Below are 144,179 nucleotides of genomic sequence, written 5' to 3' on the forward strand. Positions count from 1 at the left end.
TTTAAGATAAAAAACTGTGAGGGTGAGCCACTAAGGGCTGCTCGTTACTTACGCGGTTACAGGCTGTTACCGCGGAAGTAACGAGCAGCCCTTAGTGGCTCGCCATCACAATTTTTTATCTACAACCTGTAACCGCGTAAGTAACCAGCAGCCCTTAGTGGCTCGCCATCACAATTTTTTATCTTAAATATCTTTGTGACTAATGCCCTTTTGGCATATTTATTACCTTATAAAGACATATAAGTATTGCCAGTCTTTCTCGATGATTCTGTACTTATACTCTGTATCATACGTTTTTAGTCATAATTCTGTGACCATGTTATAAACCATTCTTTGATTTAAATTCTGAGGAAGACACTCCCAGCAGTGTTGAAACCCGGTTAATTCGTTAAAAATAGTGACCGGGGGCTGTTTTCTTTCAATTGTAACTATTCACAGTCTATGAACGTGCAGCCATGTACAAAATTTCAATAACGAAAGGGTCTGAAGAGACCTGATACAGTTTTTAATTTGCTTATAGAAACAAAAGTAATATTTGTTGTAATAATAAGAAATTGGTAAACAGCCAATTGGAAATTCTATAAAGGTTCATGCAAATACACGTGTCTTTTCATCATATTACCTTTCAAATGTAACCTTATGACTTATCTTAGAAGAAAGATTAAGGAAAGGCAAACCTACGTTTCTAGCTTTTGTAGACTTAGAGAAAGCTTTTGACAATCTTGACTGGAATGCTCTCTTTCAGATTCTAAAGGTAGCAGGGGTAAAACACAGGGAGCGAAAGGCTATTTACAATTTGTACAGAAACCAGATGGCAGTTGGGTTGTAGCCTCTCCCCGATGTTATTCAATCTGTATATTGAGCAAGCAGTAAAGGTAACAAAAGAAAAGTTCGGAGTAGGCATTAAAATCCATGGAGAAGAAATAAAAACTTTGAGGTTCGCCGATGACATTGTAATTCTGTCAGAGACAGCAAAGGACTTGGAAGAGCAGTTGAACGGAATGGATGGTGTCTTGAAGGGAGGATATAAGATGAACATCAACAAAAGCAAAACGAGGATAATGGAATGTAGTCGAATTAATTCGGGTGATGTTGAGGGTATTAGATTAGGAAATGAGACACTTAAAGTAGTAAAGGAGTTTTGCTATTTGGGGAGCAAAATAACTGATGATGGTCGAAATAGAGAAGATATAAAATGCAGACTGGCAATGGCAAGGAAAGCGTTTCTGAAGAAGAGAAATGTGTTGACATCGAGTATAGATTTAAGTGTCAGGAAGTCATTTCTGAAAGTATTTGTATGGAGTGTAGCCATGTATGGAAGTGAAACATGGACGGTAAATAGTTTGGACAAGAAGAGAATAGAAGCTTTCGAAATGTGGTGCTACAGAAGAATGCTGAAGATTAGATGGGTAGATCACATAACTAATGAGGAAGTATTGAATAGGATTGGGGAGAAGATAAGTTTGTGGCACAACTTGACCAGAAGAAGGGATCGGTTGGTAGGACATGTTCTGAGGCATCAAGGGATTACCAATTTAGTATTGGAGGGCAGCGTGGAGGGTAAAAATCGTAGCGGGAGACCAAGAGATGAATACACTAAGCAGATTCAGAAAGATGTAGGTTGCAGTAGGTACTGGGAGATGAAGAAGCTTGCACAGGATAGAGTAGCATGGAGAGCTGCATCAAACCAGTCTCAGGACTGAAGACCACAACAACAACAACAACAACGCATGAAATTACATCACTAATGTTGTAAAAATATAAATTAAAAAAAAGTAGAGCGGGACAAGATCCAGAGATTCACTGATTACGGACTTGAATGCTGATAACGTGACGGCCGCCAGCTCGTGCACAGGGTCGCAACGCGCCGTATATCAGTGAGCGTAAAACTTTCTGCGATTGTCTTGAAATCGCTTAAATAGTACGCCTTGCTACTTGCACATTATGTTGTCCTAATGGACCATTAAAAGTGTACGAAGTGTGAACAAAATCCGTAATCCGAACGTCGTGGCCTCACCTTGTAACACAGCTTCCTACCCGAAAAAAACATCACGAAACATCGTAATCTCCCGCGAGAATAAGCAAAGAAACATTGACCATGTGGCTGACTGGACTTACTCGCTGCAACTATATTTTTCACTCCGTGACGTTAGTGGCGAGCAAGTGCTAACAAGTGATAGTGCCGTGCAGCGCTTATAATCTTGATTCCGCCGTGTCGGCGAGACAGCCGGCTAGTGAGCGCGGCCCGCACACCTGTTCGGAGCGTCGGCTTCCTTCCAGCGGCGCCTGGAGGCCGCGCCCGAGGCCGTTGACTGCGGCTGGGGCCTCAAGGCCTGCCCCGCCTGCCTGCTGGAATAATCCAGGCGCCGCAGGAGCGGGAGCTGGAGCGGTAATAGCCCTCCAGCAGGCGTTCGCCGCTCGCCGCTGTCCCTGCTCTGCCGTGGCCGGCCGCGGCGCCTCCGATGACAAACCAGTCTATTATACAATAGCCGATTTATGAGCCAATCAAGTGAAGCCTAATTTAACGCATGTCTGGGCTTTGATCATAAATCATCACAGATTATGATGGCGGTCAATTTAATATCCCCTAACTAATTGCCAATATACACTGTATACACTCGTCGGGAATAAATGGATCCCGTGTACATGGGCCGGAAGGGCTTACGCTGTGTATAATACAGCGCCGACCCGCGAAAATTGCGCGGCGCGCCGACGTGCGAACGCCGTCGGTACGGTCTGCTTGCGCTGAACGCGGTGAAACCAGTTCCTACAATCACCCGGTGAGAAGACGTTTCCTTAACAGCCTCACAAGCGTTTCTGAAATTTCGTCAGTTACGCAGGCGTCAGCACATCAGAGACCAGAGAACGTACTTAACAGAAACACAGTCATTACACTTTCATCGCGAATCTTACTGATGTAAAAACGACAATATTACCTGTTTACCTGTGACTGTCACGGGAAACACTCGGAGTACTTCCTGCAGTGAAATAAGAAGGATTAAAATTTAACGTACAGTCAGTGATGAGGTCATAAGAGAGGCAGCACAAGTTCGGTTCGTGGACGAACTTCGCTGTTGAGCCCCGGGGGACCTGCAGCTGGTCACTGGACACAGTGTCGTCCTCTAGCGAATGGGGTCATTTGGAAGCATTTTTGGAAATTGTTGGTAAGGACTATGGGACCAAACTGCTGGGGTCATCGGCCCCTAGGCTTACGCACTACTTAATCTAACTAACTTACGCTAAGGACAACACACATCCATGCCCGAGGGAGGACTCGAATCTCCGACGCGTCGAGCCGCGCGAACCGTGACAGGACGCCTAAGACCGCACGGCTATCCCGCGCGGCATTTGGAAGCATTGTGGAAAGCGCATTGCGTCAGCACATTGATCTCCCACTTATTGTCAGGTCTCCAGACTACGAAAACTGCCACTTTTCATTCAGTTAGTTCTTCAGTTAGCCTAACAGGGTTGAATACTCACGTTTTCAGTCCTCTCAAGAAGGAAAAATCACAAACACTACCTCTTCTACAAGGTACATCTACATCTGTACTCCGATAGCTACATAACGGCATTTATCGAAAGGTACTTTGTGTATCGCTGCCATTTCTCCCTTTTTTAAAAGATGGTAACGAAGGTAGAGTGAGACTGCTGGTACCCTATTTTACATTCAGTGACTTTTATACAGGAGCGTATTAACTTTTCTTTGGTGCTCCGACGGGAGCATTTTTCCGCTGGTTCCCTTCTATTTCCTGCTACAGTAGGGCATTTCATTCATATGGAAAGAACTTCATGGTTCAGCAAAATTTCGATAGTTTACTTATGTGAAACTGGAATAACGCAAAACTGAGATAGAAATGATAACGAAGACACTTAACAGCATATTTCTCGGTGTGCAATTAGGGTATCTTTGAACATCTGCCTCAAAAACGGATAAAGTTATCAAGAAAATTTTGAAGATAGTTAGGTATCGGGATCTTAGAAATATGCAGTAAAAATTACAGTCATTTGCTGTGCACAGCCGTCTTGGAATCCACTGCTCGGTTTTGGTATCAAAAACCATGTTTTTGGCGTGTTTCTTGACAACGGATAAAGATTTTTGAAAACACAAAGATGGGACTCCTAGTCAAATACCTGGAGGATATATCGTTAAATTTGAGCAATTTGATGCGGTTAGTTATTTATACATCCGTTGCTAACGGCGAAAATTGGTGAACTACGCTTTTTTTCTTTTTTTTTACCGCCCATGCGCTAATACTGCCTCCATAAGCCACTAAGGCACACCGTAGACCGCGTCTAACGCAAAACAGACCAACCGATTTGCTCCATTTACCTAAGCAGTGGGAAGTATGTAATATTCGAAGTTTGACCTCATACTATAGAATAGATACATTAGGACGATCCTTTTAGGAGTGATCCCTAGCGACATGGCTACACAAAACACTTAACCCTACCTTTCTATAATCAACTGAATCCGAGGTATGAGCCCCGGAAGAAACCTCGTTTCATGCGCGGCATTTTGGAACACATTGGTGCATCCAAAGACTGTTTCATTCCTAATGTCGAAACCCGTGCAAAGAGAGTCTTTGCGCCTCGCCAGTTACTTATAACTCGCGAAAACGTAAATGATGTCAAAGACATTTTGTACAGAGGGCTTTTAATACTTTAAAGTCGGATTTAATGTAGCACGTAAAATTCGTTCTTACGTGAAATGGGTGCGTGGAAATGGTTTAAGCTGAATGAAATAAATAAAAGATGCATTCTTAATGAAGTTGAAAAGTCGATTTCAAAAATCTAGCTTCATTCCGATTTTACGTGCACAACACACGTTTCTTTGTGAGTTTTTTTTTTTTTTTTTTTTTTTTTTTACGCGCGCCACTTCTGTGTTTCAGACTTGTGCAAATCGGTTCACATTTTATAAGAAGGTAGACAAATGCATGTAACAAGGGAAACAAATACATCTAATTTATGGTCACGCTATTCTTTTGAGAAAAAATTTTCCGTTGCACGATATAAACAATGTGGTAGAGTAAAAGTTGGGAACCAGAATGAAATATATTCCTTTCATAACACAGAGAAAGGCGAATATGTCCTGGGCAGAGTTTCATCTACGTGATAGCTCTGCAATTCATAATTAAGTGCTGGCAGAGGGTTCATCGAGCCACCTTCAATTATTTCTTTACTGTTCCACTCTTGAATAGAGTTCGGGAAAAACCAACACTTAAATCTTTCTGCGCGAGTTTATTATTATTGTTATTATTATTATTATTAATATGATCATTCCTCCCTATGTAGGTGGCGCCAACAAAATATTTTCACGATCTGAGGAGAAAGTTGGTGATTGAAATTTCCTGAGATGATCCTGCCACAACGAAAGACACCCTTGTTTCAATGATTGCCACTCCAGTACTCGTATCATATCCGTGGCGCTCTCTGCCCAGTTTCGCGATAGTGCAAACCGAACTGCCCCTTGTTGAACTTTTTCTGTGTCCTCCGTCGACTCTATCTGATGGCGGATCCCACACTGCACATCATTACTCAAGGAGATGAAGTACTGGTGTAGTGTAGGCTGTCTCTTTAATAGACCTGTTGCGATTTCTCAGTGTTCTACCAGTAAATCGTAGTCTTTGGTTTGCTCTACCCACAACACGTTCCATGTGATCGTTCCAACTTAAGTTATTCGTAATTGTAATCCTAAGTACACACATCAAAAAAAGTTTTGCATCACCCCAGTTCCCAGAAATCCTGAAGATAGTTGACTGTTGATATTGATCACAGACAAAGCCGTTTAGACTATTCAGAGATGTCACTAAATCCTCCCAAATATGTAAACAACCATCCAAGAGCAGCGCCTAGTACACGAAGGGTATCACTGCAAGTCATTCCAACAGGAAGGAGGTACACGGCTCGTGTTGTCTGTAGTTCAACCATGCCTAGACGGTCAATACCGCGGTTCAATCGCGTCCGCATTGTTACTTTGTGCTAGGAAGAGCTCTCAAAAAGAGTCCAGGCGTCTCGGAGTGAACCAAAGCGATGTTGTTCGGACATAGAGGAGATACAAAGAGACAGAAACTGTCGATGACACGCCTCACTCAGGCCGCCCAAGGGCTACTACTGCAGTGAATGACCGCTACCTACGGATTATGGCTCGGAGGAACCCTGACAGCAACGCCACCATATTGAATAATGCTTTTCGTGCAGCCACAGAACGTCGTGATACAACTCAAACTGTGCCCAATAGGCTGCATGATGCGAAACTTCTCTCTCGTCCATGGCGAGATCCATCTTTGCAACCACGACACCATGTAGCGCGGTATAGATGGGTCCAATAACATGCCGAATGGACCGCTCAGGATTGGCATCACGTTCTCTATAGCGACGAGTGACGCATATGCCTTCAACCAGACAATCGTCGTGATTGGAGGCAACCCGGTCAGGCTGAACGCGTTGGACACACTGTCTAGCGAGTGCAGCAAGGAGGAGGTTCCCTGCTGTTTTGGGGTGGCATTATGTGGGATCGACGTACGCCGCTGGTGGTCATGGAAGGCGCCGTAATGGCTGTACGATACGTGAATACCATCCTCCGACCAACAGTGCAACCATATCGGCAGCATATTGGCGAGGCATTCGTCTTCGTGGACGACAATTCGCACCCCTGTCGTGCACATCTTGTGAATGAATTTCTTCAGTATAACGACATCGCTCGACTAGAGTGGATAACATGTTCTCCAGACATGAACTATATCGAACTTGCCTGGGGCAGATTGAAAACGGCTGTTTATGGACGACATGATCCACCAACCACTCTGAGAGATCTACGCCGAATCGCCTTTGAGGAGTGGGATGTGGATAGTATGTCACGACGAATACAGGCATGCATCAGTGCAAGAGGACGTGCTACTGGGTATTAGAGGTACCGGTGTGTACAGCAATCTGGACCATCACAAGGTCTCGCTGTTGGTGGTACAATGTACAGGTTCTGGAACTCTCGGAACCGATGTTATGCTAAACTTGTTATGATGTGTGTATTTAGTCGTATTTACAGCCTTTAGATATGTGTAATTTATAGTATAACCGAAATTTAGCGGATACTCATGTGGATGACTTCATACTTTTCATAACTTAGCCAGTTTCTACTTTTCACACCGCACAGATATCTTATTTAAAGAATTTTGCAATTTTTTTTGATAAACTGTTGACTTTATAAGATGGTCAGTGACAGCATCGTTTGCAATGTAAGAGTGCTACTCAGATTTTCTCCTAAATCGTTTATATATATACGATCAGTAACAGCAGAGGCCCTCTAACACTTTCTTGGGAAAGGCTAGATATTAATTCTGTTTTACTTTATGACTTTCCATCAATTACTATGAACTGTGACGTTCCTGACGGGAAATCACTAATCCGCACAACTGAGACGATAGTCCATAGACTCGCAATTTGATTAGAAGTCGCTTGTGAGGTATGGTTTCAAAAACCTTCTGGAAGTCGTAAAATATGGAATCAGTTTCACAGCCCCTGTCAGTATCACTCGTTACTTCGTGAGAATAAACAGCTACTTGTGTTTCAAAAGAACGATAGTTTTTGAATTCGTTTTGGCTGTTTGTCAATATCGTTTCCTTAGAGATAACTCATAGTGTTTAAACTCCGTATTGTTTCAGAATCTTAATACAAGTCGACGTTAGCGATGTGGGTCTGTAATTTAGCGGATTGCTCCTATGTCCTTTCTTGGATATTGGTGTGACTTCTTCCCGGCGGGGTCAGGGATTTTCTCTGCCTCGTGATGGCTGGGTGTTGTGTGCTGTCCTTAGGTTAGTTAGGTTTAAGTAGTTCTAAGTTCTAGGGGACTGATGACCATAGATGTTAAGTCCCATAGTGCTCAGAGCCATTTGAACCATTTTTGGTGTGACTTCTCCAATTTTCTTGTCTTTAGGGACGAGTCATTCAATGAGCGATGGGTTGTATATAATTGTTAAGTATGGTGCCCGACTGGCACAGTCAGGACCGGATACCTTGCCTTTGTTAAGTGATTTAATCTTCTTGGCTACGCTGAAGGTATCTACTTCTAAGTTACTCACGTTGGCAGTTGTTCTTGGTTCGAATTATGGAATATTTACTTCATCTTCTTTGATGAAGGAAAGTCGGAAAACCGTTTTTAGTAACTCTGCGTTGCCGCGCGGGATTAGCCGAGCCGTCTCGGACGCTGCAGTCATGGACTGTGCGGCTGGTCCCGGCGGAGGTTCGAGTCCTCCCTTGCGCATGGGTGTATGTGTTTGTCCTTAGGATAATTCAGGTTAAGTAGTGTGTAAGCTTAGGGACTGATGACCTTAGCAGTTAAGTACCATAAGATGTCACACACATTTGAACATTTTTAGTAACTCTGCTTTAGTGGCGCTGTCATCAGTAGCGTCGACATTGTTATCGCGCAGTGACTATTTACACTGATGTATTTTACACACGACCAGACTCTCTTTGAACTTACTGTCAGATTCCGGGACAGTGTTTCGTTGTGGATAGTATTAAATGCATCTCGCATTGAAGTTCGCCCTATATTTCGAACTGTTTTAAGACTTCGCACATCTTGAGAGCTTCGCGTTCTTTTAAATTGGGCATGCTTCTTTCGTTGCTTCTGCAACAGTGTTCTGACGTGTTTGGTATACCATGGGGGATCAATCCCATCTCTTATCAATTTTTGAATGCATTACGGGAACAGCAGTGATCAATGTCTTATAAATAATTACTATTAAAAACAGTCTTGATCACGATTTATTTAACAAGGTGACCGGTTTCGACCACTACTGTGGTCATCTTCAGACCATTGAGTAGGAACCTCTTTCTGTTGGAGAATCACTCCAACAGGAAGAGGTTCCTACTCAATGGTCTGAAGATGACCACAGTAGTGGTGGAAACCGGTCACCTTGTTAAATAAATCGTGATCAAGACTGTTTTTAATAGTAATTCTTATCAATTTATTTGATATATGTCTCTCAATATCGGTCGATACTATTTCTTTGAATTTAAGCCACATCTGGCCTACGTTTACATAGTCAGACTGGAAGGAGTGGGGACTGTCTTTTAGGAAGACCTCATGCGAATTTTTACCTGTTTTTTAAACAGAAATATTTTCGTTTATTTTTGGTGGGTTCAGATGTCACGGTATTTAATCTCACTACAATAACCTTGTGGTCACCAATCTCTGTATCCGTCATGAGGCTCCCTGTTTGCTCAGGATTACAAAGAGGTCAAGTATGTTTTCGTAACTATTTACACTTCGAATGGGCTTCTGAACTAAGTGTTGTAAATGATTTTCTGAGTACGCATTCAGAACGATTTCGGACGACGTTTAACGCCTACCTCCAACTTTAAACATGTATTTTCGCTAGTATCTCCAAGGTAGATTGGTGTCGCCGGCCGCGGTGGTCTAGCGGTTCTAGGCGCGCAGTCCGGATCCGCGCGACTGCTACGGTCGCAGGTTCGAATCCTGCCTCGGGCATGGATTTGTGTGATGTCTTTCGGTTAGTTAAGTTTAAGTAGTTCTAAGTTCTAGGGGACTAATGACCACAGATGTTAAGTCCCTTAGTGCTCAGAGCCATTTGAACCATTTTTGTAGATTGGTGTCACCACCAGCTATATAACTGTATGGGTGGGATACCTATTTGAAATGAGTCTCAAGTTTCTCAGAACTATTCAGCAACTGTATCATCTGAGTCGGCCGATGTAAAGGAAGGCAACTAGTTTTTTGATGTACCTGTAATCTTCAAAGACATTTAAATCACAACATCTTGACATATTCGCGCTTTTTTACGAGTTAACCCTACTTCCTCAGCGGAGTGAGCTCTTCAGCAGCAAGGCGTTGGCATATCTGCATCTTGTAATAGGCTCCAGTGCTCAAATCCAGAAGATTCAACATACATAGTAAACAATGTATAATATCATATGGCTGAAGAGCAAACTGTAGTAGATAAGAAAGTTTTCCTAGGTGAATAAAATTTCTTGGGGTGGGTTTGTTCCTGGGGCGACGCTAAAACTTTTTTTTTTATTTCTGGATGGCGGTGGCGGGTTTTATTTTCCCTGAGGGGACCTTTTCTGCCCCAAATCCACCCTCTGTTACATGTATGGTGAGGGTTGTAAGAACAAATAGACACACATTTTTGTGCTTTTAGAGAAGGGGGGGAAGCATCCACACTAGGAAACATCCGAGAGTGAAGGTATATCTATAATAGGAAGTGTCCCAAAGTTGTGAAGCATGCATCCTAATCTTTAATGACAAGTTGTATCATACGCACGACATGACGAATGCCATGTTGGATGACACAATGGCATATATTTGTTATATAACATGACATAATGAATCGTGTTACTTTACTTGACAAGGACGAATTGTATTACGTGACATGGATATTAATAATAACAAGTAAAAAGCGCGAATATATCAAGGAATTTTCATTTAAATGTCTCTGAAGCAGCGAGATGTACCGAAAAGCTAGTTTCTTTCTTTTACATCCCAAACTCTGGCCAGAACATGTTCGTCTCTTTTTGTGCTAAGACAGGACATTTTTTATCCTGGTAATAGTACTTCGGCGGTTAGAAGGAAGAACATGCCTCTAATAGCAAAGGAGCAGTATGGCTCTCTGAATGCCTCTCTACTGGCAAAGGGTAGAATGGCTGTGTGTGTGTGCCTCTCCACTGGCTATAACTGTTCGTAGCCGAGTTTACTAGTGTACGCCTGAGAAGTGGCCTCAATTTCGGGGACAGTTGATTCAAATGGGATGGGATGGGTGACAAAGAGAATAATGGTTGTGGCATAAGGTTTCCCATTACCAGACTTCACGTTAAATCTACTAGATTCGATTTCAAACTTCTGCACAGTGTAAACGTGGAGTGTGGGCATGTGGTAGTATTTTAGATGGTGATCCCTCTATCGGAAATGAAAAACTAATGTGAGTTTCATTTTGATGACATGGAGGCAAACGGGTTAGAAATAAAGACGTTTGCAATATGTATGTTATGTGTACATAAAGTGTATTAGACCTTCTCAAATTAGATATCTATATTTGATACCCGCAAGGACATAACTTTTTAACTCTTCATAATTTTTCGAATGTTTCTTTGCTCATTAATGTATTCTATGAATGATTTTTTTATAAGAAAAATCATAAGATGTAAAGATGTATTTGCAAGGCGTTATACGTCTTTGATTGCAGTAACACTTCGGAAATGTTCTTCGGTGGTTTCTCCGTGCACTTTTGTCAACAACAAAGCTGATGTAGATTTCGAATCCATTTTCAAAAACAAAATCTGTGTTGTTCATGCGTCTGATGCGATCGAAACTGCCAGTGAGCGATTTCCGTGTGACCATTTCTTAGCTGTCGCCAAGCATGCTGGAAGCCACATATGACTCAATTTCCCGGCTTTACATGAACAAACGAAAAATTTTCTACTTATCAGATACGTTTAGTTAATGCTGAACGCCTTGAACTCATTTTACACAAACATCTGCATTAGTTCCGTCCACTGCTTAAAACACTTCAGCGTGTCCTGTTCCGTGAATCGATGCTCGAGTCCCATTGTTTTAGCCTTCCACAAACACGATTTCAATAAGCTACTCGTTCACTGGCTCATAGTTGGTCGATTTTGATAGAAGTTATCACAGCGTATAGCCGTAGTTATACGAGACGTCCTGTGAGGGAGGGGATCGTAATTACGTCATTCGACAGTGTAAATGACAACTGCAGTCGGCTTGACGTGAGATACAAGAACATGTGGATTGTGATAATTCCTTAACCCCGAGAAATCTTAAGGCTCCAGAAACTCTTTTCACGCAGAATGCTGCGTTTCGTTTGCTCTTAGCTAGCCAAAGCACCATCCGAAGCATCACGTGTAATTATTTGTTTATTCCGCTGTCTGCTCCGTGCTCTTAAACGCAGAGCAATCGTTTGCCCACTACAGGACAGCGCCCACAACAGCTTATAGCCAGGTGCGGACCAAAGAAATGTTTTACTGCCCGCGCGCTTATTTAGACTCGCAAAGAGCATCCCCGCTTATCTCCTTACATTTACTATCAGAAGTGTCTATATCTGGAGAGATAAGGTTTAAGTTAAATGTTCTGTTAACGAGGCTCTTAATTAAACGGTGTACACTTTCTGATACCCTTGTACCGCTATCTCGCGCTGATTAGAGAGGGGCAATTTATCTCGAGGGTTGTCTGTTTTGAGATGTTCGCCGCTAGGATCTAAAAATGGAACACCTGGAACAGAACAGTCGGTAGGCTGGACAAAAGCTCCTCACAAACAACTGGTCTAACAGAGCTTTCAGATTATTCGACTAACTACGTGGCGCTACGTATCTTCTCGGGAACTTATTAAAAGAACAAAAGTGTTGCATTCCTGCTCGCCGGCCGGTGTGGCCGAGCGGTTATAGGCGCTACAGTCTGGAGCCGCGCGACCGCTACGGTCGCAGGTTCGAATCCTGCCTCGGGCATGGATGTGTGTGATGTCCTTAGGTTAGTTAGGTTTAAGTAGTTCTAACTTCTAGGGGACTGATGACCTCAGAAGTTAAGTCCCATAGTGCTCACAGCCATTTGAACTATTCCTGTTCCATCCCTTTGTTTTCAATAATCGGTGTTTCGAATTTTCATGCCGTTATTGATAATTTAGTGAATATTTAGTACGTTACGGAGAGGAAGCTGACAGAATTTAAGTTTCTTATGACTTGCCTGTCTCATTTGTGGTTGAGTGGAATAAATACTAAAGTTTCGGGGAAATGTCTAGCTGCTCAGACACTCTATATACTACGGTGGTTCCCAGACTTTCTGAGACAGTTACCTCTGAGTGCCAACAGACATTATCTAGCAACTTCCCCCCTCCTTCCCTCCCCCACCCCCGACCCCCATCATCACTAACGTTAGGGCCTAAGTAAACTTGACGATGAAAAATAATTTTCTTTTAACCCTTTTATTTTAAAAATGACGAAAGATAAATGTTATTTAGTTTTTATATGTTTCATTAAGCCACCAAATAATGAGTCAATGAGAGAATTCGTACTGCTTGCGTCTAACAATGTTTTCTTTATACACTGAAGAGTCAAAGAACGGTTACACCTGCCTAATATCGTGTAGGGTCACCCCGAGCGTGCAGAAGTGCCGCAACACGACGCGATGCAGACTAGACTAATGTCTGAAGTAGTGTTGGAGGGAAATTGGAAATTTGTGGTAAGTTCCTATGGGACCAAACTGCTGAAGTCATCGGTCCCTAGGGCTTACTCATTATTTAATCTAACTTAACTAACGCAACACACACGTCCATGCCCGAGGGAGGCCTCGAACCTCCGACAGGGGAGGTCGCGCCAACCGTGCAAGGCGCCTAAAACCACGCTGCTACCCCGCGCTGCTTGGAGGTTACAGATGCTATTAGTCCTGCAGATCTGTCCATAAATCCGTAAGAGTGAAAGGGGGTGAGATCTCTTCTGAATAGCACGTTACTAGGTATACCGGATAAGCTCAATAATGTTTATGTCTGGGGAGTTTGGTGGCCATCGGAAGTGTTTAAACTCAGAAGATTCTTCCTGGAGCCACTCTGTAGCAATTCTGGACTTGTGGGGTGTTGCATTGTGCTGCTGGAATTGCGCAAGTCCGTCGGAAAGCATAATGGATATGAGTGGTGCAGGTGATCAGACAGGATGCTTACGTACGTGCCACCCGTCAGAGTCGTATCTATCAGAGGTCTCATATCACTCCAGCTGCACACGCCCCATACCACTACAGACCCTCCACCAGGTTGAACAGTCCCCTGCTGATATGCAGGGACCATGGATTCATGAGGTTGTCTATACCCGTTCACGTCCTTCCGCCGATACAATTTGAAACGAAGCTCGTCCGACCAGGCAACATTTTTCCAGACGTCAATAGTCCAATGTCGGTGTTGCGGGCCCAGGCGAGGTGTAAAGCTTTGTGTCATGCAGCTATCAAGGGTACATGAGTGGGCCTTCGGCTCCGAAAGCCTATATCGATGATGATTCGTTGAATCGCCCGCACGCTGATACTTGTTGATGGCCCAGCATTGAAATCAGCAGCAATTTACGGAAGGGTTGCACTTCAGTCACGCTGAACGATTCTCTTCGGTCGTCGTTGGTCCCGTTCTTGCAGGATTTTTTTTTTTTGGCCACAGCGATGTCGGACATTTGATGTATTACCAGATTCCTGATATTCGCGGTACACTCGTGAAATGGTCGTACGGGAAAATCCCCACTTCATCGTTACCTAGCAGATGCTGTGTCCCATCGCTCGCGCGCCAGCTAGAACACCACATTCAAACTCACTTAAATCTTGATAACTTGCCACTGTAGTAGCAGTAACCGATCTAACAACAGCGCCGGTCCCTTGTTGTCTAATACAGGTTGTCTTATACAGCCGCTGTCGACCGCAGCGCAGTATGCTGCCTTACATATCTCTGTATTTGAATACGCATGCCTGTATGTTTTTTTGGCGCTTCAGCGCATAATGATAAATTAATTCCCTGTGCATCGCGAGTGCTACCTACAACTCCTTCGCAGGAAAGAAAGCTAATAACCCTCATTGGAGTTGGAGACTTGTTTCGAAACACGCTTGTTCTCCACAACTCTTCTCCCTAGGGACACTTGCATCACCCACAACCTACATCCATATGCAAAAGAATCAAGTTAAAATGTTCCCATTATAATTACTATTTGTAAATCAGTTGTTTGTTTGACTTGCTATTTCTAAACTGGCAGAAACTGGATGAATTTGTGGCCGACCCCTACCACTATTAATAATCCCATATATATTATAAATACGAAAGTTTGTTTGTGAGGATGTTACTCCTTCGTGCTGAAGCGGCTGGACGGATTTGGAACAAATCTGGATTGGAATTAGCTTGTAAACTAAATTAACAAGTAGGATACTTTTAAAAGTGTGTAGCATAAGATATTTACTGATTTGAAAAATATAACGTGAAATGTCGAAGACTAGCTACTCTTAGAAAAAGCAGTTTACACTTTGACTTGTGTATTGTATCGCATTTGTCAAAATACTTTTATTGTTTAATATATCTTACATTATACGATTCAACGTTACTAATACTGTGTTTATGCAGTTCTCAAAGTGTTTAATGTTGTGTCTAGACAAGACAGCCTAGTCACAATGAGATGAAGCCGAAAGGCACGCGCTTAAACTCACGCAGGCTGGCGTGAGGTCTGAAACAGGATACGTAATGAATGCTATAAAGAAAAGTACGTAGCTTCTGGAATACTTAACTTTAATCCACATTTGTAGAACATCGCTCTTGATGATACATTAATAGCATCTCAATATCTATACTGGTAATGGCGCCTTGCTAGGTCGTAGCAAATGTAGCTGAAGGCTATGCAAACTATCGTCTCGGCAAATGAGAGCGTAATTCTCAGTGAACCATGGCTAGCAACGTCGGCTGTACAACTGGGGCGAGTGCTAGTACGTCTCTCTAGACCTGCCGTGTGTTGGCGCTCGGTCTGCAATTACTGACATTGGCGACACGCCGGTCCGACGTATACTAGCGGACCGCGGCCGATTTAAAAGCTACCACCTAGCAAGTGTGGTGTCTGGCTGTGACACCACATTTAATTCGTACTTCCATAAAAGCCCGTTGCATTTTAGTCGCTGAGCGTCTGGCGGACCTTATAGGTTCTGACAAGCTTGAAGACTCACAATGGCGGTGTCACTTAAATGCTGTACGAAAGAGAGACATCGTGCCTTTACGTGTAGAACTTGGTGGCCTCTAGTGAGGCTGCATTTGATTGTTTTATATACACACACACACCAAGACAATTACGATCTTTTCTGTGCTAGGCATGTCGCAGACAGTCGTGCAATTACTTACTCCCTTTCGTGGCACATTTTGTAAATCACTACTCGGTCGCGTAAAATTTTTTTTCTGAGGCAAACGAGTGAGGTGTGAGCGACGTGTATTCTTTCAGATTCCGCCATCATCTCAGCGATTTGCTGGGCCGTAACTGGCTCGCTCCTCAATACTTCTAAGAGAACTTTTGTGATGGTGCATATACGTGGCTAGTGAGTTTCGGCATTAACATTTCTTTATAAATACCTGCTTAATCTTGGGTAAAACCGCGGGGCGCAGCTAGTAGCAATAATAATAATAATAATAATAATAATGTGTAGGTCCTACAGCACTGCAAGCAAAATAGTTACTATCTTGAATGAGATTTTCTGTCTGCAGCGGAGTGTGCGTTGATATGAAACTTCCTGGCAGATTAAAACTGTGTGCCGGACCGAGACTCGAACTCGGGACCTTTGCCTTTCGCGGGCAAGTGCTCTACCAACTGAGCTACTCAAGCACGACTCACGCCCCGTCCTCACAGCTCTACTTCCGCCAGTACCTAGCCTCTCACCTGCCAGGAAGTTTCATATCAGCGCACACTCCGCTGCAGAGTGAAAATCTCATTCTGGAAATATCCCCCAGGCTGTGGCTAATCCATGTCTCCGCAATATCCTTTCTTTCAGGAGTGCTAGTTCTGCAAGGTTCGCAGGAGAGCTTCTGTAAAATTTGGAAGGTAGGAGGCGAGGTACTGCCGGAAGTAAAGCTGTGAGGACGGGGCGTGAGTCGTGCTTGGGTAGTTCAGTTGGTAGAGCACTTGCCCGCGAAAGGCAAAGGTCCCGAGTTCGAGTCTCGATCCGGCACACAGTTTTAATCTGCCACAAAGTTTCAGCTAATATCTTGTTGTGTTGTTAATCAGTGTGTAGTATTTGCCGGAAAGTGACTAATGAAACAATTTCTGGTCCGTTGCAGGAGCTATCTAAAAATCAGAGAAGGCATTTTCGCGATATATCTGAGCATATGTACTGTTTAAGTCTCCATTGTATTGTTATATATGTGTAGTACAATGCACAAAGTATGTGAGTAAGGTATTGCTCATCAATTCTGTTTTGTAAGCATTAACATCCACCACAGTGTGACACGAGTTAATGCCAGTATTTGGAAAAAAGTAGCCTACTTTTTGTTAACTAATTTAATCAGGATTACAGTATTACGAAATAGTAATATTACTAACGATGTTTTAAATAATTAACTTTTCACTTTTACGCCTCAGAAAATTTCATTTTATCCCTTAGTAATTCCCCCCACGTTGGGAACCACTGGAATACAAATTCGCAACTTCCTTTTGTATACATTTACACTCAGCTATAACATTTTTTATTGACAGACATTTATCTTTAGGTGCCTCTTCTCGTATATCGAAAGGATTTATACATCTCATCCTACACTACTTCTAGAATGTCAATCAATGTTTTATAAATACGTCGTGACAAACGAAAATACATGACAGAGGGAATCGAACATGTACTGCCTGCTTATCGCGAACAGGCACCTTAACCGTTAGGCTACAGCCCGAAGATTTCGCTCCGTTGAGAATGACAAGCTGTGTTCTGTTTGCTAGGAAACTCCAGTCACACAGTCGCTCTGACATTCCTTGCGTTCTATTGTGTTCAATAGGCGCCAGTGCGGAACGCTATCGCTTGCTTTACGGATGTCAAGGACGACGGCGTCCACCTGGGTACCGCTACGTACCGCCATCAGGGTCCGGTGGGTGGACAGGGCGAGCTGGAATTCATTTTGATCCCTTCAGAGCAGATTTTCGGTTTCCAGCAATGTCATATTACGCGCGAATATAACATATTCTAAAATTCTATGGGGGACGTTCAGAATGTAATGCAACATTATTCTCTCGGACAGTTTCTGTTGAACAAAATGCGGAATTTGTTGTAGGAGGCAGGATACGAACCAGCTTCCGTCCTTGTAGTTCCAAGGACTTCCGGTAGCTGGTGACACTATACGTATACTTCAAAATGGCGTCGGTAACGAAGGTGCACTCCAAGTAGAGAACTGTATTGAGTTTGGTTCAAATGGCTCTGAGCACTATGGGACTTAACTTCTGAGGTCATCAGTCCCCTAGAACCTAGAACTACTTAAACCTAACTAACCTAAGGTCACCACAAACAGCCATGCCCAAGGCAGGATTCGAACCTGCGACCGTAGCGGTCGCGCGGGGTCAGACTGTAGCGCCTAGAACCGCTCGGCCACCCCGGCCGGCGAATTGAGTTTGTTTTGGCGGAAATACAGATCATCATAGATATTCTTAGGCGTTTGCTGAATGTCTACGGGAACTTAGAAGTGCTCAAAATCACGGTGAGTCGTTGGGCGAGGCATATGTCGTCATCAAAACAAGGTCGCGCAGATGCATCCGACCTCGCGAGCGGTGGCCGGCCGCACACAGCTGTGACTCCTGCAGTGTTTGGAACGTGTGGACAGTCTCATTCGGGGTGAACGATGGGTCACAATCGACCTGCTTGCTTCTCAACTGGACATCTCTGTTGGTAGTACTGACACACTCGCCCACCTGTTGGGGTACTCATCCTCCCTACAGCCCGGATCTCCCAGCTTCAGACTTCCATCTGTTTGGCTCAGTGAAAGATGCACTCCGCGGTGCAAGGTCGTCGCTCTGAACGGAAATTGTGAAAAATAGGGCTTTTGTAGCCAAAAGAGTGGTATATTGAAATCCCGACTAAAACCAGCTTTCAGAAAAAAATGTGTTACTTATTGAACGCCACTCGTGCAGTAGACTGACGTTATAAATGGTACATACATGGTCTTTCTTTGAGCCTAAGACGTAACTTCGTCGCTATACGAATCTATGAGATGTACCGTTGTTCACAGGGAGAATCCATTACGCAATTTAATTGCTGATTCATATCATGGCTATGATTCAAGGGCTGTGAGGAAAATAGTTAATGCACGTAAGTTATGGGCCTCCCCTTTACATTTAAATCTGGTATAAGTCCACAGTAATATAATTTAAAGTTTGAATATATTTTGGCCGGTAATCAGCTGCACAGATGATCGTATCATTAGCTACACTAAGTGCTCAAACGTACCCGGACATCCCTAAAAACAAACGTTTTTCACGTTAGGTGCACTGTGCTGCTACCTGCTGTCAGATAATCCATATCAGCGATCGCAGTAGACATGGTGAGAGAGCAGAATGGGACGTTCCGCGGAACTCACGAACTTCGGACGTGGTCAGGTGATTGGGTGTCACTTGTGTCATACGTCTGTACGCGAGACTTCCACACTCCTATACATTCATAGGTCCACTGTTTCCGATGTGATAGTGAAGTGGAAACGCGAAGGGACACGTACAGGACAAAAGCGTACAGGCTGACCTGGTCTGCCGTCCGAGGTGGCCGAGCGGTTCTAGGCGCTACAGTCTGGAACCGTGCGACAGCTACGGTCGCAGGTTCGAATCCTGCCTCGGGCATGGATGTGTGTGATGTCCTTAGGTTAGTTAGGTTTAAGTAGTTCTAAGTTCTAGGCGACTTATGACCTCAGAAGCCAAGTCCCATAGTGCTCAGAGCCATTTGAGCCATTTGACCTCGTCTGTTGACTGACAGAGACCGCCGACAGTTGAAGAGGGTCGTAATGTGTAATAGGCAGACACATATCGAGACCGTCACGGGGGTAATTCAAAAACTGCATAAGGATTCACTATAAGTACTTACAATTAGGCGGGAGGTGAGAAAACTTGTATTTCATGGTCGAGCGGCTGCTCATAAGCCACACATCACGCCGGTAAATGCCAACCGACGCCTCGCTTCGTAAGGAGCGTAAACACTGGACGGCTGAACAGTAGAAAAACAATTTTGTGGAGTGACGAATCACGGTACACAATGTGGCAATCCGATGGCAGGGTGTGGGTATGGCGAATACCCGAAGAACGTCATCTGCCAGCGTTTGTAGTGCCAACAGCAATATTCGGAGGTGGTGGTGTTATGGTGTGGTCATGTTTTTCATGGAGGGTGCTTGCGACCTTTGTTGTTTTGCGTGGCACTATCACAGCACAGGTCTACATTGTTGTTTTAAGCACCTTCTTGCTTCCCACTACTGAAGAGCAGTTCGGGAATGACGACTGCATCTTTCAACACCTGTTCATAATTCTTGGCCTGTGGCGGAGTGGTTACACGCACATAACATCCCTGTAAAGGACTGGCCTGCACAGAGTCCTGTCCTGAAACCTATAGAACACCTTTGGGATGTTTTGGAACGCCGGCTTCGTGCCAGGCCTTACCAACCGGCATCGATACCTCTCCTCAGTGCAGTACTCCGTGAAGAATGGGCTGCCATTCCCCAAGAAAGCTTCCAGCACCTGATTGAACGTATGACGGCGAAAGTAGAAGCTGTCATCAAGGCTAAGGGTGGGCCAACATCATACTGAATTCCAGCTTTACCGATGGAGGGCTCCACAAACTTGTAAGTCATTTTCAGCCAGGTGTCCGGATACACAAAGTGTACCTGTAAATGTAGCTGGGTACAGTTTGTGTTCAGGTTTGGAGACGTATGTAGGTTATTGTCCGTTTGGACTTCTTCAAGGAGGCAGCCCCATCGGGCCAGGTTATACTTGCAGTTTTAGATCCAGTCCTCAGCTTGTTGAGAGCCTTCCAGATTGTGAAGGATTTGATATTTCCACCCGCAAGTTCTTTTTTCAGCTCCAGCATAAGATATGGTGTTCCTTCCTTTCACGGCTGAAGTAGCCTCCCTTCGACAGTGACGTAGATTGGCTCTAAGCCAAGAGAGGCACTCTCTTGAGCGAAGCCTCCTATCTCGTCTGTTGTCGGGCCCTTGTAGAGGGTGACGAGTATACATCACCTGTTTCTTCCTCTCCACCTCGGAAGTTACTTGCTGCGGTATGCTGTGTGCCCTCTGTCGGTGTGGGCCTCAAATACATTACTGGCCATTAAAATTGCTACACCACGAAGATGACGTGCTACAGACGCAAAATTTAACCGACAGGAAGAATATGCTGTGATATGCAAATGATTAGCTTTTCAGAGCATTCACACAAGGTTGGCGCCGGTGGCGACACCTACAACGTACTGACATGAGGAAAGTTTCTAACCTATTTCTCATACACAAACAGCACTTTACCGGCCTTGCCTGGTGAAACGTTGTTGTGATGCCTCGTGTAAGGAGAAGAAATGCGTACCATCACGTTTCCGACTTTGATGAAGGTCGGATTGTAGCCTATCGCGATTGCGGTTTATCGTATCGAGACATTGCTGCTCGCGTTGGTCGAGATCCAATGACTGTTAGCAGAATATGGAATTGGTGGGTTCAGGAGGGTAATACGGAACGCCGTGTTGGATCACAACGGCCTCGTATCACTAGCAGTCGAGATGACAGGCATCTTATCCGCATGGCTGTAACGGGTCGTGCAACCACGTCTCGATCCCTGAGTCAACAGATGGGGACACTTGCAAGACAAGAACCATCTGCACGAACAGTTCGACGACGTTTGCAGCATCATGGACTATAAGCTGGGAGACCATGGCTGTGGTTACCCTAGACGCTGCATCACAGACAGGAGCGCCTTCGATGGTGTACTCATCGACGAACCTGGGTACACGAATGGCAAAACGTCACTTTTTCAGATGAATCCAGGTTCTGTTTACAACATCATGATGTTCACATCCGTGTTTGGCGACATGTCGGTGAACGCACATTGGATGGGTGTATTCATCATCGCCATACTGGCGTATCACGCTGCGTGATGGTATGGGGTGCCATTTGTTACACGTCTCGGTCACCTCTTTTTCGCATTGACGGCACTTTGAACAGTGGACGTTACATTTCAGATGTGTTACGACCCGTGGCTCTACCCTTCATTCGATCACTGCGAAACCGTACATTTCAGCAGGATAATGTACGGGCCTTTCTGGATACCGTAAATGTTCGACTGCTGCCCTGGCCAGAACATTCTCCAGATCTCTCACCAATTCAAAACGTCTGGTCAATGGTGGCCGAGCAACTGGCTCGTCACAATACGCCAGTCACTACTCTTGGGGAACTGTGGTATCGTGTTGAAGCTGCATGGGCAGCTGTACCTGAACACTCCCTCCAAGCTCTGTTTGACTCAATGCCCAGGCGTACCAAGTCCGTTATTACGGCCAGAGGTGGTTGTTCTGGGTACTGATTTCTCAGGATCTATGCACCGAAATTGCGTGAAAATGTCCAATGAATACCCGTTTACCATTTGCATTTCTTCTTGGTGTAGCAGTTTTAATGGCCAGTAGTGTATGATGATATGATGCGAGATGACTCATTTACAGCCACGTCTTCGTCGTAGGCGCGGCATTTTCTGCTGCCGAGACACCGAGTGCAGTGGCTCTTGTTCGGAGCACTTGTCGGGCAGCACTCCAGTTTGTGTTGGTCAGTTGGAAGGCACGGACTCAACTTGCGACTGGTGAACCCCACGTGCCGAGCAGCCCACGTGGAAGAGCGGCGGGCGCGACGCGACGCGACGCGCGGCTAGGCTAGCGACGTCTATTAATTGCCCGCATTTGCCGTCGTGTGACGCGCGCCGTATTTTTAACCCGCGCCGTCTCGCCTAACGAGTATTCGTGGCCACGCTGCACCGCGCAGCACAGCACGGCACAGCGCTGCGTTCAGCTCCTCGCCTCCCGTCGCCTCGGCCCGCCTATCTGCCCCTCGTCCGCGATAAAAACAGTTTCCAGAAACACAGCTTTGCACTCCATAGCCGCCTATTATCGCGGCGACGCCCGCAGCTGCGACTCGGCACGCGACGCTTCGACGGAAAGGGGAGCGGGGAAAGCATATCGCTCGCTCCAAGACTGTGCGGGCAGCGGGACGCTACCGCCGCTCGACCACTGCCGTCGCTAGAGCACCGACGAGGCGCGCCTCTACGTCGTCCCTAAGTGCAACGACATCTCACTTCTGGCACCGATGTACAGGTGCGAGGAAAAGGGATGTTGAAACTTCCTGGCAGATTAAAACTGTGCGCCCGACCGATTCTCGAACTCGGGACCTTTGCCTTTCGCGGGCAAGTGCTCTACCATCTGAGCTACCGAAGCACGACTCACGCCCGGTACTCACAGCTTTTACTTCTGCCAGTATCTCGTCTCCTACCTTCCAAACTTTACAGAAGCTCTCCTGCGAACCTGCAGAACTAGCACTCCTGAAAGAAAGGATATTGCGGAGACATGGCTTAGCCACAGCCTGGGGGATGTTTCCAGAATGAGATTTTCACTCTGGAAACATCCCCCAGGCTGTGGCTAGGCCATGTCTCCGCTATATCCTTTCTTTCAGGAGTGCTAGTTCTGCAAGGTTCGCAGGAGAGCTTCTGTAAAGTTTGGAAGGTATGAGACGAGATACTGGCAGAAGTAAAAGCTGTGAGTACCGGGCGTGAGTCGTGCTTCGGTAGCTCAGATGGTAGAGCACTTGCCCGCGAAAGGCAAAGGTTCCGAGTTCGAGTCTCGGTCGGGCGCACAGTTTTAATCTGCCAGGAAGTTTCATATCAGCGCACACTCCGCTGCAGAGTGAAAAATCTCATTCTGAAAAGGGATGTTGTTGCATCCCGCTTCTGACATCAATTTACAGGTTCGAGGAGCGGTCACGACTTACCAAGTGAGCGTCCAGGGCTGATGTTAAATAATGCTACTGGAGATTGCGTCGAATATAGAAAATATATTCCAGTATATGGGGTACATGGAGCGTGCCTAGGATAGGGCGTTACCAAGTGTAGGTCAGCCTAGGAGGTCGAAGAAACTAAATAAAGGCGGTAACAGGAGGGGAGGCGGGCCACGTTAAATTCTATTGGTGGCCGGTCATGGAGTGCAGAGCCAAAGGCTCTGCCCCCAAGAAAGACTTCTGTTCTGCTCGAGGTCTGGATCATAAGAGAGAGAAACAACTGTAGAGTCCACACTCGATATTGGCTAAACTGATGGCGTGAATTAGCTTACGTTTCAAGCAGAGGGCTGAAGGCGCCTCTTGAAAACTTTAAACGTACAGAACTGCCTCGGTCCTGAAAGGCACGTACGCACAGCCCTATAAAGTAAGGAACAAAACTTGTAAAGATTTGGCTGGGGCCTTTGAAATAATTTTTTTTGAAACCAGTTCCCAAATACGAGGGTTGGAACTTAAATAGTGGCAACTATTTATTTACAGCTCGTGCAAAATATATACATGTTTCAAAGTTTTACTGACCTTCAAAGTAGTCACCAGAATTGTGTATAACCCGTTGCCAGCGATGTGGAAGTCGTAGGATACTCTTAGCAGTGGCGCCGCGCGGGGTTAGCCGAGTGGTCTTGGGCGCTGCAGTCATGGACTGTGCGGCTGATTCCGGCGGAGGATCGAGTCCTCCTTCGGGCATGGGTGTGTGTGTTTGTCATTAGGATAATTTAGGTTAAGTAGTGTGTAAGCTTAGGGACTAATGACCTCAGCAGTTAAGTCCCATAAGATTTCACACACATTTGACATTTTTCTTAGCAGTGGCAGTTGTGTTGACAGTTCGAGCGCCGCGGTCTACTGCCCGATGGATTTGTAGCAGTTCTGAAGCGAACGCCGTGAAGTGTTTCCTTCAGTTTAGAAATCGAGTTGAATTTGCGGGGGCTTAAGTCAGGGGAGTGCAGTAGGTGGTATAGCACTTAGCAGCCCCATCAGTCAAACAAATCAGTAACGGCTTGCACTCTACGTGCTTGAGTATTGTCCTGCAAAATGATGGTCAGGTCCTGCAGAAAGTGTCATCACTTCTGTCTCTATGCTGGTCATAGGTTGTGTTCCAAAAATGAAGAGCACAGTGAGAGAAGTTCAAAAAATGGTTCAAATGGCTCTGAGCACTATGGGACTTAACTTCAGAGGTCATCAGTCCCGCATTTCCAGATTGTAGCGCCTAGAACCGCTCGGCTACCCCGGCCGGCCGTGACAGAAGTGATGGCGCTGCTGTAACTGTTAACACAACTGTCTCTGCTACGACTTCCACATCGCTGGCAACGGGTTGTACACAATGCTGGTGACTACTTTGATGGTCAGTAAAACTTTGAAACACGTATCCATTTTGTACGAGCTGTGAATAAATAGTTGCCACTATTAAAGTTCTAACCCTCGTATATTCCTAACTGGCTCCCAACTTTTACACTGCGACCATGAAACCTATTGGTAGTATTACCCTTCCTTTCGCCTTCACCCTTCAGTGCCAAAGATTTTTCGCATCGATTGATGACTTGGCAAAGAACTTAATCGTAGAGGTCTGCATTTCGACTACTCAGGAAATGTTCCACCTCAAAAATCACCTCATAATTCTGGGAATGCCGGCTCACAACGATTTCTTCTTTCGAGGAAACAGGAAGAAGGAGGGAGGAGGGCAGTCTGGTGAATACGGAGGGGGGGGGGGGGAGGGAGAAGGTAATCAAAATCTGATAATCTAAAGAATCAGCACGTGTCATTATGTCCAGTGGGCCCTTGTCGTCGAGCAGAAAACCCCTTTTGACATCTTCCAGCGGCGGTTCATTTTGACTGCCTCCTGTAAGCTAGTCAGGAGTTTTCGGCAGTATGCTTCTGTGACTGTTTGGCCTTTGTGAACGTGATTTGTTAGCATGCCAGTCCCAAAAAGCACTCAGCATCATCTCGTCCGATGATGGTTGGGGTCTTCGCCTTTTTCGATGGGGTTGAACCCACTTGTTTCCAAAGCTTATTGTGCTCCTTTGTATTTGGGCCTTACAAGGGAAGCGCCCCATCCACCCCTTTCCCCCTTCCCCCCCCCCCCCCCCAGATTTAGTGGTATGACGGCCCAGTGGACAGCCCGTTGAAAAAAAAAGCAAAATAGAAACGGTGAACAAGAAGTGCAACGTGGTGAAAACGCGAAGAGAAATGGCCACGTAGCTACGTGGTTACGGTGTTCCCCTGAGAAGCGGGTGAGCGGTGTTCTAACCTCACTCATCCCTTTCTTTCTTTTTTTCTTTTTTTTCTTCGCTGTTCGCTTTATTTGCATTTGTGTCTGTGTCGTCGTGTAACGTCCGTTTGCAACAGCGAGGTGTAAGGTAGGAACCTATAATGACAGTTGACTCTGCACAACTACTCTATTAGCAGCCTATAGCAAGTGGCTTTAGAATGGGAACAAGTCAGCCGAAACCTCCACGGAAAACACATCTGGTGTGTCATACACGGCATTAGTGACAGTACGTGCGTCATATGAGAGGACCTAATTTGTACGTTTGTCAGACAAGCTGCAACAAATGAACGCAACAGTTTCACAGTCACACAGTTCCTCTGTCCTCTGTCAAAACGTATTTTTTTAACGTTTTTAAAATTGCGTTCCATTTTGGAAGTCTTGACTCGTGAATTCCTTTGTTGTAACATAATTCACACCCGTTTATTTGTTGTTTTCCTTTCTGTGAAACGTCTATGTGGTATCTCGCCTGCTCTCTCTATTCATCACGTATACTTGCGACGGTAACGTATTCTTACCACATGACTCATATTCTATAGCCAACATATAGTACGACACGATTAAGGTTGTTTGTAGACGGACTTTTTGCAGATGTAAATACGGAAAAAAGTTCGCATAAACGTGTATTCGAAAATGCTTCGTTTTCGAGTTATTAATGAAAATTTACAATTTAAGTCATTGGAGCTCGTCAACACACAAACTCATAATAAATGCTCGAAATGTCCTCCTCTTGCTTCTAAACACTCATGCACCCTTCGGTTTCGAATGGCTTCGCAGGCTTCCATGACACGTCGATGAAGAGTTCCTGCATCCGGGTGGTCTGCTGAATAGAGCAGTCATTTAAGCTGCCCCCAGAGAAAATAATTCCGATGTCGGGGGAACATGCAGGACATGGATCTGCTCCTCCTCTACCAATCCATCTACCACGATAGGTAGCAGCCAGTCAAAAAAATATTTATTATCATATGACCGAAAAAAATAAAATACTGCATACAATTTTTCAAAATAAAATTTCAAGGTGGCTTTGCTATATCCAGTCCGACGTTTCTCTCACTTCTTCTTTTTATACTCTATGAAACTTGCCGTAGTATATGCGTTCCACTAACCACAAATGATGCACAAACCAGCAGAATTACAAAATTACGGGTAGGGACCCCTAATCACATCGGTATTTTGACGATGTAACGAGACAATTGGACAGAATTTGCCACGATATTCCTCAGGAGGATATCTAATAACGTTATCAATCAATGCCAAGCCGAACAACTGCTTGCATTAGGGCAGAGGTGGACCAACGTGTTATTGACCTTATCAGTTTGTGAAGCTCTTCTCTCCTGAATAAATCATCCAATTTTTCTGATATTGTAATCATTTGTTTTTCTGTACATGTACATCACATCTACCGACTTCCGTCCCATTCGGAAAATTACTTCGTGGTGCGTAGGTCTTTTGTCTTGTAGTGTATTAGGAAGCTGTTGCTTCACTGTGCAAAGAAACATTATCTGCATTTGTTGATGCCGTTCCCTTAAGAAGCACTCACTGTTCGTGCAGTTTTATGTTCACTACTGTGAAAGAATTTGATGCGTATGTATAGAAATGATGTGTGAAATCGAAAATATTGAATGAATGTGAATGGAACTTTTTAAACACAGATTTTTCGCTGTTTCTTCCAGTGTATGATTTTATCGAATTTAGTTACAATGTGTTACAGTATCTGTATTCGATTAAACATGAGTTAATGTTTTTTTGTTATGTTCTCGTAGTATTGCAGATCTGACCGACAGACGTTATGTTACTATTCCTTTTGTCTAATATATAATTTTTTCTTGTTTCAGGTGAGTACTTATTGCCTGTTTCATCGCTTTGCATCTTGCATGTGGTGAGTAAACCTAATCACAACACAGAATAACTGCTATGTTGTTAGCCATAATATTTTGCAGCAACAGCATAATTTTATCTGTTCTGGTTCAGGCTTTCCCCATGTAATAATTGTCTGAAAGGTTCTCGGTCGGTTGTGTCGGATGATATGGAAAATGCACAACATTTCAACCAGGGAGGTGGCTCATCCACATTAGTCGCACCAGAAGATGACGAGGAATTCTCTTGTTGAAATATTGTGCACTTCGCACGATAGCATCCCGCACAACGCCCGAGAAACATACAAGCACAATTCGATCCGTGGTTCTTTTAATTTTATGGACAGAACCTGGGAACATGGGTCAATCCGCGGACTGCTACATTTACAAACCAGCCTTAATAAGAATTGCCAGCAGCGTTCGACTTAAGAGACGAAGCTAAAATTGTCGCTACTACTACGTCGTGTTAAATGTACTCTAGCTGTGTTCAAAAAACAGGCAATACACTTTCTCCGGCTGATCCCTTGTAACTTCCGTGGCGAATCTCCAGTAAGACAGAACACGGCAATAAATCTATATAGGTTGACAGACGATAATTAAAACAAATCAAGTCGCCGCGGGTATAAATGCAGTGTATCTGCTTCAGTTCACTCTGTCCTTGTCTGACTCTTGCATCAAAAACCACTTTCAGCTTGCGAATAGCTCCGGCACCTAATATGAAGTCGTTCATTAAGATGTCTCACTTGCTATGTAGTATGCAAATGTACTAATTTCTCCACATTCGCCGGCCGGGGTGGCCGAGCGGTTCTAGGTGCTTCAGTCCGGAACCACACGCCTCTTACGGTTGCAGGTTCGAATTCTGCCTCGGGCATGGATCTGAGTGGTGTCCTTAGGTTAGTTAGGGTTAAGTAGTTTTTAAGTCTAGGGGACTGATGACCTCTGATGTTAAGTCCCATAGTGTTTAGAGTCATTTTAACCATTTTTTTGACTTCTACACAACACCTCCACCCTAGAAGATCTACGACTCGCCTCTTACACAAAGCCGACTCCTCGAATTCTGCTGCTTCAATCAGCTGGACGGACCTAGTGTGCGCGAATGCTGCCAATTTGCTAAAATGTGGACACTTTTATCGGTCACCCCTTTCCCCTATTTACAGCTTTAATGTGAAAAGCGATGCCACCTGGTAGGACAGTCGCATTTTATTCCCAGCGTTGCTGGGAGAACAGCTGACGTCATCGGATAGTAAAAAAAAAAATGGTTCAAATGCCTCTGAGCACTATGGGAAAAATCTGAGGTCATCAGTCCCCTAGAACTTAGACCTACGTAAACCTAACCAATCTAAGGAAATCACACACATCCATGCCAGAGGCAGGATTCGAGCTTGCGACTATAGCGGTCGCGTGTTTCCAGACTGTAGCGTCTATAACCGCTCGGCCACAGTGGTCGGCGATCGGAAAGTCGGCTACCTTCCTCTTCGTAACACTGTAACCGTCTCGGAACCCAATATGCAACAACCGTAGAGTACCTGTTTAGCTCCAAAGCGAGCACCTTTAAATCAAATAAGTCGCAGAAATTTCGTAAGGGTCGGCTCTTGCATCGTAACAGCGAAGAATTCGTCCTCAACCTGTTGTTATCTGTCGGACCAGAGTCAACAGAACGCAAAGCCCAGAGCCCAAATAAATCATGAAACGTTCCTCCGAAATTTCGTCTTAAGAGAATCCTGATGGTTAGTATGTATTATTAGCGCCAGGAGAAGTCACATCAACTTCTACAGCCCACGCAAACTATGTTGACACTTTGTGTGGCAGCTGGTCGGAGAGACCGTAATTGGGGATTTACCTTTACGGTCGCTTCCATCAGCCATCGCGCCGAGTGTCTACTTAGTTTGAGCAGACAGAAGTTATGTCAACTGGCGCCAAATCTGCAGCCTGAAATACCAACATTGGCCCACTTATCATGCTAACTGTGTGGACGGCTGATGTTTGACACAAGAGCTGCGCAACTCATCCCACTAATAGTGGGTATCTTGTGGCATGAACACAATCCTAGCTGGTGCCAGCTAGTGGTATGTACACGTGACACCGAAAGACCTCTCCACCGCCCTCCTCGCATCAGGCTGCGACCAAAGAGGCTAGATCTCACTCACTGAACCCCGACAGAAGCCGGGTGAATTGGACACTACACAAGCACCGTTGTTTACGTGCACTCTATGTAAAATCAACTGTTCTGGGGAGGGAGATTGGCGATAAGATGCATCGTCGTGCTGAGTGCGTGCTATCGGGATCATTGTGTTGCTGACTGCATATTTTGCTTAAGGGATGCTGCATGTGGTCAAACGTATGCACGCAGTAGGACACCAGATTGCACTATAGTCTGCAAGTGAGAGACAACAGCACACGTGTCAGGGACTAATTGTCATCCAATACAGAGAAGCGCATTACAGACCGTCACAGATTTGATCCATGGAAGAGTGTCGCAGAGACGCTGAAAAAATGGATCTGGATGACTCTTCATTGTAGACTAAATTATCCCGAGACCGTTTACTTACAAAGTATCAAGGATCAGCTTTAAATGACAACTCTTTTAATATATTACCATCCCCTACTCCCACAGAGATCGTGAGGACAAGATTAGATTAATTGCAGTACGTACGGAGGTTGGGTTGTTTTTGGAGGAGGAGACCAGACAGCGAGGTCATCGGTCTCATACGATTGGGGAAGGACGGGGAAGGAAGTCGGCCGTGCCCATTCAAAGGAACCAGCCCGGCATTTGCCTGGAGTGATTTAGGGAAATCACGGAAAACCTAAATCAGGATGGCCGGTTCAAAATGGTTCAAATGGCTCTGAGCACTATGAGACTTAACAGCTATGGTCATCAGTCCCCTAGAACTTAGAACTACTTAAACCTAACTAACCTAAGGACACCACACAACACCCAGTCATCACGAGGCAGAGAAAATCCCTGACCCCGCCGGGAATCGAACCCGGGAACCCAGGCGCGGGAAGCGAGAACGCTACCGCACGACCACGAGCTGCGGACCAGGATGGCTGGACCCGGGATTGAACCGTCGTCCTCTCGAATGCGAGTCCAGTGTGCTAGCCACTGCGCCACCTCGCTCGGTACGTACGGAGGCTTTTGAACAGTGTTCCCACGTTCTATACGTGAATACAACGTGAGAAGACCCCAGTAACTGGTATAACGGGAGTATCCTATGCCATGCACTTCGCAGAGGTTTGCAGAGTATAGATGCAGTTATAGATACGAACATGCTCCACGGGAGGATACCTCCACCAACTGCATGAACTCTGCTAGGTGAGCGAGCAAGGTACTTTACCTTGTGTGGTATTCAACTTGTACCTCGCCATACGTGTATAACCGCATGTACTTAGAGTAATGAATACAGACGTTCTTTTTCTATACTTTGTATGTCCTTGGCTGTATTTCTGCGACCATTGAGCTTCTGTATCCTGTGGCGTGTAGTGAGGGGAGGTTCATCACGTGTGGTGCAATAGCTTCTGTTCCCCACGGCGACTAGGCTGTCCTGTACGATTGCGGCAATTCACAGCTTGTTGTTGAAGAACTCTGAGCTGACGAACGGTTCGCTGTAAATTGTCTCGTCTCTTTGCTGTAATGATTCTTGACAGTCTATTGTGATCCCTGTAATCGATACGTTGTTACCTACAGCAACCGACATTCTAGGAAAACCTCCGACAAGGTGCTTCAAGAAAATCCCCGTGTCTGCCCAATCTCGGAGGTGGGTTGTCCGCATGTTGGGCGGCCGCTAGATGACGGCGATTAAATAAGCTGTTATCGCGCTTATTGCCGATCCCATACTCGTCTGTCATGCCGAGGACGTTTAAAAGCCTGTTACCGCTGTACACGCCGAACTTTTCCATTCTTAATGTAGTAATATACATTTGTAGATCATATTCACAAGGATGTTGGACATGTGTCATTACAGTTTAATAACAAAAAGCGTAATTCATAAACGTCGTTGGAATTTGCATACTTCCTGGTCTAATTCGACAAGAGTGCGATAGGGAGTCGACCACGTCTTATAGAAAAAAAAAAAAAAAACAAAAAAAACTGACATTTAATTTAGGGAAACCACGGAAAACCTAAATCAGGATGACCAGTTGTAGACTGGACCAGCCGTCTCCTGAACACAAGGTCAGTCTCTTACAAACAGTCCGATAAAAACAGTCTGTCGGAAACAATCTGTTAAGAACAATGTTCTCATTGATCGAACAATCTACGGGACACTATGAATTGGCCGTGCACCAGTGAACAGTTTGATCAATAAAAACGCCACGAAAAACATAGAATCACAATTTTTTACTACATTTTTACAGCATTTACGAAAAAACGGATATGTGGTATGGTACCGTTGGCCGGGAACCCCCCTTCTGGATAGTTCGACCACCTGCTGTAAGTATTTTTATTTGACGTCACTTCGTCGATTAGCGCGTCGATGATGAAACGGTGATGAGAACAACGCGCACACCCAGTCCCGAGCGAAGCAAATCCCAACCCGGCCAGGGCACAAACCAGGACCCCCGTAATCGAGAGTCTGCAACCCTAACTACAAGACCACAAACTGCTGAGACAGCACTGAGAATGAAAATATAAGTTACCGGTACTAGTCTGCAAGTAAAGTTCAACAGAAAAAATTATATCTGTTCGGTTGATCTTCTTCCCCTATAACATGGATCATACAGCTGCGAACCTAGTACAAGTACCCACTATGTAGAAATTCACCAAGATATCCTTTTTTGTTTGCAGTTTTTATGGGGGACTTCGAAACGTACATTACATCTTATGATGGTAGGCCAAGTAACTTTTATTGAATAATTCACAAAACTTTAAACTGACACAGGTACATGGCGCTGTCTTTCAACATAGTCATCAAGTCTTTGTAAGCAACGGTCGGAACGTAATACCATTCATTTAGTTCCTCGAATACAGAAATGCTGCTTGGTCACAAATTCATTCGAGTACCATAGTGGAAAATCAGCGATTGCTGCGAATCAGTTTCTCAATTGTCTGGACATTGTCGAATGTGGTAGAAGATGGTGGCCTTCCTTCCAGATCAGCATCGCCCCGGTCATGGTCAAACTGTTGTCGCCATTTCACTACGGCTGGACGCGTCATTGCATTTGGTCCATAATTCCGGGACGAATCTGTGCGCAATTTAGATGGTTTGTCAGCAAGAATCGTACGGACACGAATATTTCAACTCTGGAGTGCATTTCCAGGTACCGCGCCATTTTATTAGAGCTCTATGACGCACCTGTTAACCGTAACCGCAGCAGAATTGTGCCTGCGCGAAACGCGGACCATGTACTCTCTATTTTTGAAGCTGCATTGAGATCAGAACTGTGAAATGGGCCGGAGGTCGAAACAGGGACCTTTGCTTTCGCGGGAAACTGCTCTATCAAATGAGCTATTCAAGTACACCTCACGATTAAGTTGCGAGAAGGAGGGGGAGGGAGGGAGAGAGAGAGAGAGAGAGAGAGAGAGAGAGAGAAGTCGGTAGCAGATAGCCGGTAGCAGATTTGTCTGCAACAGGTGAAGGTCCCAGGTTCAAATACCGTTCTGGCACAAATTTCAGATCAACAAATCCTCAGATGAAGCGTAACAAATCATTTTGTTTATTTTGTTTTCACCCACACATACTATTAATTTGGTATGAACACGAGTAATCCCTTGTCCGTTGGAGCTGCCACGTTATCTAAGCCTCACAGCAGATGGCACACGTCCTTCAGCGCAAGGATCTGGCATCCTTGACGTACTGTGTCGTCATCACCTCCGTATCGCTGTTTGTTTACAGTTTGCCAGTGAAATTGGGACAGGCGGAGTCACGCGCCAACATCGGCTGTGTCGTCGGCATTTTGAGGTCACCGCTGACACATTTTCTGCTTCAAAATTTTGACGATTTAGTCGCATTTTACCCCATTAGTAACGTTCAGGACGAGAATTGGGGAGAAACCGCAGTGAAACCGTGTATGCGTATTTAGAATTCAAAATGTTAGTACTACATCTTCTGTTTACTGCCGTTGCTGAAGTGTGGCTTACGGCTTTCCCACATACAGTACATTCGTTGCTTCCTCGTTGCTCCACAAGAGTGACAGGTTATGCACTTCCGTTTGTTGAACATGAGATGCGGAAGTAAGAAAATCAGAAAAATGGGAGGTGATGGTGTCAAGAGCGCTAAACAATCACCGTGGCTTAGCTCGACAGATATATCTTATATAGGCTACACTTGTTCCGAAGTGCTGTGATCCGAAATGGAATAGAATTTGCAGTCACAACAGACGCAGTGCATCGTTATGTGTTACGTTATCGTCCAAAATTATCGTCCGTATGGGAATGGTAATTAATTATTTTACAAGAGTCCGCCCCCGGTAGCTGAATGGTCAGCGTGACGGATTGTCAATCCTCTGGGCCCGGGGTCGATTCTCGGCTGGGTCGGGGAATTTTCTCTGCCCAGGACTGGGTGTTGTGTTGTCATCATCATTATCCTATCATCCTCATCGACTGCAGGTCGCCGACGTGGCGTCAAAGTGAAAGACCGGCACCCGGCGAACGGTCTGCCTGACGGGGGGCCCTCGCCATACGAATAAATAAATAAATTTTACAAGAACTGCGTATACACTATGTGGTTAACGAATACGGACAACACTGTGGATTGCGCCACTGTCGACTAGATGCCGCGAGAGGCTGACCCCGAGCGAAGTGGCGCAGTGGTTGGCAAATTGGATTCGCATTCTGGAGAACGACGATTCAAACCCGAGTCCAGCAATCCTGATTTCGGTTTTTCGTGATTTCCCTAAAACGCTTCGGACAAATGCCGGGATAGTTCCTTTGAAAGGGCACGGCCGACTTTCTTCCCCACCCTTCCCTAATCCGATGGGACAAATGACTTCGCTATTTGGTCCCCTCCCCCAAATTAACCCAATCAACCAGCCAGAGGCTGACCCGCCAATATAAAACGAGGCAGGGAGTACTTTGTTGCCAGAAGAGAAGCAATGACAGCGGAACGAAACGGTCAGAAAAACTCAGTGAGTTCAAGCATGGTCTAGCCAGTTGATGTGAGCTGATTAACAAATCCATCAGAGACCTTTCAACCCTTCTAAAGCTGCCCAGGTCAACTGTTGGTAATGTGGTTGTGAGATAGAAACTCGAAGGAACAACTGTAGGTAACTCAGGCCTGGCACAACTCATTTACTGACGCACAGGGACGATGGAGGATGGTGTATTGTGTTTGTAAAAAGTAGTTTGAAATCTGCAGAAGGAATCACTTGAGAGTTCCCAAGTGCTACCAACAGTCCAGTGACTGTGCGGAGGCTGTTGAAAAGAATGGGGCGCAATGATCGAACATCTTCTCATAAGAAGGACATTTCTGCAGTAAACTCTAAGCGACGCCTGAGGTGGTGCATAGAATGACGCTACTGGACAGTGCTTGGTTAGAAACACGCGATTTGGAGCGATGAATCACTCTTTACCCAGTGGCAATGCGAGGAAAGTGTTTGGGTGTGGCGAATGGCGAATGGCATCATGTTTAGTGTTAGCCAACGGTCCCGCCACAGTGGTAATATCGGTTCCTGTCAGATCACCGAAGTTGAACACTGTCGGGCTTGACTACCACTTGGATGGGTCACCGTCCGGGGCTGCCAAGTGCTGTTGGCAAGTGAGGTGCACTCAGCCTTGTGAGGCCAATTGGGGAGCTGCTTGACTGAGAAGTAGCGGCACCGGTCACGAAAATAGACAACGGCCCGTAGTGATGTGCTGACCACATGCCCATCCGCATCCGGTGGCGCCTACAGGCTGAGGAAGACACAGTGACTGGTCGGTACCATTGGGCCTTCAAGGCCTGTTCGGACGGTTTTATGTGTAGTGGCTGGCTATAAGCACTATGGGACTTTACATCTGAGGTCATCACTCCCCTAGAACTTGGAACTACCTAATCCTAACTAACCTAAAGACGTCACACAAATCCATGCCCGAGGGAGGATTCGAACCTGCGACCGTAGCAGGCGCTCGGTTCCGGAATGAAGCGCCTAGAACAGCTCGGTCACAGAGGCCGGCTTATGTGTATTGTCAAGAGTGAATTTCAGAGGAGTTGGCATTCCGATATTGGGGTGTTTTTAGTGGTTTGCTGTGCGGTTTCCTTATTGTACTTAAGAAAATGCTAAATGCGCATGTACTGTATATGAACTCATTTTACGTCATTTTGTACTACGTGCAGTATATGAACAGTTTGAAGACGATCACTGTTTTTATCAGCATGACAATGCAAGCTGTCATATAGCAGCACGTGTGAGGTAATTGTTAGTCGACAATAACGTACCTCAAATGGACTAGCCTGTCCAGCATACCGAACTGAATACAATAGTCTTCTTTTAAAGTGGTTCTCCCACCTATATGGAGAGCCAAGAAAAAGGGTTATAAAAATCTTAATAAAACAGTATCTTGAACCATATTTGTACGTGACATGCATTTAAGGTTGAGAAAGGGTGGTAACTTACAAGATGTGCTGGAAGCGACCACCCACACCTATTACACAGTTCAACACAGAATTGCATGTTCTTGACTGTTGCTACCATATGTTGTCGTCAATGTGGCGGCGTCTGTGAAATGTGCCAACAATGAGGTTCTTCGAACTGTGTGTGGGTCTCTTTTCTCAATGTTGTGTTGGTTGTTGTTCGTGGTGTTCCGTACGACTTGCTTCTTTCAGTGCTGTTTGCTTTGGTGTCGGTATTCTATGGAACAGCACGTTAAACAATTTTGGATAAGTGGTTCAAAGATATGTCAGCGGTTATTTTTAAATTGTTTTGGCGGTAGACATAAATCGTTAAATTGTCTAAACATTGCCGGCCAGAGTGGCCGAGCGGTTCTAGGCGCTACAGTCTGGAACCGCGCGACCGCTACGGTCGCAGGTTCGAATCCTGCCTCGGGCATGGATGTGTGTGATGTCCTTAGGTTAGTTAGGTTTAAGTAGTTCTAAGTTCTAGGCGACTGATGACCTCAGAAGTTAAGTCCCATAGTGCTCAGAGCCATTTTGTCTAAACATTACATTCAGGGCTTGGTGACGAAGTTGGAGACAAATGCAACACTGTTAGAGCACTAAGACAGTAATTGGGGAGACGTGTGTGGGATGGGGTGGGGTGAGGTGCAGTTATCGGAAGAAACTGTGGGTGAGCTAAAGACACGATTGTTGGCATCATCCACAAAATCTCTTCACCATGCGTCGGAACAATCTCGACTGTAAATGGTTCAAATGACTCTGAGCAATATGAGACTTAACCTCTGATGTGATCAGTCCCCTACTTAAACCTAACTAACCAGTCGTGTGAAGTTAGCACCCTTTTTTTCAGAAATATATATTTTTTTCAGAGTTCTTGATAGATATGAAATAGTTCTAGAGTTCTTTGTACAAAATTTCAATAGTTCTGCAGAATTTAGCGAAGAAAACAACAATACTCGAAAAAATTTTCGTACCCAAATCATTCTTTGTCAATTTCCGCAAAATGTAAATAAGTATGACAGTACTGAGCACAGTTCTGAATAAAGCTCCAAGAGTTCTATCGAAAATCCCAGTAACATTTTTTTGTGCAGCTAATAGTTTACGAGATAATTGCAATTTAAGGAGAAAATTCTTTCACTTACTGTGAAGTTGGCACCCATTTTTTCAGAAATTTATATTTTTTTCAGAGTTCTTGACAGATATGCCATAGTTCTAGAGTTCTTTGTACAAAATTTCAATAGTTCTGTAGAATTTAGCGAAGAAAACAACAATATTCGAAAACATTTTCGTATCGAAAACATTCATTGTCAATTTTCGCAAAAATTAAACTCGTACAACAGTTCTGAGGACGGTTCTGAACAGAACCCCAAGAGCTCTATCGAAAATGCCAATAACATTTTTCTATGGCTATAATAGTTCATGAGATAAATTGATTTAATGTGGGACACACTTTCTCTACAGAAAATATAAATATATTCGTACAACAGTTCTGATGACAGTTCTGGACACCACGTGAAGAGTTCTATCGAAAATCCTGGTAGTATTTTTTTGTGCAGGTAATAGTTTAAGAGGAAATTGCAACATAATTAAGAACTCTATAAGAGCTCCCACTGTGAAGCTGGCACCCTCTTTTACAGAAATATATATTTTTTTCAGAGTTCTTGATAGATAATCCATAGTTCTAGAGTTCTTTGTACAAAATTTCAATAGTTCTGCAGAATTTAGCGAAGAAAACAACAGTACTCCTAAAAATTGTGGTATCGAAACGATTTTTTGTCGATTTTTGCAAAAAGTAAATTCGTACAACAGTTCTGAGGACAGTTCTCAACAGAGCCCCAATAGTTCTATCGAAAATACAAATAACATTTTTTTGTGCAGCTAATAGTTTGCGAGATAATTGCAATTTAAGGAGAAAGTCTTTTCACTTACTGTGAAGTTGGCACCCTTTTTTTCAGAAATGTACATTTTTTTCAGAGTTCTTGATAATTATGCCATAGTTCTAAGTTCTTTGTACAAAATTTGAATAGTTCTGCAGAATTTAGCGAAGAAAACAACAATACTCGAAAAAATTTTCGTATAGCAAACATTATTTGTTAATTTTCGCGATAAGTAAATTCGTACAACAGTTCTGAGGACAGTTCTGAACAGAACCCCAATAGGTCTACCGAATATCCTAATAACAGTTTTTTGTGCAGCTAATAGGTTACGAGATAATTGCAATTTAAGGAGGAAACCTCTTCACTTACTGTGAATTTGGCATCCTTTTTTTCAGAAATGTACATTTTTTTCAGAGTTCTTGATAGAAATGCCATAGTTCTAGAGTTCTTTGTACAAAATTTGAGTAGTCCTGCAGAATTTTGCGAAGAAAACAACAAAATTCGAATAAATTTTCGTATCGAAAACATTCTTTGTCAATTTTCGAAAAAAATAAATTCGTACAACAGTTCTGAACAGAACACCAAGAGCTCTATCGAAAATCCTAATAACATCTCTTTGTGGCGGTGATAGTTTATACGGTAACTGTTTTGATGGAAGACCTACTGTATCCACAGAAAAAAATTAAATCTTGCAACAGTTTTGATGAACAGTTCTGGATAACACCCCAAGACTTCTATCGATAATCATAATAACATTTTTTGTGGTTATAATAGTTTGTAAGATAATTGATTAATTGTGGGGCTCACTTACTCTAAAAAAAATTATGTCTATTCGTATGTTCTGATGACAGCTCTGGATAGCAATGTAAGAGTTCTATCGAAAATACTGGTAACATATTCTGTGCAAGTGTATTGATTACATAGTGTATTGTTTAGTGTATCCTGAAGAAGAGTTGTTGACGGACCTGTACATCACTGCCTGTAGTTTTTACTGGTACTTTGAAATTTAATAATGCAAGACTGTCAATAGATTCAGGAATGAAACTTTTATCAAAGAATTGGTATATTGTGAGCTCCAGGTGAAAAAAGTTGTAAATCTCTGGAATACACTGTGCAGTGAATATTGATGTTTTCTTACATACTGAATTACACGTAAATGTTATTTTAGGTTCAATGTACTTAACGCTATTCCAAATAAAAGATAAAAAACAAATTTTATTCTTTGAATTATTACATTGTTGAAACAGCAAACCAGTAATATTTACGTTTCATATTTTGATTATTTTAAAAAAAATGTATTTTAAGAGTAAATTTTTTCTCCTAATGATTTAAGAACATAATATGAGATACTGCAGCTTAAAATACTTAATCCATTGTTGAATAATGTGATTCAGTGTGTATGCAAGCACTATATTATTATTCATCCATAGCTTTGTTTATGTAGCTTTAATAGTGGATGAGATACCGGTAACAGTATCTCGGTATGCAAACACGTTGATTACAGAAAACTGAAACTAAAGATTTGTATCTTTTGTATCTTTGTATCTGCTTATCACTAGGCCGCTAATTTAGTCTAGTACTGAGTGATAAAGGAGCTCAGAGTGTTTAAATGACATTGTTTCTCAAGTATTGTACATTAATATAGCGGTGTATTGGTGTACATCAAGTAAGTTGCATAGTAACCACGCCAACCGCACTCCACCAGAGCTCATTGTACCTCTGGTGCGCTTCTCGACAGGTGTGACACCACCTGGTTAGTGGCGTGTGTGAATGTATCTGCCCTCTCAGCCATCTGTTTTGCACTGACGAGCCTTCTCTCTTTGAATCATCTAAGCGTGCACATCCCACGCTTCCACCTACAGTTACTACAATCAGTCTTAAGAAGGTGTACCGGCATTTGTACAGTGCTGAACATTTAGACTTTTTGTATTTAGTAGAATATATATCCGGATTTTCGGTTATCCGGATTACTTCCGGTCCCACATAGTCCGGATAAAAGAGCTTCTTGTGTACCGCACTGCACAAAGTAACATTGTTTATGTCTCACATAATTCCAAAATAAAGGTGAGAATTTACGATCCGTCCTCATAGCTGTACTTCTAGCAGTACCTCATCTCCTGCTTTCCCAATTTCGCAGAAGCTGTCCTACGAAAATTGCAGAAGTAGCACTCCTGGTAGAAAGGATATTGTGACGATGTTCCTTCGTCACAGCCTGGGGTTAGAGACCCGGCCCAGTACACAGTTTTTATCTGCCAGTAAGTTTTACATTGGCGCACACCCACTGCAGAGTGAACACACAATCTATTTCATAATCTATTGGCACCATAAAAATGTTATTAGGATTTTTAAAAGAACTCTTTCGGTGCTATCCAGAAAGGGTTGTGCCAATTTATTATAATGTAGACCAAGTGGATCTCTCGTTAATGATATTATCTCATTAATTGTTATCCCCACAAAAAATGTTATTACAGTTTTCGGTAGAACTCTTAGGGTCCTATTAAGAAATGCCATCAGACCTTTTTTACGAATTTATTACTTTTACATGACAAAAGTGAGTCTCACATTAATTTTCTCATATAATGTCATCGTCACGAAAAATGTTGTTATAGTTTTTGGTAGAACTCTGTAGGTGCTATTTAGAACTGTCATCAGAACTATTCTACGAATTTTGTTTTCATAGAGAAAGTATGAGATTAAAACAATTATCGTATAAACTATTATCGCCACAAAATTGTTTTTATCAGTTTCAATACAACTCTTCTGGTGCTATCGAGAAATGCCAATAGAACTGTTATACAAATTTATTTTTTCCAAACTGACAAATAATTTTTTACTATACCAAAATTTTGCCCAGTTATTGTTTTCTACCCGAAATTCTGCAGAACTTTTCGTGTTTTGAGCAGGGAAATCTAGAACTATTGCATACATATAAAGAACTATTAAAAAATGTATATTTCTCGTAAAAGGGGTGCCAACTTCACGGGAAATGCTCATAAGCATTCCTTATTAAATGCAGTTACTACGTAAACAATACACTTGCGCAGAATATGTTACCAGTATTTTCGATAGAACTCTTACATTGCTATCCAGAGCTGTCATCAAAACATACGAATAGACATAATTTTTTTTAGAGTAAGTGAGCCCCACAATTAATCAATTATCTTACAAACTATTATAACCACAAAAATGTTATTATGATTATCGATAGATGTCTTGGGGTGTTATCCAGAACTGTTCATCAAAACTGTTGCAAGATTTAATTTTTTTCTGTGGATACAGTAGGTCTTCCATCAAAACAGTTACCGTATAAACTATCACCGCCACAAAGAGATGTTATTAGGATTTTCGATAGAGCTCTTGGTGTTCTGTTCAGAACTGTTGTACGAATTTATTTTTTTCGAAAATTGACAAAGAATGTTTTCGATACGGAAATTTATTCGAATTTTGTTGTTTTCTTCGCAAAATTCTGGAGGACTATTCAAATTTTGTACAAAGAACTCTAGAACTATGGCATTTCTATCAAGAACTCTGAAAAAAATGTACATTTCTGAAAAAAAGGGTGCCAACTTCACAGTAAGTGAAAAGACTTTCTCCTTAAATTGCAATTATCTCGCAAACTATTAGCTGCACAAAAAAATGTTATTTGTATTTTCGATAGAACTATTGGGGCTCTGTTGAGAACTGTCCTCAGAACTGTTGTACGAATTTACTTTTTGCAAAAATCGACAAAAAATCGTTTCGATACCACAATTTTTAGGAGTACTGTTGTTTTCTTCGCTAAATTCAGCAGAACTATTGAAATTTTGTACAAAGAACTCTAGAACTATGGATTATCTATCAAGAACTCTGAAAAAAATATATATTTCTGTAAAAAAGGGTGCCAGCTTCACAGTGGGAGCTCTTATAGAGTTCTTAATTATGTTGCAATTTCCTCTTAAACTATTACCTGCACAAAAAAATACTACCAGGATTTTCGATAGAACTCTTCACGTGGTGTCCAGAACTGTCATCAGAACTGTTGTACGAATATATTTATATTTTCTGTAGAGAAAGTGTGTCCCACATTAAATCAATTTATCTCATGAACTATTATAGCCATAGAAAAATGTTATTGGCATTTTCGATAGAGCTCTTGGGGTTCTGTTCAGAACCGTCCTCAGAACTGTTGTACGAGTTTAATTTTTGCGAAAATTGACAATGAATGTTTTCGATACGAAAATGTTTTCGAATATTGTTGTTTTCTTCTCTAAATTCTACAGAACTATTGAAATTTTGTACAAAGAACTCTAGAACTATGGCATATCTGTCAAGAACTTTGAAAAAAATATAAATTTCTGAAAAAAAGGGTGCCAACTTCACAGTAAGTGAAAAGATTTTCTCCTTAAATTGCAATTATCTCGTAAACTATTAGCTGCACAAAAAAAATGTTACTGGGATTTTCGATAGAACTCTTGGAGCTCTATTCAGAACTGTGCTCAGAACTGTCGTACTTATTTACATTTTGCGGAAATTGACAAAAAATGATTTCGAAGTGAAAATTTTTTCGAGTATTGTTGTTTTCTTCGCTAAATTCTGCAGAACTATTGAAATTTTGTACAAAGAACTCTAGAACTATTTCATATCTATCAAGAACTCTGAAAAAAATATACATTTCTGAAAAAAAGGGTGCCAACTTCACAGTAAGTGAAAAGATTTTCTCCTTAAATTGCAATTATCTCATAAACTATTAGCTGCACAAAAAAATGTTACTGGGATTTTCGATAGAACTCTTGGAGCTCTATTCAGAACTGTGCTCAGAACTGTCGTACTTATTTACATTTTGCGGAAATTGACAAAGAATGTTTTCGATACGAAAATTTTTTCGAGTATTGTTGTTTTCTTCGCTAAATTCTGCAGAACTATTGAAATTTTGTACAAAGAACTCTAGAACTATTTCATATCTATCAAGAACTCTGAAAAAAATATACATTTCTGAAAAAAAGGGTGCTAACTTCACACGACTTAACTAACCTAAGGACAGCACGCACATCCATGCCCGAGGTAGGATTCGAACCTGCGACCGCAGCAGCAGCGCGGTTCCGGACTGAAGCGCCTAGAGCCGCTCGGCCACAACAATCTCGACTGTAGCGTAGCATGTGTAACAGAGCTGCTAAGAAAGCAGCATTGTACCCATAGAAGCATACAGATGTTTATGAACAGATGCAGACTGAACGTGTAATACAGTGTCACTTATTTCTGCGATTTATCGTTGAAGGACCACTAGTATTGCAGGACACCTGGTACGATGTTGAAGCATGGTTCCTCTTGTCAGGATACATGAACTCACAAAACACACGTTTGTGGAGTAGTGGCTACCAGCATGCAGTCCTTGAGGAATCCCTTTATTCAAAGCTGGTGGGCATCTTCTTCGCATTATCACATCGGTGCATCATCCAGCTAATTTTTTTGTCACTGCTGTCACTAGTGACGTTTATCAAATATTGTTTCGTGAATTTGTGAACCAGTTTGATGAAGGGGTACTAACATTTCGCTGGCACCAGCAAGACGCTGCAACATGCCATGAGTCTAAAGCGTCTGTGAAAAACACTTTCCCTGACAGTGTGATTTCCAAAGGGTTATGAGCCCCTAGGTCACGTGTCTTGATTACCCCCCCCCCCCTCCCCCCACCTGCCTTAAATGTTTCTGTGGGATTCCATTGAAGATGATGTGTACAAGAATAAAGCATGCACAGTCGACGAGTTACCTGAGAACTTCCGCCCTGAAATCCAGGCTGTAACGCCCAATACGTGCTCTGGCTGAAACGTTCACGAGCATGCAGCGCCATGTTGAATGTTTTGAGAAGTGGGGGGAGATCACTTCCAGCACGTCTTGTAGGATGCCTTCATTTATCATCCGATTACGTAAAAATTCGGTTTCGTATCCTCTTTTATTAAGATGTTTACAACACATTTTCCGGGACCCCTTACCACTGGGGTACCCGTTACAATACCACGTTAGACTCCTAGTACAAACGTAGCTTTTTTATTTTATTTTTTGTACTGGGAGGGCTAGTTTTTGTGCAATCACCCCTACGAAGACAACGGAAGAGCTAAGTGAAGGAAAAGTAGCGGCAACGAGTCGAAGGGTAGTATTACGTCTAGGAAAGCGGTGTGCTTACCAGACAGCTGCGGCCGGCCGAAGTGGCCGAGCGGTTCTAGGCGCTACAGTCTGAACTGCGCGGCCGATACGGTCGCATGTTCGAATCCTGCCTCTGGCATGGATGTATGTGATGTCCTTAGGTTAGTTAGGTTTCAGTAGTTCTAAGTTCTAGGGGACTGATGACCTCAGCGGTTAAGTCCCATAGTGCTCAGAGCCATATGAACCATACACCCGCACTTGCTTACGTCGAATGACGCTTAGATTGAGCCAGCGACTGTGCTGGCGGCGAGTATTCCCCTTGACCTTGTTTCGGAGTTGTTGTTGTACCATTCAGAGTCATTAGTAAACGTCTAAGAAATAAAAGTCTTAGATCTGGATTTATTTTTTAATGGAAAAGGAATGTGCTTATTACGCAGTGAGAATGTGAGGCAGCGTGCTCGGGTCGTCGCTATCAGATGGTGTCGAAACGAGCGCAGGGGCCCAGCTGCGTGGTGAGATCTCCGTGGTTCAGGGTCACGTGCCCCAGCTGCGCTCGTGGCGGAGCCGGTGGAGCAGGCCGCGCGATAAGGTATACGCGTATCGCAGCTACCCGCGGCCCACCGGCGGCTGCCGGGCACCGCTCTCGTTTTATTAAATACGCTGGCAAATTAGTGTCGCCCGGGAGTTATCGTAGCCGATATATTTTCCTTATTACTACAACGCGACACCCGTCCGTAGGCAACGCGCGTATATCAAGTTTTCGGTCACGGTTATTCATTATGCGCGTGCCGGGGCCGCCCCTGCCCGCAGCTCTGTCACACTTGCCCTCCCTTCCTACGCCGCGGCCCTCTGCCCTTCCGCGGATAATTAACTATTGATTTATTTTCATTGAAGATTATGCCAATAACATCAAGGGGCGGCGACGGTATAAATTAGCGCGCCAGTCGGAATGGCTAATGGAGGGTGCCGCTCGCTCTGGCCGCTACCTTTTTCCGTAGCGTAATTAATTACGTTGGCCGCGCGGCAGATTTTCGGCTGTGCTAATTATTATTCAGTGCGACTTGGCGGCCGTGCGGTTAATTCCATTATTCCGCGCCAACGGTTTTCGCGTACGCGCAACGTTGCCCGTGACGCTTTCCTAATTGTGAAAGTCGTTCGTGAAGAGGCTTGACAAGTGGTCTTCCACTGTATTAAGGCTCTCCGAATGCAGTAAACATACGCTGCCAGACTTCAGGGTAACTGACTGAACAAATACGAATCGAGAAAAGTACCCCAAACTGGTATTCACTTCTTGTTAATGCCTCATCAATCGAAAATACTGCTTCGAATCACTGCCCAGGTTGATGAATTACCAACCATAACGTATCGCACGATGTTCAACGATCATCCTGTCATTCGGCACACTGTGTGATGAGGTGAAGGACTTATGCCACCGAAAACATCTCTGATCCAGGAAAGGGCTTTGCTGGTATCAGAAATTGACAAAAAATTGAGGTAACTAAGCTAACCGCGTGAAGAATTTTATTAGATCAAAGCAACACGTCAAAGATGTATAGCAAGAAACTGGAAACATTTGAAATGTGATGCTACAGGATGATGTTGATATTAACTGAACATATAGCTACGCAGTAAAGTACAAGAAACAGGTGGTGAAGACAAAATTCTGTGGTACATCCTTACCTATAGGAGCTAAGTGTCAGTGGGAAAAAAATTACAGCATACAATAAAAGTTATTACTTGATTAGAAATGCATAGACAAGGGAGGAAAATAGTAGAAGCAGAGAAATATTAAATCTGTATCCTATAACATGTTACCTAGATACACACATCAAAAAATGTTTTGCATCACCTCCGTTACGAGTGTTCCGGAACCTGTACAGAAAACTGGACTAGAGATCAACATAAACATCATTTTCACCCGTTTTTTTGTTCATGAAAAGCACACTTTGTTGTACCTCCATACAGAGAGACCTTCAGAGGTGGTGGTCCAGATTGCTATACACACCGGTACCACTAATACGTAGCAGCACGTCCTCTTGCATTGATGCATGCCTGTATTCGTCGTGGCATACCATCCAAACGTTCATCAAGGCACTGTTCGTCCAGATTGTCCCACTCCTCAAAGGCGGCCGTCCGGGGTAGCCGTGTGGTCTCAGGATCCTTGTCACGGTTCGCGCGGCACCTCTGTGTGAGGTTCGAGTCCTCTCTTGGGCATGGGTATATGTGTGGTCCTTAGCATAAGTTAGTGTAATTAGTGTGTAACTGTGATGACCTCAGCAGTTTGGTCCCATAGAACCTTACCACAAATTTCCAGATTTCTCAACGGCTATTCGGCGCAGATCCCTCCGAGTGGTTGGTGGGTCATGTCGTCCCAGGCATGTTCGATGGAGAACACGCTGGCCACTCTAGTCTAGCGATGTCGTTATCCAGATGGAAGTCATCCACAAGATGTGCACGATGGGGACGCGAATTTTCATCCACGAAGACGAATGCCTCGCCAATATGCTGCCGATATGGTTGCACTATCGGTCAGAGGATGACATTCACGTATCGTTACGGCGCCTTCCATGACCACCAGCGGCGTACGTCGGCCCCACATAATGCCACCTCAAAACACCAGGGAACCTCCACCTTGCTGAACTCGCTGGACAATGTGTCTAACGCGTTCGGCCTGACCGGGTTGCCTCCAAACACGTCTCCGACGATCGTCTGGTTGAAGGCATATGCGACACTCATCAGTGAAGAGAACGTGGTGCCAGTCCTGACCGGTCCATTCGGCATGTTGTTGGGCCCATCTGTACCGCGCTGCATAGTGTCGTGGTTGTAAAGATGGACGTCGCCATGGACGACGGGAGTGAAGTTGCGCATCATGCAGCCCATTGTGCACAATTTGAGTCGTAACACGGCGTCCTGTGGTTGCACGAAAAACAATTCAACATGGTGTCGTTTCTGCCAGGGTTCCTCCTGGCTATAACCCGTCGGTAGCGGTCATCCACTGTATTAGCAGACCTTGGGCAGTCTGAGCGAGGCATGTCATCGACAGTTCCTGTCTCTCTGTATGCCCTGCTTGTCCGAACAACTTCGCTTTGGTTCACTCAGAGACTCCAGGACACTTCCCTTGTTGAGAGCCCTTCCTGGCACCAAGCAACAATACGGACGCGATCGAATCGAGGTATTGACCGTTTAGGCATGGTTGAACCACAGACAACACGAGCCGTGTACCTCCTTCCTGGTGAAATGACTGGAACCGATCGGCTGTCAGACCCCCTCCGTCTAATAGGCGCTTCTCATGCATGGTTGTTTGCGTCTTTTGGCGGGTTTAGTGACATCTCTATACAGTGAAAGCAATTGTGTCTGTGATACAACATCCACAGGCAAATTCTATTTTAGGAGTTCTGGGAACCGGGGTGATGCAAACCTTTTTTTGATGTGTTTAGTTGGTTGCGTTAGACAAAATGAGAGTATAACATAAGTGAAAGAGGTGAGGCATGACATCAAACCAGTTGAAAGATTAGTACCTAAAGAAAGTGATGAGGGATACTTGTGTAAAGACGGACAGCTTACGTCACAGTAGGAATTTATTCATGGGTCTGTTAAGCATACTAATGACTAGCAGAGGTTTGGAAAAACTATCATTGTGCAGGCTTTGTTGTTGCAGCGTAGCACCCCCTTTAGGCCGCATTGTTATTGAGAAAGTGAAACACATTTCTCACCGTGAAGTACAATGGACACACACTCTCTGTGTTCCTTTGCAGTCTAAAGATAAGTTGGTAGGGTCCATATCGATATTGTCAATCGGTCATTCCATCACTGACGCATTATTTCGTAGTGAAATCTAATTGGTGTTAAGAATTCAGTACGAAAAGTACCTACTCATACTGTTTAGTACAGTGCTGATCCCTCAACTGATTATGATGAAAGAGAAATACCGACGACGAGGGCAATCAAGCAATTCAGTAGTAACAAGTGAAAATCTGTGCCCAACCGGGACTCGAACCTGGATTTCCCGCTTTACGGGAGCGATCGCCTTTACCACTTCGGCTCTCCGAGCATATTCCTAGCTTGTTGCACACTACTTACGTAGCCCACTCCTGCTATCTTTATTGCTCACAGCATTTAGCCGCAAGAGGTCGGATGTAGGGTGCATCTAAACTGAAGATTTATCGTGAAATGCCACCATGGTTTGTAGATATTACTATTACATGTGTCGTTTCTGTTCTTCCGGACATATCCTCAATTGTTTTCCGACACTGAAGAACTTGAAATGTGGTACAGTGACTAAGCCACCTACTTTCATCCGGATGCAGTGTGTTCAAGTCTCCTCCAGTCATCAAGATTTAGGTTATGTATGGTTTCCGTGAATTGCTTATGTCTAATGGGTGCTTCAGGAAGAACACGATCGCTTTCCTTTCCCATTCTTTGCTAATCCTTGTGTTCTGTTTGTAATAACCATGTTGTCGTCTGGAGGTGATACCCTTATCTTCCTTGAACTGAGAGTCATTATTGATCTTGTTGTTATTGTGCCACTGTCACGCAGAATAACATCAGCTCCAAGATCGTCTCTGCATTTACACTGAGCTTACAAAAGTCGTGGGGTACCTCCTCATATCGTGTCGGACCTCCCTTAGGCCAGCGTAGCGCATTAACTCGACGTGACATGGACTCAACAAGTCATTGGAAGTCCCCAGCAGAAATGTTGAACCACGCTGCCTCTATAGCTGTCCATAACTGCGGAAGTGCTGACTGTGCACGAACTGACCTCTCGACTATGTCCCATAAATGTACAATGGGATTCCTGTCGAGCGATCCGAGTGGACAAATCATTCTCTCTAGCTGTCCATAGCGTTCTTCAAACCAACCGTGAACAGCTGTGTCCCGGTGACATAACACATTGTCATCGATAAAAGTTCCGTCGTTGTTTGCTAACATGAAGTCCATGAATGGTTGCAAATTATCTCTAAGTACCCTAACATAACCAGGACCCACTCCATTTCATGTAAACACAGCCCACACCAGTATGGAGGTACGACCAGCTTGCATAATGCCATATTGACAAGTTAGGTCCATGGCTTCGTGGGATCTACGCCGCACTGAAACCTTACCGTCAGTTCTTGCCAACTGAAATCAGAGCTCATCTGATCAGCCAACCATTTTCCAGGGGCTACAGTCCATCAGATGTGATCATGAGCTAAGGAGAGGCGTTGCAGGCGATGTCGAGCCGTTAGCAAAGTCACTCGCGGCGTTCACCTGCTGCCATAAAAAAGCACTCCGTCTTCAGGCCACAAGTGGCCCATCGGGACCATCCAACCGCCGTGACATCCTCAGCTGAGGATGCGGATAGGAGGGGCGTGTGGTCAACACACCGCTCTCCCGGTCGTTATGATTGTTTTCTTTGACCGAAGCCGCTACTATTCGGTCGAGTAGCTCCTCAGTTGGCAACACGAGGCTGAGTGCACCCAGAAAAATGGCAACAGTGGATGGCGGCGCGGATGGTTACCTATCCAAGTGCCGGCCACGCCCGACAGCACTTAATTTCAGTGATCTGACGGGAACCGGTGTATCCACTGCGGCAAAGCCGTTGCCCCTACCTGCTGCCATATCTCACTGATATACACTCCTGGAAATTGAAATAAGAACACCGTGAATTCATTGTCCCAGGAAGGGGAAACTTTATTGACACATTCCTGGGGTCAGATACATCACATGATCACACTGACAGAACCACAGGCACATAGACACAGGCAACAGAGCATGCACAATGTCGGCACTAGTACAGTGTGTATCCACCTTTCGCAGCAATGCAGGCTGCTATTCTCCCATGGAGACGATCGTAGAGATGCTGGATGTAGTCCTGTGGAACGGCTTGCCATGCCATTTCCACCTGGCGCCTCAGTTGGACCAGCGTTCGTGCTGGATGTGCAGACCGCGTGAGACGACGCTTCATCCAGTCCCAAACATGCTCAATGGGGGACAGATCCGGAGATCTTGCTGGCCAGGGTAGTTGACTTACACCTTCTAGAGCACGTTGGGTGGCACGGGATACATGCGGACGTGCATTGTCCTGTTGGAACAGCAAGTTCCCTTGCCGGTCTAGGAATGGTAGAACGATGGGTTCGATGACGGTTTGGATGTACCGTGCACTATTCAGTGTCCCCTCGACGATCACCAGTGGTGTACGGCCAGTGTAGGAGATCGCTCCCCACACCATGATGCCGGGTGTTGGCCCTGTGTGCCTCGGTCGTATGCAGTCCTGATTGTGGCGCTCACCTGCACGGCGCCAAACACGCATACGACCATCATTGGCACCAAGGCAGAAGCGACTCTCATCGCTGAAGACGACACGTCTCCATTCGTCCCTCCACTCACGCCTGTCGCGACACCACTGGAGGCGGGCTGCACGATGTTGGGGCGTGAGCGGAAGACGGCCTAACGGTGTGCGGGACCGTAACCCAGCTTCATGGAGACGGTTGCGAATGGTCCTCGCCGATACCCCAGGAGCAACAGTGTCCCTAATTTGCTGGGAAGTGGCGGTGCGGTCCCCTACGGCACTGCGTAGGATCCTACGGTCTTGGCGTGCATCCGTGCGTCGCTGCGGTCCGGTCCCAGGTCGACGGGCACGTGCACCTTCCGCCGACCACTGGCGACAACATCGATGTACTGTGGAGACCTCACGCCCCACGTGTTGAGCAATTCGGCGGTACGTCCACCCGGCCTCCCGCATGCCCACTATACGCCCTCGCTCAAAGTCCGTCAACTGCACATACGGTTCACGTCCACGCTGTCGCGGCATGCTACCAGTGTTAAAGACTGCGATGGAGCTCCGTATGCCACAGCAAACTGGCTGACACTGACGGCGGCGGTGCACAAATGCTGCGCAGCTAGCGCCATTCGACGGCCAACACCGCGGTTCCTGGTGTGTCCGCTGTGCCGTGCGTGTGATCATTGCTTGTACAGCCCTCTCGCAGTGTCCAGAGCAAGTATGGTGGGTCTGACACACCGGTGTCAATGTGTTCTTTTTTCCATTTCCAGGAGTGTATTTCGCCGCACTGTCCTAGCGGATATGTTTGCTGTACGTCCGTCATTGATTTATACTGTTATTTCACGGACTGTTGCCTGTCTGTTAGCACTGACAACTCTACACAAACGCCGCTGCTGTCGATCGTTAAGTGAAGGCCGTCGGCTACTGCGTTATCCGTAGTGAGAAGTAATTTCTGGAATTTTGTAGTCTCGGCGCACTCTTGGCGCCGTGGAATTCAGAATATTCAATTCCCTAACGATTTACGAAATGGAACGTCCCAGGCGTTTAGCTCCAGTTACCACTCCACTTCCAAGGTCTACTGATTCCCGTAATCACGTCAGTAACCTTTTCACATGATGCACAAATGACAGCTCCGCCAATGCACTGCCGTTTTGTACTTTGTGTACGCGATACTACCGTCATCTGTATTCCGACGTATCGCTATCCCAGGGCATTTGTCACGTCAATGTATATATTCCACAAATTTTGCTGTAGCCAATGCATGGACAGATGTCTTCCACAAGACGTTCTTCCACTTCTTACTCTTCTTGCGCTATTGAACAACATACTGTGATTCACCACCGGACAATAAACAATAACTCTTCAAAACAATACATAAATTTTTAGAAGCCACTATGAACCCGTTACTCGGTTAAGGGTTTTGGTTCAAAAAATCGATTTTTTTAAATTGCATTATTGGATACATAAAAGTGTTTAGAATCCACCCCTGAAACGGTTTTACCGAATGCGGAACGGAAATGTTTGTTATTCGCGGTTGAAAAAAAAATGCACCTTCCTGAAATCGGTCTTTTTCACGCACCAGTTTTTTTCTTTCATGGGACGAGTTATTATACTGTTGCTTGGGAGGAAACACACAAAAATCAAATGAACGTTTGAGCGTGTGTGTTTTCAAGTTAGCCCCCAAGCATTTGCATTCTGGCGCGAAGACTGTGGAGATTGCGACTTTCCTGGCAGTGACCAACTTCAACGAAGGGTATTCAGCAATTCTGAAGACCATGACAACGATGGGCGTCACCCTGGGACTCTATTCGACGCAGTTCGGCAAGCATTCGGACGACCACCGGATTCAAGCGGCCGAAAACCGCGCCGGCTAGAGTTGACGTGCGGTTTTGGGCGCTACAGTCTGGAGCCGAGCGGCCGCTACGGTCGCAGGTTCGAATCCTGCCTCGGGCATGGACGTGTGTGATGTCCATAGGTTAGTTAGGTTTAATTAGTTCTAAGTTCTAGGCGACTGATAACATCAACAGTTAAGTCGCATAGTGCTCAGAGCTATTTGAACCATTTTTGAACCGAAAACCGCTTGTCACCGGCTGCACGAGCGGCTCTGAAGCAGCGCAGGATGGCCCAGATCGAGCAGAACGCCCTCTATGAGGAAGAGGAAGGACTAGTTTATGGACCCAGAATAGCAGTTTGAACGTACGTTGCATAATATTGCATTTGTATGTAGTCAAAACTTCAAACGCATTTTTTCTCGAAATGACGTTTTTTTCTCTCGCGGTATGGTATCTTCAAATCTACTGAACCGATTGCCATGATTCTTTGTTTCCGACGAAGCTAATTAAATTTTCTAGGAGCTGTACCACTTTTACTCCGATCCATCAACTATAAATATTTTTACTTTTTTACTTTACTTTACTTTACTACTTTTTTACTTTACTTTACTACGATGAAAAAAACCAATTTTTTCAAATGGCCGCCATTTTGTTTCCTATGGTCCAAATAACTTTCGTGAGGTACAACTCCTAAAGAATCTTGTATACTTCACTAACGTCAACTCAATTTTGATTTCAGACCAGCCGGCTGACCTGTGACATACCGCGCGTGGAGGTCTACATCGAAATTTTGTTTCGTTCCGACGGTACTTCCGCCTTCGTTCTTTGACATTTCCGGTCGAAAAAATTCCAGTTTGTGGAGGACAAATCAATAAACATTTTGACCAAACTTGAATTTGATATCTATAACACATATTGAGAAAAAAATTCTCAAAGAACATCCTTTTTTCTGGCCAAAGGTAGTTAACGTCTCCTTAATCTATGCAGGAAACTCGTTTGTGTTGTGAAAGTTGTGGTTCTGACTAGTAACGCCAATACAGAAATTTCTGTTCTTCATACACTGATACGACTAGATAGTTACAGTTTCTGTTGCCAGCCGGGGTGGGCGAGCGGTTCTAGGCGCTACAGTCTGGAACCGTGCGATCGCTACGGTCTCAGGTTCGAATCCTGCCTCGGGCATGGATGTGTGTGATGGCCTTAGGTTAGTTAGGATTAAGTAGTTCTAGGTCCTAGGGGACTGATGACCTCAGAGGTTAAGTCCCATAGTGCTCAGAGCCATTTGAACAGTTCCTGTTATTTGCTGAGAATCCGATGGACCAGCGCGGCATATTGAAAATATTGTTTGATGCTGTGGCTTACGAACGGTAACAATGCCTCGTTGTTTGGGTGATGAAACGTAACTGGTTAGCATCGCTGGTACGTTTCGAAGTTAGGAGGTCTGGAACGGCACCCGCTCAGCCTTACGTGTCCGAGTGAGGAGCTGTTTGTATAAAGGAGCAGCGGCATCATATACGAGCTATGACGACTGGAAGGATTTGGCGACTGCTGATCACACGTCCCACGATCATAGACTGCTTCTTGTGCTGCCTTGTAAGCAGCAGTCGGCCGGTCGGAACGTACCTAATCCGTTTTGTCAAAGTAAGGAAAACTGCAAGAGTCAATGTTGCAGTCACATCGATTCACATGTACTCCGTTATCAGTACGTGATGAAATTCAAAGGAAACTTCGTTATTTTCCTGTAGCTGTTTTTTTTTAAATATTTCTCTCTTCAGATTCTCAGAACTCGGCGTTTCCAATTAGAGGTTATCTCTGAAACGATTTGCTGGTACGATCCGCCGAATGCGAAGTTACTGTCTTCCTATGAAGCTTTAATAGCGCGGTGTTGAGCTCGGGTAAGGTTCTTCGCAGACATCCATCATAGTCTTAGTAAGCATCTGTGTTATTTTCAGTGCTATTAATACCAGTCGCTAAGCTAGATTTTTATTGAAATTGGTTCAAAACTGGTGTCATATGTCAAATATCCGGAGATCACATGCGTATCCCTGAGGGATTATTTATTTTCATTTTATTATTGCTCCATAACTTTGATAATTATTGAAATCTGCGTACACATTTACGTTGTTCTCATAGTAAATATAATTTCCTTATTTTTTCTGTTAGTATTACAATCTACGCCAGTGTTATTACAGTCGCTACTATGAGAGTCAATTTTCATTTGCAGTACCGAGTTCTTTCTTGCTGTTAAAAATGTGCCTGCGATATTTACTTCATTCATAAACGTGTGTTACATTACCAATGATCACTTACAACTATTAAAACAAAAACTTTTGTCACTGGTACCGCAAATTCTGCTTCTTTAACCACAGCTACTTCTAATACTACTACTCCTGTTACTACCTGTATTGCTGCACTTAAATTACGATGAGTGATACCTGCGGCTACTATTGCGACAGCAACCGTTTATTGCACAGTCGATACTAGCTCTAATAGTGGGCAATGTGTTGAGTTGTGTGCTAATGTCGTTATCTACTTACTTTAAACGCATACACTATGTATATTTTCAGTTATTACAACCAGTTTATAATTGATCTTTGACAGATCAGTCACTGAGGTTCAGCACTATTGTGCTGCAGCCAGATGCTTTTGAGACGGAATGTATTTTTTCACTGAGGATAGTTAATTTTTTCTATGTCATATAGTTAAATATTCTCTTCGTTACTAAATTTTTGGCCTGTATAGCCTTCTGTGGGTCTGCATGGTTGTTGTGAACAGAATATAAATTCAGGGTAGGGTATATTACTTTTTTGAAAACTGCAAATTCTAGAAGGTCTGGAACATATGCGTTGTTCCTTACTTCGAGTATGTAGCAGATATTTGTAAGCCCTAGAATCTGTCTCCCAGTTATTGCTATATCCTGAATCCATGCTTATACAGTACATTCATTTTGCGAACCAGTTTTGGAGTTTCAAGGCTGTTGTAAAAACTAACAGAATACCGTCACCAGAAACTAGAGAAGGCCGATGAATAGCTTGGTGAGGGTTATTTCATACGAAATGTGTGTTGCAAAATGGTTCAAATTGCTCTGAGCACTATGGGACTTAACATCTATGGTCATCAGTCCCCTAGAACTTAGAACTACTTAAACCTAACTAACCTAAGGACAGCACACAACACCCAGCCATCACGAGGCAGAGAAAATCCCTGACCCCGCCGGGAATCGAACCCGGGAACCCGGGCGTGGGAAGCGAGAACGCTACCGCACGACCACGAGATGCGGGCTGTGTGTTGCAGCGCTGACGTTGTAGTCGTCTTTGAGAATGTAAAGAACATATGTTTTATCATGTGTATAGTTCCTCTGCAATTACATGTAACTCTTGTCTCTTGCAACGCCTTACTCAGCGTTTTCATCAACTTATGGAATTATTTTAATCATAAATGCAATGTAGATGCCATGTTCTGTTTCCCACTTCCCCCCACCCCTCTGTACCGTTCCCAGTCTCTCAATCCTTAGTTTTAATGTTTATGCTATGTCATGTTTGCCTTATTACAAGCTCTAGGCTGCACTTGAATGTGGCAGTTTCGTTGTGAGTTGGCGAAGGTGATCAATATAAAAGCAAAACTCCTGGTTGAGGTTGATTGATCTGTAGCTTACCCCGCGGTCTAGGTTAGCTTGGAAATTCACAATTAGGTTGCTAGCGGGCGAAGCAGAAATGTCAACACGTTCCATTTACTCGACGTGTCACTCTGCACAGCTGTCACGAACTCTTTTTGACGGACGGACAGGGCTTTGGATGCAGTAACTAACCCACTGAGTCACCTAGCTTCATATACAGCGTGTTCCGAATCTATTCGTTCAAATTAATACGGGAGGTGGAGAACATCAAAACAAATATATTTAGTTATGGTACATATGGTCCCTGACAGCAGTTTGTAGTGATAGGGTTCAAAATGGTTCAAATGGCTCTGAGCACTATGGGACTTAACATCTATGGTCATCAGTCCCCTAGAACTTAGAACTACTTAAACCTAACTAACCTAAGGACAGCACACAACTCGCAGCCATCACGAGGCAGAGAAAATCCCTGACCCCGCCGGGAATCGAACCCGGGAACCCGGGCGTGGGAAGCGAGAACGCTACCGCACGACCACGAGATGCGGGCCGTAGTGATAGGGAATATTTACACAGAATGTACTTTAGAATGCTAATTACAGTAGTGCCATCCACAGGAACTGCTTGAATACGCGACCATTGTCCTGTATGCACATAGTGCATCGTCGGACAGTTGCCTGTCGTGTCCGTTCGAAGATTCATGGTATGTCCGCAATGATACCAGTAGCGACAGCAACTCTGGAGACGAGGTCTTCTTTTGTTTCCACAACAGTTTCACACACGAGCTGCCTCATATGCCTCCACAGGAAAAAACCGAGACACATGGTGTCTGGTGACCTGGGTGGCCACGTACAGGCCCACTTCAGCCCATACATCGATCACCGAAAGTGGGTCCAGACGATTCCTCACAGCAATGCTGAAAGTACATCCTTCGTTTCCAAGCACACTTTAGAGCTAACCATCCCTACAGTTTCGAATGTCTGTACGCATTCCCAGTCAGCGATAGAACCGCTTACGTCAGCATCACTAACAAAACGTTCCCTAACATTAGAATATGGCTTCAGAGACAAAACGCTCCTTATCGAAATATACACTGCTGGCCATTAAAATTGCTACACCACGAAGATGACGTGCTACAGACACCAAATTTAAGTGACAGGAAGAAGATGATGGGATATGCAAATGATTAGCATTTCAGAGCATTCATACGTGGTTTGCGCCGGTGGCGACATCTACAACGTGCTGACATGAGGAAAGTTTCCAACCGATTTCTCATACACAAACAGCAGTTGACCGGCGTTGCCTGGTGAATCGTTGTTGTGATGCCTCGTGTAAGGAGGACAAATGCGTACCATCACGTTTCCGACTTTGATGAAGGTCGGATTGTAGCCCATCGCGATTGCGGTTTATCGTATCGCGACATTGTTGCTCGCATTGGTCGAGATCCAATGACTGTTAGCAGAATAGGGAATCGCTGGGTTCAGGAGGGTAATACGGAACGCCGTGCTGGACCCCAACGGCCTCGTGTCACTAGCAGTCGAGATGACAGGCATCTTATCCGCATGGTTGTAACGGATCGTGCAGCCACGTCTCGATCCCTGAGTCAACAAATGGGGACGTTTGAAAGACAACAACCATCTGCACGAACAGTTGGACGACGTTTGCAGCATCATGGACTATAAGCTGGGAGACCATGGCTGTGATTACCCTTGACGCTGCATCACAGACAGGAGCGCTTGCGATGGTGTACTCATCGACGAACCTGGGTGTACGAATGGCAAAACGTCAGTTTTTCAGATGAATCCAGGTTCTGTTTACAGCATCGTGGCGGTCGCATCCGTGATTGGCGACATCCCGGTGAACGCACGCTGGAAGCGTGTATTCGTCATCGCCATACTGGCGTATCACCCGGCGTGATGGTATGGGTGCCATTGGTTACACGTCTCGGTCACCTCTTGTCTAGGCGCTACAGTCTGGAACCACGCGACCGCTACGGTCGCAGGTTACGATCATGCCTCGGGCATGGATGTGTGTGATGTCCTTAGGTTAGTTAGGTTTAAGTAGTTCTAACTTCTTGGGGACTGATGACCTCACGTGTTAAGTCCCATAGTGCTCAGAGCAATTGAAACCATTTCGGTCACCTCTTGTTCGCATTGATGGCACTTTGAACAGTGGACGTTACATTTCAGATGTGTTACGACCTGTGGCTCTACTCTTCATTCGATCCCTGCGAAACGCTACATTTCAGCAGGATAATGCACGACCCCATGTTGCAGGTCCTGTAGGGGCCTTTCTGGATACAGAAAATGTTCGACTGCTGCCCTGGTCAGCACAGTCTCCAGATTTCGCACCAATTGAAAAGTATGGTCAATGGTGGCCTTGCAACTGGCTCGTCACAAGACGCCAGTGACTACACTTGATGAACTGTGGTATCGTGTTGAAGCTGCATGGGCAGCTGTACCTGTACACGCCATCCAAGCTCTGTTTGACTGAATGGCCAAGCGTATCAAGGCCGTTATTACGGCCAGAGGTGGTTGTTCTGGGTACTCATTTTTCAGCATCTATGCACCCAAATTGCGTGAAAATGTAATCACATGTCAGTTCTCGTGTGATATATTTGTCCAATGAATACCTGTTTATCATCTGCATTTCTTGTTGGTGTAGCAATTTTAAAGGCCAGTAGTGTATTTGTTTGGTATCTGTAGCTCTTGTATTAATTTGAAGGATTATTTTTGGAACACCCTGTATCAGTGTGGAGCTGCTCACAGCCTGCAGAGGTAGGCCGGTTCTAAGACGTAACAAGCTTCGTAGTTACGGCGATGGTGGTGCGCGTTAAATTGTAACACCCTTTGTGGAGCGTCACTTTGCCCTCTTGTTATGCTCCTGAGGCCACACTCGTTCCCACATTAATAAAACCCGCACGACCAGCAAGATTCCTGCTTTTTTTTTTTTTTTTTTTTTTTTTTTTGCCTCCCGCCGCACCATCAGCAGCAGTTTCGGATGAAAAGAAAGGGAATGAGTTCAGATTAACATATAACAATTTTTTTGAACCGGACGCTGCGTTAAGCGGAAGTTTTATTGCGCACGAATTCCACTGATCAAATCCATTACTGCTAACGAACCTTATTGTGCCGGGCGGCGCACGGCCTAGCTGAAAATCGCGCGTCCCTCCGCCCACAGGCTCGCCGCAACGGTTGGGAAGGGGGGGGGGGGAGTTGGAGGGGTAGAATATTGGCAGCGGGGGGGAGGCGGGAGTGTATGGGGGGGGGGTAAGTATTATTCAAACAGGACGCGCCGCGGACGACGGATACCGGCGGCGCATTCATGTCCCGATGGACAATCGGAACTGCGCGCGTCAGCTGGCCGCGTCCCACGCCGGCCAAGCAACAAATGTCGCATCCGCGTCGCCTCGACCGAGACGCATCGCGCGCGCGATTCCGGCGGGCGACAACCGCGTAAAAACGCTGCCTCCAGGTTTCCGGCGATTTCTGTAACGACCCCTGCCGCTGTCCTCCGCGGATGTCGCAGATTACTTTGCCATAAGCGGGCGTAAAAATGAGAACAAAAGAGGACCGGAAACTGGAGATGGACTGGGACGGAGGGAAAGAGGCAGGAGGACTGCACACGCTGCAAGACAATACGCAGAGTGTACCCGAGTGGGTTTGCTTGTTGTCCGAAGTGTATGAATATTTCTCGCGTTTCCAGTTGGTTCAAATTGCTCTGAGTACTGTGGGACTTAACATCTATGGTCATCAGTCGCCTAGAACTTAGAACTACTTAAACCTAACTAACCTAAGGACATCACACACATCCATGCGCGAGGCAGGATTCGAACCTGCGACCGTAGCGGTCTTGCGATTCCAGACTGAAGCGCCTAGAACCGCACGGCCACACCGGCCGGCATTTCCGGTTGAACGGTAAAGTAGTCTACTTCAGCATAACCTGCATGTTTCAGCAATGGACATTATTTCAAAAAATAGAACCCTTGTGAGATTACTAAATTCAGGCGAATAAAAATTAGTAATTAAGCTAGTTAAGAAGAAATGTTGGAACACGTGAGGCAATACTAACCTTACGACTTATCTTAGAAGCTAGATTAAGGAAAGGCAAACCGACGTTGCTAGCATATGTAGACTTAGAGAAAGCTTTTGGCAATGTTGACTGGAATACTCTCTTTCAAATTCTGAAATTGGCAGGGGTAAAATACAGGGAGCGAAAGGCTATTTACAATTTTTACAGAAACCAGATGGCAGTTATAAGGGTCGAGCGGCGTGAAAGGGAAGCAGTGGTTGGGAAGAGAGTAAGACAGGGTTGTAGCCTCTCCCCGATGTTATTCAATCTGTATATTGAGCAAGCAGTAAAGGAAACAAAAGAAAAATACGGAATGGGTATTAAAATCCATGGAGAAGAAATAAAAACTTTGAGGTTCGCCGATGACATTGTAATTCTGTCAGAGACAGCAAAGGACCTGGAAGAGCAGTTGAACGAAATGGACAATGTCTTGAAAGAAGGATATAAGATGAACATCAGCAAAAGCAAAACGAGAATAATGGCATGTAGTCGAATTAAGTCGGGTGATGCTGAGGGAATTAGATTAGGAAATGAGACACTTAAAGTAGTAAAGGAGTTTTGCTATTTGGGGAGCAAAATAACTGGTGATGGTCGAAGTAGAGAGGACATAAAATGTAGACTGGCAAGGAAAGCGTTTCTGAAGAAGAGAAATTTGTTAACAACGAGTTTAGATTTAAATGTCGGGAAGTCGTTTCTGCCGGCCGGAGTGGCCGAGCGGTTCTAGGCGCTATAGTCTAAAACCGCGCGACCGCTGCGGTCGCAGGTTCGAATCCTGCCTCGGGCATGGATGTGTGTGATGTCCTTAGGTTAGTTAGGTTTAAGTCGTTCTAAGTTCTAGGGGACTGATACCCTCAGATTTTAAGTCCCATAGTGCACAGAGCCATTTGAACCATTTTGAAGTCGTTTCTGAAAGTATTTGTGTGGAGTGTAGCCATGTGTGGAAGTGAAACGTGGACGATAAATAGTTTAGACAAGAAGAGAATAGAAATTTTCGAAATGTGGTGCTACAGAAGAGTGCTGAAGATAAGATGGGTAGATCACATAACTAATTAGGAGGTATTGAACAGAATTGGAGAGAAGGGAAATTTGTGGCACAATTTGACTAGAAGAAGGGATCGGTTGGTAGAGCATATTCTGAGGCACCAAGGGATCAAATGGTTCAAATGGCTCTGAGCATTATGGGACTTAACTTCTGTGGTCATCAGTCGCCTAGAACTTAGAACTACTTAAACCTAACTAACCTAAGGACATCACACACATCCATACCCGAGGCCGGATTTGAACCTGCGACCGTAGCGATCGCGCGGTTCCAGTGAAGCCCCTAGAAACGCTCGGCCACAGCGGCCGGCCATCAAGGGATCACCAATTTAGTATTGGAGGGCAGCGTGGAGGGTAAAAATCGTAGAGGGAGACCAAGGGATAAGTACACTAAACAGATTCAGAAGGATGTAGTTTGCAGTAGGAGCTGGGAGATGAAGAAGCTTGCACAGGATAGAGCAGCGTGGAGAGCTGCATCAAACCAGTCTCTGCACTGAAGACCACAACAATAACAACAAGCTAGTTAAGTCGCTGTTTGTAGCAGAGTGCTGACTTTACAGGACGGCCATCAACCTATCTTTGTAACTAGTCAGTGACTCAGGGCACATGTCGTGACAGACCTAAATACGCTGTAGAAACGCTCATCTACAATACGACATAAGAATACTACCTTTAATTCCACACCCATATCATTCCTTCCAGTCTTTTTTAATTTTTTAAGTGAATAGTCTATGACAGAATACTCAAGCTTCTCTGAGCAGAGCTTACAAGCTGCCTTTTCCTTTCCTAAATGATTCTCCATAGACCGAACTTTACAGTATCTCACAAATTTGAGCTCTGGAGGAGCTAACAACACACGTTATCCTTGTAGTAGGGGAATGTGTTGTACCTTGGGACACTTTGCAGAGCTTCAGCTCTAGCCAGCCCTGTAATAGAAATTTAATATATTTCCTTATTCTTTTTTGAAATTACAACTTCCACTTTGTGTCTGCTGCAGACTTTTTTATATCGTTACAAAAATTACTCCGGAAAAGTAAGGTTTTCCAAATGTGACTAAATTTTCCAGGTACAACGTGGCCATCTATGTAGGAACATAAATTCTTTTCAAATTTAAAGGTGTTGCAGGTAATAAAATCTTGTCAATTATTTAATACTACGTGTGTGTAGTATTATTACTCTATTACTAAACTCCTCCCGAACAGGCCATGAAGGCCCAACGGTACCGACCGGCCGCCGAGTCATCATCAGCCCATAGGCATCACTAGATGCGGATATGGAGGGGTATGTGGACAGCACACCGCTCTTTCGGCCGTACGTCAGTTTCCGAGACCGGAGCCGCTACTTCTCAATCAAGTAGCTCCTCAGTGTGCCTCACGAGGGCTGAGTGCACCCCGCTCGCCGACAGCGCTTGGTAGACCGGATGGACACCCATCCAAGTACTAGCCCAGACCGAAAGCGCTTAACTTCGGTGAACTTACGGGAACCGGTGTTACCACTGATTATTACTCTATTACATACCAATAATCAGTAGGTGAGGTCAAATTAAGAAGCAGTATTGTCAAAACCGGCTGCAAGTTAAAATCATTTTTAATAATAAGCTATTGGCAACAACTCGAAACACAAATTTTCGATCCGGAAAAAATAGTTGAGATATTAAATGAACTAAGTTCATTTGTAAATATCATGTGTTCCGTCGTAAAAAAGACCTTCTGTTCCCAGGTAGAAGACGGTAAACGAGTAGCGAAATATGGCTTAACCATCCATACGCCATCTACCGAATTTTAAAAACATACAGAATTTTACTGACTTTAAAATTTCTGTAACTGAAGAATTAACAAAGCTTCCAGATCGTTTTAATACACGGTCCTGTCACATTAATGAGATCATTGCCTATGTTTGACATCAACGGGCAATATCCACCCACAAACGCCAGGTGGCAGCACGGGTAGTGGAGGGTATATAAAGCGTCTCGGGGAGACGCGGAAAGCAGCCCGCATAGGTCGTACGACCCACGTGGAGGACATCGGGCAATTATGCTCGAGTTCGTTACAAAGGAAGACCTCCACATCATCAACGCCAACCCGTCTTCACGCCGTGCGACTGGAACTACAACCTGGAGGACGCAGTCGTGCGGCTGAGGAAGGAGGTTCGCGACGACTAGAGGAAGCTGTCAGCAGACCTACAGACAGCACCGAACAACGTCTCCCGTGACGCAAAGAAGACTCAAAACCATAAAGTCCACCACTAGCATGCCTGCATGCTACTAGCCAGGACCAACAACCGGACCACGAGAGGACATTCCAAAAAGCCAGGCCACATCATCATCGCATCGCAAGGAATAGGAGGAAAGGCTGCCATAAGCCAAAACTCCTACACCTCGGGCCAAGGTAAAGGCCCGTTTGTAGAGCGTCAACGCGGAAAACAGTGCTGTCGTTCTCGTAATGCCGAAACGGGGCGATTTATCTGACGCCCAGAAGGGCACGGTTGAAAGCATTTCCGAAACTGCTACGTTCTTAAACCATTCGCGTGCCGCCGCGGTTAAAGTATACCGTGCGTGGCAAAGTGGTGCTATCCAAAACCGACGCCGAGGCGCTGTAGTGCACCACGGGTCGTAGATGACAGGGGTGAACGACGGCTGCGGAGGTGTGTACAGGCGAATAAACGTTCAGCAACTGAGCGCCCAGGTGAACACAGAGGCTGCCAACAGTGTCTACCCAACGAGTGTTCAGCGAAAGTTGCTGCGAATGGGCTTGCGCAGCATGCGCCTGGTTCACGCACCTATGCTGACTGCAGTTCATCGGCAACGGAGGCTGGAATTACAGGCCAGGACGGCAGCTGGATGCCCACTGAGTGGGGGACAGGTGTTCTTTTCAGATGAATCACGTTGTGTGATCCAGAGGGACAGACGGCTGTTGGCGTGTACGGCATGAAACGTCTGGAAGCCGACACCCTGAAACAATCGTCGGAAGGATCCAGGCCGGAGGAGGGAGCGATGTGGTTTGGGGAAAGTTTTCGTGGCATTGTCTGTGTGATCTCGTCATTCTGGCACCGTGGATCAACACAAGTATATATCTATTCTCGGAGACCATGTCCACCCCTACAAGGAGATTGTTTTTCCTCGGCACGATGGCACCAACCAGCAGCACAGTACGACGTGTCGCAAAGCTCTCAGGGCGCGTGCGTGATTCGAAGAGCATCAGGATGAGTCTACCGTACATCCCCGGCCACAAACGCAGTCGAGGATCTGTCGGGAACACTTTGATCGGGCTGGTGGCGGCACGGGTCCTCAACCAAGGAATCTAGCGCAGCTGCCACGGTGCTGGAGTCGGCATGTCTCCACCTCCCTGTTTGTACCTTCCAGCAAACCTGACACTCTCACTGCTCATCCCTCCGTGGTACCCGAGGGAAAAGGTGTTTATTGAGGCCTTAGACAGATGGTCACATTAATGTGAGACGACAGTGTATATTATACACAATTGAAATATGTAGAACTCAAAAGGCCACTGTAACTGTATAAACATTCAACTACCAGTAGAAGATAAACAGCACATATTTAAAAATACCTTAGCAAGCAGCACTTTTCTTCAAAAATGGTTCAAATGGCTCTCAGCACTATGAGACTTAACATCTGAGCTCATCAGTCTCCTAGAACTTAGAACTACTTAAACCTAACTAACCTAAGGACATCACACACATCCATGCCCGAGGCAGGATTCGAACCTGTGACCGTAGCGGTCTTGCGGTTCCAGACTGAAGCGCCTAGAACCGCTCGGCCAGTGTAGTGGGTTACCCTCTAGTTTGCTAGGTACATTTAGTTAGGTAGTTAGTTAGTTACGTGTTCCATTGATCAATAGCACAGAAAAACCGTTATGATGTGGAAAGTGTCAAATGCACAAGAAATGCACACAAGAAACAAGTTTTTTTTTTTTTTTTTTTACATTATAGTGTTATGCCGAAATATTTCTATTATCTATCCCATTCCATTAACTGGAACAAAATACATATAATATATCTCCAGATTTATTTACTCATATTCAAAAATTCATCTGCGGTATAGAAGGATTTGTCAAGGAGGTATGATTTCAATTTGTTTTTGAAACTATTACTGCTGTCTGTCAGACATTTTATTTTATCTGGTAATTTATCAAAAAGTTTTATAGAGCATATTTTACCCCTTTGTGTGCCAAAGATAGGTTAAGTAAAAGATAGTGTAGGTCTTTCTTTTTTCTGGTATTGTAATCATGAATGTCGCTGTTGATTTTAATCTGGTCCATGTTGTTGAGAAAAAAATTTCATTACTGAGTAAATCTACTGTGAAGCAGTTGTAAGAATTCCTGATCTTTTAAACAGATGCCTAGAAGATGTGCGACTATGAACCCCACACATTATTCTAACTACTTTCTTTTGAGCAGTGAATACCTTTCACCTCAGTGTTGAGTTGCCCCAGCATATTATTCCGTATGACATCAGAGAGTGGAAGTATGCAAAGTATGTTAGCTTACCAATTTCTACATCCTCAAAATTGGCAATTATTCTGATTGCAAAAGTTGCTGAACCTAGTCGCTTTAGGATATCCAAAATATGACTTTTCCAATTAAGGTTCTCATCTATATGTACACCCAAAAACTTAGTGTGCTCTACCCTGGCTATGGCTTCTTTTGATGTGTTATGTTTATTGAAGGATTTATACTTTTTGCAAGCAGAAAATTGGATGTACTGTGTTTTTTCAAAGTTCAGAGCCGCTGTAAGCCAGTGGCCTTCACGGTGAAAATAATGGGGAAACCAGCAAAAATGACAAACTGTGAAACAAAACAACAGCATTAAATAATGTAAAATCCAGGAAATCCACAGCATGTGGTAACAAGATGGCAATAAAAAAACCACTTGTGGTGTTGAAACTGCAGCGACATATATCTGTGGAATGAAACGAAAAATAAAAGTTGTTTTGCTCAGGCTGGACCCTTGAGCAAACACGGAGAGAAGAGCTTCAGCCTCAAGATGATTATAAAAAAAATGGTTCAAATGGCTCTGAGCACTATGGGACTCAACTGTTGTGGTCATAAGTCCCCTAGAACTTAGAACTACTTAAACCTAACTAACCTAAGGACATCACACACATCCATGCACGAGGCAGGAGTCGAACCTGCGACCGTAGCGGTCGTGCGGTTCCAGGCTGTAGCGCCTTTAACCGGTCGTCCACTCCGGCCGGCAAGATGGTTATAACTTACTTTGATTTCCTTAACATCTGCATTGAAGCAATGATTCGATTTTTGACGAGTACAAGAATCCTGCACAGCAAAGTATAACATTACGCAACCCCATCCGTATCTTCGACTAACACCAGCGTTGCTGTGCTGACGGGTATTGAAGTCGGAGGGGGCTCGAACAATCGAAATCTCTTTCTTTTTTTCGTTTTCTTTATTCCCCCAAGATGATTATAAGTTACTTTGATGTCCTTAACATCTGCATTGAAGCAATAATTCGATTTTTGACGAGTACAAGAATCCTGCACAGCAAAGTATAACATTACGCAACCCCATCCGTATCTTCGACTAACACCAGCGTTGCTGCGCTGACGGGTATTGAAGTCGGAGGGGGCTCGAACAATCGAAATCTCTTTCTTTTTTTTCCTTTTCTTTATTCCCCGCTTCCTCCTCTCTTCTAGTTTTTAATCGCGGCGTCATTATTCGTACCTGCTGTATCGTCTCGTTTCTGGGTCGGTCTGCACGCTGAGACGAAGGAGGGTAGAGGACGGGATGTCGGTGGGGTGAGGAGAAAGAAGGGGTGGGGGTTGCAGGGGGGGGAGGGGGGTTGAGTATGGGAACGGTGCGCAGCGCGGACGGCCGGTGGAGAAGAGACAGAGAATTTAATTAAAACGGGAAACGAACAAGTAAAGACAAATGGGGTACCTGTGACTTTAGCAATTACAGAGCAATTGTGTTGGCGTGTTGGGTTTATCAGAGGGAGAGCGTGTGAGGGTGTATGTGGAGCGGCCGGAAGGAAGGACGACTCCGCGGATAAGATAAGCCATTGTGCGGCCGTCCGCCATCTTGTTTTCACACCTCGCGTGGCGGCCGTCGAGTGGATCGGAAAACACGGCTGGAGAGCCGGCCGCCAAATGAAGAGGCGACGCCGGCGCGGGCGCCGCGACGCCTCGCGTCCTTAGGGCGCGCTGCCGGGCGTCGGACGGCGCTCTGTAATTGCGATGACCGGCCATTCAGCCGTTATTATTTGTACCGCCGGCGGCCGTACAAAGTGAATTAGACGGCGCGGACTCTCTGTTTGCCCGCGTGTGATTACGGCCGGCGAGACGGACGAGAGCGGGCGAGGGTGCGGAAGCAAACAAGCGCGGAGCCTTCCTCTCGGTGTCGCCGCCAGGTGCCCGGCGGACGGCGCGAGTTTCCCTTTCGAGTGGCGGCCGCGCGTGTTATGAGGCGAAAACAGGTGAGCCTGTCGTCTGCTTTGTGCAGCCCGCGACGGTCCACTGTCTCGATACACTGCAGCCGTTCTAATTTAATTAAAGGACAAACGAGGCAGCCCTGTTCTAAGCCCTTGTACAAGATAAGAAACTTTCTATAGCCGAGGTCGCATAAATACTTATTTTCGACAACTGGTTTCGACAGGCTTTGATGTCACCTTCTGGTCCTCAAAAATTTGTTTTACAAAATGTGTTCGTTGTGAGTTGGGTCATGTCAAGTTGTCATACTAGTCGATAAAATGTAGCACATTATGCAAGTTTTTATCAGAAATTAAACAGTTAAAATGAACCTTCACCTTGTTCACATGGCCATGTCCGTATATGTAGCGCTCAAAGACGATTGTTAAGGCACTACAATAGCGAATATTTCAACAATGCCAACCAGCCACAGACTGCACACAGCACAGTCAGTGATTTTCATACAGAGCCCTACGTGGCGTTACCGACATAAAAACCTAAACAGCATACTTACAAGTTGTTCAATCGCTTCTGTACACGATATACTGTATAATCAGTAGCGCCGACTTATAAAAATATTGGGAGGGGGGGGGCCATACTAGGGGTCTTGCCCTGGGAAAAGTTCTAAATTTAGGATGACAAATAGTGAGTTTTAAAGTTTTTTAAGCATTTTAGAGTCATATGATCAACATTATAACACCGAAAACAGGACTCTCGATAACTTCACATTCTGGAAAACTCGACAAGCCTGACACATTTTTGGGCTTTGAAAAAAGAAACAAAACAAAAGAAACACGCACGGTATTTTCGTAAAAGGCTAATTTAATTTACAGTAATAATGATGTTTATAGCCTACTACAGAGCAGTGAATATATAGATCTGAAAAGACTGAAATTATATTTGAATAAATCCTGAAATATCATTAAAAGAATAAAACATAAAATTTTGCTGTCGCACAGTAATAGCACTTTGATTAATAAGTGAAATAGCTAATTTAATCTTACTTTGAATAAGGCTCAGGGTTCATTAAATGAAAACACTATCTCAAAGTTAATGTTTTAATACAGTTAATAAAGTTGATACTGGACGCCTAATACTTTCAGTCAAAAAGCATGTAAATAGCGGGTTTAAATTGGGTCTTACACCCTAAAATATTTAAGTATTTGAAAATAACAAATACATTACTGTAGTGATACAGTAATACAGTACTAAACTGATACTAATATTTCGAAACTGAAAATTTAACATTATGTATGTATTTAATTCTCTATTTTATAAAGATTTTTAATATTCCTCTAAATGCCATTATTAGGGCTAGAGCGTCTTTAGAAAGGTGCAAATGTCGACCGTCTGACTGGATTATTGAATATGAAGTTGTTGATGTCTGGTCGGATATCCAATTCATGCAAAACATCTCGGTGGGCATGAAGAATAGCCAAATTGTTCAATCGCTTCTGTCCCATTGTTGATTTGAGATACGACTTCAGACGTCTAAGGCCGCTAAATGACCGTTCTGATGTTGCTGTCGTGAATGGAACTACTTGGAGAAGATTAATGAACTACCACTTCTTCACATAACATTTCTCCAACTGCAGGCTCTTGTATAATGTACTTTCTTACATCATGCATGTTTTTTAAGACCAGTTGTTTTTTATTAGCGATATCGGCTAACATAAGAAGCTTGCACAGGATAGAGTAGCATGGAGAGCTTCATCAAACCAGTCTCAGGACAGAAAACCACAACAACAACAACATCGGCTAACATATCCAGGTGTAAGCTCAGTCTCTCAACGTGTAGGTCATTTTTGAAAAACTCAGTTGATTTTTCCAAATTTGTTTAACCTCTGTTTGCTAAAATAAGCATTCTTGTTCAACTGCAATGACCTGCGTGAGTCCAGTTGAAGCAAACCGCTCAGTAATGCAAGATTGCACCGTTTCACAAACATCTACGTAAATAGCTTTGTAGTATTCCTTTGGGGTTTTGAAAGTGTGCGGTGAGCTGACTTCGTTGTTTTCATACTTCTTTGGTATACTTCGATTCGGAGGAAGTGAAGGATCATCAACTTGTGAAGGTTTTTCTTTTAAACACAATTCCCAAAAGTGTTCAAAACTATCACGCCTTCCATTCAGTATACAAATCAAGCCCTCATATATTTTTTTCCAGATCAGCAACACTTAGATGAGGACATCCTCTACTGCTTTCATTGCTTGGCAATAAAGACGTAAAAACAAATAAGCCTGAATTGTAACATTGACTCAAGGCAGCCTGCACATTTTTAACCTGCCTCTGTTTTGTCCTCTGCAGAAAATGTTACAAAATACTCTAGAAGTTCTTCTAAGTTTTTCAATATTCTCAAGATACTAGAAACTCGCATAGTCCATCGAGTCGGGCAAAGGGGTCGTAGGCCAATTTGGTCGTTGGCGCTTTCACAGCGTACGCTTCTGAAAAGTCCCAACTTTTTGTTGGATTCCCTTACGGATTCCCTTAAGTCCTTGGCTAAAGCCATAATATCCCTCATAGACATAAGATGGCGGAGACTGTCTACAACTTCAAAACAATGGCTCTGAGCACTATGGGACCTAACATCTCTGAGGTCATCAGTCCCCTAGACTTAGAACTACTTAAACCTAACTAACCAAAGGACATCACACATATGCATGCCCAAGGCAGGATTCGAACCTGCGACCGTAGCGGTCCCACGGTTCCAGACTGAACCTCCTAGAACCGCTCGGTCACAGCGGCCGGCTGTCTACAACTGCCAAGTATAAACTGTGAGCAGTGCAGTGCACATAACGTGCTTTTGGTTGTATATCCAAACCAATTTTTTTAGTCCTTTGACTTTACCTCTCATATTCGAGGCACCATCATAGCACTGTCCTCTTAAATTTTCCATTGACAAATCAAGATGAGCAAAAACGTCTTTTAAAATACTAAACAGAGTTTGTGATTCAGTTTTGGGGGTCTCGTATAAGCCAATAAAGTATTCGTTGATGATTAAGGAATCATCGACAATACGAATACAAAATGACACTTGTCCGTGAATCAAAGAATCACTTGTTTCATCAAACTATAATAGAAATAAGTTCAGTCACCTTTCTCAACACAGGCTTTCCTAGTAGGTCAATGATCTCGTTTTGAATATCGTGTACCGTCCACTTATACCCCGAACGCCCCAACCAATCTTTACACTTAGGTATGTCATTCTTTCGGAATTCCAACAATTGAAAAAAATTTGGGTTTACATCTTCGTGCCCTCTAATTCTTAGTCCAAGTTGGCATAGAAATTACACAGTAGTAAAAATTGTCTCAAGAGTTAAACGGCCTTTCTTCATATCACTAACTGTTCATTCAATTGGGAGGCCACACTTCGGTTAGTGACAGAATTTAGTTTCAGAACACCTTTACGGGTAAACGTATTTTCATGAAGGCAGAATTTTTCCAAAGCCTTTTTCCAGTTAGAAAACCCTACGGAAGTAAACGCATCTTCTTTTTTTGAAGAAAATTGTAATAGATTTTTAGCATCTGCCTCTTTGCAGGTTTTGCAGAAAACTTTTTCGGTAGATGCTTCATATTCTAGGTATGTACTATATTTGATCAGCTAAGACTTCTGAAATGATCTTCCCTTACAGGATTGTCCAAGTTTCGGCTGTGAACAGTTCTTGCCTGAAGATGATGAAGCAATTGACGACACAATAATTGTTCGAGGTGGACTTTCAGTATCATCAACTTCCAAGCGCGCCTTTTTGGTAACAAATTTAACCATTGCAAACTTAATTCACAATACACTAAGAGGCTGAAGTAAACGAATAAAATATAGTCATATAAACCAGTCCACTAAAGTCAGAACACTAAACACGTCTGCATCATGAACTGAACGAAACTATTCACACTAAATGACTGCGACAGCAGTGTGGGCTTTACGCAGCCGCGGCGTTGTAATGTCTCGAAGCGTCAATGAATGCGACGCGCCGGGGTCAGGGATTTTCTCTGCCTCGTGATGACTGGGTGTTGTGTGATGTCCTTAGGTTAGTTAGGTTTAAGTAGTTCTAAGTTCTAGGGGACTGATGACCATAGATGTTAAGTCCCATAGTGCTCAGAGACATTTTTGAGCTTCTGCTCCAGTCCCTTCGATGTCGCAAGGCCGCGGCCGCAGCGCTGGCCCGCCGGCGCCAGACTTCACCCGAAGGTTCGCGCACCGGGACAAATTCCAAGTGTGCCCATAGCACCGTAGCACTATCATGATTCACACCACTCTTTTTCAGCTAACCTGCTTACTACCATAGTAATTATTTATTTTAACTCATTACTGAAAGGTAATTATCGTCAAACAAAGAAAACAAAAAATTCCAACATAATTTTGTGATTTTACAAAGCATAATATAACTAATAATTTGCTTAAATTATTGGGGGGCTCCCCCCACCCGCCTCCCCCCCAAACGATTGTTTGAGGGAACTCAGGCCCCCTCAGGCCCCATGGACTCGGCGCCTGTGAGTATAATGTAACCAACAATTTCGTGGGGAGGGTAGTCACAGCTAAGAGACATTATGAATGACAATAACAACATTCAATAACCATTCAAATTATAACAGTTGAAAAGTCAACAATGATGAGGTGTTTCCAAAAGCCGCATAGCTGTATAAAGGCGCTTTATTTGGAAGTACCTGTTTCATGTCAGTATAGATGCATCTTCAGGTCTGTCTGTCAATAACACAAATCATTGTGTGAAATTTTTGTAACGGTATAAATACAGAACCATAGTGTTGGCATTCAACAAAAAACAATGACGAGCACTGACAATGGTTACATTTCCATAATGTAAATGGACAATTACGGAGTCCCAGCTTTCACGAAGTTATCCACGTTAAGAATCAAACAACAGTTGTGCGTTGTCATAATAAAATTGAGTACACACAAAAGATGCTTGACAAAATGTACAAAGCATGACTACTGAATGAAACAGGCCTAGAAAAAAAACGGAGGAGAAAACTAGTAATGAATGGAGCACTACTGCATGGGAACGAAATTCCTAAAAATCAACCTTCGCGTGGAGAAATTACTATACGTATATGGGAAGTATCATCAAAAAATAATTCTCAAGTATGGGTCGAAAAAGTGGAGAATGAAAGACATCTGAAAAGTACCTTACTGGATAACACCTCATAGGAAATATAAAATCCGGTAGACGTCTGCTGCATAAAACCAACGAAGTAAAGCTTAAAATCCCGTGTAATGTGCGTACTTCCACCCTATTACTACCAGGCCAATGTTGTGTAAGGGGCCCGTGGAGGCTAGTAGTACACAGGAAGTCGGAGGCCACGATGCGTAAGTGGAAAATAGTGTCAGCATAATCAGGAAAACAATCGAAGGCTCGGAACAGCATTACGTAACTTTAAAAAATCCGTAGTGTATTGTAAGTAGCAGTCCATGCCGTCTAACATAGGCCACACTGTTAACCGGGACTCGTCTAAGTCACTGATTCTAGCCGTCTAGCGTGCAACCGGTGTGGTCAAGACCCCAGGAGAGGCGCTGCAGGTGATGTGTTAGGGCAAATGGCACTCGCGTTTGTCGTCTGCCGCCATAGCCCATAAACGCCAAATTTTGCCGCCGTGTTCTAACTGATACGTTCGTCGTACGTCCCACATTGATTTCTGCAATTACTTCACGCAGTGTTGCTTGTCTGTTTGCACTGACTACTCTATGCAAACGGCGCTGCTCTTGCTCCTTGAGTGAACAAATTTGGAAATTTGTGGTAAGGTCTTATGGCACCAAACTGCTAACGTCATCGGTCCCTAAGCTGACACATTACTGAGCCGTGTTTGGCTCGTGTTCCCGCCATCATGTATTTGACACCCTTTTTTTAACGTACTTCCACCTCACTACGTTAATTTAAATTACTACTGTCACCGAGTTGCTGCTTTGCCTGACCGTGACCGGCGGTAGCAGTGCGTATCGGTATACCCCTATCGTAGTTTCGTTGCTTGACTGCTATTAGCCGGCCGCGGTGGCCGTGCGGTTCTAGGCGCTGCAGTCCGGAACCGCGGGACTGCTACGGTCGCAAGTTCGAATCCTGCCTCGGGCATGGATGTATGTGATGTCCTTAGGTTAGTTCGGTTTAAGTAGTTCTAAGTTCTAGGGGACTGATGACCTAAGATGTTAAGTCCCATAGTGCTCAGAGCCATTTGAACCATTTTTTTTGACTGCTATTATTTCCCGGTTGTTTCTGTCGTAAGCTAGTCCAGTTCGGATTGCGAGTTCGGGTCTGCCAGTCAGTTACAACGCGTCTGGAGCGCAGTCCGGACGTGCCAGTCGGGGAGTTGCATGCGGCACTAGTGCAGTCGGGTTGGAGCAGTGAGGTCTGCGCCGACATGGCTCACCCGACCATTGCCGCCACGCATCACGTGAGCTGGGTCACGGTCTTGGTGGATCGTCGGTCGGTCGTCCTACCGGATGACGCGTTTTGGCTCGCCCATCGTTCGTGAGTCGGCTGTGTGTGTGTGTGTGTGTGTGTGTGTGTGTGTGTGTGTGTGTGTGCGCGCGTACGTGCATCGACTCACTATATGTCTTCGTGCGTGTGTAGTTACTGTTGGGTATCGTTCACGTCTTCGTGCAAGTGTTTGTCAGGTTTTGTGTGTAGTTGCCGTTATTTCCACTGACGACTATTTTAGATGTTGTCGGCATTCTGAGGGCAGTGCTTCGCCTCCTCGGGCGACGTGTAACTGGTTCTCGGAGCGCTTCTGGGGCCCTTCAGTTACCATCTTGTGTAACTTGGGTTGGTCCTTTCCTAGTGCAGGGATGTCGTTTAGCCAGTGGGCGTTTTTCCTCTGCATGGTTGGGTCCGAGCCAGTATTTCCGCCGTCGTGTGTCTGGAAGTGAGTGGGAGACGCACCAGCAGGGCAGTCGCGACGGAGCAGCAGTCGCGAACGGACCAGCAGGCAGTCGGTCCGTTGGTGCGGACCAGGGAGGAACTAGGTGCGCTGCAGTCGGCTGGGTCCGCTGCCGGTTGCTGCGCAGTGTCGGAGCGTGTGTAGAGCTGTCCGATTGCTACGAGCTTCGTGGGCGCACCGACCCAGGACGTCTAGTTGAGTTGTGTTTTAAGTACCCAAGCCACGTCCATTTACTCTGTGTGGTTCATTTCGGTGGTTTGCTGTAGGGGAGGCTTTCCTGCGAGCAACACAGAGTGTTTGTATTGGTGAAAGTTAGTCACCATGCAGTGGAATTCACTATATTGGTAGACCGTATTTCAAATTCAAGTGTACCAGCGGCATTTTCTGCCTTGTGGTCGTTAATGTAACGGTTACCTGCCCTGGCCACTAACTTAAGTTCAGGCAGCGTCCTTTCCTCACCTGTTGTCGCTGTCCAACATTGTGTGTAATTTTCACAGCTAATACATACTTCGTTGTGGATTATCACGTTCGTAACCTTGGTGTTTGAGTTCTCGTGGACTGACTGATGACAAGCGAGTCGTTGTGTCGGTCGGTCCGTGGCTGGCCCCTGATTGGGTTCCGACGGATCAAGTGTAGATGGGCTCAACACCTGTTTCTCCTAACTGAATGACGGCAGACCGACCTCCCTCGAGGCTTCTGAGTGCCACCGGTGTTTAATTATCGGTTGTCACCTAGTTTAAATTCAAGGTTTATGGTTATTTTTAATTTTCTTAAAATTTTGCAAAATTAATTTTTAAATTTATCTTTTAAGCTTAAACATTGCGGCGTTCCGCCTTTAAAAGATTATGGTAATATGTTTTAAAATTTTTAAACTTAATTGTGGCCTTCAGCCATTGGTATTATGGTTATATATTCTAAAATTTTGAAATTTAATTGTGGCCCTCAACATTTGTATTGCACTTCGCATTTTATTGCTATCTTCATTGGATTTTTATCATGTTGATTTATTAAGATTTCTTGCTTGGAGGCAAGGCAGCCGTGAAGGATTTGCATTCGGTAAAGGTCCACCTATGTGCCGCTTTGGTTGTATACGTTATTATATTACAGTAAATGACAATTAGAAGGAGAAACTGACCTCAGCCTTTGGTCCTTTCCACAATCGTATTACCTGTTCTACCCAACGGGTTTAGTGGGCGTATCGACAACTTAATCTAACTTACACTAACTTACGCTAAGGACAACACACACACACCCATGCCCCAGGGAGGACGCGGACCTCCGACGGGGTGAGCCGCGCGAACCGTGACAAGACGCCTGAGACCGCACGGCTACCCTCGCGGCCGTTGAGTGAACACCGTTGGTCACAGCGTTGTCCTTGGCGAGAGGTAATGCCTGAAATGTTGTATTCTCGGCAAACTCTTTACACTGTGGATCTCGTAATATGCAATTCCCCAACGATTTCCTTACTGGAATGTCCCATGCAACTAGCTTCAACTACCATTCTTGGTTCAAAGTTTGTTAATTTGCACCGCGAAGCCGTATTGGCGTCGGAAACCTTTTCACGTGAATCAACTGAGCACTAATGACAGCTCCGCCAATGTACTGCTCTTTTATACACTACTGGCCTTTAAAATTGCTACACCACGAAGATGACGTGCAACAGACGCGAAATTTAACCGACAGGAAGAAGATGCTGTAATATGCAAATGATTAGCTTTTCAGAGCATTCACACAAGGTTGGCGCAGGTGGCGACACCTACAAATTGCTAACATGAGGAAAGTTTCCAACCGATTTCTCATACACAAACAGCAGTTGACCGGCGTTGCCTGGTGAAACGTTATTGTGATGTCTCGTGTAAGGAGTAGTAGAATGCGTAGAATGCGTACCATCACGTTTCCGACTCTGATAAAGGTCGGATTGTAGCCTATCACGATTGCGGTTTATCGTATCGTGACATTGCTGCTCGCGTTGGTCGAGATCCAATGACTGTTAGCAGAATATGGAATCAGTCGGTTCAGGATGGTAATACGGAACGCCGTGCTGGATCCCAATGGCCTCGTATCACTAGCAGTCGAGATGAGAGGCATCTTATCCGCATGGCTGTAATGGATCCTGTAGCCACGTCTCGATCCCTGAGTCAACAGATGGGGACGTTTGCAAGACAACAACCATCTGCACGAACAGTTCGACGACGTTTGCAGCAGCATGGACTATCAACTCGGAGACCATGGCTGCGGTTACCCTTGACGCTGCAAAACAGACAGGAGCGCCTGCGATGGTGTACTCAACGACGAACCTGGGTGCACGTATGGCAAAACGTCATTTTTTCGTATGAATCCAGGTTCTGTTTACAGCATCATGATGGTCGCATCCGTGTTTGGCGACATCGCGGTGGACGCACATTGGAAGCGTGTATTCGTCGCCGTCATAATGGCGTATCACGCTGCGTGATGGTATGGGGTGCCATTGGTTACACGTCTCGGTCATCTCTTGTTCGCATTGACGGCACTTTGAACAGTGGACGTTACATTTCAGATGTGTTATGACCCGTGGCTCTACCCTTCATTCGATCCCTGCGAAACCCTACATTTCAGCAGGATAATGCACGACCGCATGTTGCAGATCCTGTACGGGCCTTTCTGGATACAAAAAATGTTCGGCAGCTGCCCTGGCCAGCACATTCTCCAGATCTCTCACCAATTGAAAACATCTGATCAATGGTGGCCGACCAACTGGCCTGTCACAATACGCCAGTCACTACTCTTGATGAACTGTGGTATCGTGTTGAATCTGCATGGGCAGCTGTACGTGTACACGCCATCCAAGCTCTGTTTGACTTAATGCCCAGGCGTATGAAGGCCGTTATTACGGCCAGAGGTGGTTGTTCTGGGTACTGATTTATCAGGATCTATGCACCCAAATTGCGTGGAAGTGGAATCACATGTCAGTTCTAGTAGAATATATTTGTCCATTGAATACCAGTTTATCATCTGCATTTCTTCTTGGTGTAGCAAATTTTAACGGCCAGTAGTGTACATTGTGTGCGCGGTACTATCGCCATCTGTATATGTGGATATCAGTAACCCACGACTTTTGTCTGGTTCAAATGGTTCAAATGGCTCTGAGCACTATGGGACTTAACATCAGAGGTCATCAGTCCCCTAGAATTTAGAACTACTGAAACCTAACTAACCTAAAGACGTCATACACCTCCACGTGTGAGACAGGTTTCGAACCTGAGACCGTAGCATTCTCACGGTTCCGACTTTTGGCTAGTCAGTGTGTGCCTGGGAGGAAGATATTCCATGAGATGAAGCTGAGACAGCTAACCTTCGCCATCAGTTTTCAGCTTTGGAGCAACGCGACAGACTACTTAATGCATACAAGGCGCACACGAGATATTCCGGCGTCCAGTATTTTGAGACTGGCTGGCGTACAGGCGATCACAAAAGCTCCCCCATGTGTTACTCCTCGGCTGCGCCGTCGTATATATAGGCGGACTATTTACGTTTTACTCGGTCAGTTTGGGAGTTATTGGGCACGGTTGGCGCCGCCAAATGTTTAATGGACGGGAGAAAAAATACTGTCGGACGGAGGTGGGGCGGGGCGCGGGCTGCAGCGTCGCCGTCGGACGGCCGGCTGCCGCCCGCTGCGCTGCCAAAGGCTGGCTGGCGCGGCGCCCGCGAGCGGAGCCGCCGCCGTGCCAGCAGGCGGCACCGCCGCACCGGAGGCGAGCAGCTGCGGCCGCAGCCGAGGCGGCCCGGCGTTTCATGCTGCGCTCACAGTGGCTCCAGTACCGGTGGATTCCGCCGACGACCGACGACGGCTGGAGACGGCCGATCTTTTCAAACCAGTACGCCGCTACGTGCGCTGTCACACTATAGCCGATCGACCGACGTTCTCGCTCACGAAATAGTGAGCGTGAGGAACTGATGAGTTTCATCCAAGAAAGAGTGAGTTTGTGGCATCCTGAAGATGAAAATATCATAATCGGAACATACACTCCTGGAAATTGAAATAAGAACACCGTGAATTCATTGTCCCAGGAAGGGGAAACTTTAATGACACATTCCTGGGGTCAGATACATCACATGATCACACTGACAGAACCACAGGCACATAGACACAGGCAACAGAGCATGCACAATGTCGGCACTAGTACAGTGTATATCCACCTTTCGCAGCAATGCAGGCTGCTATTCTCCCATGGAGACGATCGTAGAGATGCTGGATGTAGTCCTGTGGAACGGCTTGCCATGCCATTTCCACCTGGCGCCTCAGTTGGACCAGCGTTCGTGCTGGACGTGCACACCGCGTGAGACGACGCTTCATCCAGTCCCAAACATGCTCAATGGGGGACAGATCCGGAGATCTTGCTGGCCGGGTAGTTGACTTACACCTTCTAGTGCACGTTGGGTGGCACGGGATACATGCGGACGTGCATTGTCCTGTTGGAACAGCAAGTTCCCTTGCCGGTCTAGGAATGGTAGAACGATGGGTTCGATGACGGTTTGGATGTACCGTGCACTATTCAGTGTCCCCTCGACGATCACCAGTGGTGTACGGCCAGTGTAGGAGATCGCTCCCCACACCATGATGCCGGGTGTTGGCCCTGTGTGCCTCGGTCGTATGCAGTCCTGATTGTGGCGCTCACCTGCACGGCGCCAAACACGCATACGACCATCATTGGCACCAAGGCAGAAGCGACTCTCATCGCTGAAGACGACACGTCTCCATTCGCCCCTCCATTCACGCCTGTCGCGACACCACTGGAGGCGGGCTGCACGATGTTGGGGCGTGAGCGGAAGACGGCCTAACGGTGTGCGGGACCGTAGCCCAGCTTCATGGAGACGGTTGCGAATGGTCCTCGCCGATACCCCAGGAGCAACAGTGTCCCTAATTTGCTGGGAAGTGGCGGTGCGGTTCCCTACGGCACTGCGTAGGATCCTACGGTCTTGGCGTGCATCCGTGCGTCGCTGCGGTCCGGTCCCAGGTCGACGGGCACGTGCACCTTCCGCCGACCACTGGCGACAACATCGATGTACTGTGGAGACCTCACGCCCCACGTGTTGAGCAATTCGGCGGTACGTCCACCCGGCCTCCCGCATGCCCACTATACGCCCTCGCTCAAAGTCCGTCAACTGCACATACGGTTCACATCCACGCTGTCGCGGCATGCTACCAGTGTTAAAGACTGCGATGGAGCTCCGTATGCCACGGCAAACTGGCTGACACTGACGGCGGCGGTGCACAAATGCTGCGCAGCTAGCGTCATTCGACGGCCAACACCGCGGTTCCTGGTGTGTCCGCTGTGCCGTGCGTGTGATCATTGCTTGTACAGCCCTCTCGCAGTGTCCGGTGTATGGTGGGTCTGACACACCGGTGTCAATGTGTTCTTTTTTCCATTTCCAGGAGTGTAGTTCGGAATCTATGGACTGAAATCACAGGGCCGGCCGGGATGGCTGAGCGGTTCTAGGCGCTACAGTCTGGAACCGCGCGACCGCTTTGCTCGCACTTTCGAATCCTGCCTCGGACATAGATGTGTCTTAGATGTGTCTGATGCCTTCGGTTAGTTAGGTTTAAGTAGTTCTAAGTTCTAGGGGACTGATGAGTTCAGAAGTTAAGTCCCATAGTGCTCAAACCCATCTGAAATCACAGGTTCATTCGAAACCTGAAATAGGCAAAATCTTTGTTGAAAATTTCAGCGTAGAATATAAACTCAAAAAAATAATTTTTCAAATGAAAAGGGTGGCGTATCTTGTATGCTCGTAGCTACTGTACTGGATCTTTTTAGTGGTAGGTTCTCATTGATGATGACGAGTCCCATACTTCTTTACAGAGCGTAGGGGAGCGACGCGGGAGACCCGCGCCGCCTTACTAGGCAAGGTCCTAGTGGAGGTGGTTTGCCATTGCCTTCCTCCGAGGTTGTCATTACTTGTCTACAAATTATTAGTACAGTTTACTGGCGTTTTATGCCAGTAGGGTAGTGATTCTGTTAATGTGAAGTGGTTGCAAACGTGGTGTACCGTACGTATTTCCACTTTTAAGTTATCAATGTATCGTATGCTACACTTCATGCTTTTCTCTCACTCGTGTGCTAAACGACAGACATTGAAGGTTAATTGACGTACGTCTGTACAACTTTAAATAAATACAGCGAAGCCGGCCCGTGTGACCGAGCGGTTCTAGGCGCTTCAGTCTGGAACCGCGCGACCGCTACGGTCGCAGGTTCGAATCCTGCCTCGGACATGGATGTGTGTGATTTCCTTAGGTTACTTAGGTTTAAGTAGTTCTAAGTTCTAGGAGACTGATGACCTCAGATGTTAAGTCCCATAGTACTCAGAGCCATTTGAACGATTTGAAATACAGGGAAACAGAATGTTTACAACTTCCTTTTCAAGGTCAACACAAATTATTTCCAATATCAGAACGTTTCTCTCGTCATCTTATACAAGATCGCCCATTGATAGTGACCGTGCCAAATATCTCATGAAATAAGCATCAAACGAAAAAACTACAAAGAGCGAAGTCGTCTAGATTGAAGGGGGAAACCAGATGGCGCTATGGTTGGCCCTCTAGATGGCGCTGCCATAGGTCAAACGGACATCGACTGCGTTTTTTTTTTAAATAGGGACCCCCATTTTTATTAAATATTCGCGTAGTACGTAAAGAAATATGAATGTTTTAGTTGGACCACTTTTTTTGCTTTGTGATAGATGGCGCTGTAATAGCCACAAACGTATAAGTACGTGGTATCACGTAACATTCCGCCAGTGCGGACGGTATTTGCTTCGTGATACATTACCCGTGTTAAAATGGACCGTTTACCAATTACGGAAATGTCGATATCGTTTGATGTATGGCTATTGTGATCAAAATGCCCAACGGGCGTGTGCTATGTATGCTGCTCCGTATCCTGGACGACATCATCCAAGTGTCCGGATCCTTCGCCGGATAGTTACGTTATTTAAGGAAACAGGAAGTGTTCAGCCACATGTGAAACGTCAACCACGACCTGCAACAAATGATGATGCCCAAGTAGGTGTTTTAGCTGCTGTCGCGGCTAATTCGCACATCAGTAGCAGACAAACTCCGCGAGAATCGTGAATCTCAATAACGTCGGTGTTGAGAATGCTACATCGACATCGATTGCACCCGTACCATATTTCTATGCACCAGGAATTGCATGGCGACGACTTTGAACGTCGTGTACAGTTCTGCTTCTGGGAACAAGAGAAATTACGGCACGATGACAGATTTTTTGCACGCGTTCTATTTAGCGACGAAGCGTCAGTCACCAACGGCGGTAACGTAAACCGGCATAATATGCACTATTGGGCAACGGAAAATCCAAGATGGCTGCGACAAGTGGAACATCAGCGATTTTGGAGGTTAATGTATGGTGCGGCATTATGGGAGGAAGGATTATTGGCCCCCATTTTATCGATGGCAATCTAAATGGCGCAATGTATACTGATTTCCTACGTAATGTCCTACTGATGCTACTACAAGATGTTTCACTGCATGACGGAATGGCGATGTACTTCCATCATGATGAATGTCCGGCACAAAGCTCTCGTGCGGTTGAAGCGGTATTGTATAGCATTTTTCATGACAGATGGATTGGTCGTCGAAGCACCATACCATGGCCCGCACGTTCACTGGATCTGACGTCCCCTGATTTCTTTCTGTGGGGAAAGATGAAGGATATTTGCTATCGTGATCCACCGACAACGCCTTACAACATGCGTCAGCTTCATTACGGAAGGCGAACTACTCGCAGTTGAGAGGAATGTCGTTAGACGTATTGCCAAATGCCTTGAGGTTGACAGACATAATTTTGAGCATTTATTGCATTAATGTGGTATTTACAGGTAATCAAGCTGTAACAGCATGCGTTCTCAGAAATGATAAGTTCGCAAAGGTACATGTATCACGTTGGAATAAACGAAATAAAATGTTCAAACATACCTACGTTCTGTATTTTAATTTAAAAAAAAAACCTACCTGTTACCAACTGTTCGTCTAAAATTCTGATCCATATGTTTGTGACTATTACAGCGCCATCTATCACAAAGCGAAAAAAGTGGTTCAACTAAAACATTGATATTTATTTACGTACTACACGAATATGTAATAAAAATGGGGGTTCCTATTAAAAAAAAACACAGTTGATATCCGTTTGACCTATGGCAGCGCCATCTAGCGGGCCCACCATAGCGCCATCTGGTTTCCCCCTTCAAGCTAGACGAGTTTCGTTCTTTGTAGTTTTTTCGTTTGGCGCTTATTTCGTGAGATATTTGGCCCGGTCACGATCAATGGACCACCCTGTATAGTCGTAAAACTTGTCCGGTTACTCTCATAAATGGGGACAGAGTGTATAGGACTCACCACGTTCATTACGAGACATGCATTCGGTGTCTCTTTAATAGCAGAAGCCGCTACGCAGCTGTCATATCCAAGCACAGAGACGTCGTGGTATCCACCCCACCCTAATAGGTTACAATCTGACCTACTTCAGACATAGAATAGATTCTAACCTAACCTCCTTGACTCTGCGAAAACCTGACGGAGATCGGACGCACTATGACCACACTGTCGGCCAATCTTATCGGTCGACCTCTGGCAACTGTGCCTGACAACCGTTGTCGGGCTACTGCGAACGCAACCTTGCAGGCGCAGGAGACAGAGCTCCGAGAGGGCGTCGCTGCCCGTAGTCGGTGTTTCCAAACAGCACCGTAAACACTTAGTAGACGCATGACAGAGCGATTAGTTATCATCGAGGGTCTCTTTTAAAAATTAATGGTTCGAAGGTTGTAGTCTAACAATTACTCCTAATTTTGGTATCTTACTCTGTCATGCAAACCGTCGGTTATCAGCGCAGGGTGCACTCACAGAGTGCATATAATCTACAGTATTATACAGGGTGATGTAGTTGCCCCTACCGCTGTTGTTTTATGCAACCCGCAATATTATTAAGAAATCACACTAGAGATTCTCATACACTCTCACTCGCCACGCGCAAGCTGTTAGTCATACAGAGAAATGAACATCACATTTTCTGTTGGAATTTTAGTGTAGTTAAGTTTTGTACTTGGGTATGTTTTCGCTGAAGGCCATAGTTTTAAAGTTATTCAAGATAAACGTACAAAAGAGACCTTCGAACGCACCTCCACCCCTACACTCGTGCATCACGTCACGATTTAAAACACGTTGTTCGTGGCACTCCCTCCTACAACGGTGCAAAAATTTCCGTTTGCACGAACTGTTCCCGGTATTCGATCTTTTTTGGTCTATATTGATTAGGCTATTACATCACCATCGTAGCCAGGTATTTATTTAACATTATTAATTTAGTACTATCAATGCGGGTAATGAAAGAAAAGCGAAATCTGTAAACGTTATGCTAAAACTAATTACAGTGGCAGTTCGATCCGAACTTTACCCTTACAAGCACAATATTTTCGTAATCAGAAGGCCTAAGGACTACAATGATGTAATTATTTATTTTAGGCTAATAAAAAGTCTTAGGTAAAATTTACACGAACCTCAGTTTCATAATTTGTAAGTTATAAAGTCAATCAGCAAAAAAAAATAGGTCGAACGTGGAAAATAATTAGTGCAGTCGCAAATTTTTGTACAGTGGTGATCCTGAGTGCCATGAACACCATACTAGAAATCCTGACCGGTATGCCCTGAGCTAGGAAATGGGGGCGCGTTTGTCGGGCTGTTTTCACACTCTTCGTCAATAACTAGAAAACTACGGCCTCTAGCGAGAACGTATCCTAGTACAAAATTTAACTGCATTAGATTTCCTACTAAAAAGTCCCATTCATTTTTATGACGGACTAACAGTTTGGGCGTAGCGAGTGAGAGAATATTGGTCTGGGCCGTGCTTATTTAAAGGCCACATATAACGTTGCAGGTTGCATAAAACAAATTTGGTAGGGGCAGCTGAATCAATCTGTATGAAGACAAGGTGCTATTGAACGTTGTGATCAATAATCTCGAGTTCTTGACCCATTTACATCCAATTTCTACATTATAGTCTATTAAACGTTCAGACGGACATAGCAACAGTGTACAGATTTCTGTGAAAACCAACTACTATAAAGAAAATACTGTGCCGTCTAGTGAAAATGTACGGGTTCGTTTTCTTCTCGTTTTTCTTTTATTTTTGTCTTGGAGTGACATTGGTATTTTCCTATGAAAGACATTACCTTAGATTTACTTTCTGAGATCAAGAAATAGCAGTCAGAGAGAATTGGATTGAGTTAATGAACAGCCTGTCTTCTGTGTTGTTCACAACTGAAAAATCATTAACAAAAATAAGCGTCTGTAGCATTCAGCTATCATCAGTTTTCACCCCATTGGATCAAAACAATTCTTCCAGCCTTTGGAATGCATCGTCTAGATACACGCCATGAAACTAACGTGACAGACACTATTAGAAATAAATAATAATAAACAGCTTTTGTGGTTTTCACAATCAAAGGTGCACATATTAATTGAAACGTTCGTGTTGTATGTTGACAACATTACTGTGTGTACTGTACTCAAATACACATATAATCCATATTATACATTTATAAATCAATGCAGAGATACTGCACAACTGAACACAAAAATATTTCCCGACAGGCGTGCAGTGAACACTTCGACATTCGCAGCGACAGACACCCTGAACTTAAAAGTTGCTTCTTTCCACTTGTAGTTTAATCATAATTCTAGCAGTTACGCACAGTAAGTGTTTCATATTGTACTTCTTACATTTGTATTTAACGTAAGTACTGTGTGAGTGCCTGAATTCCTTCACGCTTTGGGGGTAAAATTTAGTGACTGATCGTCCACAGCGGGCCATAGTTTATAGTTCTGAAGTAACTGCACACGTAAGACTAGACTCATAGAAGGAGAAAACATTTAGCCCATTCGGTGCGTATCTGTAGTATTAGGCGCAATTCGTGCACACTCCTTACTCGTCAGTTGCATGACAGTCCGAAAATCTTTAACGTCACTATTGACAAAATTCGACGAACGATAGCAGCAAAAAGCACACATTTCGAACAAGCGTTCAGTCATAAGAAATAATCTGTTCACTTTTTCGTATGACTAAGCACTATCGATAGATCAGTCTCTCTCTCTCTCTCTCTCTCTCTCTCTCTCTCATAATAGTGCGATAAAATCTTAATAGTACTCTATTGAAACTTGTGAGGGATATGTGTGGCTACGAATCGGACAGAAAGTTATGCCCCTCTCGCGCATTAGTGCCGTGTAACGTACGTAATCAATAAATCACATTTCCATTTATTCTCCGTTGCATCATCTCCATCTATTTCATTGTACCCCTGTCTCCCTATCTTTTTTATTTTCCCTTTGTTTCCACTTTTCCTTTCCAACTCCCTTTCCCTTACATGTCTGTTTCCCCCTTCCCTTTCCACCAGTACACCCTTTACAATATCTCTTTGCTTAGCTTTCTACTCTCTATCTTGTTTTTCATTTTTCGGCGTCTCCCCCTGCTTCCTCTCTCTCCTCCAATTTCCTTCCCTCCCTCCTTCACTCAACTTTCAAATCCCTCCCTAACTCCTCCGAACTACTATATACTCTTTCCTCCCTTCCTTGTCCATTGTCTCTTTTTTTCTCTTTTTTCAATCATTTTCTTTTTTACTCTTGAGTACCAGTCTTCTAAATGTTACTTTGAGCATCATCACAACATACATTCCTGAGGCAGGAAGTACGTTTTCTGTATATAAAGACAAGAATCAACGAAACTGTAAACTGAGGGAGTTTTTTATTCCCGGAGACTATTTTGCAGTGTTCGCCAGCACTAAACAGCGCTTGCGGCCGCAGCGTCACGCGAAGCAGCCGGACATATGCCGGGGGTGGATGGGCTTTGTCCAGAGAACACACAGACCGCGCTATTAGAGTTCCTAATGAGCCGTAATTAGCAGCTACTGGCGCTGCCTGGTCACGCACTGGCCCGGAAGCTCTCGGCCGGCGCCATCTGCCGTACTGCTTCCCGGCCCTCTGGGCGATAAGTCCAATAAAGTGCTAACGTTTGCTGCCAACCTTATCCTTTACGGTCGTCTTAAGACTACGGTAAGGTACTGGAAGACCTGCGCACTACGCAAGCGCACCTGACAAAAGATTACTTACACCCAGGAGATGCGCCGGTTCTAGGCTTGATAATCTCAGTTCGGAGTGACGGAGAGTCTGCAAGTTTCTCCGGATGTGCCATATCCAGCTGTAACCACTCATGGGTGATTAGATCCCATAGGGCTACCAGACTGCGGGGATACTGACAGCCATTTTTCACCCTCTGTTCCAAATTGACCCAGATGTTTTCTATTGGATTACGATCGAGCCAGGATTGTGATCGAGCCAGGAACGTATGCATACTCATGATGAAGTCACAGAAAAAAGGCAACATTTGGTCACTTGGAATGTCGAAATATACCTCATGTTCAAATTCACTGTCGTCTGCATCAATGCGCCAAAGTATGAGAGAAAACCCCAAAACATTACGGAATCACCTGAACTCCATCCTGTCCGCAGCTCGTGGTCTAGTGGCTAGCGTTGCTGCCTCTGGATAATGGGTCCCGGGTTCGATTCCCGGGCGGGTTGGGGTTTTTCTCTGCCCGGGGATTGTGTGTTTGTGTTGTCCTCATCATTTCATCATCATCATTACTATTAGTAACAGTGGCTCAATGTGACTTGGTACGGGCGCTGATGACCGCACAGTTGAGTGCTCCACAAAACACACATCATCATCGTCATCATGAACTCCACCCTCTTGCTGTGATGATTCCATACAACCAACTGACATATCGGCACCACTCCATGAACACAACTTACGGCATCGGTGCTGGTCTAGTACCAATGCTAAGAGGAGAACACGGCAAGTGCTATAACTCGATATCCTAGAAATTTGGCTCAATGCAAGAGGGGTCAAGCGTCTCTTATCCGTAGATACTCGACCAGTTCTAACGAAATGACGGTCAAAGTTTTCAATGTACTTTAAATGCCTTTAAGAGCGCGATCATCTCAGCTGAAGTTGTGGCAAAATGGCTAGCGTCGCATCGTCTCACATTTGCACCCTGTGTTCATCCGCGGCTCGTGGTCTTGCGGTAGCGTTTTCGCTTCCCGCACGAGGTACCGGGTTCGATTTCCTGTGGGGTCAGGGATTTTCTCTGCCTCGAGATGACTGGGTGTTGTGTGTCTTTCATCATCATTTCATTCTCATTCACTCGCAAGTCGCCGTAGTGGCGTTAAAGAACTTGTGCAGCGGCGGCCAAACCGCCCCGCGCACTATGGGACTTAACATCTGAGGTCATCAGTCCCCTAGAACTTAGAACTACTTAAACCTGACTAACCTAAGGACATCACACACATCCATGCCCGAGCCAGGATTCGAACCTGCGACCGTAGCGGTCGCGCGGTTCCAGACTGAAGCGCCTAGAACCGCTCGGCCACATTGGCCGGCGCCCCGCGAGGGGTCTCCCGGCCACCAATGCCATACGCTCATTACATTACCCCGTGTTCGAGACCCGATTGTTGTTTTTTTAATTTCTATTATTTTTTCATTTGTCTGTCAATGGCCGTAGACGAATGTTTCTTATCAAGTTTGGGGATACAAGAGCGTTATATTAATTGTAGAATTACAACTGGGTTTCACGTTTATTATATCATATAGGAGTATGTGTGTATGGTATTTTCAGGGGTTACAATTTTTTAAATTCTCATATTCTTGTATTTCATTCTGATATGAATTCTTAAATTTTATTGTTACGTTTATTCTTCAGGAAGAATATATTCGATTGGATGATACTGATCGCAGAAACATGCGAAATATAGAAAGTCCTAATACCACTCGGAGAACGTCAAGGCATTCCTTTATATGAATTTTACTAGTGAAAGAAACGTCCTTAACACTGCTGAAGGCTTCAGGCGTTGGCAGTAATTTCACCGCAAACCTCGCATAGCGGATCACTTTATCGGAAACTGGCCCACCCAGCTGATTATGAATTAAAACACATTGCAGGAATCTCACCGAAAACAATTTCAAATAATTTTGACATTTATTTATTTACTTTTTTCGTTTTGCTTTTAATTCATTCACCAGGCATACAGTTATCAGACGAGTAAGAACAACGTTATTTTAATAGACGTAGGAAAACATTCACGTATTAGTCTACGGACATGAGCAGATAAATGAAAAGCAAAAATAAAAATAATAACCAAGTTTCTACGCTAGCCACTCCCTGAAACGGTCGAGTATCTACTGATAATCCGAGATACGTGTTCGCCTCCTTTTCCACTGAGTGAAGTTTGTGGAAAATCGGGTTATGGCATTTCCCGTGTTCTTTTAGTAAGCCTCGTACAGCGCTTCAGCCAGCCAATGTGCTTGCAGATTAAAAGAAATGATATTTGGCCCGGTGAGCTAATTAGACCGTCGTAGTTGACTCTTTGACTGTAAAATTTATTAGTTTATATCAGCCAGTTTTCGTGTAACGCCAGGTGAAAGTAAGTAAGTAGTATGTTTTGTGCAAAAGACAAAAACCTTCAAGTCGAATTGGGCATGAGTAATTTCCGACGTCTTCATCAACTTGTATATGTAGATATCCAGTTCATTCAGCTGCAGCTATAAAACAATGAATTTTCAAATTCTGACAACCTATACAAAATCTTTTCTTTCCACCAAATTCCCAGGAGCTTAGAGTTAAATAATGGAAACTCGATGGGGGTCTCTCCTTAACTTCAAATAATAAATGGTTGTGTCTGGCTATTGTACACAACGAAAACAACGTCATAGTGAGAACACCAACTTAGGGACACAACTGGTTATATTTGTTATTTGTAGGTCGCCTAACCGTGGAAAAGTTGTAGGACAATTAAGGGATCTTGAATTCTAAGTCAAGTCTGAGAATAACAGATTTTCATTTGCTCTTTATGGTGCACACAATTCACATTAAATTGACGGAGAGCAAAATTGTCTAAAATATCAATACAAATTATGCAAATTGACGTTGATATGGGGGGGGGGAGGGGTATCAAATTACATGGAAGACAGTAAGGAGCACACACAGCAAGATATTCTAATCTATGCATCTCGCGAATGCAGAGTTAATGGGAGGAAAGAGATCGGTAATTATAATGAAATAGGCAACACAAGTAGAACCAGTAGGCTGTGAGCTGCTCCGACATGGGTCGGCTACCGCGGTTGCGACACTTAGAATTCCCCAGATATCAACGAGGAAGCGCCAGTCAGCACCAGATGGTGACTGGGAGATGAATAGCCCAGTAAGCTAGTTCACAACGCTCAACCGCCCTGTTATCGAAGAACTCCTCCTGGAGCGGATGACTCAATGCTGTTGCCAATATGACAAACGAAAATATCGCTTTTTATACGTAAAGACGGGGGAACATAACAGAAAATTTCCACTCTATGCGTTCAAACCCACCTTAACAAACAGGAAGTTGGTACGGCATATAGCAGTGCCCCACTTTGTACCAAGCATGGCGGGGGCGCAGCTCATTTGATTGAACACACCAAAAAGCAACTGTCTTTCCCATGCTGTTCGGGTGGTGCCACATAATCCCGTCCTTTGCTGCCCCTACAGAAAAGATAAAAATGGGCTTAGAAATTCTTTGTGGACGGCAGTGGCACCACGGCAATCTCTCTCCCCAACGAAGACATGCCCCGGCTCTAGCCAACAAAAGCACGGAACAGGCCGCAGCGTCACCTCCAAACAGCTCAACAGCCAGGGGATGAGTGTCTCTCCAGATGAGACCCACTGACAAACGGGAACTAGAGATCCCAGAGGACGTACACCTTCCCAGCGAGAAAGAAATGTATCTTTCCTCTCAAGTAAACATTCCCAGCACTCTCAGTTAAATAATCGCGAAATAGTGACAGAAAAATGAAACAGTATCACATAACAATATGTGACAGTCATGTCACAAAATGTACACTCCTGGAAATTGAAATAAGAACACCGTGAATTCATTGTCCCAGGAAGGGGAAACTTTATTGACACATTCCTGGGGTCAGATACATCACATGATCACACTGACAGAACCACAGGCACATAGACACAGGCAACAGAGCACGCACAATGTCGGCACTAGTACAGTGTATATCCACCTTTCGCAGCAATGCAGGCTGCTATTCTCCCATGGAGACGATCGTAGAGATGCTGGATGTAGTCCTGTGGAACGGCTTGCCATGCCATTTCCACCTGGCGCCTCAGTTGGACCAGCGTTCGTGCTGGATGTGCAGACCGCGTGAGACGACGCTTCATCCAGTCCCAAACATGCTCAATGGGGGACAGATCCGGAGATCTTGCTGGCCAAGGTAGTTGACTTACACCTTCTAGAGCACGTTGGGTGGCACGGGATACATGCGGACGTGCATTGTTCTGTTGGAACAGCAAGTTCCCTTGCCGGTCTAGGAATGGTAGAACGATGGGTTCGATGACGGTTTGGATGTACCGTGCACTATTCAGTGTCCCCTCGACGATCACCAGTGGTGTACGGCCAGTGTAAGAGATCGCTCCCCACACCATGATGCCGGGTGTTGGCCCTGTGTGCCTCGGTCGTATGCAGTCCTGATTGTGGCGCTCACATGCACGGCGCCAAACACGCATACGACCATCATTGGCACCAAGGCAGAAGCGACTCTCATCGCTGAAGACGACACGTCTCCATTCGTCCCTCCATTCACGCCTGTCGCGACACCACTGGAGGCGGGCTGCACGATGTTGGGGCGTGAGCGGAAGACGGCCTAACGGTGTGCGGGACCGTAGCCCAGCTTCATGGAGACGGTTGCGAATGGTCCTCGCCGATACCCCAGGAGCAACAGTGTCCCTAATTTGCTGGGAAGTGGCGGTGCGGTCCCCTACGGCACTGCGTAGGATCCTACGGTCTTGGCGTGCATCCGTGCGTCGCTGCGGTCCGGTCCCAGGTCGACGGGCACGTGCACCTTCCGCCGACCACTGGCGACAACATCGATGTACTGTGGAGACCTCACGCCCCACGTGTTGAGCAATTCGGCGGTACGTCCACCCGGCCTCCCGCATGCCCACTATATGCCCTCGCTCAAAGTCCGTCAACTGCACATACGGTTCACGTCCACGCTGTCGCGGCATGCTACCAGTGTTAAAGACTGCGATGGGGCTCCGTATGCCACGGCAAACTGGCTGACACTGACGGCGGCGGTGCACAAATGCTGCGCAGCTAGCGCCATTCGACGGCCAACACCGCGATTCCTGGTGTGTCCGCTGTGCCGTGCGTGTGATCATTGCTTGTACAGCCCTCTCGCAGTGTCCGGAGCAAGTATGGTGGGTCTGACACACCGGTGTCAATGTGTTCTTTTTTCCATTTCCAGGAGTGTATATACCAGATGTGCATTTAATGGTATTTTTCTCTTGTTGTGAAATCCGAGCATTCAATACGTGGATTCCACAACTGCATGAAATTAATTTGCAAATTACTACTCTATGTAGATTTAGAATGCTGATATTAACTGAGAGCGAGGAAAGGTATTCCGGTTATTTGTAAAATGTATTAACTTCGATAAAATTTAATTAATACACGTAATACGCTGAAAATTATGCAATGCTACGGACCAGAAAGATTTCACTTGAGTTGTGTACTGGGTTCGATATTAGCCACATATCTATTCTAGATACTCCTTGACAGTCCTTATAGGAGCGCATAGCTTTCCCTTAAATGGCGATCTGTTTTCATCACTGAGAGTGAGTACGTAGGTGGAATCATTGGCTGTCTCAGCCAGTTATCCCATGGTGTCATTGATATTGTGACACATATGACAAAAAGGAAAGTAGTACAAATGGACTAAATCCCTGTCGGACCATCTTAATGTGTTTTCATTCTGTCTGTTAATTACTTTAGCCAACTAGTTCCCCAGAAAAGGGTGAGTTGGGATTTTATGTCGACGCAACAATAAACACTGACTCTTTCTTCCTTTCTATTTAGAAGTACCGTAGCTGGAATAGAGGAATCACAGTGTCGGTGTTCGTAAGATATCGTTTCATTCTTCTGTCACTATTTCGTGGTTTTTTTATTACAGTTGAACTTCCAGTATGCTTGAGTACATTAAATTTGTCTGCTGGTCCTACTTATCTCAGAAAACTATTATGAAACCTTGCTAGAGTACTGGTGACAGACGAAGTGATTCAAGTTAGAGAGAAAAAAAAATGTTCAAATGTGTGTGAAATCTTATGGGACTCAACTGCTAAGGTCATCAGTCTCTAAGCTTACACTCTACTTAACCTAAATTATCCTAAGGACAAACACACACATCCATGCCCGAGGGAGGACTCGAACCTCCGCCGGGACCAGCCGCACAGTCCAAGTTCTCCTCGTTGCATGCAGAGCTATGGCATTATTTCAGTAGTGACGATTGGCACAACATGGTACCATGTAACTACAGCTAGCTACGTAACGTGAGTAGTATCCGTACAAGGCTGATCTTAAACTATCAAAGGTTTTGATAAAACTTCTGTAAAGCTTAGGAGCATGATCCAAGTTTTAAAAAAAATCTCCGTCCCAGATTTTATAAACTGTTTTTCACAAAAGAGCCTTGACAAAGATCTTTTACTGTGTAATGTGGGCCCAGGCACGACTATGCTCAGATATAGACCACAGTCTACAAAATTTTCGAAGTGGACTTCAACACATCTTAAAAGTGAACTTCCCTATCTCTGTTACGGCGGCTTCCAAACATCCTTACGAGCCTTCGTAGTCACGTGGTGGAGTTTCTGCCTTTTTCAAGTGGGGATTGCGCATTCGGCTCACGTGTCAGATATTCGCTTGGGTTATTTACCTGTGCTGTTAGTATACATCTCTAGCGTATACATTATTACAGTTTTCGAAACCTATTCTGTCTTCGAATTTCTTGTGACGCGTGCAGTACAAGTGAAAACTAAGGATATCAATTGTGATAAGCGGATACAATATTCATAGGTTTAGAGAGCCTTTGCCTCAGCTGAAAGACAATCTGTACAAAGCAAACCTAAGAGATTCAACCTAAGTTACTGTGTTGTAGGTTATATACATGAGTGAAACAGATAATAAGGATATCAGAATTGCGCCGCGCGGAGTGGCCGCGTGGTTTGAGGCGCCATGTCACGGATTGCGCGGCCCCTCCCGCCGGCGGTTCGAGTCCGCCCTCGGGCATGGGTGGGTGTCTTGTTCTTAGCATAAGTTAGTTTAAGTAGTGTGCAAGTCTAGGGACCGATGACCTCAGCAGTTTGGTCCCTTAGGAATTCACACACATCTGAACATTTCAGAATTGAAGGACATAACAGCAACTCGAAGAATTAACAGCTGAAAGTTTTCGCGACATGTCGCTGTAGAAATACCTTGCCGCGTTACTAACCGCAGGGTAAACTGGCACGGTACGCGTGACATTATGGGAAACATACATATTCTGTCCTCCTGTCTTCTGGGGAAGTGCTGGTGTGTCGTATTCTGCGTTGTTATACAGGGTGGTTAGAAACAGTCTGTTGCAGGGGAGGTTATGCGTAGAAATAATTGTTAAGAAAAAAATCGACACGGTGTGCCGTTTCCGAGCTATTTAGCATTGAAATTGGTCATTTATGCCGTTGCGTGCGTAAATTCAAGCACTTGCGCGCGTTAAAATGCGGTAATAGACCGCCATCTGTGGGTTCGTGAGTTACCACTTGTTGAAATGCTCGTTACCAGCTAAAATGCGCCTTTTTCGGAAATGATAATTTTTTTAGTTAGGTGTGCAACAGATCCGTTTGCTCTGTTTGAGGAAATTTGCGCGTGCATCGACCTCATTGGCTAACTTCAAAGCTAAGCAACTCGGAAACGGCGCAACGTCTCAAGTTTTTTCTTCAAAGTTATTTCTCAGCACAATCTCTCGTGCAATACCATTACAAGCTTTTCAGAGCGTTTTTGACCCCCATGTATAGACATCGTACCAAATAGATTTATGTAGTTCTCACTTATGTTTTGTGGTCACAAACTGTTGCTCTATATTTTGAAATATTCAAAAGTTTCTTAACTAACATTGCCAAGAACCATTTTATGCTCGATGCTCCATTGTGAAATGAAATTGTAAAATATGGAATAAACTTGTAATGGACTTCATCAAGTCTGCCCGTAGAAACTTCCCCGCAAATTAAAATTGTTTGACAGTCCAGGTACTCCAACCTAAATGAATGTTTCTCTATTGGAGGCTATCGTTAAGTCATTTCTCCGGGATATCTTTTTTTTCAGAAGTACTTGTCCAGCATGGTGCACATAAGTACTTCTGTGAAGTTTGTAAAATGGGAGGGGGTTACCGAGTGAAGTGGGGTTATGATGGCGGAAAATGAGTTGTGCCCAGTGATCTCAGCCTGTAAGAGCATTGCTGGCAAAGTTGCGGATTCAAGTCCCAGTTCGGTATGTGATTTAAATCTGCTAGGAAATCGCAGTTGCCCTAAATTCCAAGAATCCACGTTATTTGACATTAATTTTCGAGTCAACTGTCTGGGAAATGCAGATCAAGTTGCAAGGCTTTGCCGTAGTAAGGGAATCTGAGACGTTCGCTTCGATAGCAAAACTCGAACAAAGCGACGGCCTGTGGAAAAATTACCGTGGGGCACGAAAGGTTAACTTACTGTTGCCACGGCTAACGCTCCCTCATAGCCGTCTACTCTCTTCGTTATCGGTAAGGTTGGGAAGACATGTAAGTTGTCAGAATCTTAGAAGATTACGACATGCCTTGAAGTGGATTGCATGTTTACCAGAAATTGTGATAGAACTTAACAAAATATTGGAAATTGTATACAAATATGTCACTTTTTCTTTAAGAGAACTAAGTTGGAATCAGTACAACATAAAACATATAACTGGAATTGAATATTTGTGTGCTGTTGACAACTGATTTTTAACACCGCAACCACTGAACAACAGCTACGAAGAAAATCATAACATGTAAAGCTTACCTGTCCTACATTCATTTTATTAATACCTGCAAAGGCGGACGTTCAGTGTCTAGGTAAATTTGATATTATTTAAAAATGCTTATTGCATCGAAGAAATCACAATTATTTCACTGTACCGGCAGTTTCGGTGCCCACAGCATCTTCAGATCATATTACTAGGGACTAGGGATATAAATAAATTGTTACATGTCCAAACACATGCGGCGTCATAAATGAAACCAACAGTAAGTGAACTAATATTGACTTTTGACTGCTGAATAAATTTTTTAAATAGGTTGTACCTACGTGAGGTTATTTTACACATAGGATCAACCAGAAAACTACCGGAAAATTTCAGAGGTTGTTCAGGCATATTTTCTGAGCATTTTTGTGTAAAGATATGGGGTCCAGTAGCTCGTTACAGAATAATAATCTATTTGTAATTTATTTGACTTTTGTTGCTGGAATTGTCTTTGTTTCACTGAAAATATTGTCACAACAGTGCAGAAGCCTGTAATACTCTACCACCGAAACGTAGGAACACGTAAAGATCTGGTTAGCGAACTGCGCCTATGTGCAAATACAAACTACTCTGATCGCCGCCGCTGCGGGAATTGCTTTGCATTGTTGTGCCGCTCTCCCGTTGCATTCATAGATCCCACACACGAGGTGCATATCAGTTAACACCTCATGAGTTATTTGCATGCCACTGTGTATACTGTTAATGTAAAACAAACATTGCCGGAAAGCAAAACCAAGAGAGGGCCGAACTATACTAAGTGCAAGATTGATGGCAAAGAGTTAAATAGACGTTACTCCTGTCAATAGCAAGTACTTCTACTCTGTTTCCACTAAGTGTCATTTGTTATTCATTCTAATAGCTGTAGTTTGGCCGATGATTTAAACGTGGATCAGCACCATGAACGTCATGAACCCAAACGCTCATTTAAAAGTAATTTTCGCTTTGCACTGTTAGTGCGAACATTTGTAAATTTAAGTATTTCGTATTCCTGAAGTCAAACACTCCCTCTAAAGCTTATCACTTGTGCTATACGTCCATAGTGTTTTGGAGAAAGCCCTTGCGGTCTTTCACTAGTCATTTGTTTTGCATTCTAAGTGTATGCTTCAGAATTCATACTGGTTTAGTACGGTGTTCACGAAAGCGGCAGTAACACCTCTTCGTAATTTGCAACTTTATAATGTAGTATGACTGTTTCTTCTGTTGATTTACAGTAAATTAAAATTTTATTTAATTGTAATTTGCGCTATACGTGCGTGTATTTGGTAATCTAAAAATCAGCTTCACTGAACTGAAGTATTTAATTTGGCTTCTTATTTGTTGGATGTTCATGTATCACTGTTGTGTTTCAGGGGTCTGTGTACGATTTGTAATTCGTTTGCTATGTAAATCTAATATAGAACATATTCTAAGTCGAGCAGCTGCCAGGGTTCCAAAAGTAAAGCTCTTCTTAGTAATTGAAAAATTTAAGTTCTACTGCAGCATTCTGCTCTATTTGGTTCGGATATTTTTCTTTAAAATATTTTTATTAACTTTCTGCTCTGTTTGCTTCACAGATGTGTACAGTTTGTTTCTGTTTTAATCGTTTGATTTTATAATTTTGTTTTAGTATTGTATTGTATCGTGTGGAACTGGGGACCTAGAAGTGATGGAGAAGCTTTGTCCCCACTGTAGCTGACAGTAGCACATAACCCTACAACAGGCTACAGCAGTCCTCTCATCCCACCCCGACACCCCACACCAAACCCAGGGCTAACCCCCCCCCTCACCCCCCCCCCCCCAGCTGCAACTGGAGCAGAAATAAGGCCGAAAACATGCTTTCCCTGGCATTTAGGCTGCCCTGCTCAACAATCGTGTTGTTTGGTTTGGGAAGAGTATTGTCCTGCCAAGTTAACCTGTTTTTCAGAGCAGCCTAGATGTCACTGGCAAGAAAACGTTTTCCAGGTCCCTATACATAGGCTGCCCTGCATGGCAGGTGTGTTGTGTTGGAGTAGCATCGGCCTGCTTTATAGACCTGCTTAACATGGCGACCTGTATGTCAGGGCTGCCCTGCTCAACAATCGTGTTGTTTGGTTTGGGAAGAGTATTGTCCTGCCAAGTTAACCTGTTTTTCAGAGCAGCCTAGATGTCACTGGCAAGAAAACGTTTTCCAGGTCCCTATACATAGGCTGCCCTGCATGGCAGGTGTGTTGTGTTGGAGTAGCATCGGCCTGCTTTATAGACCTGCTTAACATGGCGACCTGTATGTCAGGGCTGCCCTGCTCAACAATCGTGTTGTTTGGTTTGGGAAGAGTATTGTCCTGCCAAGTTAACCTGTTTTTCAGAGCAGCCTAGATGTCACTGGCAAGAAAACGTTTTCCAGGTCCCTATACATAGGCTGCCCTGCATGGCAGGTGTGTTGTGTTGGAGTAGCATCGGCCTGCTTTATAGACCTGCTTAACATGGCGACCTGTATGTCAGGGGCAAATAAATGATTTTCAAGCCCCTGATGTGTGGTGTGATCTGCACAGCAGGAATGTCGTGGGAGTAATATTGGCCTGCTTTGTTGAACTGTATTGTAGGGGCTACACATATCGATGAGCAAGGCTGGGGACAGGTTGAGACAGATAGAGGAGGAGATGGACAGTGTGAGAGGGTGGGGAGGGAGAGGTGCATAAGGTAGGTGAAAGGTGTAACGGTGTAGTGGGGTAGTGGGCAGGTGGAAAAGGAAGATAGAGAGTTGGAAAGAGAGTGGGAAGGCATAGGTGGACAGTGGGAGGGGAGAAGAATTTATAATCAGAGAGAGGGGATGGAGGATATGGACAAAGAGAGGGGGAGAGGGAGATGAAGAGACAGAGTAGGGAGAAGGAGACAGGCACAGACATAGGTGGAGGGATGTGGTGGACAGTCGAAAGTAAGAAGTGGCACGAGAAAGGGAAGGAAGGGGTATGTTCAAGACAAGCATAAAACACATATGTGTCTGAAGACGCGGGGAAAAGGCTACTGAAAAATTAAAAAAATATGTTATTAAATTCAAATGTTTTGGAAAGCAGCTCCATCTTGTAGAAGAGCCACCAACTTTCTTTCCGTGGTCAGTCCATTTTTCGCGCAAGCAGCGTGAGCTCCGCCATCGCAGCAGGTATGGGGCGTAGTATGGCCTAGTCAACACAGGGAAAGTACTCCACAGTCAGCATACGATACACCAGCATCTCTCGAACAATATTTAAAGAAACCAGTTAGTGATAAATTCACTGAGTTCGTTTAAAAGTATTTGTGGAGCTTTGTTTTTGTGTGTACTGTGTTGTCCCTACAAAGAAATCCTCGGTCCAGCCAAAAGATTCGTTTATTACCGAAAATGGGAGTTCATCGAATAATGATAGATCTTAAGTTGGGGTTTAAACGACTGTCGTGTGTCGATGACAGCGGTGTCCCAAATAAAATCACGACATTGCCGATGTCAACATCACAGCTACTTGCGAGGCAGCTAATTCTCCTCGTTGCGTTTCCGAGAACAAATTTCATCAGGATTTTGCGCGCTGACCAGGCCGCACGGAGAATGTGTGTCGGGCGTTGCGCTGACAGCTGTGAAGGAGCGGGCGCCGGGCGGCGTGCGTGCTCCGTACATCTGTCATTCCAGTCTGCAGAGGTTAAAAACATTGCAGCGCGCCCGGCCTGTAATTTAATAATTAAACGTCGGCGTGGCGTGGCGTGGCAAAGTAGAGCGCAAAAGCACGATCGCGGAACAAAATTGAAATGAGCCGGCGGCAGCTGGGCACGGAGTGATTAATTAAATCTCTCTCTCTCTCTGTGTGTGCCCGGGCCGCGCCACGGCCGTGGATTATCACGTCGCCCGCCGCCGGACACCGCAGCCCGGCCTATTAGTCCCGCTATAATTGTTGTTGAATCGCCACTCCGCGCAAACGAGCTGTGATCTGATGTTTAAAAGCTGGTAAGCTGGCCAAATAGCAAGAGCGTTCGCCGGCCGCTGCACCTCTTTCATTTGCACAGGTCTTCAGCGTCTGGACCAAATGGGGTTCCCACAAGAGACAAAGTAGATGTGGCAGTTAACATTTCTATCACCCCCCCGTCCACACTCACAAGTACTGAGACACGTGGACAGATGTTCATTTAACAACTGGGCTGATCTTGATGCACTCAAAGAGCACTTCTTGCGAATTCACACTGGAGCATTGCTTCTGAAGAAGCTGACCTAGCAGTCGCACAGCGCATTATAGAGTATTCCTTAAGACATAAAAAGAAGAATTACCCAACAGAATAGTTTCAAGTGGTAAAGCACAGGTGTTCAGCGATAATGCGATGTCATGTGGCGCGAATATTAGAACGACACAGTGTTCCGTTCCTGTTCCGCTCGCAAATTGGTGTGAGGGAACAACGACTATCTACCGAGTATAAAATTGAAAACTTAATAAACCACGGAATAATGTAGATAGAGAGGTAAAAATTGACACACATGCTTGGAATGACCTGGATTTTAATAGAACAACAAAAAAAAGAAAAAAGTTCACAAAATGTCCGATAGATGGCGCTGGACAGCAAAACGTCAGTGACTGCGCATGACAATCGTGTATAAAAGAAGCTGTAATGAGAGAGAGAAATAGATGCGCCAGCAGTCGCAGCATGTCGACGTTACCTGATAAGGCGCTTTTAGCGAAGCTGTATTATCAGAATGGGGAATGTGCTAGTTCAGCGTTACGATCCTATCGCCATAGGAGGGGATTCGAACGGGTAAAGGTCCGTTGACAAATGCAGCTGTGGCGAGAATAATTTCGATGTTCGAAGCCATGGGTTCTTTAGACAATAGACCCCGTAGTTGCCGACCGAGCACAAGGCGTAATGCTGCTGAGACAGTTCAGGAAGAAATGGAGACTGTAGCGAGTTCGTCTATGCACGGGGAAGTCAGCGCTCGTGCAATCGCACGTCGCACCGGCATTCCATACACTACTGTTTGGTTGGCACTTCGGCGTACCCTCCGATGCAATCCGTACAAAATCCATCGGCATCATGAACTGTTACCTGGCAATTTAGTGAAGCGGAGGGAATTTGCGGTGTGGGCAGAAGATGACGATTCGTTGAGTAGCGTGTTGTGGACCGACGAAGCTCATTTCACGCTCCGAGGGTCCTTCAACTCCCACAACTGCAGAATTTGGGCTACCGAAAATCCTAGCACGACGAGAAAGTCACGGTATGGGTTGTATTTACCACATCTACCGTTATCGGGCCTTTTTTCTTCGAGGAAATGCGTGATTCTGGTTTTGTAACTGCTACCGTGACGAGTGAGAGGTACGCCGATATGTTACAGAATCGCATCATCCCCAGCCTGGCTGATAAACACCCGCTGGAACGTACGATTTTTATGCAGGATGGCGTTCCACCCCATATTGCTAGACGCGTGGAAGATCTCTTTCGCGCGTCGTTTGGCGATGATCGTGTGTTCAGCCGCCACTTTCGTCATGCTTGACCTCCCAGGTCCCCAGACCTCAGTCCGTGCGATTATTGGCTTTGCGGTTACCTGAAGTCGCAAATGTATCGTTATCGACCGACATCTCTAGAGATGCTGAAAGACAACATCCGACGCCAATGCCTCACCATAACTCCGGACATGCTTTACAGTGCTTTTCACAACATTATTCCTCGACTACAGCTATTGTTGAGGAATGATGGTGGACATATTGAGCATTTCCTGTAAAGAACATCATCATTGTTTTGTCTTACTTTGTTAAGCTAATTATTACTATTCTGAACAGATGAAGCGCCATCTGTAGGACATTTTTTGAACTTTTGTATTTTTTTGTTTCTAATAAAACCCCATGTCATTCCAAGCATGTGTGACAATTCGTATCTCTCTATCTACATTATTCCGTGATTTATTCAGTTTTCAAATTTATACTGACTTTTTGATCACCCGGTATATGCCTCCTTGCGAACGCCGGTTTTTCTTATCTTCGCGGTCCTTACGCGCAATTTAAGTTTATGGTGTAGAATCGCTCTGCAGTTTGATGCTAATTCCGGTTCTCTAAACTTTCTAAATTGTGATCGAAGCAGACGAAATGAACTAAAATTTGTGCTGCGACCGGGACTCGAAGCCGGGTCTCCTTGCTTGTTAGGCAGAAATACTAACCATTACACTACCATTAACTTAAACTAACTTACACCAAGGATAACACACACACTCATGCCCGAGAGAGGACTTGAACCTCTGATAGGGGGGGGGGGGGGGGAGGGTTATGGGGAGCCGCGAGAACCGTGACGAGGCACCAAAGACCGCACGGCTACTCCGCGCGGCTTGTAACCAATGTCAGCAGTTATAAAGTCATCATTTACTTTTTTGCTGTATGTGTCGTGAACACAAAACGTAAATATCACTGATTGAGTGAATTAGTGAAGAATACGGATAAAGCTGTCCATGAGAAGAAAAGAAAAACGGGTTCAGATACATACAGTCCTGTCCTTCGATGCGTCTGATTTTGTGCTTTATTAATGGTCAGAGCGAAGGCTACTTTTATTGGGAGTTGTTTTCTTATCTTTTGAAAGGCATGGCTGGATCAGAAGGTGTGAGGTATGAGCACAGTTTTATCGGAGTCAGTGAATTCAGTAGTGACGATGTACCAGCCTAAATGAGACGTTGCGACATTAATTAATCCATGACTACTGTTAGTATTTCTAATTAACATAATAATAGCATTTTTACTCAAATGTAATTGATGAGGTGACAAATCGGACGGATTTAAAGGGTTCGAGAATCTTACGGGTTACAAGTGAACGGTATCTATTTTTTCAAGTTGGACAGGTTCAGGACTCTGGTAAGCCTTTGCCTTTCCAGGTAACAAATCGGAAATGACATACTCTTCAATTTTTGTGCAATAATGAATTTTGGACATGGAATCGTCGTTGAACAGAACTGCGAAACATATTGTCCATTGGATTATGTGTCTTTGAATATGATGGCAATAGAATTACTGTAGTTACAGTAACTTACCTGTGACGACGAAGATTGATGTAGGTCAATTTATTCACGGAGTACATAACATTTCGTTAAAGAAAGTAAAGAACTCCAACTGCTGTTGTGCATAATAGCAAATTTAGATTGTCAATAGCTCGCCCCCATCTAAATCCTTTACGTTGACGTGTATGCCCTAATTGGCTTGAAAGGCTACGCTTGTGTAAAGAATCTAAACAACTGTAACAGCTGTAGTGCATTTTAGTTAAACAGACTCTTAACAGACAAAATTTTCAAAAGAAAACTTTTTAGTGAAAAGAATAACTTTAAACTACTTGTGTTTTCTTCGTCATTGTTGGTGACGAAATCTTAAAAATGATGTCTTCAACATTATTTTTTATTAGTAATACAGGAGATAGGGCGTACCGACAAAAAAAAAAACGCCGTTCAGAAATAATAACTCCGAAAGTATGATAGGAAGTGAAAAGTTTGTGTGACATTAGTTGCATGGGACAATGGGGGCCATAATATGACGTTGGTTTTTTCTTGCTGGGTGGGGTCGCTTCAGAGACCTGAAGGTCAACTTCGTTTTTTTAAAATGGGATGCTATAGTTTGGTACTTATTTTCTGGTATCGGTTATCGAGACGAATCCAATGCGTATTTTTCTTGCATGTCCATTTGTTTACTGTCAAACCCAGCAACTGGACATGTTACATGCACTATGTCCAAGTCAGTTTTGAGTTACATTTTGAATAATGTAATGTTTACGTGAATGGTACAGTGTGATATGTTTTTGAACAGGTGCTGAGGAGAGAAAATGTATTACCGAATAAAAGCTAAAGACCGCAGTTTAAAAAAGACGTACTGATGTTCATATCTTCGTAACGAGAGAGGACTACAAGAAAGGGAACGACACCAGTTATTGTCCCTCTGGAACCAAATAACATTTGCTCGATACTTTTTTACTTTGCTTCTGGACAAAAACGTTATTTCATGCGGTTGTAATAAATGGACACCGTTTATAGTGAGGAGCCCGCTCCCATTATGCCGCAACGTTTCAACTGACTTAGTCAAGAAACTGTACCAGTTACATCCTAGATCAGTGGTTCCCAACCATTCTGAGACCGTTGCCCCTGAGCGCAAACAAATACTAGCTAGTTTCCATGCTTTCCCCCCATCCCCATCATGATGATGATCATCATCAACCTTAGCGCCTAACAACGATTTAGAATGAAAAATAATTTTCTTTGAACCTATATTTAAAATGACATATATTTAGTTTTTGTAGTTGTTTTTATTAAACCATAAAGTAATTAGACAGATAGTTGTTTCTGCTTATTTCTAACAAATTTTTATATCGAATTATGAAGCAATTTAGTGCATCACAAGTGTTAACTGTTCTCAGAACAGGAAGCTAACTATCCACATTGGGGGTAGACACATGCTTCCTCTGTAACACTCCTCCCCATACAGAACCTTGTTTCATCCACTCCCTACATCAGAATGAAAATCAGTCAAGCTAAAATGTGTGCTATATAGTTTGTAAGTAAAACACTAGATTGGTAGACTCCCTAACATCCAAGTTGGCAGAAACTGGAAGACTTCAGGTTGCCAATTCTTTGTGTATGACCACCACCACCACCACCACCACCAACAACAACAACAACAACAACGACGACGACGCCAATGACAATAATAACAATTACATTGTGTAGGCCCTACAGCAATGGCATAGTCGTTACATATGTACTATTTATTGTGCTGTGCTGTCAATCGGTTCGTTTACCTGTTGCAAAGTAAATAATGAAATAATGAAGCAGTCCCATTGTGGGAACTATCTACAATTTTGAGACGCCATTTTCATGAGATATTTAAACATATGCGATGTCTTCTTCTTCTCTTCTTCTTCTTCCGTCATGCATTACGCTTTCCCTCAGCCTGTTACAGCTACACCTGGTCCTTCTACCGTTTTGCAGGTCTTCCAATGCATCTTTTACCTTGTGGAGTATATCGCCAAAAATGTAGTGGTAATCTGATTTGTCCATTCCTAACAGATGGGGTTTCCATTTTCGTCGGTATTAGTCAACCTTACTGTTTATATCGGAAATATTTAATTCCTTTCTGATATCTGTATTTCTTTTGTAGTGTCGCTTGGTGTATCCTCCTATGTAACTGAGGAATTTCATTTCGTTGGCTTGTAATGTTATTTTATCTTTCTTTTTCATTACCCAAGATTCACTTCCTTATAGTAATGTTGGTACTGATATAACTTTATAAAATTTTAGATATGTTTCTGTTCTTACTTTACGTTGGAGGGCTCTTCTGATAGTGCCATTTAAGTAGTTAAATTTCTCAATTTTGTCTTTTTGATCTAGGTCTAGCGATAGAATGGTTCCTAGAAATTTGAGTCAATCTACTTGCTCTATAATCTTGTTGTCTATAATTATTTTTGCTCTTGCTGGATTTTTTTCCACAGAAAGCCATGGCTTTTGTTTATTGTATTGATATTGACGTATTATATATCTGTCATGTTTCGTATAGTTTGTAGGCAGCTCTCTGCAGTCCACCTTCATTATTCGAACTTAACACTTTGTCATCTGCGAATAACAAAGTCATAATTTAATCTTTTTGGTTGAAGTTGTATGTATAATTCTTCAGTTTCATTTTCCATTGCCGTATAATGTCATCAATGTATATTGTGTGTACATCTATATGTATATGTGTATACATATGCGATGTATATGCCTCAATTTTCCTCTCGTACATACGTGGTACAAAGAACAAAATATGTATTTAGTAGGCAGACTGTGCTAGGAAAAAGATGTTAGTACATTTCTTTCACAAACTGTAACCTCCAACATATTGTTTCACACATTAATACTTACATTTGAAAAACATGTAATTTTTTGTAACCTGTATGCTCAGTAGCACAACCTTACGAAATAGTGATATAAGTGATGATATTTCGAAAAAATTTATTTTCGTGGCCGAAACACGATGGAACCCTTTTCTTTTTGTTTTCTCAAAAAAATTGGTTCAAATGGTTCTGAGCACTATGGGACTTAACTTCTGAGGTCATCAGTTCCCTACAACTTAGAACTACGTAATCCTAACTAACCTAAGGACATCACACACATCCATGCCCGAGGCATGATTCGAACCTGCGACACTAGCGGTCGCGCGGTTCCAGGCTGTAGCGCCTAGAACCGCTCGGCCACTCCGGCCGGCTTATTTTCTCAGAAGATTTCATTTTACGCCTCAGGGAGCCGGCCGCGGTGGCCGTGCGGTTCTAGGCGCTCCAGTCCGGAGTCGCGCTGCTGCTACGGTCGCAGGTTCGAATCCTGCCTCGGACATGGGTGTGTGTGATGTCCTTAGGTTAGTTAGGTTTAAGTAGTTCTAAGTTCTCGGGGACTGATGACCACAGCAGTTGAGTCCCATAGTGCTCAGAGCCATTTGAACCATTTTGAACGCCTCAGGGGTAATTACTCTCAGGTTTGGGTCACTGCCTTAGATAAATGACGTGAAACGTTGCGCGTCAGCGTTGAAGCTATAAAAGTTATTTGGCGTTTGAAACTGTTATTAGCAGCTGAAAATTTTTGGTAGTAATAACTGTTTACTATGGATCTTACAGCAGCACCTTGTAATTTTTCCTCCTATCTATGTAATTATGTAGTTATGTAGTTCTCGATTCGTTCGAGTAATCAATCATTCATAATAGGAAACACAATCATAACTCAGTCACTCAAAATGATTCAGAAATTTTACTTGTTAGAATGAAATCAGGCGATGATTCTTCTACTCTGCAGGCTCGTGCTTTGCGGCAATCTGCTAATCTGTACAAATAAAATGCCTCGTATTTTTGGGAGCGTTGTATAATCAGTCGGGAAACCTCAGATCAAGCGGATATTTGGCTTTGGTGAAGTTTAACCTTCCGAAGAAGTAATGGAGCTCTTGGATTATTAAATGCAGGTTCGTATCCAGTGTTTCGGAAGTTCCCTTCTGATTAACAACTACGCAATATATCGATGAATATCATTAATTCTCAAATGTCAAATACCTTTTGGATGAAGGAGCAATATATATATATATATATATATATATATATATATATATATATATATATATATATATATTCCCTTTTAATCGTACAATTTCGTATCAGTTATCTTTTGTCATAAATCTCAATATTCAGATTATAATTCTTCAAACAAAGCTCAGGCTAATCGGCACGAAGACAATCTCGGAACCTTTTTTCTAACAACCACCAGAGAAAGTACTACATAGAATAATTATGCGCTCATGGCATAACTATTGTATGAAACTACTTTGCGCATGGATTCTGCGAGCATGAAGATAGAAAATTAGTAAACGTCATTCAAGGGTAGAATTGTATCAGAATGTTGTTGCTGTTGTGGTCTTCAGTCCTGAGACTGGTTTGATGCAGCTCTCCATGCTACTCTATCCTGTGCAAGGCTTCTTCATCTCCCAGTACCTACTGCAACCTACATCATTCTGAATCTGCTTGGTGTATTCATCTCTTGGTCTCCCTCTGCGATTTTTATCCTCCACGCTGCCCTCCAATACTAAATTTGTGATCCCTTGATGCCTCAGAACTTTTCCTACCAACCGATCCCTTCTTCTAGTCAAGTTGTGCCACAAACTTCTCTTCTCCCCAATCCTATTCAACACCTCCTCATTAGTTATGTGATCTACCCATCTAATCTTCAGCATTCTTCTGTAGCACCAAATTTCGAAAGCTTCTATTCTCTTCTTGTCTAAATTATTTACCGTCCATGTTTCACTTGCATACATGGTTATACTTCATACAAATGCTTTCAAAAACGACTTCCTGACACTTAAATCACTACTCGATGTTAACAAATTTCTCTTCTTCAGAAACGCTTTCCTTGCCATTGCCAGTCTACATTTTATATCCTATCTACTACGACCATCATCAGTTATTTTGCTCCCCAAATAGCAAAAATCCTTTACTACTTTAAGTGTCTCATTTCCTAATCTAATACCCTCAACATCACCCGACTTAATTCGACTACATTCCATTATCCTCGTTTTGCTTTTGTTGATGTTCATCTTATATCCTCCCTTCAAGACACCATTCATTCCGTTCAACAGCTCTTCCAAGTCCTTTGCTGTCTCTGACAGAATTACAATGTCATCGGCGAACCTCAAGGTTTTTATTTCTTCTCCATGGATTTTAATACCTACTCCGAATTTTTCATTTATTTACTTCACTGCTTGCTCAATATACAGATTGAATAACATCGGGGAGAGGCTACAACCCTGTCTCACTCCCTTCCGAACCACTGCTTCCCTTTCATGCCCTTCAACGCTTATAACTGCCATCTGGTTTCTATACAAATTGTAAATAGCCTTTCGCTTCCTATATTTTACCCCTGCCACCCTCAGAATTTGAAAGAGAGTATTCCAGTCAACATTGTCAAAAGCTTTCTCTAAGTCTGCAAACGCTAGAAATGTAGGTTTCCCTTTCCTTAATCTAGCTTCTAAGATAAGCCGTAGCGTCAGTATTGCCACACGTGTTGCAATATTTCTATGGAATCCAAACTGATCTTCCCCGAGGTCGGCTTCTACTAGTTTTTCCATTCGTCTGTAAAGAATTCGTGTTAGTATTTTGCAGCTGTGGCTTATTAAACTGATTGTTCGGTAATTTTCACATCTGTCAACACCTGCTTTCTTTGGGATCGGGATTATTATATTGTTCTTGAAGTCTGAGGGTATTTCACCTGTCTCATACATCTTGCTCACCAGATGGTAGAGTTTTGTCAGGACTGGCTCTCCCAAGGCCGTCAGTAGTACTCCCGGGGTCTTGTTTCGACTCAGGTCTTTCAGTGTGAATCAGAATAATTCATCGAATATAAAGAGATATTACAACCTCTTTAGCAATATTCTTCTATGTATACTACACGCACATTGTAGAGGAAACGGTGTGTGAGGACAGTTTTGATAAATGAAGCTGCTCCTTAATTGCGCGGCGTAAAATGAAATATTTTCGCGTCTCGCTCGTGTGCTCGGCACGTGCTCGCTGGCGGCGCGGTCAGCTGTGTGTAGCAGCGCGGCGGCTGTTTGCAGATTCCTGTCCGTGGAGGCGGCGGCTGCGCTGCCTCCTGCACCGGCACCAGCGCCGGGGCCGTAATATAACGATTTGTGTCGGCGGCCGCAGTAAACGCTCGTTATTACTTTGTAGGGGGCGGGGGCGGTGGGGGGAACAAGAGGGGGCGGCAGGGCGGCCGGCTGAGTTATGGCCGACAGAAAAACTGCAGGGGAGCCGGTCCCGGCAGCCGGGGGCTGGCCGGGGCTGGCTGGCGCGCCTCGGCGGCGGCTCTCCGCCTCTCGTCTGCACGGCAGAGTGACACCGCCTCCTGTTCCGTGATTGCACCTTCTGTCTTCCTCTCACTGACCACCCTACAGCTGTACCCGCGTGTTAGTCCATGAGACACTGGCCAATGTGGCAAAAGGCACCTAATGCACCCTACACGCCAATCTTACTTCTTATTTTTTCTGTATTCCGTAAGTCCATTGATACATTGTCAAACTACTGTACAACATGTCACTATTGTCCGTTATTTACCGGGCGATCAAAAAGTCAGTATGAATTTGAAAATTAAATAAATTACGGAATAATGTAGATAGAGAGGTACAAATTGACACACATGCTTGGAATGACATGGGGTTTTATTAAAAAAAAAAAATACAAAAGCTCGAAAAATGTCCGAGAGATGGCGCTTCATCTGATCAGAATAGCAATACTTAGCAAAACAAAGTAAGACAAAGCAAACATGATATTTCCAGAATGACATTTTCACTCTGCAGCGGAGTGTGCGCTGATATTAAACTCCCTGGCAGATTAAAACTGTGTGCCGGACCGAGACTCGAACTCGGGACCTTTGCCTTTCGCGGGCAAGTGCTCTACCAACTGAGCTACCCAAGCACGACTCATGCCCCGTCCTCACAGCTTTACTTCTGTCAGTACCTCACCTCCTACCTTCCGCGCCCCTCGAAACTGTCAACACAGGTGGCACTGCTAAGAGTATCCTACGACTTTCACATCGCTGCCAACGGGTTGTACACAATGCTGGTGACTACTTTGAAGGTCAGTTAAACTTTGAAACACGTATCTTTTGTACGAGATGTAAATAAACAGTTGCCACTATTCAAGTTCCAACGCTCGTATATTTGTGGAAGTACACATGTTTTATCATCATCATCATCATCATCATCATCATCATCATTTAAGACTGATTATGCCTTTCAGCGTTCAGTCCGGAGCATAGCCCCCCTTATAAAATTCCTCCATGACCCCCCTATTCAGTGCTAACATTGGTGCCTCTTCTGATGTTAAACCAAATACTTCAAAATCATTCGTAACCGAATCCAGGTACCTTCTCCTTAGTCTGCCCCGACTCCTCCTACCCTCTACTGCTGAACCCATGTTTTAGTGTGCAATAAATGCAAATTATGCCACACATCAAGAATTTCAATAAAAGGAAATTCCGTGGTAACCAGTTCACAAACAAAGCAAACCACACTGTTGGAAGTAACCTATGTATCAGTTCTTCTGGGAAGAAACTCCCACTTGGCACGCCTCCTGGTGATTAAAATTTTTGTGTTAATAATGACGCTGTTTGTAGTGGAATTGTTGTTGTTGATGCGGCCATCTTATCTTCTTCGATAAAGGAAGTGGCGAAATGTAAACAGTGTTATGGTGTAGGCTGTGTGGAAATAACCTAACAACAAAGTAGCAGGGAGGGTTTAACATCAAAATTAATTGTTCTATCTACCTCGAAAATGACTTCGAACATTGTGCATAATTCATATGATGTGAATTTGAAATTGGTGTATGTGATGCATGCAACAGGAAAAGGGAAAAAGGCTGCTCAAACGTGTTGTGGTTTGAAGGACCTTTCTCCTCCTCCCAATAGGTTCAGCAAGTACATAATAATACTTTGAGGTGCCTTGACGGTTGTGTCTAAAGCAAGTATGAAACGTGCAGTACCAGAAACTGTAAATATTAGTGCAACCAGGGACATTGCTGTTGCACTTGATGGGACATGGCAACGTCGAGGACATCGTTCCTTGAATGGTGTTCTAAGTGCTACTTTTCTAGAGAATGGCAAAGTTGTTGATGTTGAGTGCTTATCTAAGTCCTGTCACAACTGCCACGGTAACACTGAACGACATATTGAACATCAGTCTTCTAAGAATTATTATGGTTACTGTGGACGTATGGAGTGAGATGGAGCTCTAAAAATATTTCAGAGGTCGATGCCCGTTTATAACGTTAGATATACGAAGTACCTAGGCAATGGGGACTCTAAAGCTTTCAATAAAATTAATGAGTTCAATGTTTATGGGTATACCTTGGTAACAAAACTGGAGTGTTGTGGACATGTGCGAAAGTGGATGGGTGCTAGATTGAGGAAGCTAAGAACAGAAATAAAAGGAATGTTGCTATCTGATGGAAAATCTCTGTCTGGCCGAGGCAGATTGCCAGAAACTGAAACAGACCTTCTTCAGAGTTATTATGGACTGGCCATTAGACGAACTGCACCTCTGAATGATGTTACAGCAATTAGAAAAGCTGTATGGCTACCTACTTTCATTAAGTTGTCCACAGATGACAACCCTGTTCACGGACTTTGCCATAAAGGAGCAGATTCTTGGTGTGGTTACCAAAAAGCAAAAGAAAGTGGCCAAATATACCATCATAAGCATTCTCTTCCTGAGCCTGTTATGAATGAAATAAAACCAATTTTTAGAAAGCTTAGTAAATGTCTTCATGGGGGCACTCAGAATACAAATGAAAGTTTCAACCACTGCATATGGGAAAGATTACCCAAGAATGTTTTTGTAGGACTAAATATATTGAAAGTTGGTGTAATAGATGCAGCGATATGTTTCAATGATGAAGTGATAGGAAGGTTGATAGTCCTGAGAAATTTAGGCATAAAATGAGGCTCTACTATGGAATATCAATTGCTTACGTGTGACAGAAGCTGATAGATTCGCTCTTCAAATTACCAAAGAAGCAAGAAGTGCTAAAAGGAATGGCAAGAGGAAGCTTGTAGATGAAGAAATGCTGCAGGATGAAGACTGTGCGTCAGGAATGTTCTGAAGCACAGTTAAATTGGACTCATATCTTCATTCGCAATTTCCGACAAGTTACCTTTTTCAAAATTCAGGTACAAATATTTCCTCAAGTTTATAAAGCATTGCTCAAATTTTTTCCGGCAACTTGCAATAGTCCATACTTACGTAGTAGACCTAACCCTTATTGCAGAATCAACTAAATTATAGAAAAGTAAAATTTTTATTAGGAAAAAAGTATAAAAATTAAAATGGAACATGTGATATTTTTTATCCTTGTAATATACATAATAGGTGGAAATATTTCTAGTACCTCAGCCATCATGTCATGCATATCTTGTAAAAATTTGGTCTCCTTCAAATGTATAACATTGGATTAAATGTTACCTCAATTTGAGGAAGCATTTTCGAAAAAAAATTACATCAATTTCTTTGTAATTTTTTAATAACCATAAGCAGGTTCAAAAATACTCAAAATACTTCTAATTTGCTTAGGAAGTGTGCTGCATTATCGGATATCAACAAAAAACTTGTAAAACATATACTTTATAAACAGTGCCTGCAAGAAATAGGTGTTGATTTTTACATAATATGAGCCGTAAATGTACCCAGTATCATTAAGAAAATCATTTAAATGAAGATTGGTTCGTCCCAAATATGTACCTAGTGCTCGACATTGGTTGGTGGCAAGTTGGCTTCCTGATTGATTCTTCTGTTATTCTCCACCGTTAGATAGTTATATCAGTTTCAGTTATCCCCATCAAGAACAGGATAGCGTTCAGTTCGAAAGAAACAAACTGAATTTTTTTTGGTGTCAATATTCTAACTATATGGATTTTGCAGAATAGAACAATTACGAAGATGTAGCATGTGGTATTAGTGAGATTTACCTGCTGATCCTACATCAAGTACATCAGGACACAACGTTAGGTTTTTGTAAGAGATGCGCCTTTTATTTTTTCTCTTTTTGCAAAAAAAAAAAAAAAAAGCGGCGAGTACAATTTTCTTTTCAATTACGTCTCCTGCAGAATCGTTTCCTTCAGACAGATAACATCGAAAGCATCATTGTTACAAAAGGACGGGCGCAAATAAGATGCTACATTTGTGATTCACTAAATGTCTGCATGCGCAACCATTGTTCATTCCCAGCCTCCAAGAAAAAAGGAGATGAAAGAGATAGACAGAAGTCAAAAGCAGCAGAATGGGAAATGCAGCAAATTTTCGTACTTAATTGTGCTAAAAATTGTATGGAACGGATGGTGGTCACAGTAAGACTTAAAGCAATTTCCGAATTACAGTTGGCTGTGAAATTACTGGATATACAGATTGTAACGGATATAAGTTTAGATATTTACACATATGGTACCTTAATGTCTACAGACGTCAGTGTGTTGGTGTTTTTTCTCTGTATGGAACAGTCTTCCTACAAAGTTGTTTTCTGCATGGTCATAACTGCACCTAAGTACACTACGCCTGTCGGTATAGACTAGCCGTTTAGCGCCTATGTGTCCACATTCTAACACCTGCCATGCCGCATGGGGGAAAATGAGAATTAATGGCTGACTCTTGCTACACGCACTTGGAAGTACTACTAATCAACCTAAAAACATACTACTCCTAATAGCTGTAATTATTACACCCTGAATTTGCAGAGTGATTTTGTTAAATGAGGACAATGTGAATGAGACTAGTGCTGAGAGGATGAGGAGCAAAAATTGGACGTAAAGACATTTGACCATAAATGTATTCCAAGGAAGGTAAAAAATCTTTGGCTAGACAATCCTGGTATGAGCACCAGGTAGATGTCCTACCAGTATGAGGTAAACCAGACGACACTATGGAAAATTCTCCACTACACCTAGTACTACCCGCATTGCTTAATACGCGTGGAGGCCTTATTACCTACGAACATGTCTCCGTGGGGACGGTTTTCTCACTGCTCCGTCGCATGCGCCACCATGGTGCTGGCATTTCTGTCAGCCACCCTATTCACGTATTAAGTTACATTTACAAGGTACGTTATTGTCAATATTCACAACACTCACCTGAGGCCTATGGAGAGTCGCCATGGTACAGTGGCAACTAACCATCAGTAGTGGTTCAGCCTCAATATGCGGGTGAGCACTATTGGCGACTGGCACGAGGAACCTGTCATCTATCCACAACGCCTCAAGGGCGAGACATATTTGCTATTTCTGCAGGTGACCCTGCATCCACAACTGGAAGACGTGCATTCGGTGGCACGAATGGTAATGTGGCTACTACATGATGGTGCTCCACTTCACTATCCTCTTGAGTGTCGAGCTAAAACACTAGTACAGACAGAAGATTACGATTTGCCTGATGCGTTCTCACTTGCGCCTTCAATCATTGAAACCCACGCTGTCGAATATTTTTTATCTCCAAGTGGATGTACGTCGCTTGGAACCCATTTCCGGCCATATATCCATGACCTTTTTCCTTCTCATCCTCTAGCAGTGTGTGTGTGTGTGTGTGCGCGCGCGCGCGCGACTTGATGTAATGTTTTTCTTTAGTGTCATCAATCGTTTACTTCCTCGTTTTCTCTTGAATATGACCAGCAAGACGCATCCTTCAACGAAAAAAAATAGGAAATGGAGAAGCAAAACCTTAGTGACAGTGAAGAAAAAACTGAAGCCAGGTTAGTCGATGCGACACGATGTACACCGCGTATCCGCGTTCCAGTAGGTCTGCGGTTATGAAAAATAAAAATTTAGTACTGCAGTATAGTTTTCTTGGATGTCCTTAATCGCGGCTTAACGGTGTCCTATCATTGCTAACTTCAATTTGGGGAAGAATCGGAAGTTGGCTGGGGTCAAATCTGGCGAATATGGTGGGTGAGTCGGCCGTTGTGGCCGAGCGGTTCTAGGCGCTTCAATCCGGAACCGCGCTGCTGCTACGGTCGCAGGTTCGAATCCTGCCTCGGGCATGGATGTGTCTAATGTCGTTAGGTTTAAGTAGTTCTAAATCTAGGGGACTGATGACCTCAGATGTTAAGTCCCTATAGTGCTTAGAGCCATTTTAACCATTTGAAGGGTGGGTGATCCTGGACTGTGATGCATTTGCTCGCCGATAACTCGTGCACGATATTCGCTTCGTAGGCAGGGGCATTGTCGTAGAAAACGGTATTCGGGTCGAATTCGACGAATTCAGTGGATGATGTGCCTAATTTAACACAAAAATTGATGTTGCGTCGCAGCTCACGCCATTTTCCGACGAGTGTCAGACACATACTGTTACATTCGTAGATAGGATGCCTGCTGCAGCGATGGTAGCACGGGATTAGCCGAGCGGTCAGGGGCGCTGCATTCATGGACATTGCGGCTGGTCCCGGCGGAGGTTAGAGTCTTCCCTCGGGCATGGGTATGTGTGTTTGTCCTTAGGATAATTTAGGTTAAGTAGTGTGTAAGCTTAGGGACTGATGACCTTAGCCGGCCGCGGTGGCCGTGCGGTTCTAGGCGCTTCAGTCCGGAACCCCGCGACTGCTACAGTCGCAGGTTCGAATCCTGCCTCGGGCATGGATGTGTGTGATGTCCTTGTTAGTTAGGTTTAAGTAGTTCTAAGTCCCATAGTGCTCAGAGCCATTTTAACCATTTTTTTTGCGACCCTAGCAGTTAAGTCCTATAAGATTTCACATACCTTTGAACCTTTGATGGTAGCACTTTGACATTCTAGACGGATGTTGTTGAAACTTCAGGGATCGTAATGATGCAAGTCCGCACGAGATAGCATTGCAGTTTGGAATTTCACACAGGCAGTGCTAAAGGACTGGGACCCACCTCGGATGCAACAGACATCCTGCGGGTACAGTGCGATGCGAGACAGCAGCGAACTGCACTGAAAGAAGCGTCGGCGGAAATGCTCGGCTGGCAACTCCCCGCTGCCGGGGGAAGCCCCACTTCTTTCTCACGATTCCGCCGGCATGACGAATGAGCTGATAAGATCGCAGAAGTTAAAGTTGCGACCAGAGGCTGCAGGGGCTTTGCTCTTTTTACCGGTATGAGCGCGTGACTGGAATCGCCGAGGCGCGCCACCAAACCGCTTTATACATTTTCATTGGCCGTGCACTTGCTCATACAAGCCGGACGCGGCCGTCCGCGGGACAAGTAAAAGGCACGACTGCGTCCTCCGCCAGAGAGCGCCGAAAGAGCGCCAAAAGTGATGTTCGCTGTCCCGTGCTGTTCCGACGGGCTAACAGATTAGCGAGTGTGTCTGCGTGCTGGCACGTACACTATCCGCAGCTTCATTCAGATATGGGAGACCGTTCGCCGCGTATCTCTGCTGATGAGTCGGAAATGTTAGGGGAGTGGCACCACTACTTGTATACATAGTCTTTCACAATTCATAGTACAGCCTTTTAGGAGTTGTAGAACGAAAAGAAAATTGAGGATGTGTTGGATGAGGATCAGCTTGGCTTTAGGAAAGGTAAATCCACCGGAGAGGCAATTCTGACGTTGCGATTGGTAATGGAAGCAAGACTAAAGAAATATCAAGACACGTTCATAGGATTTGTCGACCTGGAAAAAGCGTTCGACAATGTAAAATAATGCAAGACGTTCGAAATTCTGAGATAAATAGGGGTAAGCTATAGGGAGAGACGGGTAATATACAATATGTACAAGAGCCAAGAGTGGACAATCAAGAACGAAGCGCTCGGATTAGAAAGGATGTAAGGCAGGGATGTAGTCTTTCCCGCCTACTACTCACTCTGTAATCGAAGAAGTATTGATGAAAATAAAAGAAAGGTTCAAGAGTGGAATTAAAATTCAAAGTGAAAGGATATTAATGATACTATCTGCTGATGACATTGCAATCCTGAGTGAAAGTGAAAAAGAATAATTACATGATATTCTGAATGGAATAAACGTCCTATGTGTACAGAATGTGGATTGAGAGTAAATCGAAGAAAGACGAAAATAATGAGAAGTAGCAAAAATGAGAACTGCGAGAAACCTAACGTCAGGATTGATTGTCACGAAGTAGAAGAAAGTTAAAGAATTCTACTACCTAGGCGGGAAAATAACCAATGATGGACGGAGCAAGGAGGAAATCAAAATCAGGCACTGGTATAAAAGGCATTCCTGGCCAAGTGAAGTCTACTAGTATCCAACACAGGCCTTAATTTGAGGAAGAAATTTCTCAGAATGTACGTTTGCAGCACGGCATTGTATGCTAGTGCAACACTGTTTGTAAACAGGAACAGGGGAGAATAGATAGAGATGTGGTGATACAGGCGAATGTTAAAAATTTGGTGGGCGGATAAGGTAAGGAATGACGAGGTTCTGCGCAGAAACGGAGAGGAAAGGAATATGTGGAGAAAACTGACAAGCAGAAGGGACAGGGCGATATCTGATAAGACATCAGGGAATGACTTCCATGGTACTAGAGGGAGCTGTAGAGGGAAAAAACTGTACAGAAGGCAGAGATTGGATTACAGGATGTAGTTCACAAGTGCTCCTCTGAGATGAAGAGGTTGGCACAGGAGAGGAATTCGTGGCGGGCCGTATCAAGTATGTCAGAGGACTGATGACAACTCTCCCTCTCGCCCCCTACACTACTGGCCATTAAAATTGCTACACCACGAAGCTGACGTACTACAGACGCGAAAATTAACCGACAGGAAGAAGATGCTGTGATATGCAAATGATTATCTTGTCAGAGCATTCACACAAGGTTGGCGCCGGTGGCGACTCCTACAGCGTGCTGACATGAGGAACGTTTCCAACCGATTTCTCATACACAAACAGCAGTTGACCTGCGTTGCCTGGTGAAACGTTGTTGTGATGCCTCGTGTAACGAGGAGAAATGCGTACCATCACGTTTCCGACTTTGATAAAGGTCGGATTGTAGCCCATCGCGATTGCGGTTTATCGTATCGCGACATTGCTGCTCGCGTTGGTCGAGATCCAACGATTGTTTGCATAATATGGAATCGGTGGGTTCAGGAGGGCAATACGGAACGCCGTGCTGGATCCCAACGGGCTCGTATCACTAGCAGTCGAGATGACAGGCATCTTATCCGCATGGCTGTAGTGGATCGTGCAGCCACTTCTCGATTCCTGAGTCAACAGATGGTGACGTTTGCAAGACAACAAACATCTGCACGAACAGTTCGACTGTTTAGTCCTCCTTAAACATCCCAACAACAACAGTTCGAAGACGTTTGCAGCAGCATGGACTATCAGCTCGGAGACCATGGCTGCGGTTACCCTTGACGCTGCATCACAGACAGGAGCGCCTACGATGGTGTACTCAATGACGAACCTGGGTGCACGAATGGCAAAACTTCATTTATTCGAATGACTCCAGTTTCTGTTTACAGCATCATGATGATCGCATCCGCGTTTGGCGTCATCGCGATTACCTTGAGAGGCACCCACATGCCTTGCTCATACTATGGCATCAAGCAGTCAGGCCTGCAAGATGAGTGGTCTGCCAAGCGAGTGGATTCTTTCTTAATTTAACGAGTAACATGAACTCTAGTACTCACACTTCGTTACAAGTTATCCTCCTATATGATTACTACGCAACGGAAACGCATATCTGACTATCAGTGATTTACAGAACTCTGACTATACACTACGCACTGGCAGTACCACATTTTCTTTTTGTCTTTTATTTGATGGCTTTTATTAACACGTGGCCATCCCACTGAATATGAATGGCGCACACATTATAAATTCGGGACATTATGACAACATACAATTTGAAGGAATAGTCTACCAATCTCTTTCTTTTCACTATCTGATTTATTCCGATAAATTCTCTAACCTAAACACACAAATTCTATAACCTACAACAATAACATATGAGAAATTCCGCCCAGTGGGCATGGCTTTACATTAGTGAATCTCTATATTATGGTCTCGTAATTTATTTAACGCTACAGTGCACTTTCTGGATAGGTTGGTGGATCTTTTATTATACCTCACACTTCGACTCTCACAATCATCATCACGAAACTTTCCTCCAGACCGAGCGATACAGAAGGAACAAGCATAACCCACTAATCTTTTGAAACTACTTCGCTACACACCCATGGAAACCACACATACCCAAATTACACGACATACACCACTCAACAATATGAAATACTACACAGAGAATGGTTACAACATTATCACTTTCAGCTTTCCCACTTCAATTAATATTGATCCCAGTTTCACACGACACTGCCCCACTTTGTAATTCTACTTTCCTACTGTGAACTCTGGAGATAAATGCACGTCTTCCTGTGCAATGCAAGCCATGTGGCGTTGCTGGATAGACGGCCGACTCACCTTGCTTCTCTCTCAGAGTTTGAATCTAGCGTCACACGCAAAGTAATATTAATGTATTCATCACACACGCGAGTCCTCAACTGATACCATGGACGAGTACTTCTCTTTATCCTTTGTCTCATACACAGATTGAGACTCACACAGTACTCACCACGTGGAAGTACTCGTCTCTAATTTCAAGTCCTGCACGCGCCATTTCTTAAATATTTCAACTTATGGTACACACGCTATTTCTTAAATATTTCAACTTATTGTACACACGCTAGTAATTCAGCTTAGCTTAAGCACACGGAAGTATTTCAACTTATTGCTACACGTGGTTTCATTGTGACCGTTGATCACTTCCGAAGATTACTACAATCCAATTAATATTACCTGCCTGACATTTAATTCTCCCCACAAAAGTTCCTGAAATACAGAAATTATTATTTCAAACTACTCTTAAATATTCCACATGCATACCATGCCTCCATTCTTTCGTCATTACGTAGCACAACTAAAACAGGTGTTAACAGCACAGGATCCAGCGGCAGAGTGCTGAAACATGGCCGTATTCAGGTTCTCTCGCACCTCTGTCGAAGTGGGGGAGCACCTTACTACCCTATTGGCCAGCTACATTTCAGGCGCTCAAAGCTCTGGTAAATTTCATCTCTTTGGTTCCACCAAAGGTGGCCAAAGGATCGACTCAAAGATGATCATATATTCACATTCACTATCTGCGGTTAGCAGACGACCATACATTCATTCATTTCAAAAGATCTCACCAAACTGGACGTAGGGATTTACTTTGTGGGAGTGCACATGTGATCAATTAAATAAATAAATTGTCATTCTTTCCTACACTGGTATCCGGCTTCGCTGTATTAATTGAAATTGAGTTATGTTACAAAAAAAATGTGTTGTTCTGACAAAAATAATGAAGTATGTTGTACCTATTTTCAATGTCGGGCGGTACTGTACCCTTTCAACCTCTTGTTGGCATTGACGGCACTTTGAACAGTGGACGTTACATTTCAGATTTGTTACGACCCGTGGGTCTATCCTTCATTCGATCCCTGCGAAACCCTACATTTCAGCAGGATAATGCACTGCCGCATGTTGCAGGTCCTGTACGGGCCTTTCTGGATACAGAAAATGTTCGACTGCTCCCCTGGTCAGCATATTCTGCAGATCTGTCACCAATTGAAAACGTCTGGTCAATGGTGGCCGAGCAACTGGCTCGTCACAATATTCCAGTCACTACTCTTGATGAACTGTGGTATCGTGTTGAAGCTGCATGGGCAGCTGTACCTGTACACGCCATCCAAGCTCTGTTTGACTCAATGCCCAGGCGTATCAAGGCCGTTATTACGGCCAGAGGTAGTTATTCTGGGTACTGGTTTTTCAGGATCTATGGACCCAAATTGCGTGAAAACGTGATCACATGTCTACTATAATATACTTGTCCAATGAATACCCGGTTATGATCTGCATTTCTTCTTGGTGTAGCAATTTTAATGGCCAGAAGTGTACTTCTAAAGGCTCCATTTCGAGTAGTGTTGGTTAACTACGCCGGGCGATATTGGGTGTTAGGTGGTACCCCATCACTTCTGTACCCTCAGTGTATGATGCACAGATCGGATAACTAATGACGATTTCTGAGTCGAATTGGGGAGGAAAGGAATTTGCAACACAACTTTACTAAAACAGGGAATCGGTTGCTTGGACACCTTGGAGGATCAAGAAATCATCATTAGACAACGGCCTGACTACTGTAAACAGATTCAGGTGAGGGTGCGCTGCAGTAGTCGCGCAGACACGATGAGGCTCACACGGGATGGACAAGTGTTAAGGGCTCCATCAAATTAGTCTTCGGATCGGAGATCACAACAACAAGACAATTACACTGTAAACTCTGACATACATTTGTTCCAGAGTATTTCACTGATAGGAGCGGAACGATTTACTGGTGTTTTGTGTCCGTCAGTGTAAATGCAAATGCGATTAAAAACTCGAGTGCCGGCGGCCAACTGACCGCGAGGTCGGCTTGCAAAAAAATAAAACGGCCGCTATAATTGGAGGTTCTGGCGGCGCTACCCCGGGCCCAGGGGCGCCCGTTGTTTCTTCAGTGATTTCCGCGGCCATTACGCGCTCCAGCGTGCCGCAGTGGGGCAATCATTAGTCATTCATTGATAATGAGATCATTCGATATATGTGCCAAATTAATTTAATAGCTCCGGCACTAGCTAAATTGGGAGCGTTCAAAATTAATTGGTGCTTGTCGTCGGGCAGGAGTAAAAAAAAAAAAAAAATGGAGGGGGTGGGTGGGTGGGTGGGGGTATGCCTATTACCGTTTTATGTAGCGGCAGCGGTTGTGGATGGAGAGCGAGGCGTATATATCAGGGTTGTTAGCGGCGGCGATCGGTTACGGCGCTTTTATGCGGGCGTCGCCTGCGCCGCGACTCCGATCCGATTGCATTGTTAAGCGGCTGCAGCGCCGTCGGTCCTTCAGCTGCGAACGAGGGCTCTGAGGGCGGCGAGGGAATTAGCGCGGCTCGCGCACTCCATTCTCGGGAAACGTGTTCAGACTCGCGACATTTACCACCGCAGTCGTCAACGAGATCACCGGTCGAGCTCTTGTTTTCTTTTCTACAATAGGAATGGGGACTTGCCGCATCTCAGAGACGGCAACGGGAGGTTGGGCTTGTACCATGATCGCCACATAGACAGACACAACAGGTTTTAGGGATCCTCATATCGTTACGTGTTGTCCAATTGATTTTATATAAATTGAAGGTGGACGGGAGAGAAAGAAAAGTAAAGGGGAGGATCTATGGATGCGAGAACTTTTAACATTGCAGCGTTTCAGCAATCGTGAATAATTTAATGATTATAAACAATCCGCCTCGACTGAAAATAGAAACCGGATGTTGACCTACGTTTCGGTGCCTTCTTCGGAACACACTAAAACTACAGGGTGTTTCAAAAATGACCGGTATATTTGAAACGGCAATAAAAACTAAACGAGCAGCGATAGAAATACACAGTTTGTTGCAATATGCTTGGGACAACAGTACATTTTCAGGCAGACAAACTTTCGAAATTACAGTAGTTACAATTTTCAACAACAGATGGCGCTGCGGTCTGGGAAACTCTATAGTACGATATTTTACACATATCCACCATGCGTAGCAATAATATGGCGTAGTCTCTGAATGAAATTACCCGAAACCTTTGACAACGTGTCTGGCGGAATGGCTTCACATGCAGATGAGATGTACTGCTTCAGCTGTTCAATTGTTTCTGGATTCTGGCGGTACACCTGGTCTTTCAAGTGTCCCCACAGAAAGAAGTCACAGGGGTTCATGTCTGGCGAATAGGGAGGCCAATCCACGCCGCCTCCTGTATGTTTCGGATAGCCCAAAGCAATCACACGATCATCGAAATATTCATTCAGAAAATTAAAGACGTCGGCCGTGCGATGTGGCCGGGCACCATCTTGCATAAACCACGAGGTGTTCGCAGTGTCGTCTAAGGCAGTTTGTACCGCCACAAATTCACGAAGAATGTCCAGATAGCGTGATGCAGTAATCGTTTCGGATCTGAAAAATGGGCCAATGATTCCTTTGGAAGAAATGGCGGCCCAGACCAGTACCTTTTGAGGATGCAGGGACGATGGGACTGCAACATGGGGCTTTTCGGATCCCCATATGCGCCAGTTCTGTTTATTGACGAAGCCGTCCGGGTAAAAATAAGCTTCGTCAGTAAACCAAATGCTGCCCACATGCATATCGCCGTCATCAATCCTGTGCACTATATCGTTAGCGAATGTCTCTCGTGCAGCAATGGTAGCGGCGCTGAGGGGTTGCCGCGTTTGAATTTTGTATGGATAGAGGTGTAAACTCTGGCGCACGAGACGATACGTGGACGTTGGCGTCATTTGGACCGCAGCTGCAACACGGCGAACGGAAACCCGAGGCCGCTGTCGGATCACCTGCTGCACTAGATGCGCGTTGCCCTCTGTGGTTGCCGTACGCGGTCGCCCTACCTTTCCTGCACGTTCATCCGTCACGTTCCCAGTCCGTTGAAATTTTTCAAACAGATCCTTTATTGTATCGCTTTTCGGTCCTTTGGTTATATTAAACCTCCGTTGAATACTTCGTCTTGTTGCAACAACACTGTGTTCTAGGCGGTGGAATTCCAACACCAGAAAAATCCTCTGTTCTAAGGAATAAACCATGTTGTCTACAGCGCACTTGCACGTTGTGAACAGCACACGCTTACAGCAGAAAGACGACGTACAGAATGGCGCACCCACAGACTGCGTTGTCGTCTATATCTTTCACATCACTTGCAGCGCCATCTGTTGTTGAAAATTGTAACTACTGTAATTTCGAAAGTTTGTCCGCCTGAAAATGTACTGTTGTCCCAAGCATATTGCAACAAACGGTGTATTTCTATCGCTGCTCGTTTAGTTTTTATTGCCGTTTCAAATATACCGGTCATTTTTGAAACACCCTGTACAAACTGCCTAAAAGAGGCACGGTCCAACATTAATACAGAACGCCCAAAAGGGCAAGAGACTCGCATAAACTGTAAAATAAACGGTACGTGTGTACCATGGCAATAGCTGTACTTAGCTCCAAGGTCAGAAGCGTGCTTCCTGACCCCAGCCAACGTCCGGTGGGCCGCAGGCTCTCAGGTAAACTGAGGTGGCGCCGGCAGCTAGGCTGTGAGAATACAGGAAAGGAACGCGCATGCGCAAATTGAGAAATCGTCTTCTTCCATGTGATTGGCATAACATGTGTTAAGAAAGTGATCCGATGACCGGGTAGAAGGCGCAGGAAGTTAATGCTTGTGTTTGTATAATGTCCTAGCTGGAGGACGGTTTTATAGAACTCTAGGACGTGGGTAGGCTGAAGCTATATATGTGGGATAGCAAAATCCACGGATGGTCAAAACGCATGCACGCAGGACCAACAAAATACCATCACTACAAACAAGCTAAAAATGTGGAGGATGAATAACCCATTTTTCAATTACTTGAGGTCGGTGATAGTATTTGATGACTGAGCTTGGATAAGTGTGTAAAGTTACTATATTAAATTCTAAGCGCTATTGACCAGAAAAGGGTCAAATTAGTATGACAGGCTTAATGTAATTGCGTGGGAGGACGTACAACGTCGCCTTGATCGCCCTTAGTATCCAATAACCGACAGTGTCAATTTTGAATAGACCTTGCTCAGTGCTTCATATTCTATCATACGACTTAGAGGATAGCCGATGCATTCATGCGGGCGTTTGGTGTCACGGATGGTCAATTCGTTCAATCACGCTCTAGGTTCCCTTAATTTTAGTTATGACAGCTACCCTTACAAATGTGGGCACACTAATACAATACACATGCTTTTTACTATTATTTAACGCCTTATAATGAGTGATTCTTGTTCATGTTCGCAGTATTCTCACTTCTTACAAGCTCCAATATTTCTAATATGGTCCAAATAGCCATTTCCAGTTACTTCCAATTATCCAAGTTGAATATGGTGCTGCAAGAATGTTTTTAGTCATATTCATTCCAAGTCCGAGCTCTGGCCTAAAATTAAAAAAATAAATCCTTAACCTTTTTTTAAAAACGTTGAAGTGACGTCGTACGTCTCTTCACGTACATACACATAACTTTGCATACCATTCTGGTAGCACCTCATAGCACTAATCATTTTGACCTCAGTTGTCGGTCAGTAGATAATAAGGGCAATGAAAGCGACGCTGTACGCCCTTTCACGCATCTATATTAAGCCCGTTACATTATTTGGCCTTTCACGTCAACAGCTGTTAGAACAGTTTGTCTGTTCCACGCCATATGCGTTCACATACCTCACTTTATTAAGCTTCATGGTTCAGTACCTCGAGTACCTGAATTTAAGAAACTAGTTTAGCTTTAGGTTCTTTTTACACTGTTTTGGTACATATCCGATAGCGCTATTCAAAATGACGTCCTTCACGCAACTACATTAAGCCTGTCATACTAATTTGACCCTTTTCTGGTCAATAGCGCTTAGAATTTAATATAGTAACTTTACACGCTTATCCAAGTGCAGTCATCAGATACTATTACCGACCTCAAGTAATTGAAAAATAGGTTATTCATTCCCTATATTTTTAGCCTGCTTCTAGCTGATGGTATTTTGTCTGTCCTGCGTGCATGCGTTTTGACCATCCGTAGATTTTGCTACGCCACATACATAGTTTCAGCCTATCCACGTTCTATAGTTCTATAAAATCGTCCTCCAGCTAGGACATTATACATACACACGCATTAACTTCCTGCACCTTCGACTCGGTCATCGGATCACTTTCGTAACACCTCTTATGCCAATCACATGGAAGAAGACGATTTCTCAATTTGCGCATGCGCGTTCCTTTCCGACATTCTCACTGCCTAGTTGCCGGCATCTCCTCAGTTTACCTGAGAGCCCGCGGCCCACCGAACGTTGGCTGGAGTGAGGAAGCACGCTTATGACGTTTGAGCTAAGTACAGCTATTGCCATGGTACACACGTACCGTTTATTTTACAGTTTATGCGAGTCTCTTGCCCTTTTGGGCGTTCTGTATTAATGTTGGACCGTGCCTCTTGTAAAGGTACTTGAATTACGTAACCATTACGACACAACACCTGAACCTCTCGATACCAGCAGTCTTCTACTGTGTTTCTGTAAAGTAGTTCACATATTTCTGAGACAACATTCAGATTTGGTTTTATTAATGTAGAGATACTTTGATACATCGATATGTTTGTATTGGAATGATATTATTCTTACGTGTATTCTTTCTTTTGTCACTGTGGTCTTTGACGTATTTGTAACTCTTGATTTTTGGGCGCGAAAGCAGTTAGTTAGAGAGTCGGACCTTGAGAAAGTCAAGTCTTGGAAGGCATGTTGAAGAGACGCATATTGTAGTCAGCTTATAAAATGTGAACTTTAACAGTGATTAAGATATTTTCAAGTATGTTTTGTATTGTGAAGTGATGTTTTCTATGTTACGTGATACTGCAACAAAAGCAATAAAAAGGAAGTGTAACTTAAATTCGGAGTGCTGATTGTTTTTTTACATCACCATTGTCCTGCAAAAGTGTAATCTTCAAGAATGGTTTGTGAAACACATCTATAAAACTTTTGAATATCGCATAATAAAACCTAGGCCTCTTTGAATCCGAGCTTGGAATCATCACCGCCTAGATTTTCGACGATTGAGTCATGATTTTACAACGAGACCAACGTGGGAAACACGAAAAGATGTGTGCCTAGTTTATTCATTATTACATGAAATGACTTTATTAACTGGGCTCTAATGACACCTGCCACACAAAAACTTTGTTGTTGCCCGAAAATGCAGTATTTAGGAGCGTGAGCAACACCACAATCATTATTAAATTTTGACCTCTGTTGTGGTAGGGTTGTTAGACCCTTTTAGGCAGTTTATAGTTTTAGTGTGTTCCGAAGAAGGCGTGGTTATCCGCGCCGAAACCTAGGTCAACATCCGGTTTCTATTTGCAATCGAGACGGATTCTAGACAATAATTGTCTATGAATGCCAGTTCCATCGTGACTTCATGCGGAATCATCACCGACAATAGTGCACGGTACATCCAAACCGTCATCGAACCCATCGTTCTACCATTCCTAGACCGGCAAGGGAACTTGCTGTTCCAACAGGACAATGCACGTCCGCATGTATCCCGTGCCACCCAACGTGCTCTAGAAGGTGTAAGTCAACTACCCTGGCCAGCAAGATCTCCGGATCTGTCCCCCATTGAGCATGTTTGGGACTGGATGAAGCGTCGTCTCACGCGGTCTGCACGTCCAGCACGAACGCTGGTCCAACTGAGGCGCCAGGTGGAAATGGCATGGCAAGCCGTTCCACAGGACTATATCCAGCATCTCTACGATCGTCTCCATGGGAGAATAGCAGCCTGCATTGCTGCGAAAGGTGGATATACACTGTACTAGTGCCGACATTGTGCATGCTCTGTTGCCTGTGTCTATGTGCCTGTGGTTCTGTCAGTGTGATCATATGATGTATCTGACCCCAGGAATGTGTCAATAAAGTTTCCCCTTCCTGGGACAATGAATTCACGGTGTTCTTATTTCAATTTCCAGGAGTGTACATTATTGTGTCACCGTACTAATTTTTCAGTCTTTCATCAATCTGACTGGGCGTTGCACCTTCTGCATTCAAGAATTCTATCGCAGGTTGCTATCTAATACGGACATCGTTTTCAGCCATTTTAGAAGCGATTGCAGTAGTGGCTTCTGTTAAGACGGAAAGTTACTACTGTCGTATATTAGAGAAGAAGTATGTGTGTGTTTATCAAGTGAAAAATTTTAATTTAGCGCTGTTTCACAATAGCGCTAAATTAAAATTTTTCACTTGACAAACTTTATATACGAGGAAAAATTATGAGGCGCTGCTTTTCGACTGACTCTTGTAACAGCAAATTCTGGTTGTCAACAAGTGGATAAAAACGGCTCGATCCTCTTTGAGTCTGAGGATGTTTTCTTTGGTAGTTATCATGGCTTGTATTTCTGGCACTACTTTGTGGCTGGCCATATGAGTGCCACTACAGAAGACTATCAATACGGACCATGTGTGAAGTTTGGAATGTTGGAGGGAGTTCTTGGCAGAACTGAAAGTAGCAGATTCGTTCCTATATAGGGAAACTGATATGAGCATCCGAGAAAGGTGTGTTCTGACATTGATTTCCGGTGTGGTTCTTACACCCAAACCTCCAAATGTCAAACAGTCAGGTCAGTACCGATGATGCTGAACGGATGACTCCAATCGTATACACGATCCCATCAGTGGCCAACATTTATGAACTGGTTTCCGTAGACTGTTTGTAGTTGATGGTGATTGACGACACAATATCGCTCTTCCATTTATTACATACGTGAACGCCCGGAGTCCCTCAAACATTCAATCAGAAGGATAGACATACAAAAACCCTGTGATGTTTGTAAGATTCCTGATGTATTGGCGGAAGGAAAGTTGTGAGGACGGGTTGTTAGTCGTACTTGGATAGCTCAGTTGGATTGCCCTCTATAGTAAAAAAACTGAGTGAATGGATCAGCAGTGAACTTCAACGGATGTCAGGAGACGTCCTCCCCGAACAAATGCAACGAACAATAACGAACAAAATGAAATAAAAAAAAAATTAAGTTGGTGGAGCACTTGGTCCGCGAAAGGCAAAGGTCCTAGGATCGAGTCCTGACCCGGCACAGTGTTGTAGTCTGGCACGAAGTTTCCAGACAAAGATTTTCTGCATGATTTAACAGGCTGTCCTTGCCAATTTAAAGCTCAAAATTACGCTGAGATATATTTTTGTGTTTCAGTAGAGGAAGGTGCGGTAAATTGGCCACTCGAGGGGAAATTGAATCTCCACCAAACTATAATTATTGATAGAAGCTAACAGGGTACACTTTTTGAATATAATATTACAAGGTATCACAACAAATATTTGTAACTGAAAAGCAAAATACTGTACAGGAATGATATACATTTATCTGAAGGCTTACGTAGTGGCCACTTTTCCCTTCTTAGGAGAGTAAGGAGGTCAATACTACTGCCTTAGGATCCCATTTTTCGGAGATATTTTCTAGACATCTTGACGACCTAGGGTCAGAAACAATGCCACGTGCATTGGCCACATCGTTTCCAATCGGATTCTTGTATTGCGTCACATACAATAGAACGGAGATGGTTTAAAATAATACAAATTTATTCAGGAGATAGAATGACAGGTGATAGCATTTTATACAAAAAGAGTTGGAAGTAAATCTGACCTGAAGTATTATGAGTGATATATGGGAGTTTAACCCTTACCAGGGTAAACAACTTGGTCACTTTTGCCGACGAGTAATGTGGCCATTTTTCTCTATCGGACACCGTGCTGGCGTTAGTGGTGCAAAGATGAAACTATCAAACGGAAACAAACAAAAAGGAAATACATTTGTAGTCCCAAAGACTTCATTGAAACATTAATATGGTAAAAAAGTATTGCTCGAAATATAAGTGAGTTAACAAGAGTAGCATGACTTCCGTACATTACACTGAAATTCAGAAAAGTCTTTGCTAAAATACACTGAAGAGGCAAAGAAACTGGCATACCTGCCTAATATCGTGTAGGGCCCGCACGTGCACGCAGAAGTGTCGCAACACGACGTGGCGTGCATTCGACTAATGTCTGAAGTAGTGCTGGAGGGAAATGACACCACGACTCCTGCAGGGCTGTCCGCAAGTCCGTAAGAATACAAGGGGGTGCAGATCTCTTCTGAACAGCACGTTGCAAGACATTCCAGATATGCTCAATAACGTTCATGTCTGGGGAGTTTGGTGGCCAGTGGAAGTGTTCCTGGAGCCTCTCTGTAGCAATTCTGGACGTGTGGAATGTTGCATTGTCCTGCTGGAATTGCCGAGGTCCGTCGGAATGCATAACGGAAATGACTGGATGCAGGTGATCAGGCAGGATACTTACGTGCGTGTTACCTGTGAGAGTCGTATCTAGACGTATCAGAGGTCCCTTATCACTCCAACTGCACACAAACCACACCATTACAGAGCCTCCACTAGCTTGAACAGTCCCCTTCTAAGACGCAGGGTCCCTGGACTCATGAGGTTGTCTCCATACATGTACATGCCCAACCGCTCGATACAATTTGAAACGAGACACGTCCGAGCAGACAACGTGTTTCCAGACATCAGTAGTCCAATGTCGGTGTTGACGGGCCCAGGCGAGGCGTAAAGCTTTGTGTCATGCAGTCATGAAGGGTATACGAGTCGAGTGTGCCTTCGACTCCGAAAGCCCATATCGATGATGTTTCGTTGAATGGTTCGCATGCTGACACTTGGTGATGGCCCAGCATTGGAATCTGCAGCAAATGAACTATTCTCTTCAGTCGTCGTTGGTCCCGTTCTTGCAGAATCTTTCTAGGCCCGTAGCGACGTCGGAGATTTGATGTTTTACCGGATTCCTGATAAGCGATACACCCACGAAATGGCCGTATGGGAAACTCCACACTTCATGGCTACCTCGGAGATGCTGTGTCCCATCGCTCGTACGCCGATTTTAAAACCACATTCTAACTCACTTAAATCTTGATAACCTGCCATTGCTGTAACCGATTTAACGACTGCGCCAGTCGCTTGTTGTCTTATATAGGCGTTGTCGACCGCAGCGCAGTATTCTGACTGTTTACATATCTCAGTACTCGAATATACACTACTGGCCATTAAAATTGCTACACCAAGAAGAAGTGCATATGATAAACGGGTATTCGTTGGACAAGTATATTATACTAGAACTGACATGTGACTACATTTTCACGCAGTTTAGGTGCATAGATCGTGAGAAATCAGTACCCAGAAGATCCACCTCTGGCCGTAATAACGGCATTGATACGCCTAGGCATTGAGTTAAACAGACCTTGGATGGCGTGTACAGGTACAGCTGCCCATGCAGCTTCAACACGATACCACAGTTCATCAAGACTAGTGACTGGCATTTTGTGAAGAGGCAGTTGCTCGCCCCACCATTGACCAGACGTTTTCAGTTGGTGAGAAATCTAGAGACTGTGCTGGCCAGGGCAGCAGTCGAACATTTTCTGTATCCAGAAAGGCCCGTACAGTACCTGCAACATTCGGTCGTGCATTATTCTGCTCAAATGTAGGGTTTCGCAGGGATCGAATGAAGGGTAGAGCCACGGGTCGTAACAGATGTGAAATGTAACGTCCGCTGTTCAAAGTGCCGTCAATGCGAACAAGAGGTGACCGGACGGCTGTAGTGTTTACACCGCAGAGCCAACAGCCATTTTTCGTGCTCTTGAGCGGATTCGTACCAGCACTGGCGAGTCTTTTCTCATTTGCAGCGACTCTCTCAGTAGTCTACAGGCTTTTGACCAGTGCTACCCACGCCATCCCATTGTTGTTGCCATCCAGGAGTCCGTTCATGCTCTTGCACAGCGTGGTCGTTCAGTGGTGTTCATATAGACCCCGGGACACGTTGGGATAGCGGGAAACGAACACGCCGACAAGTTAGCTAAAGAAGCCACCCGCAAACTGCCGTTGGAGATCGGCCTCCCGGCAACTGATCTCCGATCGGTGTTACGCCGTCGGGTCTTTGGGATGTGGGCAGACGAATGGCGCACTCTGTCTGTACCCAACAAGTTGCGGCGTGTATAGGAGACCACGACCGTGTGGGGTTCCTCCATGCGGGCCTCTCGCAGGGATTCTGTTATTCTCTGTAGGCTCCGCATTGGTCACTCTTGGCTAACGCATGGTCATCTGCTGCGTCGAGAGGACCCCCCTCATTGTCGCTGTGGTGCGAATATGACGGTGGCCCATATATTGTTGGAATGTCCTCTTTCAACCACCCTCAGGCGAACTTTTAACCTCCTGGGTGATTTATCGTGTCTTTTAGCTGACGATGTCTCTATGGCAGATCGTGTTTTAAATTTTATTCGAGCAAGTGGATTTTATAGGTCCCTCTAATTATATTGCGTCACCCTCTTTTGTGCTGTATCTTTTACTTCGTTTTGTGTTGTAATTCGACTCCACCCTAATCTTTTAGGCTGGAGGTTTTAACGTGTTGCACAGTGGCTGGCTCATCCTATTATTTTCGTGATCTGCCAGCCACAGTCCTCTGCTGTGCAGTTTTAATTCCTTCTGCCTTTATTCTCTATGTTGTTTTTGTTGCTGTGCTCTGTTTTCCGTGTTGTCTTACCATTGACCATAGGGCTTTTCTTCCCGCGGAATTATAATTTTAGTGCTTCGCCTGACTGGTGGATGGTTTCACTGTGCTGTGTGTGTTTATGAAACAAGGGACCGATGACCTCTGCAGTTTGGTCCCTTTAATCCTCAAACCAAACCAACCAACCACGCCGGTTGATACGCGAGTATGGCGATGACGAATACACGCTTACAATGTGCGTTCACCGCGATGTCGCCAAACACGGATGCGACCATCATGATACTGTAAACAGAACCTGGATTCATCCGAAAAAATGATGTTTTGCCATTCGTGCACCCAGGTTCGTCGTTGAGTACACCATCGCAGGCGCTCCTGTCTGTGATGCAGCGTCAAGGGTAACCGTAGCCATGGCCTCCGAGCTGATAGTCCAAGCTGCTGCAAACGTCGTCGACGTGTCCGTGCAGATGGCTGTTTTCTTGCAAACGTCCCCGCCTGTTGACTCAGGGATTGAGCCGTGGCAGCACGATCCGTTACAGCCATGCGGATGAGATGCCTGTCATCTCGATTGCTAGTGATACGAGGTCGTTGGGATCCAGCATGGCGTTCCGTATTACCCTCATGAACCCACCGATTCCATATTCTGCTAACAGTCATTGGATCTCGACCAACGCGAGCAGCAATGTCGCTATACGATAAACCGCAATGGCGATAGGCTCCAATCCGATCTTTATCAAAACCGGAAACGTGGTGGTACGCATTTCTCCTCCTTACACGAGGCATCACAACAACGTTTCACCAGGCAACGCCGGCCAACAGCTGTTTGTGTATGAGAAATCGATTGGAAACTTTCCTCATCTCAGAACGATGTAGGTGTCGCCACCGGCGTCAACCTTGTTTGAATGCTCTGAAAAGCTAATCGTTTGCATATCACAGCATCTTCCTCCTGTCGGTTAAATTTCGCGTCTGTAGCGCGTCTTCTTCGTGGTGTAGCAATTGTAATGGCCGGTAGTGTACATGCCTGTACCAGTTTCTTTGGCGCTTGAGTGTGTAACGGAACAGAATTCCTAACTTAAACTGACTGGCTTCAGGATTGTTCATATTAGGAGTAGTGCCATCAATTCTCGGTAGGCAGCACCGCTGTTCAGGGCAAAAAATATTCAATGACCAGTTTTACCTTCCTGGTCCCTTTACCTCACCTTCCTCTGTCAAGTATCGCACCATAAGGTGATTTCACAATGTGGTTCAACACCTGATGAAATTCGTCGTTTGCACTGCAGCGGTAAAAGTAGTTTTATGTTGGGATTCGAAGCCGCCGCCTCGGCGTCACAGCAGCGTGTCACTGCGATTGAAGAGCGCCAGAGAGGTTGCGCTGGCACGTAACGAGCCGCCGTTGCCTGTGTCAAAATGTGACAGGCCGCCTCTTCCCATCGCACTTCGAGCGGGGAGTGCCGCGGAACTGCAGGCGGACGGCCGAGCGGAGGAAGTGTTGCGTATCGGGCGGGACTGCCACGGCAGACCAAGGCGTGGCGCTCGCGGCGCTTCCTGGCGACTTAATTAAGATAAGGCTCCGGCTGCACGGCGGAGGAAGTGTCCATTACAGCCGCGGCTATCGGGCCGGGTGGACGCGTCCAGCCAGCGCCGTAACGACGGCCCGCCGGCACACGCTTTTGCATTAGCGCCTGTTAATTTGAATCTGATCGTGCCGGCAGATACCTTAATGTAAACGACGTGGCCGCGCCACGCAGCGCTGTCGCGGCCGCTGCCGGAACCTGTTTATTAATTGCCGTTCGACAACCGCTCCGGAACCGATACCTTTTTTTCCACGGCTGCGAAGCAGAGACCAGAGTAACAGCTGACCACAGGCCTCCGGCTCCGGAAAAATGAAAATGGCAGGTGCAAATATCGCCAAAGTGTTCAGTCGCTTATATCTCTAAGTTCGTAAACGTTAGCACAGTTTCTGTCGGTAGGACTGCGGCACAAAGTTGTGGTTTATGACGTTAAAAACATGTCAACTTAGTGCATTATTGCTGAATAAAACCGCAGGCCTCGCTTTTACTTACAGGTTGAAACGTCCCCATTCAACAATTATACATGACTGTGCTTAAACTGACACACAATATTTTTTAGCGCAACGCAATCTGACTTTCAGAAATCCCTACAAAGGAATGGCCCTGACTAACATTAACCTGTACCTTTCACAAATCACTTACCTCACAAAAATCTTCGTTACTCAAACTACTGCAATACAGCGAGCGCCACTACTGCCAGCTAAATGAAGGATTCAAACTACAGAAGGCACTAACTGCTGATAGGCATAGTTAGCAATTGAAAGATGTTAATAGAGAACAAACAATGTATTTACCTCAACAGTCATAATATATATAGTAGTTCTTGACATCCAGATTTACAAATTTCAAAACTCCGCCAGGCCAAATACTGCTGAGTCTACAGTATACGATAAGAATCCACACATGAATCAAATGGTAGAAGGTTTCTATCACTCGGCAATTGCGAATTATGAATGTGACGTATAAGTTTATAAAAGAAAGATTGCAATTAAATAAAATCTGAAGGTACTATCTTAACAACTTTAAATGATGAGTACGATAGTAGAAGTACTTTTGAGAATGCGGTATATTTCTGCAAAACACTTATTGGTGTCGATGGTCCAGCAATTAAATAAAAGTTGAATAACAGGGAAACAGTAGATTCCTACTTCGCGTAATTAGTTATGAACAACAACATAGCTCGCGAGATATTCACTTCTGAACGCATACTGCTACGTCTTCACTGCAGATGCCAGGGAAATCACGCAAGAGCACAGGTCGGCAGTCCGAAATACACTCCTGGAAATTAAAATAATAACACAGTGAATTCATTGTCCCAGGAAGGGGAAACTTTATTGACACGTTCCTGGGGTCAGATACATCACATGATCACACTGACAGAACCACAGGCACATAGACACAGGCAACAGAGCGTGCACAATGTCGGCACTAGTACAGTGTATATCCACCTTTCCCAGCAATGCAGGCTGCTATTCTCCCATGGAGACGATCGTAGAGATGCTGGATGTAGTCCTGTGGAACGGCTTGCCATGCCATTTCCACCTGGCGCCTCAGTTGGACCAGCGTTCGTGCTGGACGTGCAGACCGCGTGAGACGACGCTTCATCCAGTCCCAAACATGCTCAATGGGGGACAGATCCGGAGATCTTGCTGGCCAGGGTAGTTGACTTACACCTTCTAGAGCACGTTGGGTGGCATGGGATACATGCGGACGTGCATTGTTCTGTTGGAACAGCAAGTTCCCTTGCCGGTCTAGGAATGGTAGAACGATGGGTTCGATGACGGTTTGGATGTACCGTGCACTATTCAGTGTCCCCTCGACGATCACCAGTGGTGTACGGCCAGTGTAGGAGATCGCTCCCCACACCATGATGCCGGGTGTTGGCCCTGTGTGCCTCGGTCGTATGCAGTCCTGATTGTGGCGCTCACCTGCACGGCGCCAAACACGCATACGACCATCATTGGCACCAAGGCAGAAGCGACTCTCATCGCTGAAGACGACACGTCTCCATTCGTACCTCCATTCACGCCTGTCGCGACACCACTGGAGGCGGGCTGCACGATGTTGGGGCGTGAGCGGAAGACGGCCTAACGGTGTGCGGGACCGTAGCCCAGCTTCATGGAGACGGTTGCGAATGGTCCTCGCCGATACCCCAGGAGCAACAGTGTCCCTAATTTGCTGGGAAGTGGCGGTGCGGTCCCCTACGGCACTGCGTAGGATCCTACGGTCTTGGCGTGCATCCATGCGTCGCTGCGGTCCGGTCCCAGGTCGACGGGCACGTGCACCTTCCGCCGACCACTGGCGACAACATCGATGTACTGTGGAGACCTCACGCCCCACGTGTTGAGCAATTCGGCGGTACGTCCACCCGGCCTCCCGCATGCCCACTATACGCCCTCGCTCAAAGTCCGTCAACTGCACATACGGTTCACGTCCACGCTGTCGCGGAATGCTACCAGTGTTAAAGACTGCGATGGAGCTCCGTATGCCACGGCAAACTGGCTGACACTGACGGCGGCGGTGCACAAATGCTGCGCAGCTAGCGCCATTCGACGGCCAACACCGCGGTTCCTGGTGTGTCCGCTGTGCCGTGCGTGTGATCATTGCTTGTACAGCCCTCTCGCAGTGTCCGGAGCAAGTATGGTGGGTCTGACACACCGGTGTCAATGTGTTCTTTTTTCCATTTCCAGGAGTGTATTTCTATCCTCCGCGACCATGCGCAAACTACTCTACTGTCCAAGTATTTCTGCCGACTGTTGTTCCGTCGCGCCGTCACGTCCAGCACCTCCCGTGTCCTGTGCTGCTAAACCTGTGCGGTGTATTTGTATCTGTACGGTCATGGTAGACGTGGGTTTCTGAAGTGCCACATTGAAATCTGCGGCGATCTGACTCACGTTAAACCGTCGATCTCTCCATACGGCTTGTAGGGGGACCGTGTCGTCTGTTAGTCTAGAATTTGTGGTCATCCACCACGGCGGTTTATGAGTGTTCAAATATTATTCCCGCGACACTGAAGATGAACCCTAGACACCACTGACCTCCGAAGACCGAATTCTTGTGTAATCTCCCGTCTTCCACCTATTATTGTTCCGCTTTCAAATTCGGTTAAGGCGTGATGTACACCCATGTTAATGCATACCTGTATGTAACATACTGATCTGATACTCTGTCTTCACTCATGCTATACGTCGGATCTAGTCGCAACACTCAGGTTTCATCTGCTTCAAATGGGACCTCCTTCCTGTGGCTCTTGGGCATCCAGTTTATATGAGAAATTATGGATGGACACTGTCAGAACACGCTAAATGAAAAGGCAAATGCCACATTGTATTGGTAAAAGCAACGGTACACTCTTTCATCAGCGAGACTGAGTGCAAGAACGATCAGACAGAAACATATTTTATCACAATTACAATACTTGTTACTCCGAGCAAAAGTGAATAATTGGACCACGTCTTCTGGCATTGATCCAGTAATTACATATACGTTGATTCTGTGGTACCATGAGGATGAGAAAGAAAAGACAAAGGGCGTAACGTGGTGCCAGCTCAATGCTCACTCCTCTTGAACAGTATGAAGTAGGTCCACATTGTTGGTATAACAGAAGAGATTATAGCTCAGTAATTTTTGAGCTGGATGGCTCACCATGAATACGGTTAATGGGTCCAATGGAGGAGAAGCAAGAAGGACATACTTGAGCGCGGTACATCGTATACATGACAATGTTAAAAGATATAACCGTTGACTGTGGCCCTGAAAAGGATTCAGTTATATATGTTTCTAGTGTGAAAGCATCAGCAGTTAGATTATTTTGAATCATATTCTTACGTTGCCCATGGCACTCCCGATTGCTTTTATCATCCTGGTCGCAGATCATCGCAATCTTTTCGTACGCTCGTTTCGTTTACAAATGGCGAATGATATACGAACCGAGCAAATTAAACACTTCTGCTTAAATATAAAGAAATGGATTCTCCAACTTTTCGATAACTGTGTAAGCAGAAACCAAATTCCAAAGATTTGCTCAAACCTTGATAAGAAGGAAATGACCCAAAGAATTTTAGACCTGTTGCACTACTTTGTCATCTTTACAAAATGCTGGAAAGATTGACTTTAAATCGTCTATCACCTGCAATTGGCCCCCCACTTATATCTCAGCAATCTGGATTTCATCCAGGTAAAAGCTGTACTGGACAACTGCTAACTTACACAGAAGATGGCTTTGAAGCTCGGAAGCTGCCAGGAGTGGCTTTTCTCCTCTTATCAGCGGCGTATAATACGATCAGTCGCCAGCTACTACTAGTCAAGGTCAACGATCTGACTGAAGATTTAGGTCTAACCAGACGCATCGCCTCCCTTCTGCAGAATCGCAGGTTCTTCGTCGACTTTCAAGGACAGCGTAGTCCCGCAAGGAAGTATTTTGGCTCCAATTCTGTTTAATATATACACGAAGGACCAACCTATAGCACCAAACATCAGGGGCTTCCTATATGCTGACGAGGCCGCTCTAGCCACCCAGAGCACAGATTTTGAATCAGAACCTCACGAATGCCCTTGAAGATTTATCCAGGTACTGCAACACAAACCAGCTTAAATCAAACCGTTCAAAGACCAAAGTATGTGTTTTTCATTTGAGAAACAAGGAAGCCAGTCGCAAGTTGAAAATAGTGTGGTCGGGGGTCGAACTGGAACACTACGAGACTCCAAAATACCTAGGGGTGACACTTGACAGGTCTCTCACTTTCGAAAAGCACTGCATGAAATGCAAGCCGAAAGTTTCGACGAGGAACAATCTCCTACGGAAACTGGCAGGATCACAGTTGAGTAGTCAACCCGAAACAATGCGAACATCTGCAATGACATTATGCTATTCTGAGGCAGGTGGATGTAGTTCTCAAAGAATCCTGCAAAATTATAACAGGTTGCATGAAATCACTCCAGTCGAATGGCTTTATCACCTCGCACGAATCGCACCACCACCACCTGTTCGAAGAGAGTTAGCTGCGAACAAGGAAAGGAAGGCAGTGGAACAGGAAATTATCCTCTCCCCTGCATGGGCATGAACCGCATCCGCAACGACTGAAGTCAAGGAAGAGTTTCCTTAGGACATCAAAGTAACTTAGAACCACTGCTGAAAATCCTAGGTTACAACTATGGAGAGCCATGACCTACCTTTCCCATGGTTGGAAAAGTGTTGTTGAAGCTTTACCTCCACGGAATGACGGGGAATGGACACCTTGGAAGTCCCTGATTAGACTGAGATCCGGAGTTGGAAGATCAAAAGTTAACTTGGCAAGATCGGGATACACTGATCCAAATGATATTCGGTGTGCCTGTGGAGAAAAACAGACAGTTCGGCACATGCTTCGGTGTTGATTGTGCCCAATCTCCTGTACAGAAGATGATCTTCAACAAGCAACAGAAGTGGCCAAGTTTTGGCCAAATGTAATTTAATCATAACTGTGTAAAATGTATGTACATGCACCTGTATGTTTCTTCTGACACGAGAATAATAATGGCTTATTTTGTTACCACGGATAGAAGAGAGGAACTTAAATACGAAAAGTAAGTAAACGCTTTTGCGTATCCGCAACAGTATCTATAAACAGGAAACCGCACCAAATAATTTTCCCGACCAAAATCTCATGAACTTTTAACCGATGCCCTCGGGTCACCGAAAAAATAAAAACAATAACAGTAGCACATTTAGCGAGCAAATAATTACATATTACAGCTCATGACAGGTTAACTACAGCAATGCTCAGTGTCATAAACGAGCATACGCCACTATATTATCGCAATTTTTAGAGGTTATATTCCAAACCGAAATTCAGTTCAGACTTTGCGCTAACGTCCCTGTTTTGCAGATGACGTGTCTGTTAATATACTGAGTATCTCCCTTATGGGTCGTCAAGCACATTGTCTCTGGCGTTTCGACAGATATTTGTAATTTCGGTTTAGCGATGTGTAGCTGGAGTTACCCCAGACATATACTGCTCGTGAAGCCTTCCAAACGACGCCCAGCGTCGACGGTTCATTTCCCGTTTCAAACAAAATTATTTTTAAATCGGAATTTTACGTGCCCATTCCATTAAGTGCTACCGGATTAGACTAGTGTGATATTCGTTTTACTGACATGTGTTAACAGGAGCAGTAAAATACGATCAGTACTCTAACAGCGACTGACCAGCTCTCTAAAGTATGGCGGTAGCCGTCACCACGGGCCAGGGCGATGCTGTCGGCGCTGGAGAACTCATTATTCCTCGGGGTTTTTATTGTCCTTGTTAGGTAAAGGGAATATCACACTAGACTACTTTGGGTCCGCTCGGTCGAATAGGCACGTAAAATTCCACTTAAAAAAAAAATTGTTTGTAACCGGAAACAAACAGATATTTTCCATCGACGTTGGGCATCGCATTAAAGACGTGATGAACAACATTTATTCGAGCTGACTAAAGCTAAAACGGAACTGCAAATATCTGCCGAAAAATCATAGAAAATGCGCCTGACGAATATTTTAAGACACACCCTGTAGACTTGTGGCTGAGTTCTGTTGGCAGCCATAGGGCACACATAAGGCTACAGAAAAATAGACGTAAAGTCTTATGTAATATGAACAGCAACAAGATCTGATTTCAATGTACTCCTAACCAAAGTAAAATTTGTGTGTATTTCAGAAACAATAAAAGGAAAAACCTACTGAAGATGCCACAGCATTTAGTGAAACATGTTTGGGGTTAAAAAAAAAAAAAACGGACCTCCTTTGATTCATTATCCGATGGGAGACGCTACTAGAAGGACGTTTCACATCCTTGACCGCCTTATCCTATAAACCCCAAGAGGTCACTTTTCCACTACGAGTCAGGAGCGTATTTCGCCCTCCAAATCATTTCTCGCCTAATAAAAGGTACAAACGCCCAGTCAACAACGAGATAATTAGAGGCGGATCAGAAGTAATCGTTTAAGGGCAATCATGGGAAACCTAAATCTAGTGTTCTGAATCCCCGCCCCTCGGATTTATGATTCCATTGCTTTAATCATTGCCTCATCTCGCTGAGAGAATGGTTTACAAAATTCGAGTGCACACAGAGGCCTACCGACAGTTTTTCTTCCCGAAAACAGTAAAGTGAGAATTTGTTTCTGGTATTCCGTGTACCCTCTGCCACTCACCGTCAGGCGTCTTGGTCGGTCCAACTGTGTGGGCTGGGACTTTGAGCTCTGCGTGCACCATGGCATAAGCACGACCTACGAGGTACGGCATTTTCCATGGCGGACAAGAAACTCGATTCCGAGTAGCTCTCTGACAAACAGCTTTGACCTGTCTTGGGAGTCTCAGGTGTACCATACAATCCGCTGAAGAGTGAAACATTCATACTGGAAACCAAAATGGCTCTGAGCACTATGGGACTTAACATCTATGGTCATCAGTCCCCTAGAACTTAGAACTACTTAAACCTAACTAACCTAAGGACAGCACACAACACGCAGCCATCACCAGGCAGAGAAAATCCCTGACCCCGCCGGGAATCGAACCCGGGAACCCGGGCGTGGGAAGCGAGAACGCTACCGCACGACCACGAGATGCGGGCAAACCAAAATAAATTTGCATTTGCGAGACAGGTAAAATTATTAATGCATTAAAGAAACTCCTTTTATTTTCTCGAGTAACATGCGCCAAGGTTCGACATAATCATGTTCTAAAGAACAAGTATTCATTTGAAATTTGAAAGCGTTGCAGTCGAAAAAATCATGTCAACTTCTTATTTAACTGCGTATCTGCTTCGTTATTACAGTGCAACACATCAATAACAGTAAGTGAAATGAAATGAAGTAGAAATATTATAAAGAACTAGTTACATGTTAAATACATGTATTTTGTGAGCATAGGCGGAAGTAAAAGAAATTTATTCTACGTATATAACGTTTCTGTCTCTCACAATTGACTTATAGTGTTAAACTTTTGCCGTAAGGTTATATTTCTTAATGAACAGATTATGACAGTACTTTAAAATTTTCAATTCCGCCGATAATTACATGAAATACTAAAAATCAAATTTTTGTGCCTCTGGAAGCCTTAAGACAGGCCATCTACAACTGGGATTGCCGTTTAGAAATATTCGTCTGCATAGTACAAGCATTAACCGTTAAAGTCAGAAGTTCTTTTTCGAAATATTCAATTTTAATCTGACACGAACTTTCATTACAGAGTACTGTCCACTGCGTAGTGAAACACTCGTTCTACAATTTTCGAGATTACTTGCTAACGCTCGGTTTACTTTTTCATTTTTGTCTTCTTGTGGACTTAAGACTTACGAAGAGATAAGGCATGCCGAAAGTTCATTATCTATGGTCACCTTCTACTGCAGAAGAAATATTCAATGGTCTTTGCACAACCTGCAATGTCTCTGTGGATCGCCCTTCTCTCGTCGTTCACTGTTGTTTCACTTGTTTGTCAATGTGGAAATAAACCACACGACGATGGGCGACGTGTCTTTCTGCGATACACCAAACTCCGCGGTCTGGCAGCAGCCTTCATAGCAGAGGAAAGGCGTAACGAGAGAGAGAGAGAGAGAGAGAGAGAGAGAGAGAGAGAGAGAGAGAGAGAGAGAAGGAGAGGAAGCAACGCAATGCTCCGCCGGCACATTAGCAAGAAAGCTCTCCCGACGTCTCGTCTAATACAGGCAAGTGTTTCCATTACCTCGTCCCCAAGATTACCCGGCCGGCTCTTAGGTAAATTGAAATACGGCAAATGGCGATTGCCGGCCTTTCACGCACGCGACTTAAATGGTCGAGGCGGCCGAATTAGTTGAATAGGGCGCGGGCGCCGGCACGTATCGACAAGGTTTCCGCCGGCGGTGAATACGAGGAAACATGCCATTACTCTAACCGTCCGTCCGACTCCCTGCTGTATTTTACCCTGGACCCGGGCTGGCGGCTTCGTCTCGTATGGAACTTCCTCCCGTTTAGCTTTTTTTTTGCGCTCCTTTTTTGGCTTGTTGACTTCACTTCTTACTTTTCCCATTGTAGCAGAGCGATTGCCTCGGCCCTAATGGACCGGGATGACTACGTTGTCTGCTGTACTTGCATCTCATTTGTTATCTGTCGAATAAGACAAGGTGTTTCGGTAGTGCAAGAAATCGGACTTACGGCAGAGAGGCAGTGACCTGACCTGGAAATCGTTACAAAATGCTGTGGTTTTTTAATTCCAGACTCGAAGAACACTTCTTGTTCCGTGGTAGAACGAATTGTAAAGCATCGTTCAACTTTCTTTTAGCACTTAGTGCCTTGTCGACAGTCGTACCTTGGGATGTAGAAGCCTTCATCACAGCACACAAAACAATTCGAATTTTTCCTGGGTAATCTTGTGAACAATCCTGTCGTAACGAAGTTTGCGATAAGTTGTATTGTAACAAAAGCATCAGTCTGATCCTGCTGTTAATCCCAATAAATTGAAGAGTCCTAACCTAATAACCAGCCATGTTACGCAGTTCCTAACCACACAGTAACGGCCGCACGGTCTGGGGCGTCTTGTCACGGTCGTGCGAATTCCCCCGTCGGAGGCTGGAGCCCTCATTCGGGCATGGCTGTGTGTGTTGTCCATACAGTAAGTTAGTTTAAGTAGTGTGTAGGCTTAGGGACCGATGACCTAAGTAGTTTGGTACCATAAGACCTTACCACAAATTTACAATTTTACACAGGAACGGCGAATATCTATAATTTGTTTTTAAATAAGAAGCATAATGATGTCTCATCATGGAATTTCTACAGGAGTAACAAAGAAGAACCGCAAGAAGGTTCTACGAAATTGTGTACGTTAAGGATTTTTCCAGGGGACTTGGAACGCCCATCGTGTTCATACTGCCTTGTATGGACTTTTTCTTCTTCTTTCTAATTGTCGCTGTGGCCTGGGATACCATATACGCTCTTTACATTCCTCCACCAATCATTTCTGGCTTTTTGCTCTATTCTCTTTTTATCAGGTCCATCGTCTCTTTCATCATCATCATCATCATCATCAGCCAACTCAATCATTAGATGATGTGGCCTCTTCGAGCCGTGGATTCAGGTAGCCTTTCAGAAGTCTTCTCCAAGTGGGACGGTCTTGGGCAGTTCTCTGCCAGGTGTTACCAGCGATCTTCTTGATGTCTTTGTCCCATCTGTCTGGTGGTCTTCCTCTAGGCCTCCGGTGCTCTCTCGGACTCCACTCCAGTACTAGCTTCGTCCACCTGTTGTCTTTTCTTCTTGCGACGTGGCCAGCCCACTGCCATTTCAAGGAACCTACTCTCTCTAAGATGTCATTAACCTTCGTCACAGACCGGATGTCATCTGCCCTTTTCCTGTCCTTTCTTGTATAGCCCAGCATTGATCTCTCCATGGCTCTCTGTGCTGTCCTAAGTTTCCCTTTTTATCCCCGTTGATATCATCCGTCAATTTTATCCCTAGTCTTCCTAGCCCCTTCTGCCTTCCAAGGATCCTGAGAGTGCTACTTGTGGTATTCTTCCCTCTTCCGTCCTAATCAGGTGTCGAGCCTACACCAGTCTTCTTTTCTTCGCCCTTTGGATAATATCAGTTTGTGAGTATAAGCCTGCCAGTTCCTGTTTATTTTTTTGTTTTTTAATATCTTTCATCCCTGCGATTGGGTGACTCTCTTGAGGTCCTTAACCTCTTTCTCTCGAAGACTAGCAGATTTTGTCCATCCGTTTACAGAGTATATTTCACTGCATCTCTCACGAACAACATTCCTGTGGCATGCAGCAAATCCACTAGTTGCTTATCCTATTTCGGTGGACCACTGTAAGTGTTGACAGATTTCCATGGTTCCTGCTCGGTATACTCGTGGGCGAAGCCGCTTCCACCAGTTCAAATCAAAATGGTTCAAATGGCTCTGAGCACTATGGGACTTAAAATATGAGGTCATCAGTCCGCTAGAACTTAGAACTGCTTAAACCTAATTAACCTAAGAACATGACACACATCCATGCCCGAGGCAGGATTCGAACCTGCGACCGTAGCGGTCGCGCGGTTCCAGACTGAAGCGCCTGGAACCGCTCGGCCACACCGGCGGGCGCTTCCACCAGTAACAGTTTTATTTTTACTTCTTCTTGCCTCATAAATGACCCCAATACGAAAGTGTCCAGAGTGCGTGCCAACTGCTATTGCATTAGTTGATTACTTCGTAACAGTCGTTCTATTATTTTCTGACTGACTAAACCACGGACAACATGTATTTCGTCATACGGCT

The 144,179-nt window shown here is 44.5% G+C and overlaps 1 protein-coding gene across 1 annotated transcript; it reads right to left on the reverse strand.

The window, feature by feature from the left end:
- Positions 1-2,193: 2,193 nt before the first annotated feature.
- Positions 2,194-120,770, reverse strand: LOC126088195 (skin secretory protein xP2-like). The gene is made up of 4 exons (XM_049906321.1): positions 120,661-120,770; positions 108,280-108,598; positions 77,899-78,087; positions 2,194-2,475 (listed from the first exon to the last, which is right to left on the reverse strand). Exons 1-4 carry the CDS (start codon positions 120,768-120,770, stop codon positions 2,194-2,196), a joined length of 900 nt encoding a protein of 299 aa, XP_049762278.1.
- Positions 120,771-144,179: the final 23,409 nt, after the last annotated feature.

The sequence above is a fragment of the Schistocerca cancellata genome, chromosome 6, assembly GCF_023864275.1.
Source record: "Schistocerca cancellata isolate TAMUIC-IGC-003103 chromosome 6, iqSchCanc2.1, whole genome shotgun sequence".
In the NCBI taxonomy this organism is placed as follows: Eukaryota; Metazoa; Arthropoda; class Insecta; order Orthoptera; family Acrididae; genus Schistocerca; species Schistocerca cancellata.

Coding starts and splice junctions, on each gene's coding strand:
- LOC126088195 (XM_049906321.1), bottom strand. CDS start 120,770: ATGGCCGCGGAAATCACTGAAGAAACAACGGGCGCCCCTGGGCCCGGG. Junction 108,599..120,660: donor TTTTGCAAGCCGACCTCGCG/GTCAGTTGGCCG, acceptor TCTGCCGTGCAG/ACGAGAGGCGGAGAGCCGCC. Junction 2,476..77,898: donor CGCCCCACCTCCGTCCGACA/GTATTTTTTCTC, acceptor ATTGTATAATAG/ACTGGTTTGTCATCGGAGGC.